The following is a 107,791-nucleotide window of genomic DNA, read 5'->3' on the forward strand; positions in this document are numbered from 1 at the left end:
TTTTCCCTTAAAATGTTTAGTAAGGCAAGAGCAACACTAACACAGGATAAGATGAACGTAGCAATCACTATTCCCGAAAATACCCTCGTGGTTTTGCGTTGACTTGCTAAAAAACAAAAGCTCAGTGAATAAGTGGTTAAAACAGAAGCTCAGTTATTGCAAAAGAATCCACATTTCCTCTTAGAACGCTTACGTTTCACTTCCACATTATTACATGGCAACTTCAGACGTAGTACGTCCTCGTATTATACGAACCTCGTATTGTCAGAGCTCTTCTACAAACCAATTTAAAACTTTCTTAGGCGTCTGTTTAAGTTGGTCTGTCTGTTACTATCATATTATTAAATACCCACGTTTATTTCTTCCACTCATGATAAGCTAACCTAAACATAGCATTCTGTTTGGCAATCAAACATTTTTGCCATACCGATAAAATACACGAATCGGTGTTAACAAACTGCCGGATCCAAATTATCCGGCCGAATTTGATTGATAACTATCCGGATCCGGCCGGGTCGGATAATTTGCAACTGGGAACATCACTACTTACAAGGCCCTTTCATAGGGATTGGTGCAGCACGTGCTTGTCTGTTAGAAAAAAAACAAGTTTTCTAACGTTAAAAATATGCATGGGAGTAAGCTGTGTTATAATTTAGGAATGTCTACAATAAGTTCTTGGCATTACTTTAAGGACAAAAAACATCCAATTTCATATCACAACAACGATGTGACTGCTCCCAAGCACAAAGAAAACCTATTTTGCGTTGTGCTTGTTCAAGAAAAATCGTCACAACCCAGCATTGTACAAGATATCACATATGTTTTATACGTGCCACGCTCACCCGAATGGCTCCATCAAATCGGCACGTTGAGAATAGTTTTCCGATTCCGAATCTTCCTTTCACTGCATTTCATTTCCAAACCCAATTTTCAAATACTGGCTCCAAGGTATCTAAGTCTTCATATATATACAGTAATTGTGTGGAATAACCTCGCGAGTCTTACGATATGTACGTGGATTTGCAACATGTGCAGAAGTTCCACAACACTTGTGTTGTTTGACGTCATGTCATGGAGATTGGTGATCACAGCACCACCACATCGGCAAAGATGCTTTTTTTGTTATTAATCACACGATTCGATTCGTTGACCAACAGACGGAGTGCAGGGAGAATTGGATTTTACGTGATCCCGAATGGTTTGGTACGGAAGCCAAACTTTTCATACCGATATGATATGGTTGCATTATTCATCCTTCTTTCCTTCAGCAATAAACCCACCATACACTTGTCTTGTCATAAACTTTGTCGTAAGGGATAGTTTGTGACAATTCGTCTGAAACAGACCATTATGTATTTTGATAAAGGTTATCGTATTGCTTCTCACCCACAACGATTCGACACAAGGGAGTCGTAACAAGTTACGTCGGTATCCAAACATTCTCATTTCCCACATACACAGTGTCCCCACAGCCTGAAAGTCTGAAAGGAGTTTTGGGCGACATAAAACCGTATCTGGCAACCTATATTATTGAAGATGATTCTAAACCTTAGATTATAATATTCTGATGTAACTAATGGATTTATACTGTTGGTATTAAACTACATTGAATAAAAGTTGCGCAAAAGAACACTGCACACAAGCAATTACACTAGAGTCAACCGATAAATAAGTAATGTCCTAAAGTATTGTGGAATGCAGCAAGTAACAGGTATAATATCGTTGACATTGTTCAAAATTACATTTGTTCAAAAAATTACACATTTGACATTGTTAAAAAAAAAAAGGTATTTAGGTGTGGAGAAAAATTAGACCAATCATTATATAATGAACTTTCGGATGATACTTGAGCCGTCGCATGCAGCTTATGCCCTGCGGCTGAATAAAGTTTTTGGTTTGTTTTAATCACGTGTTTGTGTCAGTATTGCACCGGCGGTATGGCGTACACAGCCACCTACAAGCTGTGTGGTTTTCTGTTAATTTTCACTTTGTTCACGTCGGCATATTATTCTGTTGCCGTGCGTTACCCTGTCATGGATTGGATGCGAGAGAGAAATAACTCAAATACTTCAAGCAGTTTCATGGTGAGTGGATCCTATGTAGTTTAATTTTATATCAATATTAAAAACAACTTTTATTCATAATTTTCTGTTAAATTGCTGATTGAAGCGTTATAGTCATTGATACATTTGGTCATGTTTTCATTCCCGAATAAATATTTATCTTGCTTTTTAGTTAAGACTTTTTAGGTTTGTTTCCATGTTGGGACTAGAATGATTCTGTGTTCTGTCACAATGTTTAATTTTCAAACTTGCAACCATGGTCATGAGGATCAATTGCCATCATTGATACATTTGTAGGAACTCAGTTTAGTAATCCGGTAAGAGAAACCCGTGGGACTATTGACTGCGTTTTTTAATGTAATCAATTTCAAAGGATGCTGCGAGAAAATGAAATTCATGGTTTATAAATTTCCACGGTTGTTTTGCTGATGCGAAATGATCGCAAAACGTGGCTTGGCCTCGTATCAAGGCTACATCAAGTGGCTTGGCCTCGTATCAAGGCTACATCAAGAATTGTCTGCGTTGTAGCCTCTGGGCAAACGCATCGCCACTGACGTGTGTGTTGTGGCATGTCCAGGATTAGGTATTTCTGCCAATTCACCACAAAGTGAAATGGTCTCTGTCTGGCTAATTAGCCGACAAGACCGTCGTCAGTTACAAGCTGCACTTATGAGACTGGTAGTTCGAAGCAGCATGCACAGTTATCTGTGGCTCACTATTGTAATGTTGTTTACCGTGAATCCGTGTTTAAGAACAACACCTTTCAAGAACAAAGAACAGCGGTGAAAGTGTGCGAAAAAGGGAGGAGTTTAATTTAAAATAAAATAAAAATGTTTGCAATTATTTTTCCCTGTTGAACAGTAGCAAAATTGAAACAAGAAATTAGTTTTGCCAAACCTGTTTATTCATTGCCCAAAACCTTGTCCATTTATAATTGGAATTTGGAATAGTTACTTTTTTCCAAAAATTTTTTCATTACTACGAAAGCAAGAATTTTTTAAGAAAATTTCAAATTTAACATCTCCTGCATTTGCAGGAAACAAACGAAATTTTAAAATATTCGACGAATCAAAGTAACCCGGTGAGTTTAGCTAAGTCGTGCCTCCTACAACTATGTGCATTATTACACTCAGTCTCCTTTTTATCTATTTAGGTATATATTGTTATGTGGTACCCACTGTTTGGAATGAAAAAAGAGGATCGAACCTTGAAGCACTGCGGTGATTGCATCGTCACACAAAATCGATCCAAAGTAGATTTTACCGTTATAACATTGATATTAATTTGGCAAATGAGTGTGCTATGCTCAACTTGACCCTTTGCCATGATTAAAATAATTCACCTAAATTCTCATTTTTTCTTGTCAGTTACGAAATTTTTATGTGAAACACTGCCACTTGCTAATTCTTTTCTTTTGCTCTATGTGGTGCTACCTGTTAGTGTTTCACATAAAAATAGCTGGCTGCGAATTGAATAGGACTTTAATCCAAAACATAGGAGCGAAAACACAGTAAAGTTCAAACTATTGCTATAATACCGACAAAAGCATATTGTTTTAGGGCAGTTTTTCGTTTGTCGTTACAGTTGGATGGAGATGGTGTTAAAATGGTTGTAATACACTTTGCCCAATATAATTCCACCGATCTGCCACAGACAAGGTGATATAATTATGGCGCTGTTGCGTGTTTGAGGTTTTATGTCATAAATATATTAAAAGTGTTTTGTAGGGTAAACTTTCACATTTAGGTGTAAGCAAGTTATGTAATGGTATTTACTTAATCAAGCTACTCTGGCAGGTTGTCGATCGAACAAAGTAAAAGTAACGAAATTTAATTTTCTATAAACAAACCAACAACCTACTGTCTGCGGGGATAGCTATTTTTAAACTTGGCAAACCTATGTACACATTTCATATAGAGTAAAATATCTTACTTTCCTAATTGAAGTGAATTAATGATATTGATGTCCACATTGATGTTTTTATTGCGGATACATGCGATCGATAGATTTCCAAAAACTCTTTTAACCCTTTTCACTTTTCAATTGTTCACAATTGTTTACTTTTAAACTTGCCGGATTGTCCATTGTTTCCGGTTGTATGATGTGTGGTAAACAGAAAAGTTTTATTTCAGAGAGAAAAACCATTTGTACGCTTGGTGGACTATGGAAAGCTCACTGACTCTGCGCAATCGAAAATATTTTGAATCCGAACATGTGGATGGAATATTTAATATTTCTTTAACGTACAGGTAAGCGTTTTACTGGGACAATGTTTCTCGCCTATGAACTTTTTTATACAGATCGCATTTCACATGTTATTGTATTTCAAGTTTACCAAGTTAGCTGGCTAGTAATTTCAGAAACACTTGATTTTTTCTTCACCTTACATAATGTTTCTCAATCAAGTTTTGTTCGGTTTGTGTCACGTGACTCTTTTCAGGAGGGATTCGGACATCTTTCAGCCATACGGCAGTGTATCATATGTCTACCGACAAATAAACCGTGATAAAACACCTATAAGTGACGAAGAATTGGACGCACTCATCAAGGAGAAAACGAACCTCGCTTTATGGGTTGTTTCAAACTGCCACGTAAACCAGGGGGCGGTCGATCGAATGACATACGCGACAAGAATGATGACAGCCGGCTTCAATCTCACATTCGGTGGAAAATGCAGTGGCAGCGAAGTTCGACAGGAGTTCAACAACACCAAGTTTAAGTTCTACTTGGCGTTTGAGAACAGCTGGGGGTGTAAGGATTACATCACTGAAAAATTTTGGATTAACTCCCTAGCAGCCAGGACTGTACCTGTTGTGCTCGGTGCTCCAAAAGCTGACTACAAAGCTGAGGCTCCTCCTAACTCCTTCATCTACGCTCAGGACTTCCCATCACCTGAAGATCTTGTAAAATATTTGGAATACTTGAACAGAAACAACAAGGAATATAAAAAGTATCTCAAGTGGGTGACTCTGGACATATCGGAAATGTCAGGTTTAAAACAAGAAACTAGGTTCTGCAAAATATGTTCGTATGTAAAGAACCTCAAAAAAAATGACGACGGTACATTGTTGCCAGTCTCAACCACCTTGTCTCGCCATAACTTTTCTGTTCAATCTTGGTTTTTAGGAAAAGAAAATAAAGCATGTCTTTCTTGACCACTGTATGATATATCACCAGTAAAAAAAATAATTTATTTCTTCGCCTAATTCGTCATACTGCATAACTTTTATCTCAAAAGATAAGCAATGTGACTTGTCATGTGATATGCAATGTTTCAACATATCAATTAAATAATTTGCTCTTTTTTTACCAAATTGCAACCTTTTCCATGTTAACACTGCTCAGAATATACGGCGAGATTCAAGAGCATGGTTTGGAATTTTATCTGTCTTCGAATTTTATTGACCACTTTTACAACAACAAAATATAATATAACGTCAGACACCCACAATGTTTTATACAAACATGTTTTATCGGCTGATCTGATCTTACACGATAACCTAAAAAGCGTTCATGTCAGACACTGCAAGAGACTGATTGTGATTAGCAAATTTTACTTAAACCTTGAATTCTTGTTTTGAGGTGTTGTCTAAAATCTTTATTTGCTTTAGTCTTACTAGAACACAGACCCAATATAATTGGTGTGAGGATTATTTCATTCGCTTAACATACGAACGAAAATTTTGTTCCAGGAATATTTTAATCTTCTTGAAATGATTTTCATTAAGAAAGCAACAAATTACAATAAAATATGAACGCATGTTGATAAGCAAAACTATGTCATGTTTGTCTCTTTATCGACATCCAGTGGTCAATTTGTGCTCGAAACACAATGTTTTTTTCCGGTAATAACTGTGGTTTCAGGAACACAACTCAAAAACAAAAATGTGTTCGGTGTTCGTCACTGATTACTTTGTTACATCATCGTTATATTAAAACAGAAAACACAGTTGGGCATTTCCCGCTAGCGAAACTTATTTTAATACCATCAGTTTAAATTATTGGTTATTAGCGCTACAGTTTGATTTACTGATACTGCAGTTAATTGTAAATGTGGTTTCATGACAAATTCACTACCATTTTATTGGCATTTTTTAACCACGGCTTGTTAAATTTTTGGTGCTATACCTGAAACGCAGTAAGACAGTTTTGCAAGCTTGAAATATTTCAGTTTTTATTTCACACAAGACAACATATATAGCAAAACCTGTACAGAACAAGAAAAGTGTACCAAACAGAATTTCACAACGGCAAATCGTACAATATAAGGCAATGTACGTGACAGTTTTCCGAAATATAACGATGACACAATAAAAAGTCAAAAATGGTGTTTTCAAATGCAGACCATGACACGCAAAAATTGTCATTTTGACCATCTAAATAGGCAAAGAAATGTTTGTCGTGTTTCGTAATCAAAAAGGTTTGTATTCCTAAAGGCTTTGAGGATGACATCTCGTTGCGGTATCCTGGACAGATGTCTGTCCTTCAACAGATGCCTGTCCTTCGACAAATGCCTGTCCTTCATCAGATACCTGTTTTTCGACAGATGTCTGTCCTTCAACAGATGCCTGTCCTTCGACAAATGCCTGTCCTTCATCAGATGCCTGTCCTTCAACAGATGCCTGTTCTTCGACAGGTGACTGTACAGATTTCTGTGGTGGAACAGAGGCTTCATTTTGCTCTGTGGGCGAGCAACACTTGGCCCTTAACCACTGGCATACAGATTTGCAAACATCCACAACGAAGTCCCACAACAGTAGGACAACTAGAGACCCCAAGAAGTAAATAATCGTGGATACGAACGCCAACCAAAACGGGGCGTTCTTCGACCAAGTGCCTGGATCGACTCCAGTCTCTATGTCCAGCCAGAGTGAAGCAAAAGCGAAGCTGAAGAGACCACCTGCGCAGCATGAATTACGATAAAAACGTATATTGATAAAAGTAACCTTCGAGAAACATCTAATACTCTATATTAAATCGAAATGTTACTATTTGCACAAATCAGCTCAGGTTTTCAAATGCGGACATTTATATGTAATGGAAAACTATGTTTTTATGGTAAGTCCAAATATACCGGGGACAAGCGTACTTTTGATTATCTTTAAAACAAAAAGACATGATCGTGCAATATGGGCCTTACAAAATGCCTCACCGCTTAACAGGACGAAGAACTTGGATGAAAACTGTACTTCTTTGCATGGCGGAGCGCAAAAACCGAGCACAATGAGCACAAGACTAATGAACCAGCACGTCAACCACCCACAAAATATTACTCCTGAAAAGGCGTGCATCGAATGGCAGTGAGCACCTGAACAGGAAAATCAGTTGAAAAAAAACCGTAGAATTATAAAGTCAAAAACGTAGAAATGTTTTGATAATTTTGGCTTTAACCAGAGGTTTCCAATATATGCATATAGTGCATCGCAATCCATTAGTCCATTGTTTGAATGTTGTTTGGCCGTCGTAAGCTCACTTGCAAGTTTTGAACGAATTTTATATCTATAACAATCTGTGTGACCTTGTAGCTGTTGCATTAATAAAAAATGAACATCGAAAGCGAATTAGTCCTTACAAAAAGTCTGAAGAATTTCTGTGGTATATTTTGTTGGGGATGAGTACATCACTGGTTCATGAAAGTTCCTCTGCATTAGACTATTTTCTTCGCTATGAAAACAACGTTTTAACTTACTTCGTTTATACACAGGAATGTCTTCAATTATTTTCCAGCCAGGCAAACACACAGCTATCCATTGAAATAGTGAACAAATGACAAAGAAGACGAATCCTGTCCGATTCCGAGCTGCTTCACTATCCGATAAAATTTGAAGAATTTTGTCTCCAACTTTAGTTTGTTCGCCATTGGCAAGGTCCACGTATCCTCCTGTCTTTTAGACAAATTTGGTTGTTAGGTACACCCACAATGTTTCAGTACATCCAAACAGGAACATTTTTACCCAAGCAAAAACTCTCAATTACAGCGCTTGCTTAATTACAAGTACACTTTTTTACATTTTTATTAGTTACATTACTTACATTTACCACCTGATACAGCTCCACGCTGGCTCCAGCAATACAACAGCATGACGCAAACATGGCACATGTTAAGCAGAGTGTCATATCAGCGATGTAAAGGTTGTATACAATCGAATATACAATAGTGCAAATGAGGAACAAAAGGCCTGTAAAAAAAGGATCGAGTTAATCGACATTTTTGGATATTTTATGCAGTACATTTATGCGAATAAATAAATCCATGTGTATTCTTGTAGGATTTCTAGGGCGATAAGAGAACGCCAATATAACATATACATATGTACGGAACAACTTTGCATAGAGTTTGCAATCATAGTAAAGTATACTGTAACATAATAATTGATAATTAAATTCACAAAAATATAAGTACACAAATTTATATTTTGCAGCAAGTTAATGCAGCGTTGAAGCCACGGCTACTTATTTCTTTACACTTTTGTGCCAAGCAAAGAGGCCATTTTGAAAATAAAAGCCAAAGCTAAAATGCTGTTAATTATTAGTAAACGATTCGAACACTAACTGGGTTCATCATCAGTACTACAATGAGCGCATGCAAGAAAAGCGTCGGGGTAATAAAGGACTGAGCAGAAGGGAAACAGCACTTTACATCCAACACCAGCATAAACCAGCACTGAACGTGGATGACAGTTCCAAACCCCTTTACCTATTCTACATCTAGGTCCGTACTGCAGCCTGACACATTGCTAATGATGACGTCGCTGCTGTGCTTCCATGTTGTTGTCACGTGACATGCCTCTGGCTTGTTGCTCGTTGTTGCTGCTGCTGTTTCCCTTCTGCCTGCTCAGTCCTTTATTACCCCGACGCTTTTCTTGCATGCGCTCATTGTAGTACTGATGATGAACCCAGTTAGTGTTCGAAACGTTTACTAATGATTAACAGCAATTTAGCTTTGGCTTTCATTTTCAAAGTTATCAACTCCAAATATTTTGCACCCAAAGAGGCCATGTTCGGTAAATTTGAGGGGTGGAAACTATTTGTTTCACTTTAAGCCGAAGTGGTTGGAGTTGTTAGAAACTCCCTGTAAAGACCCTCATTCAGGTCACCAACATTTTGTTTACACACTGTGTTCACTTAAACCAACCAGTTGCAATTTTTCCGATGGAATAGAAACGTTTGGAAGAAAGCAATGTCCACATATTGTTTGTGTTGTTGGGTGCCTGTTTAAATAACAGTTTATCATGTGGAGAGATTACTTCCATTGGCTAGAGGCAAACATTATTTGGAATATATACTGATAAATATTATAAAATTCCAATTAATTTTGCGTGAAATGACAGTCAAACTTCATTAACCACGGAGATTAGAATGCTTGATAACGTTGTCCACAGGCATTGAAAAAAATCGTTAAAAAAGCTATTGCTGTGCAATTTAAATATAAGATACCTGTTGCACTACCGCATTGCCATTCGCGTTTGTTGGCGGACTGTGTATTTCAGCGATTGTTGAACAAAACGCCAGAAGTAATCGAGCAACAAGATAAAAAATGCCAACACCCATCGTCATTCGCTTGGCATCTGGTTTTATATCTGTAAAAGATATTGCTTAGGTTAAAAGGTGGTTAAAGCTGTTGACTTTGAATGAATTATATGAGTCTTGCTAGGAAACCTACCATCATTTGGTTCAAAGTTGGTTTCTTGGTAAACTGGTAAATAAGTTGGACAGGCCCCTATACGAGAAAGGGGTCAGGCGTCCGCAAATCACAAGGCTCTGATGTGTGGATGAATGTCAAAATGGGCCCATGAACACTTTTGTTATCATTGAAACTTAGGGATTTCTACCGCAAAGTTTTGCAATCTCACATTATCTCCAAATAAAGTGGCTTTAAACCGGCACATTTTTTTCAAGGCCCCTGAGGTTATTATGAAATAATAGCATGGTAGTGGCTGTAAACACCGTTGTTGAGTCATCGCGCTTCAATTGCAACTGCAACGGATAAACCTTAACAATATACATTTAAAACCCACTCACATTGTCCTGTGGATATGTTGCAGGGTCGGGTGCCGAACACGTTGTAAAACATGCTAACTGGCTCCAAATTACGTCGAATCGGAACGAAGAAAACGGCGATTAAAACTGCTACCTCAGTAACATACAGCACGTACCGAAGCAAATCAAACAAGTCCTCATTTGATAAAATTGTCTTAATCATAAGAACAAGTTGGACAAGCAGAACGGCCCCATATAGACCGGCTGTTACCCAGCCAAAGGTTAACGACGGACCCGGTTGCAATGTGTTTTTGTCAATACCCTTGTATAAATCCGAGGTGAAGGCGGATATGGCGAATATATAGCCGCCACCTGTAAAACCAGAAAGAGCTTAAACATCGTAAAAAGTAAAATACAAACGCTTACGAACTTACAGGTCATTATAAGTGTAAACTTGTAAGACCTTCGGAACAACAAAGATAGCCATTCTTTGCAATTATACAAACCCTTTTCCCTCAAAATGTTTAGTAAGGCAAGAGCAACACTAACACAGGATAAGATGAACGTAGCAATCACTATTCCCGAAAATACCCTCGTGGTTTTGCGTTGACTTGCTAAAAAACAAAAGCTCAGTGAGAAGAGAGTAAAAATAGAAGCTCAGTTATTGCAAAAGAATCCACATTTCCTCTTAGAACGCTTACGTTTCACTTCCACATTATCACATGGCAACTTCAGACGTAGTACTTTCTCGTATTATACGAACCTCGTATTGTCAGAGCTATTCTACAAACCAATTTAAAACTTTCTTAGGCGTCTGTTTAAGTTGGTCTGTCTGTTACTTGAACCTTTCTTCATCGGCATGCACCGATCAGTAGGCAGTGATGTAGCCTACAGCATATCGCGACACAAAACAGAAATAACAAATGTTTCAACAAACGTCATTCAAGCAACTTTGCCAAATACCAACACTCTCAAAAGTCGCCATTTCCTACTTCAATAATTAATTGTTTTTATTGTACCGCGGAATACTGGGGTAGGATATTATTTTGCTGTACGTCGATGCTCTTAACTTAACTGTAAAGGCGAGCAAAATAATGCAGCTATTCTTCTAACTGATTTGATTTTTTAAATCTCGCTCCTCGTCAGGAAATAGTGGCTAATCCAGCTATAGGCTGCAATGCCTGGGCTGCGAACCTAATGAAGCCTCTAACTGTTTACCGTGAGAAATGTGAAAATAAACTCCGACTTACCGACCTCGAATATCCGTGTTTTATTTGTGTTCCACCCAGGCAAGCAACAGGTGATCAAGGAAAAAATTAGGGAAATGACCAACATTACTAAAGTTGCGATTTCCCATTGTTGCTCCCAGGATTCCACGTATTCAGGAATTATGTCTTTTTGATCTGTGTTATCGAACCTCTGCCAGATATGAATTTTGTATTAAATAGATTCGACAGATTACCACTACTGATTTGCTTTGGGTGCAAAAAAAATCTTGGCGCATTGAAAAATGCTTTTGTTGGAAAACCAAATTACTTCAACTTTCAAGTAATTTTGAATTTGGCTGCACAGGAAATTCAAGTTCATGAAAATTGAAATATTGGAAAAACATTAATTATAATTGGCCAGAGGCTTATTACCACAAAAATACAAATATACAACACAGTCATTTAATATTGCGAATGTAAGACAATGACAAACCGATGTCCAGATTGTACAATAGGATTAAAGGGCAGACCCAACAATAATTGTTACGTTTTTATTGTGCCAGAAGAACAGACTATTAAATTGTAATATAGGTTTGGGCGATACAGCGGCGTTAAACCCCTTGAAGGTGTATTTATCACAAATCATATGACACTGTCATAGCTTTCAACAGAAAAAAATATGACCCATGCTTACTGCTTGCGAAAACGCGCAAATACTAACAACACAGCGTTGTAAGTAATGTAATACGAACGTATAGGACGCAATATTTACAACAACAAACTCTGAGGTACAAATGTTTGAATAATTTTTAAAGCAACCATTACGTCAATAACACAGAACGACTTACCGATGCCCACGTGCAGACCACAGCAAAGCAAGAAAGTAGACCTGATACGAATGACATTCCCATGGCAAGGGTGACGTCACCGATGTGAAAGTCGTGGAAGCAGCAGTAAAAGAAAACGCCGCAAACCATTCCAAGGCCTGGAATAAATACAAGTTTAGCTGCTAATTGGTTTGAAGTTCGTGGATAGCTTTTGGAATGTCGCATTCGAGGACTGCTTTAATCATTACTAATGATTTTTTTCTATTTTCTGTTTGACTTCGTATGAATCTCGTCGAACAATGAGATCAATGGAAAACAACGTCTTTATTCATTAACTTTGGTCAGCGGTTGCGCATGCTCGGAGCTGAAACATATTTTTGAAATAGCTGATGTTACTTTGAGGTGCCGATTGTGACTTTTGGGGTCATTTAACTTTTTGAAAAATATACAGGTGCGTTCAAGCGCCAGTCAGAGCAAGCAAACAATGCACACCAGCAACCAGTTTCGTCAGGAGTCCAAGTTTCCAACAACGGCACGAACGAAAAATCCATGAGATCGACAGAAGCACAATGTATGATATTCCAACTATTGAAAACGCTATTTGATCTTCAATGCGGATGTCTGAAAATAAAATGGGTTGTGAGGATTTTGATAATGTTTGTCGAAATTAAACGTTGCCAAATATTGGTATGCGAATAAAACAGGTAATGTCAATTTATTATTGTATTTCTTTATCCCAGCACGTGGAAATAAAAACATTCAACAGATATACAGAACCGTATACAGATTACCTTTCAATGAAACACGACTTACATGGATCTTTTCCCGCTGCGCTGTGTTTGAAAATGCCAAACACCATGTAGAACATACTTAGTGGTTCAGTGCCCTTCCATGACGGAACGAGAAATGCAGAAAGTGCGAAAATATACCCTAAAACGCTAAAAACGGTATCCAAAATACCGAAGCGCTCAGCCAAATTACGGCTATTCCGTCCGTTTGCAGTTCTATTTCCGTTTTCATTTCCGTTTGCTTCAAGGCCTTGATCTCCAGCCATATTCCTGCTAAGAGATTCAAACTCTTTGCAAAACTGTACGCCCCAATAGGTTTAAACTGAGTGTCCTGCTTGTTTAAGCTGTATTGCAGTAACATGTTTAAACTGTGTGTTCTTTGCTCGGTTAGGCCTCGTACGTATTTTTTTTGGGCCTTTTTATTACAGAACCTTGTCAAGCTCTTGTCACAGTAATAACAGATCCTCACTACCCTGGCAGTACCCAGTCCAAATTCAATGTTATTTAAATATAAAGGTACATTAATATTAACTTCTCCCTACAAAAAACTTGTTGCGCACCCAGACCCTTTCGCCTTGATGTTTGTGGGAAATTACCCCGATAGAAAGGTGGTATTGCAACACATCAGTGATGCAACCAAGCGTTCATGCGTAACTCGTCTGAAAAGCTGCACTCGTACCTCCACTACCGAAATTGTACGGGTACGTATTATGACACGAACCACATTGTTAGCAATGTTTTCCAGTAATTTTTTTGATTTGGCGTTCAACCGTGCTGCTGGGGCTTGACACAATGGTATGTGTACGTGGACCTGTTTGTCAACACCGCTTTTTTTGTCAACACCGTTCGTTTCTTTGGTGACAGATGTAGCTTTACAAAAATACTAAATGGAAACACCAATTTTACAATCGTTGGCCTTGCAGATGGCAATTTCACCATTATAAACACTGATGATATCGTTGTCATAAAACAGATTTTAATGAGAATATATAAACACTTTCACTAGAATTTATCCCATACAAATTTGCCACACATACGTCAAGCGTTTTTAGGCTCCCTCGATAGGCTGCATTCGCAAGGGAGACAAGCAAAGTTTGGGTAAAAGCAAGCGTTATTATTTCATGTCAACTGCGGTCGTCATTACAGAAATATATGTAACAAAATATATGATATCGAGCATATAAACGAACCGTGTAAACCAAGTCACTGCTCAACTTAAAACTGTAACGCATACAACCACAACAAATCTAGTTATAACAACATTAGTAAACACATTTGATCTGTTGACTTGCACGCCAGAAGCTAACGCAATACGGAACTACCATGGCTCAAGGTAACCAATACCGACTGAATTTCACTCGAAGCGTAGGTTGTACCTGGGTAGAAGTGAAATGCTGACGTCTCTTCTTCATTGGCGCGTGAAGCTGAACTATAGGTCCTGGTTTCGGGCGCTGGAAGCATGCGTGTTTGCTTGTGAGGTCAGACCCACAATATCAGTGACTCGAATTGGCTGTTTGATGCCCTTTGCTATTCTAATAATGTTGCTTAAACATCATTAGGGTTATGCAAACTTGGAAGATGTTTGATGTTTAGGACATAAATGCACATGTCGACTGTTCCGCTTGTTTTCCAATAACCGTTGATGGCAGGTTGTGACTCATATAGGGACCAAATATTCTTGAAATTAAAAAAAGAACTATTGCAACTGATGGATGGGACAGCAATGATTTGTGAAGCCTCCTGGTGGCTGCTTATCCAATTATTGACATGGGACTTATATAAAACCATAATATACAGGATCAAGCAATTTCTCTGCAAAATCCAATTGCATTTCATGATATAATGTCCTACCCCGGGGAGGATCAAATACCCTAGGGGACAAAACATATCCTGTCCTGCGACCAATTTTGACCAGAATGCGTACATGAGGGATGGATTTTTCAAAACAACACAAATGATTGCGCCTTTGAACGATTCACTTTTGTAAATGCAGCATGAATTTGAGTTCCGTTTTTAATTAAATTTTATACAATATCCGGCAAGTACGCTGGTAAAAATGTGGGTAGTGGCTACCCAAACGTTTGGGTTGTAATGTGCAGAAACCCCTAAAAATTCATTGGGCTGTGACTACCTATTTTGTTGGGTGGATTATCGTTTCACCTAAATTGGGTACAAAACTACTTCACCAATTTAGTTGGGCTCCCATGTGCAGAAACCTGTCATTTATTGGGGACCTAATTTTTGGCAATAACGTTTTTACCTAATCACATGAGGCGCTGTGCAGTAGTACAAAATAATGTTGTATTTGGAATGGGAAACAACAGCCACAAAACACTGAAGTACAGCAAAACAAACTACAGTGTGAAATATGCGCTGTAGGAAAGAAATTAGAAAAGAATCCTTTACAACTTCAGCATGATTCTGACACCGTTATAGTATTATAAAGCTAAACACAGAAGTATTACCATACTTTCTCAAGGCAGGATCAACCCACTGAGCAGGCCCTTTATATTTGGCGATCTCAGCTCTCGCATTTTGATCATAAGGTTTACAGGCTTCGCACCCAAGCTGGATCAGCCACTGTTCTCGACAGAACGGAGCGAGATCTGAAAAATCAAGCTCCCAGTGTGGTTTGAACTCAGGACACTGGGCTAACTACAACTGGCCCAACGCTCTACCAACTGAGCCACGAGGCTCAGTGGTTTTCACGGTACAACGCTCTACCAACTTATTGTGGCCAAGGTACACTGATGGTGCGCAAGCGCACAACTTGCCAGGCGACCTTCACATACGTAGGGGCTCCATACCGAAATCAGACAACGCTTCGTGGTTTTAACAGCAGCAGCACTGTGTTTGTATAATATTAACTAATAACAACTGTCTAACCTGAACCAAACACTTAAAATGAGAATAATTTTGGAATTAACAAAACAAAACTTAATACATCGAAACGTGCCTGCACACGCCGCACCATCTCTGTCTAACGGCAAAGTTTGACTTTTCTCTACAGTTTTCTCTCCCCGTTGCCCGATACAATGCGTCATTATGAAGTTTGAATATTCAACAAATGAACGGCGAGTATATCCAAGCCGCGGCGGAACAAAACCTGATAACAATATATGGGCATCGTACTCGCAATGTGACATTATATCAACATATACAATGTCTTTATCAGAGGTCGGCAACATTTAAAACGCAGTGTGCTAATGTACAAACTATGCCATTATAATGGTAATGTCTTTGCATATACCAACCATTTGGTGTGTAAAACAATGTAGAAGGTTTGGGAAAAACTTTGTATTAGTTTTATATACGATAAAAGCGATTTTGACGTGACATGAATATTCACCTCACGTTTTTGTATCAACCTGAACAACGGCAATTTGTCAAATAACGTTTCTCACCTCATTCCTATCCTTTTCTCAACCATGTAAACTGAAGCGAAAACACTGGTGTTTATAATAAGGTCTACAAAGTATCTGAGTAATAACATCACTTACAAGGTCCTTTCATTGGGATTGGTGCAACACGTGCTTGTCTGTTAGAAAAAAACAAACATGTTTTCTAACCTTAAAAATATGCATAGAGTAAGCTGTGTTATAATTTAGGAATGTCTACAATTTCTTGGCATTACTTTAAAGACAAAAAATATCAAATTTCATATCGCAACAACGATGTGACTCCTCCCAAGCACAAAGAAAACCTATTTTGCGTTGTGCTTGTTCAAGAAAAATCGTCACAACCCAGCATTGTACAAGATATCACATATGTTTTATACGTGCCACGCTCACCCGAATGACTCCATCAGATCGGCACGTTGAGAATAGTTTTCCGTTTCCGAATCTTCCTTTCACTGCATTTCATTTCCAAACCCAATTTTCAAATACTGGCTCCAAGGTATCCAAGTCTTCATATATATACAGTTAATGTGTGGGATAACCTCGCGGGTCTTACGATATGTACGTGGATTTGTAACATGTGCAGGAGTTCCACAACACTTGTGTTGTTTGACGTCATGTTATGGAGATTGGTGATCACAGCACCACCACATCGGCAAAGATGCTTTTTTTGTTATTTATCACACGATTCGATTCGTTGACCAACAGACGGAGTGCAGGGAGAATTGGATTTTACGAGATCCCGAATGGTTTGGTACGGAAGCCAAACTTTTCATACCGATATGATATGGTTGCATTATTCATCCTTCTTTCCTTCAGCAATAAACCCACCATACACTTGTCTTGTCATAAACTTTGTCGTAACGGATAGTTTGTGACAATTCGTCTGAAACAGACCATTATGTATTTTGATAATGGTTATCGTATTGCTTGCCACCCACAACGATTCGACACAATGGAGTCGTAACAAGTTACGTCGGTATCCAAACATTCTCATTTCCTACATACACAGTGTCCCCACAGCCTGAAAGTCTGAAAGGAGTTTTGGGCGACATAAAACCGTATCTGGCAACCTATATTATTGAAGATGATTCTAAACCTTAGATTATAATATTCTGATGTAACTAATGGATTTCAAAATTTTAACACGAGACAGATAAAGCTATAGATGATTTCCTATGATAAGTTTGTTAATTAAACCACGCACATACTGTATGTATTAACTGTATTGAATAAAAGTTACGCAAAAGAACACTGCACACAAGCAATCACACTAGAGTCACTCGATAAATAAGTAATGTCTTAAAGTATTGTGGAATGCAGCAAGTAACAGGTACTATCGCTGACATTGTTCAAAATTACTACTTCTTACGATAGCGGTAATTAGGTGTGCAGAAAAAAATCGACCGATCATTATATAATGAACTTTCGGATGATACTTAAGCCGTCGCATGCAGGTTATGCCCTGCGGCTGAATAAAGTTTTTGGTTTGTTTTAATCACGTGTTTTGGTCAGTATTGCACCGGCGGTATGGCGTACACAGCAACCTACAAGCTGTGTGGTTTTCTGTTAATTTTCACTTTGTTTACGTCGGCATATTATTCTGTCACCGTGCGTTACCGTGTCATGGATTGGATGCTAGAGAGGAATAATTCAAATACTTCAAGCAGTTTCATGGTGAGTGGATCCTATGTAGTTTGATTAAAAAACAATATTAAAAACAACTTTTATTTTTAATTTTATGTTAAATTGCCGATTGAAGCGTTATAGTCATTGATACATTTGGTCGTGTTTTCATTCCCGAATAAAAATTTATCTTGCTTTTTAGTTAAGACTTTTTAGGTTTATTTCCATGTTGGGACTAGAATCATTCTGTGTTCTGTCACAATGTTTAATTTTCAAACTTCCAACCATGGTCATGAGGATCAATTGACATCATTGATATATTTGTTGTTAGGAACACAGTTTAGTAATCTGGTGAAAGAAACCCGTGGGACTATTGGCTGCGTTTTTTAATGTAATCAATTTCAAAGGATGCTGCGAGAAAATGCAATTCATGGATTATAAATTTTCACGGTTGTTTTGCTGATGTGAAATGATCGCAAAAGTTTTGCTTTCATATTACTGTGCGGTTAAAAACGCGGCTTGGCCTTCGTATCAAGGTTACATCAAGAATTGTCTGCGTTGTAGCCTCTGAGCAAACGAATCGCCACTGACGTGTGAGTTGTGGCGTGTCCAGCATTGGGTATTTCTGCCAGTTCACCACAAAGTGAAATGGTCTCTGTCTGGCTAATTAGCCGACAAGACCGTCGTCAGTTACAAACTGCACTTATGAGGCCTGGTAGTTCGAAACAGCATGCACAGTTATCTGTGGCTCACTATTGTGAATCCGTGTTTAAAAACAACACCTTTTAAGAACAAAGAATAGCGGTGCAAGTGTGCGAAAAAGAGAGGAGTTTTATTTGAAATAAAAAAAAAATGATTGCATTTCCCTGTTGAACAGTAGCAAAATTTTGAAACAAAAAATTAGTTTTGCCAAACCTGTTTATCCATTGCCTAAAACTTTGTCCAATTACAATTGGAATTTGGAATAGTTACTTTTTTCATTTCTACGAAAGTTAGAACAATTGGAATTTTGAAGAAAATTCCAAATTTAACATCTCCTGCATTTGCAGGAAACAAACGAAATTTTAACATATTCGACGAATCAAAGTAACCCGGTGAGTTTAGCTAAGTCGTGCCCCCTACAACTATGTGCATAATTACACTCAACCTCCTTTTTATCTATTTAGTTATTTATTGTTATGTGGTACCCACCGTTTGGAAAGAAACAAGAGGATGGAATCTTGAAGAACTGCGGTGATTGCATCGTCACACAAAATCGATCCAAAGTAAATTTACAATTTTAAGGTTATATCATTGATAATAATTTGTCAAATGAGTGTGCTAAGCTCAACTTGACCCTTTGGCATGATTAAATTAATTCACCTAAATTCTCATTTTTTCTTGCCATTTACGAAATTTTTATGTGAAACACTGACACTTGCTGATTCTTTTCTTTTGCTCCATGTGATGATACCTGTCAGTGTTTCACATAAAAACAACCGGTTGCGAATTGAATGTGACTTAGGTGCGGAAACACAGTAAATTTTATTCTATTGCTACAATAACGACGAAGCACATTTTTTATTGCAGTTTTACGTTTGTCGTTACAGTTGGATGGAGATGGTGTTAAAATGGTTGTAATGCACTTTGCCGAATATAATTCCAACGATCTGCCACAGACAAGGTGATATAATTATGGCGCTGTTGGGTTTTTGAGGTTTTATGTCATAAATATATTAAAAAAGTGTTTTGTAATGTAAAAAAAAACATTTAGGTGTAAGCAAGTTATGTAATGGTATCAAATTAATCAAGCGACTCTGGTAGGTTGTCGATCGAGCAAAGTAAAAGTAACGAAATTTAATTTTCTATAAACAAACCAACAACCTACTGTCTGCGGGGATAGCTATTTTTAAACTTGGCAAAACCTATGTACACATTTCACATTACTTACTTTCCTAATTTAAGTACATTAATAATATTAATTAATTTTTGATGGTTTTATTGCGGATACACGCGATCGATAAATTTCCATTAACTCTTCGAAACTCTTTTCACTTTTAAATGGTTCACAAATGTTTACTTTTAAACTTGCAAAATTGCCCATTGTTTCCGGTTGTATGATGTGTGGTAAACAGAAAAGTTTTATTTCAGAGAGAAAAACCATTTGTACGCTTGGTGGACTATGGAAAGCTCACTGACTCTGCACAATCGAAAATATTTTGAATCCGAACATGTGGATGGAATATTTAATATTTCTTTAACGTACAGGTAAGCGTTTTACTGCTGGGACAATGTTTCTCGCCAAAGAAATTTTTTTTAACAGATCGCAATTCACATCTTATTGTATTTCAATTTTAACAAGCAATGAAATTCCTGTTGCTGCCAGGCGTATTGCAATTAAAAATGTACTGATCTTCTGGCATAAACGTATTGTATTCTTACGACGTTTCGTCTGCCATGCGGCGAGACTTCATCAGGTATAACGCAACAATTGAATCACACTGAAACACGCAGGGGAACAAAAGAAAAAAGGGGAACGTTGACACCGCTTGTCAACTCACGTGCTAGAGGAAGAGGCAGCAAACATTGCAGAAGACACAACAATTACAACAAATTCTTGTAAACTGCTGGAAAGATTGGAAAACGTGAGTTGACAAGCAGTGTCAACGTTCCCCTTTATTCTTTTGTGCCCCTCCGTGTTTCAGTGTAATTCACTTGTTGCGTTATACCTGATGAAGTCCCGCCGCATGGCAGACGAAACGTCGTAAGAATACCGTACGTTTATGCCAGAAGATTAGTACATTTTCAATTTTACCAAGCTAGCTGGCTAGAAATTTCAGAAACACTTATTTCTTCACCTTATATATTGTTTCTCAATCAAATTTTGTTCGGTTTGTGTCACGTGACTCCTTTCAGGAGGGATTCGGACATCTTTCAGCCATACAGCAGTGTATCACTTGTCTACCGAAAAATAAACCGTAATAAACCACCTATAAGTGACGAAGAATTGGACGCACTCATCAAGGAGAAAACAAACCTCGCTTTATGGGTTGTTTCAAACTGCCACGTAAACCAAGGGGCGGTCGATCGAATGACATACGCGACAAGAATGATGACGGCCGGCTTCAATCTCACATTCGGTGGAAAATGCAGTGGCAGCGAAGTTCGACAGGAGTTCAACAACACCAAGTTTAAGTTCTACTTGGCGTTTGAGAACAGCTGGGGGTGTAAGGATTACATCACTGAAAAATTTTGGATTAACTCCCTAGCAGCCAGGACTGTACCTGTTGTGCTCGGTGCTCCAAAAGCTGACTACAAAGCTGTGGCTCCTCCTAACTCCTTCATCTACGCTCAGGACTTCCCAACACCTGAAGATCTTGTAAAATATTTGGAATACTTGAATAGAAACAACAAGGAATATAAAAAGTATCTCAAGTGGATGACTCTGGACATATCGGAAATGTCAGGTTTAAAACAAGAAACTGGGTTCTGCAAATTATGTTCGTATGTAAAGAACCTCAAAAAAAATGACGACGGTACGTTGTTGCCAGTCTCCACATCTTTGTCTCGCCATAACTTTTCTGTTCAATCTTGGTTTTTAGGAAAAGAAAATAAAGCATGTCTTTCTTGACCACTGTATGATATATCACCAGTAAAAAAAATAATTTAGTTCTTCGCCTAATTCGTCATACTGCATAACTTTTATTTCAAAAGATAAGCAATGTGACTTGTCATGTGATATGCAATGTTTCAACATATTAATTAAATAATTTGCTGTTTTTTTACTAAATTGCAACCTTTTCCATGTTAACACAGCTCAGAATATACGGCGAGATTCAAGAGCATGGTTTGGTGTTTTATCTGTCTTCGAATTTTATTGACCACTTTTACAACAACAAAATATAATATAACGTCAGACACCCACAATGTTTTATACAAACATGTTTTTATCGGCTGATCTGATCTTACACGATAACCTAAAAAGCGTTCATGTCAGACACTGGAAGATCGATTGTGATTAGCAAAAATTATTTGAACCTGGAATTCTTGTTTCGGGGTTTTGTCTAAAATCTTTATTTGCTTTAGTCATACTAGAACACAGACCCAATATAATTTGTGTGAGGATTATTTCATTCGCTTAACATACGAACGAAAATTTTGTTCCAGGAATATTTTAATCTTCTTGAAATGATTTTCATTAAGAAAGCAACAAATTTCAATAAAATATGAACGCATGTTGATAAGCAAAACTATGTCATGTTTTTCTCTTTATCGACATCCAGTGGTCAATTTGTGCTCGGAACACAATGTTTTTTTCCGGTAATAATTGTGATTTCAGGAACACAATTCAAAAACAAAAATGTGTTCGGTGTTCGTCACTGATTACTTTATTACGTCATCGTTATATTATAACAGAAAACACAGGTGGGCATTTCCCGCCAGCGAAACTTATTTCAATACCATTGGTTTAAATTATTGGTTAATAGCGCAACAGTTTGATTTACTGATACTGCAGTTAATTGTAAATGTGGTTTCATGACAAATTCACTACCATTTTATTGGCATTTTTTAACCACCGCTTGTTAAATTTTTGGTGCTATACCTGAAACGCAGTAAGACAGTTTTGCAAGCTTGAAATATTTCAGTTTTTATTTCACACAAGACAACATATATAGCAAAACCTGTACAGAACAAGAAAAGTGTACCAAACAGAATTTCACAACGGCAAATCGTAGAATATAAGGCAGTTTACGAGACAGTTTTCCGAAATATACCGATGACACAACAAAAAATCGAAAATGGTGTTTTCAAATGCAGACCATGACACGCAAAAATTGTCATCTTGACCAACTAAATAGGCAAAGAAATGTTTGTTGTTTTTCGTAATCAAAAATGTTTGTATTCCTAAAGGCTTTGACGTTGACATCTCGTTGCGATATCCTGGACAGATGCCTGTCCTTCAACAGATGCCTGTCCTTCAACAAATGCGACAAATGCCTGTCGTTCATCAGATGCCTGTTCTTCGACAGGTGCCTAAAACCTGGGACATTTCCGGTACATGCGTGGACAAAACCATCTGAGCGGCCGTCCAAAAGTCCCGTTTATATTCCAACCGTTGCGGCAGGGACCTGGCCATGAATATAAAACCTCATTTTTAATAGTCTCCTCCGTGGGATAAGCCTTGTCGCCAAGAGCTATTAAAGCATACACAAAGTCCTTTATGCTTTCCTGTGGCAACTGCCGCCGGCCAAACAACATTGCGCGTGTTTCATGGAGTCGCGAGTGGTCAAAAGTTGAAAAACATTATTGTCGTTTCCCTGAACTAGCCAGCGGAGGTCATCATCAATTGATGTAAAAAGAAATGACGCTTCACTTCCTCACTAGCTTTCACGCTCTCACAGTAAGATTCAAACAAGGGAACAAACTGGCCAACACTTACACCAATCATCACTGCTCACGTTTGCCACGCAAGCGTGACTGCTCGGGCGTATAAAAACGAGTAAAATAGAAATAATTACAAATATATTATAAAAGGTGAGTGTGAAAAAGAAAAACATGTGAGTAAAAGTGAAGGTGAAGTGAAAATACAAAAAGAAAAAAAGCGTGTGAAAAACAAAACGAACGTTTACACATGCAGCATATGTCCTGCGGCTGAATAAAGTTTTTGGTTTCTTTTAATCACGTGTACACGTTTGGGTCGGTATTGCAGCGGCGGTATGGCGTGCACAGCAACCTACAAGCTGTTTAGCTTTCTGATAATTTTCATTTTGTTCACGTCGGCATATTACTCTATTACCGTGACTTACCCTGTCATGGATTGTATGCTAGATAGGAATAACTCAAATACATCAAGCAGTTTCATGGTGAGTGAATGTAGTTTAATTTTATATCAATATTAAAAACAAGTTTTATTCAATGAGAGCTGCAGACAAGTTTTATTCATATTTTTATGTTAAATTGCTCATTGAGGCGTTATAATCATTGATTTGGTCGTTTTGGTCGTTTTTTCATTCCCGAATAAAAAAATATCTTACTTTTTAATTTGAGACTTTTTAGGTTTGTTTCCATGTTGGGACTAGAATGATTCTATGTTCTGTCACAATGTTTAATTTTCAAATTTGCAACCATGGTCATGAGGATCAATTGACATCATTGATATATTTGTTGTTAGGAACACAGTTTAGTAACCCGGTGAAAGAAACCCGTGGGACTAATGGCTGCGTTTTTTAATGTAATCAATTTCAAAGGATATTGCGAGAAAATGCAATTCATGGATTATAAATTTTCACGGTTGTTTTGCTGATGTGAAATGATCGCAAAAGTTTTGCTTTCATATTACTGTGCGGTTAAAAACGCGGCTTGGCCTTCGTATCAAGGCTACATCAAGAATTGTCTGCGTTGTAGCCTCTGGGCAAACGCATCGCCACTGACGTGTGTGTTGTGGCGTGTCCAGGATTAGGTATTTCTGCCAATTCACCACAAAGTGAAATGGTCTCTGTCTGGCTAATTAGCCGACAAGACCGTCGTCAGTTACAAGCTGCACTGACGAGTCCTGGTATTTCAAAACAACATGCACAGTTATCTGTGGCTCACTATTGTAATGTTGTTTACCGTGAATCCGTGTTTAAGAACAACACCTTTCAAGAACAAAGAAAAGCGGTGAAAGTGTGCGAAAAAGGAAGGAGTTTAATTTAAAATAAAATAAAAATGTTTGCAATTATTTTTCCCTGTTGAACAGTAGCAAAATTGAAACAAGAAATTAGTTTTGCCAAACCTGTTTATTCATTGTCTAAAACTTTGTCCATTTATAATAGGAATTTGGAATAGCTACTTTTTTCCAAACATTTTTTCATTTCTACGAAAGTAAGAATTTTTTAAGAAAATTTCAAATTTAACATCTCCTGCATTTGCAGGAAACAAACGAAATTTTAAAATATTCGACGAATCAAAGTAACCCGGTGAGTTTAGCTAGGTCGTGCCTCCTACAACTATGTGCATAATTACACTCAACCTCCTTTTTATCTATTTAGTTATATATTGTTATGTGGTACCCACCGTTAGGAAAGAAAAAAGAGGATCGAATCTTGAAGAGCTGCGATGATTGCATCATCACACAAAATCGATCCAAAGTAGATTTTATCGTTATAACATTGATATCAATTTGGCAAATGAGTGTGCTAAGCTCAACTTGACCCTTTGGCATGATTAAATTAATCCACCTAAATTCTCATTTTTTCTTGTCAGTTACGAAATTTTTATGTGAAACACTGCCACTTGATTCTTTTCTTTTGCTCTATGTGGTGCTACCTGTTAGTGTTTCACATAAAAATAGCTAGCTTCGAATTGAATAGGACTTTAATCCAAAACATAGGAGCGAAAACACAGTAAAGTTCAAACTATTGCTATAATACCGACAAAAGCATATTGTTTTATGGCAGTTTTACGTTTGTCGTTACAGTTGGATGGAGATGGTGTTAAAATGGTTGTAATGCACTTTGCCCAATATAATTCCACCGATCTGCCACAGACAAGGTGATATAATTATGGCGCTGTTGTGTGTTTGAGGTTTTATGTCATAAATATATTAAAAAAGTGTTTTGTAAGGTAAACTTTCAAATTTAGGTGTAAGCAAGTTATGTAATGGTATCAACTTAATCAAGCTACTCTGGCAGGTTGTCGATCGGGCAAAGTAAAAGTAACGAAATTTAATTTTCTATAGACAAACCAACAGCCTACTATCTGCGGGGATAGATATATTTAAACTTGGCAAACCTATATACACATTTCACATTAAGTAAAATATTTTAATTTCCCAATTTAAGTACATTAATGATATTGATGTCCACATTGATGTTTTTATTGCGGATAAATGCGTTCGATAGATTTCCAATAACTCTTTAAAAATACTCCTTTTACTTTTAAATTGTTTAGAATTGTTTACTTTCAAACTTGCCGGATTGCCTATTGTTTCCGGTTGTATGAAGTGCGGTAACAGAAAAGTTTTATTTTAGAGAGAAAAACCATTTGTACGCTTGGTGGAGTATGGAAAGCTCACTGACTCTGCACAATCGAAAATATTTTGAATCCGAACATGTGGATGGAATATTTAATATTTCTTTAACGTACAGGTAAGCGTTTTACTGCTGGGACAACGTTTCTCGCCAAAGAACTTTTTTTTAACAGATTGCAATTCACATCTTAATGTATTTCAAGCACCAAGTTAGCTGGGTAGTAATTTCAGAAAAACTTGCTTTTTTCTACACCTTACATATTGTTTCTCAATCAAGTTTTGTTCGGTTTGTGTCACGTGACTCCTTTCAGGAGGGATTCGGACATCTTTCAGCCATACGGCAGTGTATCATATGTCTACCGACAAATAAACAGTGATAAAACACCTATAAGTGACGAAGAATTGGACGCACTCATCAAGGAGAAAACGAACCTCGCTTTATGGGTTGTTTCAAACTGCCACCTAAACCAGGGGGCGGTCGATCGAATGACATACGCGACAAGAATGATGACAGCCGGCTTTAATCTCACATTCGGAGGAAAATGCAGTGGCAGCGAAGTTCGACAGGAGTTCAACAACACCAAGTTTAAGTTCTACTTGGCGTTTGAGAACAGCTGGGGGTGTAAGGATTACATCACTGAAAAATTTTGGATTAACTCCCTAGCAGCCAGGACTGTACCTGTTGTGCTCGGTGCTCCAAAAGCTGACTACAAAGCTGTGGCTCCTCCTAACTCCTTCATCTACGCTCAGGACTTCCCAACACCTGAAGATCTTGTAAAATATTTGGAATACTTGAACAGAAACAACAAGGAATATAAAAAGTATCTCAAGTGGATGACTCTGGACATATCGGAAATGCCAGGTTTAAAAAAAGAAACTGGGTTCTGCAAATTATGTTCGTATGTAAAGAACCTCAAAAAAAATGACGACGGTACGTTGTTGCCAGTCTCCACATCTTTGTCTCGCCATAACTTTTCTGTTCAATCTTGGTTTTTAGGAAAAGAAAATAAAGCATGTCTTTCTTGACCACTGTATGATATATCACCAGTAAAAAAAATAATTTATTTCTTCGCCTGATTCGTCATACTGCATAACTTTTATCTCAAAAGATAAGCAATGTGACTTGTCATGTGATATGCAATGTTTCAACATATTAATTAAACAATTTGCTCTTTTTTTACTAAATTGCAACCTTTTCCATGTTAACACAGCTCAGAATATACGGCGAGATTCAAGAGCATGGTTTGGTGTTTTATCTGTCTTCGAATTTTATTGACCACTTTTACAACAACAAAATATAATATAACGTCAGACACCCACAATGTTTTATACAAACATGTTTTGTCGGCTGATCTGATCTTACACGATAACCTAAAATGCGTTCATGTCAGACACTGCAAGAGACTGATTGTGATTAGCAAATTTTACTTAAACCTTGAAATCTTGTTTTGAGGTTTTGTCTAAAATCTTTATTTGCTTTAATCATACTAGAATACAGACATCAAAAAATTGCTTAATGAATTATTTCATTCGCTTAACATACGAACGAATTTTGTTCCAGAAACGAAAATTCTGTTCCAGAAATATTTTAATCTTTTTGAAATGATTTTCATTGAGAAAGCAAAAAATTTCAGTAACATGTGAACGCATGTTGATAAGCAAAACTATGTCATATTTGTCACTTTATCGACATCCAGTGGTCAATTTGTGCTCGGAACACAATGTTTTTTTCCGGTAATAATTGTGACTTCGGGAACACAATTCAAAAACAAAAATGTGTTCGGTGTTCGTCACTGATTACTTTATTACGTCATCGTTATATTATAACAGAAAACACAGGTGGGCATTTCCCGCCAGCGAAACTTATTTCAATACCATTAGTTTAAATTATTGGTTAATAGCGCAACAGTTTGATTTACTGATACTGCAGTTAATTGTAAATGTGGTTTCATGACAAATTCACTACCATTTTATTGGCATTTTTTAACCACCGCTTGTTAAATTTTTGGTGCTATACCTGAAACGCAGTAAGACAGTTTTGCAAGCTTGAAATATTTCAGTTTTTATTTCACACAAGACAACATATATAGCAAAACCTGTACAGAACAAGAAAAGTGTACCAAACAGAATTTCACAACGGCAAATCGTAGAATATAAGGCAATGTACGTGACAGTTTTCCGAAATATACCGATGACACAACAAAAAATCGAAAATGGTGTTTTCAAATGCAGACCATGACACGCAAAAATTGTCATTTTGACCATCTAAATAGGCAAAGAAATGTTTGACGTATTTCCTAATCAAAAATGTTTGTATTCCTGTAGGCTTTGAGGTTGACATCTCGTTGCGGTATCCTGGACAGATGCCTGTCCTTCAACAGATGCCTGTCCTTCGACAAATGCGTCAAATGACTGTCCTTCATCAGATGCCTGTCCTTCGACAAATGCCTGTCCTTCATCAGATGCCTGTTCTTCGACAGGTGACTTTACAGATATCTGTAGTGGAACAGAGGTTTCATTTTGCTCTGTGGGCGAGCAACACTTGGCCCTTAACCACTGGCATACAGATTTGCAAACATCCACAACGAAGTCCCACAACAGTAGGACAACTAGAGACCCCAAGAAGTAAATAATCGTGGATACGAACGCCAACCAAAACGGGGCGTTCTTCGACCAAGTGCCTGGATCGACTCCAGTCTCTATGTCCAGCCAGAGTGAAGCAAAAGCGAAGCTGAAGAGACCACCTGCGCAGCATGAATTACGATAAAAACGTATATTGATAAAAGTAACCTTCGAGAAACATCTAATACTCTATATTAAATCGAAATGTTATTATTTGCACAAATCACCTCAGGTTTTCACATGCAGACATTTATATGTAATGGAAAATTATGTTTTTATGGTAAGTCCAAATATACCGAGGACAAGCCAACTTTTGATTATCTTTAAAACAAAAAGACATGATCGTGCAATATGGGCCTTACAAAATGCCTCACCGCTTAACAGGACGAAGAACTTGGATGAAAACTGTACTTCTTTGCATGGCGGAGCGCAAAAACCGAGCACAATAAGCACAAGACTAATGAACCAGCACGTCAACCACCCACAAAATATTACTCCTGAAAAGGCGTGCATCGAATGGCAGTGAGCACCTGAACAGGAAAATCAGTTGGAAAAAAACCGAAGAATTATAAAGTGAAAAACGTAGAAATGTTTTGATAATTTTGGCTTTAACCAGAGGTTTCCAATATATGCATATAGTGCATAGCAATCCATTAGTCCATTGTTTGAATGTTGTTTGGCCGTCGTAAGCTCACTTGCAAGGTTTGAACGAATTTTATATCTGTAACAATCTGTGTGACCTTGTAGCTGTTGCATTAATAAAAAATAAACATCGAAAGCGAATTAGTCCCTACAAAAAGTTTGAAGAATTTCTGTGGTATGTTTTGTTGGGGATGAGTGCATCACTGGTTCATGAAAGTTCCTCTGCATTAGACTATTTTCTTCGCTATGAAAACAACGCTTTAACTTACTTCGTTTATGCACAGGGATATCTTCAATCATTTTCCAGCCAGGCAACAACACAGCTATCCATTGAAATAGTGAACAAATGACAAAGAAGACAAATCCTGTCCGATTCCGAGCTGCTTCACTATCCGATAAAATTTGAAGAATTTTGTCTCCAACTTTAGTTTGTTCGTCATTGGCAAGGTCCACGTCTCCATTTGTCTTTCAGACAAATTTGAAAAGTTGTTAGGTACACCCACAATGTTTCAGTACATCCAAACAGGAACATTTTTACCCAAGCAAAAACTCTTAATTACAGCGCTTGCTTAATTACAAGTGCACTTTTTTGCATCTCTGTGTGTTACATTACTTACATTTACCACCTGATACAGCTCCACGCTGGCTCCAGCAATACAACAACATGCCGCAAACATGGCACATGTTAAGCAGAGTGTCATATCAGCGATGTAAAGATTGTATACAATCGAATATACAATAGTGCAAGTGAGGAACAAAAGGCCTGTTGTAAAAGGTTCGAGTTAATCGACATGTTTGGAAAGTTTGTTCAGTACAATTATGCGAATAAATAAATCCATGTGTATTCTTGTAGGATTTCTAGGGCGAACGCCAATATAAGATATACATCTGTACGGTACAACGTTGTATAGAATTTGCAATCATAGTAAAGTATACTGTAACATAATAATTGATAATTAAATGTACACAAATATAAGTGCACAAATTTATATTTTGCAGTAAGTTAATGCAGCGTTGAAGCCACGGCTACTTATTTCTTTACACTTTTGTGCCAAGCAAAGAGGCCATTTTCGGTAAATTTGAGGGGTGGAAACTATTTTTTTCGCTTTAAGCCGAAGTGGTTGGAGTTGTTAGAAACTCCCTGTAAAGACCCTCATTAAGGTCACCAACATTTTGTTTACACACTGTGTTCACTTAAACCAACCAGTTAGAATTTTTCCGATGGAATAGAAACGTTTGGAAGAAAGCAATGTCCACATATTGTTTGTGTTGTTGGGTGCCTGTTTAAGTAACAGTTTAATCATGAGGAGAGATTACTTCCATTGGCTAGAGGCAAACATTATTGGTAATACATACTGATAAATATTTTAACATTCCAACCAATTTTGCGTGAAATGACAGTCAAACTTCATTAACCACGGAGATTAGAATGCTTGATAACGTTGTCCATAGGCATTGAAAAAATCGTTTAAAAAAAGCTATTGCTGCGCAATTTAAATATAAGATACCTGATGCACTTACCGCATTGCCATTCGCGTTTGTTGGCGGACTGTGTATTTCAGCGATTGTTGAACAAAACGCCAGAAGTAATCGAGTAACAAGATAAAAAATGCCAACACCCATCGTCATTCGCTTGGCATCTGGTTTTATATCTGTAAAATATATTGCTTAGGTTAAAAGGTGGTTAAAGCTGTTGATTTTGAATGAATTATATGAATCTTGCTAGGAAACCTACCATCATTTGGTTCAAAGTTGATTTCTTGGTAAACTGGTAAATAAGTTGGACAGGCCCCTATACGAGAAAGGCGTCAGGCGTCCGCAAAGCACAAGGCTCTGATGTGTGGATGAATATCAAAATGGGCCCATGAACACTTTTGTTATCATTGAAACTTAGGGATTTCTACCGCAAAGTTTTGCAATCTCACATTATCTCCAAATAAAGTGGCCTTAAACCGGCACATTTTTTCCAAGGCCCCTGAGGTTATTATGTAATATTAGCATGGTAGTGGCTGTAAACACCGTTGTTGAGTCATCGCGCTTCAATTGCAACTTTAACGGATAAACCTTAACAATATACATTTCAAACACACTCACATTGTCCTGTGGATATGTTGCATGGTCGGGTGCCGAACACATTGTAAAACATGCTGACTGGCTCCAAATTACGTCGAATCGGGACGAAGAAAACGGCGATTAGAACTGCTACCTCGGTAACATACAGCACGTACCGAAGCAAATCAAACAAGTCCTCATTTGATAAAATTGTCTTAATCATAAGAACAAGCTGGACAAGCAGAACGGCCCCATATAGACCGGCTGTTACCCAGCCAAAGGTTAACGACGGACCCGGTTGCAATGTGTTTTTGTCAATACCCTTGTATAAATCCGAGGTGAAGGCGGATATGGCGAATATATAGCCGCCACCTGTAAAACCAGAAAGAGCTTAAACATCGTAAAAAGTAAAATACAAACGCTTACGAACTTACAGGTCATTATAAGTGTAAACTTGTAAGACCTTCGGAACAACAAAGAAAGCCATTCTTTGCAATTATACAAACCCTTTTCCCTCAAAATGTTTAGTAAGGCAAGAGCAACACTAACACAGGATAAGATGAACGTAGCAATCACTATTCCCGAAAATACCCTCGTGGTTTTGCGTTGACTTGCTAAAAAACAAAAGCTCAGTGAGAAGAGAGTAAAAATAGAAGCTCAGTTATTGCAAAAGAATCCACATTTCCTCTTAGAACGCTTACGTTTCACTTCCACATTATCACATGGCAACTTCAGACGTAGTACTTTCTCGTATTATACGAACCTCGTATTGTCAGAGCTATTCTACAAACCAATTTAAAACTTTCTTAGGCGTCTGTTTAAGTTGGTCTGTCTGTTACTTGAACCTTTCTTCATCGGCATGCACCGATCAGTAGGCAGTGATGTAGCCTACAGCATATCGCGACACAAAACAGAAATAACAAATGTTTCAACAAACGTCATTCAAGCAACTTTGCCAAATACCAACACTCTCAAAAGTCGCCATTTCCTACTTCAATAATTAATTGTTTTTATTGTACCGCGGAATACTGGGGTAGGATATTATTTTGCTGTACGTCGATGCTCTTAACTTAACTGTAAAGGCGAGCAAAATAATGCAGCTATTCTTCTAACTGATTTGATTTTTTAAATCTCGCTCCTCGTCAGGAAATAGTGGCTAATCCAGCTATAGGCTGCAATGCCTGGGCTGCGAACCTAATGAAGCCTCTAACTGTTTACCGTGAGAAATGTGAAAATAAACTCCGACTTACCGACCTCGAATATCCGTGTTTTATTTGTGTTCCACCCAGGCAAGCAACAGGTGATCAAGGAAAAAATTAGGGAAATGACCAACATTACTAAAGTTGCGATTTCCCATTGTTGCTCCCAGGATTCCACGTATTCAGGAATTATGTCTTTTTGATCTGTGTTATCGAACCTCTGCCAGATATGAATTTTGTATTAAATAGATTCGACAGATTACCACTACTGATTTGCTTTGGGTGCAAAAAAAATCTTGGCGCATTGAAAAATGCTTTTGTTGGAAAACCAAATTACTTCAACTTTCAAGTAATTTTGAATTTGGCTGCACAGGAAATTCAAGTTCATGAAAATTGAAATATTGGAAAAACATTAATTATAATTGGCCAGAGGCTTATTACCACAAAAATACAAATATACAACACAGTCATTTAATATTGCGAATGTAAGACAATGACAAACCGATGTCCAGATTGTACAATAGGATTAAAGGGCAGACCCAACAATAATTGTTACGTTTTTATTGTGCCAGAAGAACAGACTATTAAATTGTAATATAGGTTTGGGCGATACAGCGGCGTTAAACCCCTTGAAGGTGTATTTATCACAAATCATATGACACTGTCATAGCTTTCAACAGAAAAAAATATGACCCATGCTTACTGCTTGCGAAAACGCGCAAATACTAACAACACAGCGTTGTAAGTAATGTAATACGAACGTATAGGACGCAATATTTACAACAACAAACTCTGAGGTACAAATGTTTGAATAATTTTTAAAGCAACCATTACGTCAATAACACAGAACGACTTACCGATGCCCACGTGCAGACCACAGCAAAGCAAGAAAGTAGACCTGATACGAATGACATTCCCATGGCAAGGGTGACGTCACCGATGTGAAAGTCGTGGAAGCAGCAGTAAAAGAAAACGCCGCAAACCATTCCAAGGCCTGGAATAAATACAAGTTTAGCTGCTAATTGGTTTGAAGTTCGTGGATAGCTTTTGGAATGTCGCATTCGAGGACTGCTTTAATCATTACTAATGATTTTTTTCTATTTTCTGTTTGACTTCGTATGAATCTCGTCGAACAATGAGATCAATGGAAAACAACGTCTTTATTCATTAACTTTGGTCAGCGGTTGCGCATGCTCGGAGCTGAAACATATTTTTGAAATAGCTGATGTTACTTTGAGGTGCCGATTGTGACTTTTGGGGTCATTTAACTTTTTGAAAAATATACAGGTGCGTTCAAGCGCCAGTCAGAGCAAGCAAACAATGCACACCAGCAACCAGTTTCGTCAGGAGTCCAAGTTTCCAACAACGGCACGAACGAAAAATCCATGAGATCGACAGAAGCACAATGTATGATATTCCAACTATTGAAAACGCTATTTGATCTTCAATGCGGATGTCTGAAAATAAAATGGGTTGTGAGGATTTTGATAATGTTTGTCGAAATTAAACGTTGCCAAATATTGGTATGCGAATAAAACAGGTAATGTCAATTTATTATTGTATTTCTTTATCCCAGCACGTGGAAATAAAAACATTCAACAGATATACAGAACCGTATACAGATTACCTTTCAATGAAACACGACTTACATGGATCTTTTCCCGCTGCGCTGTGTTTGAAAATGCCAAACACCATGTAGAACATACTTAGTGGTTCAGTGCCCTTCCATGACGGAACGAGAAATGCAGAAAGTGCGAAAATATACCCTAAAACGCTAAAAACGGTATCCAAAATACCGAAGCGCTCAGCCAAATTACGGCTATTCCGTCCGTTTGCAGTTCTATTTCCGTTTTCATTTCCGTTTGCTTCAAGGCCTTGATCTCCAGCCATATTCCTGCTAAGAGATTCAAACTCTTTGCAAAACTGTACGCCCCAATAGGTTTAAACTGAGTGTCCTGCTTGTTTAAGCTGTATTGCAGTAACATGTTTAAACTGTGTGTTCTTTGCTCGGTTAGGCCTCGTACGTATTTTTTTTGGGCCTTTTTATTACAGAACCTTGTCAAGCTCTTGTCACAGTAATAACAGATCCTCACTACCCTGGCAGTACCCAGTCCAAATTCAATGTTATTTAAATATAAAGGTACATTAATATTAACTTCTCCCTACAAAAAACTTGTTGCGCACCCAGACCCTTTCGCCTTGATGTTTGTGGGAAATTACCCCGATAGAAAGGTGGTATTGCAACACATCAGTGATGCAACCAAGCGTTCATGCGTAACTCGTCTGAAAAGCTGCACTCGTACCTCCACTACCGAAATTGTACGGGTACGTATTATGACACGAACCACATTGTTAGCAATGTTTTCCAGTAATTTTTTTGATTTGGCGTTCAACCGTGCTGCTGGGGCTTGACACAATGGTATGTGTACGTGGACCTGTTTGTCAACACCGCTTTTTTTGTCAACACCGTTCGTTTCTTTGGTGACAGATGTAGCTTTACAAAAATACTAAATGGAAACACCAATTTTACAATCGTTGGCCTTGCAGATGGCAATTTCACCATTATAAACACTGATGATATCGTTGTCATAAAACAGATTTTAATGAGAATATATAAACACTTTCACTAGAATTTATCCCATACAAATTTGCCACACATACGTCAAGCGTTTTTAGGCTCCCTCGATAGGCTGCATTCGCAAGGGAGACAAGCAAAGTTTGGGTAAAAGCAAGCGTTATTATTTCATGTCAACTGCGGTCGTCATTACAGAAATATATGTAACAAAATATATGATATCGAGCATATAAACGAACCGTGTAAACCAAGTCACTGCTCAACTTAAAACTGTAACGCATACAACCACAACAAATCTAGTTATAACAACATTAGTAAACACATTTGATCTGTTGACTTGCACGCCAGAAGCTAACGCAATACGGAACTACCATGGCTCAAGGTAACCAATACCGACTGAATTTCTCTCGAAGCGTAGGTTGTACCTGGGTAGAAGTGAAATGCTGACGTCTCTTCTTCATTGGCGCGTGAAGCTGAACTATAGGTCCTGGTTTCGGGCGCTGGAAGCATGCGTGTTTGCTTGTGAGGTCAGACCCACAATATCAGTGACTCGAATTGGCTGTTTGATGCCCTTTGCTATTCTAATAATGTTGCTTAAACATCATTAGGGTTATGCAAACTTGGAAGATGTTTGATGTTTAGGACATAAATGCACATGTCGACTGTTCCGCTTGTTTTCCAATAACCGTTGATGGCAGGTTGTGACTCATATAGGGACCAAATATTCTTGAAATTAAAAAAAGAACTATTGCAACTGATGGATGGGACAGCAATGATTTGTGAAGCCTCCTGGTGGCTGCTTATCCAATTATTGACATGGGACTTATATAAAACCATAATATACAGGATCAAGCAATTTCTCTGCAAAATCCAATTGCATTTCATGATATAATGTCCTACCCCGGGGAGGATCAAATACCCTAGGGGACAAAACATATCCTGTCCTGCGACCAATTTTGACCAGAATGCGTACATGAGGGATGGATTTTTCAAAACAACACAAATGATTGCGCCTTTGAACGATTCACTTTTGTAAATGCAGCATGAATTTGAGTTCCGTTTTTAATTAAATTTTATACAATATCCGGCAAGTACGCTGGTAAAAATGTGGGTAGTGGCTACCCAAACGTTTGGGTTGTAATGTGCAGAAACCCCTAAAAATTCATTGGGCTGTGACTACCTATTTTGTTGGGTGGATTATCGTTTCACCTAAATTGGGTACAAAACTACTTCACCAATTTAGTTGGGCTCCCATGTGCAGAAACCTGTCATTTATTGGGGACCTAATTTTTGGCAATAACGTTTTTACCTAATCACATGAGGCGCTGTGCAGTAGTACAAAATAATGTTGTATTTGGAATGGGAAACAACAGCCACAAAACACTGAAGTACAACAAAACAAACTACAGTGTGAAATATGCGCTGTAGGAAAGAAATTAGAAAATAATCCTTTACAACTTCAGCATGATTCTGACACCGTTATAGTATTATAAAGCTAAACACAGAAGTATTACCATACTTTCTCAAGGCAGGATCAACCCACTGAGCAGGCCCTTTATATTTGGCGATCTCAGCTCTCGCATTTTGATCATAAGGTTTACAGGCTTCGCACCCAAGCTGGATCAGCCACTGTTCTCGACAGAACGGAGCGAGATCTGAAAAATCAAGCTCCCAGTGTGGTTTGAACTCAGGACACTGGGCTAACTACAACTGGCCCAACGCTCTACCAACTGAGCCACGAGGCTCAGTGGTTTTCACGGTACAACGCTCTACCAACTTATTGTGGCCAAGGTACACTGATGGTGCGCAAGCGCACAACTTGCCAGGCGACCTTCACATACGTAGGGGCTCCATAGCGTAATCAGACAACGCTTCGTGGTTTTAACAGCAGCAGCACTGTGTTTGTATAATATTAACTAATTACAACTGTCTAACCTGAACCAAACACTTAAAATGAGAATAATTTTGGAATTAACAAAACAAAACTTAATACATCGAAACGTGCCTGCACACGCCACACCATCTCTGTCTAACGGCAAAGTTTGACTTTTCTCTACAGTTTTCTCTCCCCGTTGCCCGATACAATGCGTCATTATGAAGTTTGAATATTCAACAAATGAGCGGCGAATATATCCAAGCCGCGGCGGAACAAAAACTGATCATGTGGGGTCGGCAACATTTAAAACGCAGTGAGCTAATGTACAAACTATGCCATTATAACGGCAATGACTTTGCATATACCAACCATTTGGTGTGTAAAACAATGTAGAAGGTTTGGGAAAAACTTTGTATTAGTTTTATATACGATAAAAACGATTTTGACGTGACATGAATATTCACCTCACGTTTTTGTATCAACCTGAACAACGGCAATTTCTCAAATAACGTTTCTCACCTCATTCCTATCCTTTTCTCCAACCATTATACTAAAGCGAAAACATTGGTGTTTATAATTAGGTCTACAAAGTACCTAAGTAATAACATCACTTACAAGGCCCTTACATTGGGATTGGTGCAACACGTGCTTGTCCGTTAGAACAAAAAAAACAAGTTTTCTAACGTTAAAAATATGCATGGAAGTAAGCTGTGTTATAATTTAGGAATATCTACAATTTCTTGGCATTACTTTAAAGACAAAAAACATCAAATTTCATATCGCAACAACGATGTGACTCCACCCTAGCACGAAGAAAACCTATTTTGCGTTGTGCTTGTTCAAGAAAAATCGTCATTACCCAGCATGTACAAGATATCACATATGTTTCATACGGGCAACGCTCACCCGAATGGCTCCATCAGATCGGCACGTTGAGAATAGTTTTCCGATTCCGAATCTTCCTTTCACTGCATTTCATTTCCAAAACCAATTTTCAAATACTGGCTGCAAGGTATCTAAGTCTTCATATATATGCAGTTAATGTGTGGGATAACCTCGCGGGTCTTACGATATGTACGTGGATTTGCAACATGTGCAGAAGTTCCACAACACTTGTGTTGTTTGACGTCATGTTATGGAGATTGGTGATCACAGCACCACCACATCGGCAAAGATGCTTTTTTTGTTATTCACGTGCTAGAGGAAGATTACTCACGTGCTAGAGGAAGAGGCAGCAAACATTGCAGAAGACACAACAATTACAACAAATTATTGTAAACTGCTGGAAAGATTGGAAAACGTGAGTTGACAAGCAGTGTCAACGTTCCCCTTTATTCTTTTGTGCCCCTCCGTGTTTCAGTGTAATTCACTTGTTGCGTTATACCTGATGAAGTCCCGCCGCATGGCAGACGAAACGTCGTAAGAATACCGTACGTTTATGCCAGAAGATCAGTACATTTTCAATTTTACCAAGCTAGCTGGCTAGAAATTTCAGAAACACTTATTTCTTCACCTTATATATTGTTTCTCAATCAAATTTTGTTCGGTTTGTGTCACGTGACTCCTTTCAGGAGGGATTCGGACATCTTTCAGCCATACAGCAGTGCATCACTTGTCTACCGAAAAATAAACCGCAATAAACCACCTATAAGTGACGAAGAATTGGACGCACTCATCAAGGAGAAAACAAACCTCGCTTTATGGGTTGTTTCAAACTGCCACGTAAACCAGGGAGCGGTCGATCGAATGACATACGCGACAAGAATGATGACAGCCGGCTTCAATCTCACATTCGGTGGAAAATGCAGTGGCAGCGAAGTTCGACAGGAGTTCAACAACACCAAGTTTAAGTTCTACTTGGCGTTTGAGAACAGCTGGGGGTGTAAGGATTACATCACTGAAAAATTTTGGATTAACTCCCTAGCAGCCAGGACTGTACCTGTTGTGCTCGGTGCTCCAAAAGCTGACTACAAAGCTGTGGCTCCTCCTAACTCCTTCATCTACGCTCAGGACTTCCCAACACCTGAAGATCTTGTAAAATATTTGGAATACTTGAATAGAAACAACAAGGAATATAAAAAGTATCTCAAGTGGATGACCCTGGACATCTCGGAAATGTCAGGTTTAAAACAAGAAACTGGGTTCTGCAAATTATGTTCGTATGTAAAGAACCTCAAAAAAAATGACGACGGTACGTTGTTGCCAGTCTCAACCACCTTGTCTCGCCATAACTTTTCTGTTCAATCTTGGTTTTTAGGAAAAGAAAATAAAGCATGTCTTTCTTGACCACTGTATGATATATCACCAGTAAAAAAAAAAATTTATTTCTTCGCCTAATTCGTCATACTGCATAACTTTTATCTCAAAAGATAAGCAATGTGACTTGTCATGTGATATGCAATGTTTCAACATATTAATTAAATAATTTGCTGTTTTTTTGCTAAATTGCAACCTTTTCCATGTTAACACAGCTTAGAACATACGGCGAGATTCAAGAGCATGGTTTGGAGTTTTATCTGTCTTCGAATTTTATTGACCACTTTCACAACAACAAAATATAATATAACGTCAGACACCCACAATGTTTTATACAAACATGTTTTTATCGGCTGATCTGATCCACACGATATCCTAAAAAGCGTTCATGTCAAACACTGGAAGATCGATTGTGATTAGCAAAAATTATTTGAACCTGGAATTCTTGTTTCGGGGTTTTGTCTAAAATCTTTATTTGCTTTAGTCATACTAGAACACAGACCCAATATAATTTGTGTGAGGATTATTTCATTCGCTTAACATACGAACGAAAATTTTGTTCCAGGAATATTTTAATCTTCTTGAAATGATTTTCATTAAGAAAGCAACAAATTTCAATAAAATATGAACGCATGTTGATAAGCAAAACTATGTCATGTTTGTCTCTTTATCGACATCCAGAGGTCAATTTGTGCTCGGAACACAATGTTTTTTTCCGGTAATAATTGTGATTTCAGGAACACAATTCAAAAACAAAAATGTGTTCGGTGTTCGTCACTGATTACTTTATTACGTCATCGTTATATTATAACAGAAAACACAGGTGGGCATTTCCCGCCAGCGAAACTTATTTCAATACCATTGGTTTAAATTATTGGTTAATAGCGCAACAGTTTGATTTACTGATACTGCAGTTAATTGTAAATGTGGTTTCATGACAAATTCACTACCATTTTATTGGCATTTTTTAACCACCGCTTGTTAAATTTTTGGTGCTATACCTGAAACGCAGTAAGACAGTTTTGCAAGCTTGAAATATTTCAGTTTTTATTTCACACAAGACAACATATATAGCAAAACCTGTACAGAACAAGAAAAGTGTACCAAACAGAATTTCACAACGGCAAATCGTAGAATATAAGGCAGTTTACGTGACAGTTTTCCGAAATATACCGATGACACAACAAAAAATCGAAAATGGTGTTTTCAAATGCAGACCATGACACGCAAAAATTGTCATCTTGACCAACTAAATAGGCAAAGAAATGTTTGTTGTTTTTCGTAATCAAAAATGTTTGTATTCCTAAAGGCTTTGACGTTGACATCTCGTTGCGATATCCTGGACAGATGCCTGTCCTTCAACAGATGCCTGTCCTTCAACAAATGCGACAAATGCCTGTCGTTCATCAGATGCCTGTTCTTCGACAGGTGCCTAAAACCTGGGACATTTCCGGTACATGCGTGGACAAAACCATCTGAGCGGCCGTCCAAAAGTCCCGTTTATATTCCAACCGTTGCGGCAGGGACCTGGCCATGAATATAAAACCTCATTTTTAATAGTCTCCTCCGTGGGATAAGCCTTGTCGCCAAGAGCTTTTAAAGCATACACAAAGTCCTTTATGCTTTCCTGTGGCAACTGCCGCCGGCCAAACAACATTGCGCGTGTTTCATGGAGTCGCGAGTGGTCAAAAGTTGAAAAACATTATTGTCGTTTCCCTGAACTAGCCAGCGGAGGTCATCATCAATTGATGTAAAAAAAAATGACGCTTCACTTCCTCACTAGCTTTCACGCTCTCACAGTAAGATTCAAACAAGGGAACAAACTGGCCAACACTTACACCAATCATCACTGCCCACGTTTGCCACGCAAGCGTGACTGCTCGGGCGTATAAAAACGAGTAAAATAGAAATAATTACAAATATATTATAAAAGGTGAGTGTGAAAAAGAAAAACATGTGAGTAAAAGTGAAGGTGAAGTGAAAATACAAAAAGAAAAAAAGCGTGTGAAAAACAAAACGAACGTTTACACATGCAGCATATGTCCTGCGGCTGAATAAAGTTTTTGGTTTCTTTTAATCACGTGTACACGTTTGGGTCGGTATTGCAGCGGCGGTATGGCGTGCACAGCAACCTACAAGCTGTTTAGCTTTCTGATAATTTTCATTTTGTTCACGTCGGCATATTACTCTATTACCGTGACTTACCCTGTCATGGATTGTATGCTAGATAGGAATAACTCAAATACATCAAGCAGTTTCATGGTGAGTGAATGTAGTTTAATTTTATATCAATATTAAAAACAAGTTTTATTCAATGAGAGCTGCAGACAAGTTTTATTCATATTTTTATGTTAAATTGCTCATTGAGGCGTTATAATCATTGATTTGGTCGTTTTGGTCGTTTTTTCATTCCCGAATAAAAAAATATCTTACTTTTTAATTTGAGACTTTTTAGGTTTGTTTCCATGTTGGGACTAGAATGATTCTATGTTCTGTCACAATGTTTAATTTTCAAACTTGCAACCATGGTCATGAGGATCAATTGACATCATTGATATATTTGTTGTTAGGAACACAGTTTAGTAACCCGGTGAAAGAAACCCGTGGGACTAATGGCTGCGTTTTTTAATGTAATCAATTTCAAAGGATATTGCGAGAAAATGCAATTCATGGATTATAAATTTTCACGGTTGTTTTGCTGATGTGAAATGATCGCAAAAAGTTTTGCTTTCATATTACTGTGCGGTTAAAAACGCGGCTTGGCCTTCGTATCAAGGCTACATCAAGAATTGTCTGCGTTGTAGCCTCTGGGCAAACGCATCGCCACTGACGTGTGTGTTGTGGCGTGTCCAGGATTAGGTATTTCTGCCAATTCACCACAAACTGAAATGGTCTCTGTCTGGCTAATTAGCCGACAAGACCGTCGTCGGTTACAAAGCTGCACTGACGAGTCCTGGTATTTCGAAGCAGCATGCACAGTTATCTGTGGCTCACTATTGTAATGTTGTTTACCGTGAATCTGTGTTTAAGAACAACACCTTTCAAGAACAAAGAATAGCGGTGAAAGTGTGCGAAAAAGGGAGGAGTTTAATTTAAAATAAAATAAAAATGTTTGCAATTATTTTTCCCTGTTGAACAGTAGCAAAATTGAAACAAGAAATTAGTTTTGCCAAACCTGTTTATTCATTGCCTAAAACTTTGTCCATTTATAATAGGAATTTGGAATAGCTACTTTTTTCCAAACATTTTTTCATTTCTACGAAAGTAAGAATTTTTTAAGAAAATTTCAAATTTAACATCTCCTGCATTTGCAGGAAACAAACGAAATTTTAAAATATTCGACGAATCAAAGTAACCCGGTGAGTTTAGCTAGGTCGTGCCTCCTACAACTATGTGCATAATTACACTCAACCTCCTTTTTATCTATTTAGTTATATATTGTTATGTGGTACCCACCGTTAGGAAAGAAAAAAGAGGATCGAATCTTGAAGAGCTGCGATGATTGCATCGTCACACAAAATCGATCCAAAGTAGATTTTATCGTTATAACATTGATATCAATTTGGCAAATGAGTGTGCTAAGCTCAACTTGACCCTTTGGCATGATTAAATTAATCCACCTAAATTCTCATTTTTTCTTGTCAGTTACGAAATTTTTATGTGAAACACTGCCACTTGATTCTTTTCTTTTGCTCTATGTGGTGCTACCTGTTAGTGTTTCACATAAAAATAGCTAGCTTCGAATTGAATAGGACTTTAATCCAAAACATAGGAGCGAAAACACAGTAAAGTTCAAACTATTGCTATAATACCGACAAAAGCATATTGTTTTATGGCAGTTTTACGTTTGTCGTTACAGTTGGATGGAGATGGTGTTAAAATGGTTGTAATGCACTTTGCCCAATATAATTCCACCGATCTGCCACAGACAAGGTGATATAATTATGGCGCTGTTGTGTGTTTGAGGTTTTATGTCATAAATATATTAAAAAAGTGTTTTGTAGGGTAAACTTTCAAATTTAGGTGTAAGCAAGTTATGTAATGGTATCAACTTAATCAAGCTACTCTGGCAGGTTGTCGATCGGGCAAAGTAAAAGTAACGAAATTTAATTTTCTATAGACAAACCAACAGCCTACTATCTGCGGGGATAGATATATTTAAACTTGGCAAACCTATATACACATTTCACATTAAGTAAAATATTTTAATTTCCCAATTTAAGTACATTAATGATATTGATGTCCACATTGATGTTTTTATTGCGGATAAATGCGTTCGATAGATTTCCAATAACTCTTTAAAAATACTCCTTTTACTTTTAAATTGTTTAGAATTGTTTACTTTCAAACTTGCCGGATTGCCTATTGTTTCCGGTTGTATGAAGTGCGGTAACAGAAAAGTTTTATTTTAGAGAGAAAAACCATTTGTACGCTTGGTGGAGTATGGAAAGCTCACTGACTCTGCACAATCGAAAATATTTTGAATCCGAACATGTGGATGGAATATTTAATATTTCTTTAACGTACAGGTAAGCGTTTTACTGCTGGGACAACGTTTCTCGCCAAAGAACTTTTTTTTAACAGATTGCAATTCACATCTTAATGTATTTCAAGCACCAAGTTAGCTGGGTAGTAATTTCAGAAAAACTTGCTTTTTTCTACACCTTACATATTGTTTCTCAATCAAGTTTTGTTCGGTTTGTGTCACGTGACTCCTTTCAGGAGGGATTCGGACATCTTTCAGCCATACGGCAGTGTATCATATGTCTACCGACAAATAAACCGTGATAAAACACCTATAAGTGACGAAGAATTGGACGCACTCATCAAGGAGAAAACGAACCTCGCTTTATGGGTTGTTTCAAACTGCCACCTAAACCAGGGAGCGGTCGATCGAATGACATACGCGACAAGAATGATGGCAGCCGGCTTCAATCTCACATTCGGTGGAAAATGCAGTGGCAGCGAAGTTCGACAGGAGTTCAACAACACCAAGTTTAAGTTCTACTTGGCGTTTGAGAACAGCTGGGGGTGTAAGGATTACATCACTGAAAAATTTTGGATTAACTCCCTAGCAGCCAGGACTGTACCTGTTGTGCTCGGTGCTCCAAAAGCTGACTACAAAGCTGTGGCTCCTCCTAACTCCTTCATCTACGCTCAGGACTTCCCATCACCTGAAGATCTTGTAAAATATTTGGAATACTTGAACAGAAACAACAAGGAATATAAAAAGTATCTCAAGTGGATGACTCTGGACATATCGGAAATGTCAGGTTTAAAAAAAGAAACTGTGTTCTGCAAATTATGTTCGTATGTAAAGAACCTCAAAAAAAATGACGACGGTACGTTGTTACCAGTCTCCACATCTTTGTCTCGCCATAACTTTTCTGTTCAATCTTGGTTTTTAGGAAAAGAAAATAAAGCATGTCTTTCTTGACCACTGTATGATATATCACCAGTAAAAAAATAATTTATTTCTTCGCCTGATTCGTTATACTGCATAACTTTTTCTCAAAAGATAAGCAATGTTTCATCATATTAATTAAATAATTTGCTCTTTTTTTACCAAATTGCAACCTTTTCCATGTTAACACTGCTCAGAATATACGGCGAGATTCAAGAGCATGGTTTGGAGTTTTATCTGTCTTCGAATTTTATTGACCACTTTTACAACAACAAAATATAATAAAACGTCAGACACCCACAATGTTTGATACAAACATGTTTTATCGGCTGATCTGATCCACACGATAACCTAAAAAGCGTTCATGTCAGACACTGGAAGATCGATTGTGATTAGCAAAATTATTTGAACCTGGAATTCTTGTTTCGGGGTTTTGTCTAAAATCTTTATTTGCTTTAGTCATACTAGAACACAGACCCAATATAATTGGTGTGAGGATTATTTCATTCGCTTAACATACGAACGAAAATTTTGTTCCAGGAATATTTTAATCTTCTTGAAATGATTTTCATTAAGAAAGCAACAAATTTCAATAAAATATGAACGCATGTTGATAAGCAAAAACTATGTCATGTTTGTCTCTTTATCGACATCCAGTGGTCAATTTGTGCTCGGAACACAATGTTTTTTTCCTGTAATAACTGTGGTTTCAGGAACACAACTCAAAAACAAAAATGTGTTCGGTCTTTGTCGGTGATTACTTTATTACGTCATCGTTATATTATAACAGAAAACACAGTTGGGCATTTCCCGCTAGCGAAACTTATTTCAATACCATCAGTTTAAATTATTGGTTATTAGCGCTACAGTTTGATTTACTGATACTGCAGTTAATTGTAAATGTGGTTTCATGACAAATTCACTACCATTTTATTGGCATTTTTTAACCACGGCTTGTTAAATTTTTGGTGCTATACCTGAAACGCAGTAAGACAGTTTTGCAAGCTTGAAATATTTCAGTTTTTATTTCACACAAGACAACATATATAGCAAAACCTGTACAGAACAAGAAAGGTGTACCAAACAGAATTTCACAACGGCAAATCGTACACTATAAGGCAATGTACGTGACAGTTTTCCGAAATATAACGATGACACAATAAAAAATCAAAAATGGTGTTTTCAAATGCAGACCATGACACGCAAAAATTGTCATTTTGACCATCTAAATAGGCAAAGAAATGTTTGTCGTGTTTCGTAATCAAAAAGGTTTGTATTCCTAAAGGCTTTGAGGATGACATCTCGTTGCGGTATCCTGGACAGATGTCTGTCCTTCAACAGATGCCTGTCCTTCGACAAATGCCTGTCCTTCATCAGATGCCTGTTTTTCGACAGATGTCTGTCCTTCAACAGATGCCTGTTTTTCGACAAATGCCTGTCCTTCATCAGATGCCTGTCCTTCAACAGATGCCTGTTCTTCGACAGGTGACTGTACAGATTTCTGTGGTGGAACAGAGACTTCATTTTGCTCTGTGGGCGAGCAACACTTGTCCCTTAACCACTGGCATACAGATTCGTAAACATCTACAACCAAGTCCCACAACAGTAGGACAACTAGAGACCCCAAGAAGTAAATAATCGTGGATACGAACGCCAACCAAAATGGGGTGTTCTTCGACCAAGTGTCTGGATCGACTCCAGTCTCTATGTCCAGCCAGAGTGAAGCAAAAGCGAAGCTGAAGAGACCACCTGCGCAGCATGAATTACGATAAAAACGTATATTGATAAATGTAACCTTCGAGAAACATATATTACTCTATATTAAATCGAAATGTTATTATTTGCACAAATCAGCTCAGAATTTCAAATGCGGACATTTATATGTAATGGAAAATTATGTTTTTTATGGTAAGTCCAAATATACCGGGGACAAGCGTACTTTTGATTATCTTCAAAACATAAAGACATGATCGTGCCATATGGGCCCTACAAAATGCCTCACCGCTTAACAGGACGAAGAACTTGGATGAAAACTGTACTTCTTTGCATGGCAGAGCGCAAAAGCCGAGCACAATAAGCACAAGACTAATGAACCAGCACGTCAACCACCCACAAAATATTACTCCTGAAAAGGCGTGCATCGAATGGCAGTGAGCACCTGAAAAGGAAAATCAGTTGAAAAAAACCGTAGAATTATAAAGTCAAAAACGTAGATAATTTTCGATAATTTTGGCTTTAACCAGAGGTTTCCAATATATGCATATAGTGCGTCGCGATCCATTCGTCCATTGTTTGAATGTTGTTTGGCCGTCGTAAGCTCACTTGCAAGTTTTGAACGAATTTTATATCTATAACAATCTGTGTGATCTTGTAGCTGTTGCATTAATAAAAAATGAACATCGAAAGCGAATTAGTCCCTACAAAAAGTTTGAAGAATTTCTGTGGTATGTTTTGTTGGGGATGAGTGCATCACTGGTTCATGAAAGTTCCTCTGCATTAGACTATTTTCTTCGCTATGAAAACAACGCTTTAACTTACTTCGTTTATGCACAGGGATATCTTCAATCATTTTCCAGCCAGGCAAACACACAGCTATCCATTGAAATAGTGAACAAATGACAAAGAAGACAAATCCTGTCCGATTCCGAGCTGCTTCACTATCCGATAAAATTTGAAGAATTTTGTCTCCAACTTTAGTTTGTTCGTCATTGGCAAGGTCCACGTCTCCATTTGTCTTTCAGACAAATTTGAAAAGTTGTTAGGTACACCCACAATGTTTCAGTACATCCAAACAGGAAAATTTTTACCCAAGCAAAAACTCTTAATTACAGCGCTTGCTTAATTACAAGTGCACTTTTTTGCATCTCTGTGTGTTACATTACTTACATTTTCCACCTGATACAGCTCCACGCTGGCTCCAGCAATACAACAACATGCCGCAAACATGGCACATGTTAAGCAGAGTGTCATATCAGCGATGTAAAGATTGTATACAATCGAATATACAATAGTGCAAATGAGGAACAAAAGGCCTGTTGTAAAAGGTTCGAGTTAATCGACATTTTTGGAAAGTTTGTTCAGTACAATTATGCGAATAAATAAATCCATGTGTATTCTTGTAGGATTTCTAGGGCGAACGCCAATATAAGATATACATCTGTACGGTACAACGTTGTATATAATTTGCAATCATAGTATAGTATACTGTAACATAATAATTGATAATTAAATGTACAAAAATATAAGTGCACAACTTTATGTTTTGCAGCAAGTAAATGCAGCGTTGAAGCCACGGCTACTTATTTCTTTACACTTTTGTGCCAAGCAAAGAGGCCATGTTCGGTAAATTTGAGAGGTGGAAACTATTTTTTTCACTTTAAGCCGAAGTGGTTGGAGTTGTTAGAAACTCCCTGTAAAGACCCTCATTGAGGTCACCAACATTTTGTTTACACACTGTGTTCACTTAAACCAACCAGTTGCAATTTTTCCGATGGAATAGGAACATTTGGAAGAAAGAAATGTCCATATCTTGTTTGTGTTGTTGGGTGCCTGTTTAAATAACAGTTTAATCATGAGGAGAGATTACTTCCATTGGCTAGAGGCAAACATTATTTGGAATACATACTGATAAATATTTTAAAATTCCAACCAATTTTGCGTGAAATGACAGTCAAACTTTATTAAATGCTTGATAACGTTGTCCACAGGCATTGAAAAAAATCGTTAAAAAAAAGCTATTGCTGCGCAATTTAAATATAAGATACCTGTTGCACTACCGCATTGCCATTCGCGTTTGTTGGCGGACTGTGTATTTCAGCGATTGTTGAACAAAACGCCAGAGGTAGTCGAGCAACAAGATAAAAAATTCCAACACACATCGTCATTCGCTTGGCATCTGGTTTTATATCTGTAAAATATATTGCTTAGGTTGAAAGGTGGTTAAAGCTGTTGATTTTGAATGAATTATATGAATCTTGCTAGGAAACCTACCATCATTTGGTTCAAAGTTTGTTCTTGGTAAACTGGTAAATAAGTTGGACAGGCCCCTATACGAGAAAGGGGTCAGGCGTCCGCAAAGCACAAGGCTCTGAGGTGTGGATGAATATCAAAATGGGCTCATGAACACTTTTGTTAGCATTGAAACTTAGGGAGTTCTACCGCAAAGTTTTGCAATCTCACATTATCTCCAAATGAAGTAGCCTTAAAGCGGCACTTTTTTTTTCAAGGCCCCTGAGGTTATTATGTAATAATAGCATGGTAGTGGCTGTAAACACCGTTGTTGAGTCATCGCGCTTCAATAGCAACTGTAACGGATAAACCTTAACAATATACATTTCAAACCAACTCACATTGTCCTGTGGATATGTTGCAGGGTCGGTTGCCGAACACGTTGTAAAACATGCTGACTGGCTCCAAATTACGTCGAATCGGAACAAAGAAAACGGCGATTAGAACTGCTACCTCAGTAACATACAGCACGTACCGAAGCAAATCAAACAAGTCCTCATTTGATAAAATTGTCTTAATCATAAGAACAAGCTGGACAAGCAGAACGGCCCCATATAGACCGGCTGTTACCCAGCCAAAGGTTAACGGCAGACCCGGTTGCAATGTGTTTTTGTCAATACCCTTGTATAAATCCGAGGTGAAGGCGGATATGGCGAATATATAGCCGCCACCTGTAAAACCAGAAAGAGCTTAAACATCGTAAAAAGTAAAATACAAACGCTTACGAACTTACAGGTCATTATAAGTGTAAACTTGTAAGACCTTCGGAACAACAAAGAAAGCCATTCTTTGCAATTAAACACATCCTTTTCCCTCAAAATGTTTAGTAAGGCAAGAGCAACACTAACACAGGATAAGATGAACGTAGCAATCACTATTCCCGAAAATACCCTCGTGGTTTTGCGTTGACTTGCTAAAAAACAAAAGCTCAGTGAATAAGTGGTTAAAACAGAAGCTCAGTTATTGCAAAAGAATCCACATTTCCTCTTAGAACGCTTACGTTTCACTTCCACATTATTACATGGCAACTTCAGACGTAGTACGTCCTCGTATTATACGAACCTCGTATTGTCAGAGCTCTTCTACAAACCAATTTAAAACTTTCTTAGGCGTCTGTTTAAGTTGGTCTGTCTGTTACTTAAACCTTTCTTCATCGGCATGGACCGATCAGTAGGCAGTGATGCAGCCTACAGCATATCGCGACACAAAACAGAAATAGCAAATGTTTCAGCAAACGTCATTCAAGCAACTTTGCCAAATACCAACACTCTCAAAAGTCGCCATTTCCTTTATATACGATAAAAATAATTTTGACGTGACATGACATGAATATTCACCTCACGTTTTTGTATCAACCTGAACAACGGCAATTTGTCAAATAACGTTTCTCACCTCATTCCCATCATCCTTTTCTCCAACCATGTAAACCAAAACGAAAACATTGGTGTTTATAATTAGGTCTACAAAGTATCTGAGTAATAACATCACTTACAAGTAGTGATGTCTTGCGCCGGATCCGGGTACCCGGACCCGGCCGGATATTGACCAATTTTCAATACCCGTACCCGGCCGGATAATACACTTGATTTTACCGGATAGTTGGGAAAGCATTTTTGTCCTAAAAAACGGACAAACATTCGCAAATTACACGTTTTTTGGGACCCGGTCTGTGAAACTCGCCGACTTCCGACTTTTCGGATGTTTGTTATTAAGGTTTTTTCTTGACGTCCTATATCATATTATTAAATACCCACGTTTATTTCTTCCACTCATGATAAGCTAACCTAAACATAGCATTCTGTTTGGCAATCAAACATTTTTGCCATACCGATAAAATACACGAATCGGTGTTAACAAACTGCCGGATCCAAATTATCCGGCCGAATTTGATTGATAACTATCCGGATCCGGCCGGGTCGGATAATTTGCAACTGGGAACATCACTACTTACAAGGCCCTTTCATAGGGATTGGTGCAGCACGTGCTTGTCTGTTAGAAAAAAAACAAGTTTTCTAACGTTAAAAATATGCATGGGAGTAAGCTGTGTTATAATTTAGGAATGTCTACAATAAGTTCTTGGCATTACTTTAAGGACAAAAAACATCCAATTTCATATCACAACAACGATGTGACTGCTCCCAAGCACAAAGAAAACCTATTTTGCGTTGTGCTTGTTCAAGAAAAATCGTCACAACCCAGCATTGTACAAGATATCACATATGTTTTATACGTGCCACGCTCACCCGAATGGCTCCATCAAATCGGCACGTTGAGAATAGTTTTCCGATTCCGAATCTTCCTTTCACTGCATTTCATTTCCAAACCCAATTTTCAAATACTGGCTCCAAGGTATCTAAGTCTTCATATATATACAGTAATTGTGTGGAATAACCTCGCGAGTCTTACGATATGTACGTGGATTTGCAACATGTGCAGAAGTTCCACAACACTTGTGTTGTTTGACGTCATGTCATGGAGATTGGTGATCACAGCACCACCACATCGGCAAAGATGCTTTTTTTGTTATTAATCACACGATTCGATTCGTTGACCAACAGACGGAGTGCAGGGAGAATTGGATTTTACGTGATCCCGAATGGTTTGGTACGGAAGCCAAACTTTTCATACCGATATGATATGGTTGCATTATTCATCCTTCTTTCCTTCAGCAATAAACCCACCATACACTTGTCTTGTCATAAACTTTGTCGTAAGGGATAGTTTGTGACAATTCGTCTGAAACAGACCATTATGTATTTTGATAAAGGTTATCGTATTGCTTCTCACCCACAACGATTCGACACAAGGGAGTCGTAACAAGTTACGTCGGTATCCAAACATTCTCATTTCCCACATACACAGTGTCCCCACAGCCTGAAAGTCTGAAAGGAGTTTTGGGCGACATAAAACCGTATCTGGCAACCTATATTATTGAAGATGATTCTAAACCTTAGATTATAATATTCTGATGTAACTAATGGATTTATACTGTTGGTATTAAACTACATTGAATAAAAGTTGCGCAAAAGAACACTGCACACAAGCAATTACACTAGAGTCAACCGATAAATAAGTAATGTCCTAAAGTATTGTGGAATGCAGCAAGTAACAGGTATAATATCGTTGACATTGTTCAAAATTACATTTGTTCAAAAAATTACACATTTGACATTGTTAAAAAAAAAAAGGTATTTAGGTGTGGAGAAAAATTAGACCAATCATTATATAATGAACTTTCGGATGATACTTGAGCCGTCGCATGCAGCTTATGCCCTGCGGCTGAATAAAGTTTTTGGTTTGTTTTAATCACGTGTTTGTGTCAGTATTGCACCGGCGGTATGGCGTACACAGCCACCTACAAGCTGTGTGGTTTTCTGTTAATTTTCACTTTGTTCACGTCGGCATATTATTCTGTTGCCGTGCGTTACCCTGTCATGGATTGGATGCGAGAGAGAAATAACTCAAATACTTCAAGCAGTTTCATGGTGAGTGGATCCTATGTAGTTTAATTTTATATCAATATTAAAAACAACTTTTATTCATAATTTTCTGTTAAATTGCTGATTGAAGCGTTATAGTCATTGATACATTTGGTCATGTTTTCATTCCCGAATAAATATTTATCTTGCTTTTTAGTTAAGACTTTTTAGGTTTGTTTCCATGTTGGGACTAGAATGATTCTGTGTTCTGTCACAATGTTTAATTTTCAAACTTGCAACCATGGTCATGAGGATCAATTGCCATCATTGATACATTTGTAGGAACTCAGTTTAGTAATCCGGTAAGAGAAACCCGTGGGACTATTGACTGCGTTTTTTAATGTAATCAATTTCAAAGGATGCTGCGAGAAAATGAAATTCATGGTTTATAAATTTCCACGGTTGTTTTGCTGATGCGAAATGATCGCAAAACGTGGCTTGGCCTCGTATCAAGGCTACATCAAGTGGCTTGGCCTCGTATCAAGGCTACATCAAGAATTGTCTGCGTTGTAGCCTCTGGGCAAACGCATCGCCACTGACGTGTGTGTTGTGGCATGTCCAGGATTAGGTATTTCTGCCAATTCACCACAAAGTGAAATGGTCTCTGTCTGGCTAATTAGCCGACAAGACCGTCGTCAGTTACAAGCTGCACTTATGAGACTGGTAGTTCGAAGCAGCATGCACAGTTATCTGTGGCTCACTATTGTAATGTTGTTTACCGTGAATCCGTGTTTAAGAACAACACCTTTCAAGAACAAAGAACAGCGGTGAAAGTGTGCGAAAAAGGGAGGAGTTTAATTTAAAATAAAATAAAAATGTTTGCAATTATTTTTCCCTGTTGAACAGTAGCAAAATTGAAACAAGAAATTAGTTTTGCCAAACCTGTTTATTCATTGCCCAAAACCTTGTCCATTTATAATTGGAATTTGGAATAGTTACTTTTTTCCAAAAATTTTTTCATTACTACGAAAGCAAGAATTTTTTAAGAAAATTTCAAATTTAACATCTCCTGCATTTGCAGGAAACAAACGAAATTTTAAAATATTCGACGAATCAAAGTAACCCGGTGAGTTTAGCTAAGTCGTGCCTCCTACAACTATGTGCATTATTACACTCAGTCTCCTTTTTATCTATTTAGGTATATATTGTTATGTGGTACCCACTGTTTGGAATGAAAAAAGAGGATCGAACCTTGAAGCACTGCGGTGATTGCATCGTCACACAAAATCGATCCAAAGTAGATTTTACCGTTATAACATTGATATTAATTTGGCAAATGAGTGTGCTATGCTCAACTTGACCCTTTGCCATGATTAAAATAATTCACCTAAATTCTCATTTTTTCTTGTCAGTTACGAAATTTTTATGTGAAACACTGCCACTTGCTAATTCTTTTCTTTTGCTCTATGTGGTGCTACCTGTTAGTGTTTCACATAAAAATAGCTGGCTGCGAATTGAATAGGACTTTAATCCAAAACATAGGAGCGAAAACACAGTAAAGTTCAAACTATTGCTATAATACCGACAAAAGCATATTGTTTTAGGGCAGTTTTTCGTTTGTCGTTACAGTTGGATGGAGATGGTGTTAAAATGGTTGTAATACACTTTGCCCAATATAATTCCACCGATCTGCCACAGACAAGGTGATATAATTATGGCGCTGTTGCGTGTTTGAGGTTTTATGTCATAAATATATTAAAAGTGTTTTGTAGGGTAAACTTTCACATTTAGGTGTAAGCAAGTTATGTAATGGTATTTACTTAATCAAGCTACTCTGGCAGGTTGTCGATCGAACAAAGTAAAAGTAACGAAATTTAATTTTCTATAAACAAACCAACAACCTACTGTCTGCGGGGATAGCTATTTTTAAACTTGGCAAACCTATGTACACATTTCATATAGAGTAAAATATCTTACTTTCCTAATTGAAGTGAATTAATGATATTGATGTCCACATTGATGTTTTTATTGCGGATACATGCGATCGATAGATTTCCAAAAACTCTTTTAACCCTTTTCACTTTTCAATTGTTCACAATTGTTTACTTTTAAACTTGCCGGATTGTCCATTGTTTCCGGTTGTATGATGTGTGGTAAACAGAAAAGTTTTATTTCAGAGAGAAAAACCATTTGTACGCTTGGTGGACTATGGAAAGCTCACTGACTCTGCGCAATCGAAAATATTTTGAATCCGAACATGTGGATGGAATATTTAATATTTCTTTAACGTACAGGTAAGCGTTTTACTGGGACAATGTTTCTCGCCTATGAACTTTTTTATACAGATCGCATTTCACATGTTATTGTATTTCAAGTTTACCAAGTTAGCTGGCTAGTAATTTCAGAAACACTTGATTTTTTCTTCACCTTACATAATGTTTCTCAATCAAGTTTTGTTCGGTTTGTGTCACGTGACTCTTTTCAGGAGGGATTCGGACATCTTTCAGCCATACGGCAGTGTATCATATGTTTACCGACAAATAAACCGTGATAAAACACCTATAAGTGACGAAGAATTGGACGCACTCATCAAGGAGAAAACGAACCTCGCTTTATGGGTTGTTTCAAACTGCCACGTAAACCAGGGGGCGGTCGATCGAATGACATACGCGACAAGAATGATGACAGCCGGCTTCAATCTCACATTCGGTGGAAAATGCAGTGGCAGCGAAGTTCGACAGGAGTTCAACAACACCAAGTTTAAGTTCTACTTGGCGTTTGAGAACAGCTGGGGGTGTAAGGATTACATCACTGAAAAATTTTGGATTAACTCCCTAGCAGCCAGGACTGTACCTGTTGTGCTCGGTGCTCCAAAAGCTGACTACAAAGCTGAGGCTCCTCCTAACTCCTTCATCTACGCTCAGGACTTCCCATCACCTGAAGATCTTGTAAAATATTTGGAATACTTGAACAGAAACAACAAGGAATATAAAAAGTATCTCAAGTGGGTGACTCTGGACATATCGGAAATGTCAGGTTTAAAACAAGAAACTAGGTTCTGCAAAATATGTTCGTATGTAAAGAACCTCAAAAAAAATGACGACGGTACATTGTTGCCAGTCTCAACCACCTTGTCTCGCCATAACTTTTCTGTTCAATCTTGGTTTTTAGGAAAAGAAAATAAAGCATGTCTTTCTTGACCACTGTATGATATATCACCAGTAAAAAAAATAATTTATTTCTTCGCCTAATTCGTCATACTGCATAACTTTTATCTCAAAAGATAAGCAATGTGACTTGTCATGTGATATGCAATGTTTCAACATATCAATTAAATAATTTGCTCTTTTTTTACCAAATTGCAACCTTTTCCATGTTAACACTGCTCAGAATATACGGCGAGATTCAAGAGCATGGTTTGGAATTTTATCTGTCTTCGAATTTTATTGACCACTTTTACAACAACAAAATATAATATAACGTCAGACACCCACAATGTTTTATACAAACATGTTTTATCGGCTGATCTGATCTTACACGATAACCTAAAAAGCGTTCATGTCAGACACTGCAAGAGACTGATTGTGATTAGCAAATTTTACTTAAACCTTGAATTCTTGTTTTGAGGTGTTGTCTAAAATCTTTATTTGCTTTAGTCTTACTAGAACACAGACCCAATATAATTGGTGTGAGGATTATTTCATTCGCTTAACATACGAACGAAAATTTTGTTCCAGGAATATTTTAATCTTCTTGAAATGATTTTCATTAAGAAAGCAACAAATTACAATAAAATATGAACGCATGTTGATAAGCAAAACTATGTCATGTTTGTCTCTTTATCGACATCCAGTGGTCAATTTGTGCTCGAAACACAATGTTTTTTTCCGGTAATAACTGTGGTTTCAGGAACACAACTCAAAAACAAAAATGTGTTCGGTGTTCGTCACTGATTACTTTGTTACATCATCGTTATATTAAAACAGAAAACACAGTTGGGCATTTCCCGCTAGCGAAACTTATTTTAATACCATCAGTTTAAATTATTGGTTATTAGCGCTACAGTTTGATTTACTGATACTGCAGTTAATTGTAAATGTGGTTTCATGACAAATTCACTACCATTTTATTGGCATTTTTTAACCACGGCTTGTTAAATTTTTGGTGCTATACCTGAAACGCAGTAAGACAGTTTTGCAAGCTTGAAATATTTCAGTTTTTATTTCACACAAGACAACATATATAGCAAAACCTGTACAGAACAAGAAAAGTGTACCAAACAGAATTTCACAACGGCAAATCGTACAATATAAGGCAATGTACGTGACAGTTTTCCGAAATATAACGATGACACAATAAAAAGTCAAAAATGGTGTTTTCAAATGCAGACCATGACACGCAAAAATTGTCATTTTGACCATCTAAATAGGCAAAGAAATGTTTGTCGTGTTTCGTAATCAAAAAGGTTTGTATTCCTAAAGGCTTTGAGGATGACATCTCGTTGCGGTATCCTGGACAGATGTCTGTCCTTCAACAGATGCCTGTCCTTCGACAAATGCCTGTCCTTCATCAGATACCTGTTTTTCGACAGATGTCTGTCCTTCAACAGATGCCTGTCCTTCGACAAATGCCTGTCCTTCATCAGATGCCTGTCCTTCAACAGATGCCTGTTCTTCGACAGGTGACTGTACAGATTTCTGTGGTGGAACAGAGGCTTCATTTTGCTCTGTGGGCGAGCAACACTTGGCCCTTAACCACTGGCATACAGATTTGCAAACATCCACAACGAAGTCCCACAACAGTAGGACAACTAGAGACCCCAAGAAGTAAATAATCGTGGATACGAACGCCAACCAAAACGGGGCGTTCTTCGACCAAGTGCCTGGATCGACTCCAGTCTCTATGTCCAGCCAGAGTGAAGCAAAAGCGAAGCTGAAGAGACCACCTGCGCAGCATGAATTACGATAAAAACGTATATTGATAAAAGTAACCTTCGAGAAACATCTAATACTCTATATTAAATCGAAATGTTACTATTTGCACAAATCAGCTCAGGTTTTCAAATGCGGACATTTATATGTAATGGAAAACTATGTTTTTATGGTAAGTCCAAATATACCGGGGACAAGCGTACTTTTGATTATCTTTAAAACAAAAAGACATGATCGTGCAATATGGGCCTTACAAAATGCCTCACCGCTTAACAGGACGAAGAACTTGGATGAAAACTGTACTTCTTTGCATGGCGGAGCGCAAAAACCGAGCACAATGAGCACAAGACTAATGAACCAGCACGTCAACCACCCACAAAATATTACTCCTGAAAAGGCGTGCATCGAATGGCAGTGAGCACCTGAACAGGAAAATCAGTTGAAAAAAAACCGTAGAATTATAAAGTCAAAAACGTAGAAATGTTTTGATAATTTTGGCTTTAACCAGAGGTTTCCAATATATGCATATAGTGCATCGCAATCCATTAGTCCATTGTTTGAATGTTGTTTGGCCGTCGTAAGCTCACTTGCAAGTTTTGAACGAATTTTATATCTATAACAATCTGTGTGACCTTGTAGCTGTTGCATTAATAAAAAATGAACATCGAAAGCGAATTAGTCCTTACAAAAAGTCTGAAGAATTTCTGTGGTATATTTTGTTGGGGATGAGTACATCACTGGTTCATGAAAGTTCCTCTGCATTAGACTATTTTCTTCGCTATGAAAACAACGTTTTAACTTACTTCGTTTATACACAGGAATGTCTTCAATTATTTTCCAGCCAGGCAAACACACAGCTATCCATTGAAATAGTGAACAAATGACAAAGAAGACGAATCCTGTCCGATTCCGAGCTGCTTCACTATCCGATAAAATTTGAAGAATTTTGTCTCCAACTTTAGTTTGTTCGCCATTGGCAAGGTCCACGTATCCTCCTGTCTTTTAGACAAATTTGGTTGTTAGGTACACCCACAATGTTTCAGTACATCCAAACAGGAACATTTTTACCCAAGCAAAAACTCTCAATTACAGCGCTTGCTTAATTACAAGTACACTTTTTTACATTTTTATTAGTTACATTACTTACATTTACCACCTGATACAGCTCCACGCTGGCTCCAGCAATACAACAGCATGACGCAAACATAGCACATGTTAAGCAGAGTGTCATATCAGCGATGTAAAGGTTGTATACAATCGAATATACAATAGTGCAAATGAGGAACAAAAGGCCTGTAAAAAAAGGATCGAGTTAATCGACATTTTTGGATATTTTATGCAGTACATTTATGCGAATAAATAAATCCATGTGTATTCTTGTAGGATTTCTAGGGCGATAAGAGAACGCCAATATAACATATACATATGTACGGAACAACTTTGCATAGAATTTGCAATCATAGTAAAGTATACTGTAACATAATAATTGATAATTAAATTCACAAAAATATAAGTACACAAATTTATATTTTGCAGCAAGTTAATGCAGCGTTGAAGCCACGGCTACTTATTTCTTTACACTTTTGTGCCAAGCAAAGAGGCCATTTTGAAAATAAAAGCCAAAGCTAAAATGCTGTTAATTATTAGTAAACGATTCGAACACTAACTGGGTTCATCATCAGTACTACAATGAGCGCATGCAAGAAAAGCGTCGGGGTAATAAAGGACTGAGCAGAAGGGAAACAGCACTTTACATCCAACACCAGCATAAACCAGCACTGAACGTGGATGACAGTTCCAAACCCCTTTACCTATTCTACATCTAGGTCCGTACTGCAGCCTGACACATTGCTAATGATGACGTCGCTGCTGTGCTTCCATGTTGTTGTCACGTGACATGCCTCTGGCTTGTTGCTCGTTGTTGCTGCTGCTGTTTCCCTTCTGCCTGCTCAGTCCTTTATTACCCCGACGCTTTTCTTGCATGCGCTCATTGTAGTACTGATGATGAACCCAGTTAGTGTTCGAAACGTTTACTAATGATTAACAGCAATTTAGCTTTGGCTTTCATTTTCAAAGTTATCAACTCCAAATATTTTGCACCCAAAGAGGCCATGTTCGGTAAATTTGAGGGGTGGAAACTATTTGTTTCACTTTAAGCCGAAGTGGTTGGAGTTGTTAGAAACTCCCTGTAAAGACCCTCATTCAGGTCACCAACATTTTGTTTACACACTGTGTTCACTTAAACCAACCAGTTGCAATTTTTCCGATGGAATAGAAACGTTTGGAAGAAAGCAATGTCCACATATTGTTTGTGTTGTTGGGTGCCTGTTTAAATAACAGTTTATCATGTGGAGAGATTACTTCCATTGGCTAGAGGCAAACATTATTTGGAATATATACTGATAAATATTATAAAATTCCAATTAATTTTGCGTGAAATGACAGTCAAACTTCATTAACCACGGAGATTAGAATGCTTGATAACGTTGTCCACAGGCATTGAAAAAAATCGTTAAAAAAGCTATTGCTGTGCAATTTAAATATAAGATACCTGTTGCACTACCGCATTGCCATTCGCGTTTGTTGGCGGACTGTGTATTTCAGCGATTGTTGAACAAAACGCCAGAAGTAATCGAGCAACAAGATAAAAAATGCCAACACCCATCGTCATTCGCTTGGCATCTGGTTTTATATCTGTAAAAGATATTGCTTAGGTTAAAAGGTGGTTAAAGCTGTTGACTTTGAATGAATTATATGAGTCTTGCTAGGAAACCTACCATCATTTGGTTCAAAGTTGGTTTCTTGGTAAACTGGTAAATAAGTTGGACAGGCCCCTATACGAGAAAGGGGTCAGGCGTCCGCAAATCACAAGGCTCTGATGTGTGGATGAATGTCAAAATGGGCCCATGAACACTTTTGTTATCATTGAAACTTAGGGATTTCTACCGCAAAGTTTTGCAATCTCACATTATCTCCAAATAAAGTGGCTTTAAACCGGCACATTTTTTTCAAGGCCCCTGAGGTTATTATGAAATAATAGCATGGTAGTGGCTGTAAACACCGTTGTTGAGTCATCGCGCTTCAATTGCAACTGCAACGGATAAACCTTAACAATATACATTTAAAACCCACTCACATTGTCCTGTGGATATGTTGCAGGGTCGGGTGCCGAACACGTTGTAAAACATGCTAACTGGCTCCAAATTACGTCGAATCGGAACGAAGAAAACGGCGATTAAAACTGCTACCTCAGTAACATACAGCACGTACCGAAGCAAATCAAACAAGTCCTCATTTGATAAAATTGTCTTAATCATAAGAACAAGTTGGACAAGCAGAACGGCCCCATATAGACCGGCTGTTACCCAGCCAAAGGTTAACGACGGACCCGGTTGCAATGTGTTTTTGTCAATACCCTTGTATAAATCCGAGGTGAAGGCGGATATGGCGAATATATAGCCGCCACCTGTAAAACCAGAAAGAGCTTAAACATCGTAAAAAGTAAAATACAAACGCTTACGAACTTACAGGTCATTATAAGTGTAAACTTGTAAGACCTTCGGAACAACAAAGATAGCCATTCTTTGCAATTATACAAACCCTTTTCCCTCAAAATGTTTAGTAAGGCAAGAGCAACACTAACACAGGATAAGATGAACGTAGCAATCACTATTCCCGAAAATACCCTCGTGGTTTTGCGTTGACTTGCTAAAAAACAAAAGCTCAGTGAGAAGAGAGTAAAAATAGAAGCTCAGTTATTGCAAAAGAATCCACATTTCCTCTTAGAACGCTTACGTTTCACTTCCACATTATCACATGGCAACTTCAGACGTAGTACTTTCTCGTATTATACGAACCTCGTATTGTCAGAGCTATTCTACAAACCAATTTAAAACTTTCTTAGGCGTCTGTTTAAGTTGGTCTGTCTGTTACTTGAACCTTTCTTCATCGGCATGCACCGATCAGTAGGCAGTGATGTAGCCTACAGCATATCGCGACACAAAACAGAAATAACAAATGTTTCAACAAACGTCATTCAAGCAACTTTGCCAAATACCAACACTCTCAAAAGTCGCCATTTCCTACTTCAATAATTAATTGTTTTTATTGTACCGCGGAATACTGGGGTAGGATATTATTTTGCTGTACGTCGATGCTCTTAACTTAACTGTAAAGGCGAGCAAAATAATGCAGCTATTCTTCTAACTGATTTGATTTTTTAAATCTCGCTCCTCGTCAGGAAATAGTGGCTAATCCAGCTATAGGCTGCAATGCCTGGGCTGCGAACCTAATGAAGCCTCTAACTGTTTACCGTGAGAAATGTGAAAATAAACTCCGACTTACCGACCTCGAATATCCGTGTTTTATTTGTGTTCCACCCAGGCAAGCAACAGGTGATCAAGGAAAAAATTAGGGAAATGACCAACATTACTAAAGTTGCGATTTCCCATTGTTGCTCCCAGGATTCCACGTATTCAGGAATTATGTCTTTTTGATCTGTGTTATCGAACCTCTGCCAGATATGAATTTTGTATTAAATAGATTCGACAGATTACCACTACTGATTTGCTTTGGGTGCAAAAAAAATCTTGGCGCATTGAAAAATGCTTTTGTTGGAAAACCAAATTACTTCAACTTTCAAGTAATTTTGAATTTGGCTGCACAGGAAATTCAAGTTCATGAAAATTGAAATATTGGAAAAACATTAATTATAATTGGCCAGAGGCTTATTACCACAAAAATACAAATATACAACACAGTCATTTAATATTGCGAATGTAAGACAATGACAAACCGATGTCCAGATTGTACAATAGGATTAAAGGGCAGACCCAACAATAATTGTTACGTTTTTATTGTGCCAGAAGAACAGACTATTAAATTGTAATATAGGTTTGGGCGATACAGCGGCGTTAAACCCCTTGAAGGTGTATTTATCACAAATCATATGACACTGTCATAGCTTTCAACAGAAAAAAATATGACCCATGCTTACTGCTTGCGAAAACGCGCAAATACTAACAACACAGCGTTGTAAGTAATGTAATACGAACGTATAGGACGCAATATTTACAACAACAAACTCTGAGGTACAAATGTTTGAATAATTTTTAAAGCAACCATTACGTCAATAACACAGAACGACTTACCGATGCCCACGTGCAGACCACAGCAAAGCAAGAAAGTAGACCTGATACGAATGACATTCCCATGGCAAGGGTGACGTCACCGATGTGAAAGTCGTGGAAGCAGCAGTAAAAGAAAACGCCGCAAACCATTCCAAGGCCTGGAATAAATACAAGTTTAGCTGCTAATTGGTTTGAAGTTCGTGGATAGCTTTTGGAATGTCGCATTCGAGGACTGCTTTAATCATTACTAATGATTTTTTTCTATTTTCTGTTTGACTTCGTATGAATCTCGTCGAACAATGAGATCAATGGAAAACAACGTCTTTATTCATTAACTTTGGTCAGCGGTTGCGCATGCTCGGAGCTGAAACATATTTTTGAAATAGCTGATGTTACTTTGAGGTGCCGATTGTGACTTTTGGGGTCATTTAACTTTTTGAAAAATATACAGGTGCGTTCAAGCGCCAGTCAGAGCAAGCAAACAATGCACACCAGCAACCAGTTTCGTCAGGAGTCCAAGTTTCCAACAACGGCACGAACGAAAAATCCATGAGATCGACAGAAGCACAATGTATGATATTCCAACTATTGAAAACGCTATTTGATCTTCAATGCGGATGTCTGAAAATAAAATGGGTTGTGAGGATTTTGATAATGTTTGTCGAAATTAAACGTTGCCAAATATTGGTATGCGAATAAAACAGGTAATGTCAATTTATTATTGTATTTCTTTATCCCAGCACGTGGAAATAAAAACATTCAACAGATATACAGAACCGTATACAGATTACCTTTCAATGAAACACGACTTACATGGATCTTTTCCCGCTGCGCTGTGTTTGAAAATGCCAAACACCATGTAGAACATACTTAGTGGTTCAGTGCCCTTCCATGACGGAACGAGAAATGCAGAAAGTGCGAAAATATACCCTAAAACGCTAAAAACGGTATCCAAAATACCGAAGCGCTCAGCCAAATTACGGCTATTCCGTCCGTTTGCAGTTCTATTTCCGTTTTCATTTCCGTTTGCTTCAAGGCCTTGATCTCCAGCCATATTCCTGCTAAGAGATTCAAACTCTTTGCAAAACTGTACGCCCCAATAGGTTTAAACTGAGTGTCCTGCTTGTTTAAGCTGTATTGCAGTAACATGTTTAAACTGTGTGTTCTTTGCTCGGTTAGGCCTCGTACGTATTTTTTTTGGGCCTTTTTATTACAGAACCTTGTCAAGCTCTTGTCACAGTAATAACAGATCCTCACTACCCTGGCAGTACCCAGTCCAAATTCAATGTTATTTAAATATAAAGGTACATTAATATTAACTTCTCCCTACAAAAAACTTGTTGCGCACCCAGACCCTTTCGCCTTGATGTTTGTGGGAAATTACCCCGATAGAAAGGTGGTATTGCAACACATCAGTGATGCAACCAAGCGTTCATGCGTAACTCGTCTGAAAAGCTGCACTCGTACCTCCACTACCGAAATTGTACGGGTACGTATTATGACACGAACCACATTGTTAGCAATGTTTTCCAGTAATTTTTTTGATTTGGCGTTCAACCGTGCTGCTGGGGCTTGACACAATGGTATGTGTACGTGGACCTGTTTGTCAACACCGCTTTTTTTGTCAACACCGTTCGTTTCTTTGGTGACAGATGTAGCTTTACAAAAATACTAAATGGAAACACCAATTTTACAATCGTTGGCCTTGCAGATGGCAATTTCACCATTATAAACACTGATGATATCGTTGTCATAAAACAGATTTTAATGAGAATATATAAACACTTTCACTAGAATTTATCCCATACAAATTTGCCACACATACGTCAAGCGTTTTTAGGCTCCCTCGATAGGCTGCATTCGCAAGGGAGACAAGCAAAGTTTGGGTAAAAGCAAGCGTTATTATTTCATGTCAACTGCGGTCGTCATTACAGAAATATATGTAACAAAATATATGATATCGAGCATATAAACGAACCGTGTAAACCAAGTCACTGCTCAACTTAAAACTGTAACGCATACAACCACAACAAATCTAGTTATAACAACATTAGTAAACACATTTGATCTGTTGACTTGCACGCCAGAAGCTAACGCAATACGGAACTACCATGGCTCAAGGTAACCAATACCGACTGAATTTCACTCGAAGCGTAGGTTGTACCTGGGTAGAAGTGAAATGCTGACGTCTCTTCTTCATTGGCGCGTGAAGCTGAACTATAGGTCCTGGTTTCGGGCGCTGGAAGCATGCGTGTTTGCTTGTGAGGTCAGACCCACAATATCAGTGACTCGAATTGGCTGTTTGATGCCCTTTGCTATTCTAATAATGTTGCTTAAACATCATTAGGGTTATGCAAACTTGGAAGATGTTTGATGTTTAGGACATAAATGCACATGTCGACTGTTCCGCTTGTTTTCCAATAACCGTTGATGGCAGGTTGTGACTCATATAGGGACCAAATATTCTTGAAATTAAAAAAAGAACTATTGCAACTGATGGATGGGACAGCAATGATTTGTGAAGCCTCCTGGTGGCTGCTTATCCAATTATTGACATGGGACTTATATAAAACCATAATATACAGGATCAAGCAATTTCTCTGCAAAATCCAATTGCATTTCATGATATAATGTCCTACCCCGGGGAGGATCAAATACCCTAGGGGACAAAACATATCCTGTCCTGCGACCAATTTTGACCAGAATGCGTACATGAGGGATGGATTTTTCAAAACAACACAAATGATTGCGCCTTTGAACGATTCACTTTTGTAAATGCAGCATGAATTTGAGTTCCGTTTTTAATTAAATTTTATACAATATCCGGCAAGTACGCTGGTAAAAATGTGGGTAGTGGCTACCCAAACGTTTGGGTTGTAATGTGCAGAAACCCCTAAAAATTCATTGGGCTGTGACTACCTATTTTGTTGGGTGGATTATCGTTTCACCTAAATTGGGTACAAAACTACTTCACCAATTTAGTTGGGCTCCCATGTGCAGAAACCTGTCATTTATTGGGGACCTAATTTTTGGCAATAACGTTTTTACCTAATCACATGAGGCGCTGTGCAGTAGTACAAAATAATGTTGTATTTGGAATGGGAAACAACAGCCACAAAACACTGAAGTACAGCAAAACAAACTACAGTGTGAAATATGCGCTGTAGGAAAGAAATTAGAAAAGAATCCTTTACAACTTCAGCATGATTCTGACACCGTTATAGTATTATAAAGCTAAACACAGAAGTATTACCATACTTTCTCAAGGCAGGATCAACCCACTGAGCAGGCCCTTTATATTTGGCGATCTCAGCTCTCGCATTTTGATCATAAGGTTTACAGGCTTCGCACCCAAGCTGGATCAGCCACTGTTCTCGACAGAACGGAGCGAGATCTGAAAAATCAAGCTCCCAGTGTGGTTTGAACTCAGGACACTGGGCTAACTACAACTGGCCCAACGCTCTACCAACTGAGCCACGAGGCTCAGTGGTTTTCACGGTACAACGCTCTACCAACTTATTGTGGCCAAGGTACACTGATGGTGCGCAAGCGCACAACTTGCCAGGCGACCTTCACATACGTAGGGGCTCCATACCGTAATCAGACAACGCTTCGTGGTTTTAACAGCAGCAGCACTGTGTTTGTATAATATTAACTAATAACAACTGTCTAACCTGAACCAAACACTTAAAATGAGAATAATTTTGGAATTAACAAAACAAAACTTAATACATCGAAACGTGCCTGCACACGCCGCACCATCTCTGTCTAACGGCAAAGTTTGACTTTTCTCTACAGTTTTCTCTCCCCGTTGCCCGATACAATGCGTCATTATGAAGTTTGAATATTCAACAAATGAACGGCGAGTATATCCAAGCCGGCGGAACAAAACCTGATAACAATATATGGGCATCGTACTCGCAATGTGACATTATATCAACATATACAATGTCTTTATCAGAGGTCGGCAACATTTAAAACGCAGTGTGCTAATGTACAAACTATGCCATTATAATGGTAATGTCTTTGCATATACCAACCATTTGGTGTGTAAAACAATGTAGAAGGTTTGGGAAAAACTTTGTATTAGTTTTATATACGATAAAAGCGATTTTGACGTGACATGAATATTCACCTCACGTTTTTGTATCAACCTGAACAACGGCAATTTGTCAAATAACGTTTCTCACCTCATTCCTATCCTTTTCTCAACCATGTAAACTGAAGCGAAAACACTGGTGTTTATAATAAGGTCTACAAAGTATCTGAGTAATAACATCACTTACAAGGTCCTTTCATTGGGATTGGTGCAACACGTGCTTGTCTGTTAGAAAAAAACAAACATGTTTTCTAACCTTAAAAATATGCATAGAGTAAGCTGTGTTATAATTTAGGAATGTCTACAATTTCTTGGCATTACTTTAAAGACAAAAAATATCAAATTTCATATCGCAACAACGATGTGACTCCTCCCAAGCACAAAGAAAACCTATTTTGCGTTGTGCTTGTTCAAGAAAAATCGTCACAACCCAGCATTGTACAAGATATCACATATGTTTTATACGTGCCACGCTCACCCGAATGACTCCATCAGATCGGCACGTTGAGAATAGTTTTCCGTTTCCGAATCTTCCTTTCACTGCATTTCATTTCCAAACCCAATTTTCAAATACTGGCTCCAAGGTATCCAAGTCTTCATATATATACAGTTAATGTGTGGGATAACCTCGCGGGTCTTACGATATGTACGTGGATTTGTAACATGTGCAGGAGTTCCACAACACTTGTGTTGTTTGACGTCATGTTATGGAGATTGGTGATCACAGCACCACCACATCGGCAAAGATGCTTTTTTTGTTATTTATCACACGATTCGATTCGTTGACCAACAGACGGAGTGCAGGGAGAATTGGATTTTACGAGATCCCGAATGGTTTGGTACGGAAGCCAAACTTTTCATACCGATATGATATGGTTGCATTATTCATCCTTCTTTCCTTCAGCAATAAACCCACCATACACTTGTCTTGTCATAAACTTTGTCGTAACGGATAGTTTGTGACAATTCGTCTGAAACAGACCATTATGTATTTTGATAATGGTTATCGTATTGCTTGCCACCCACAACGATTCGACACAATGGAGTCGTAACAAGTTACGTCGGTATCCAAACATTCTCATTTCCCACATACACAGTGTCCCCACAGCCTGAAAGTCTGAAAGGAGTTTTGGGCGACATAAAACCGTATCTGGCAACCTATATTATTGAAGATGATTCTAAACCTTAGATTATAATATTCTGATGTAACTAATGGATTTCAAAATTTTAACACGAGACAGATAAAGCTATAGATGATTTCCTATGATAAGTTTGTTAATTAAACCACGCACATACTGTATGTATTAACTGTATTGAATAAAAGTTACGCAAAAGAACACTGCACACAAGCAATCACACTAGAGTCACTCGATAAATAAGTAATGTCTTAAAGTATTGTGGAATGCAGCAAGTAACAGGTACTATCGCTGACATTGTTCAAAATTACTACTTCTTACGATAGCGGTAATTAGGTGTGCAGAAAAAAATCGACCGATCATTATATAATGAACTTTCGGATGATACTTAAGCCGTCGCATGCAGGTTATGCCCTGCGGCTGAATAAAGTTTTTGGTTTGTTTTAATCACGTGTTTTGGTCAGTATTGCACCGGCGGTATGGCGTACACAGCAACCTACAAGCTGTGTGGTTTTCTGTTAATTTTCACTTTGTTTACGTCGGCATATTATTCTGTCACCGTGCGTTACCGTGTCATGGATTGGATGCTAGAGAGGAATAATTCAAATACTTCAAGCAGTTTCATGGTGAGTGGATCCTATGTAGTTTGATTAAAAAACAATATTAAAAACAACTTTTATTTTTAATTTTATGTTAAATTGCCGATTGAAGCGTTATAGTCATTGATACATTTGGTCGTGTTTTCATTCCCGAATAAAAATTTATCTTGCTTTTTAGTTAAGACTTTTTAGGTTTATTTCCATGTTGGGACTAGAATCATTCTGTGTTCTGTCACAATGTTTAATTTTCAAACTTCCAACCATGGTCATGAGGATCAATTGACATCATTGATATATTTGTTGTTAGGAACACAGTTTAGTAATCTGGTGAAAGAAACCCGTGGGACTATTGGCTGCGTTTTTTAATGTAATCAATTTCAAAGGATGCTGCGAGAAAATGCAATTCATGGATTATAAATTTTCACGGTTGTTTTGCTGATGTGAAATGATCGCAAAAGTTTTGCTTTCATATTACTGTGCGGTTAAAAACGCGGCTTGGCCTTCGTATCAAGGTTACATCAAGAATTGTCTGCGTTGTAGCCTCTGAGCAAACGAATCGCCACTGACGTGTGAGTTGTGGCGTGTCCAGCATTGGGTATTTCTGCCAGTTCACCACAAAGTGAAATGGTCTCTGTCTGGCTAATTAGCCGACAAGACCGTCGTCAGTTACAAACTGCTCTTATGAGGCCTGGTAGTTCGAAACAGCATGCACAGTTATCTGTGGCTCACTATTGTGAATCCGTGTTTAAAAACAACACCTTTTAAGAACAAAGAATAGCGGTGCAAGTGTGCGAAAAAGAGAGGAGTTTTATTTGAAATAAAAAAAAAATGATTGCATTTCCCTGTTGAACAGTAGCAAAATTTTGAAACAAAAAATTAGTTTTGCCAAACCTGTTTATCCATTGCCTAAAACTTTGTCCAATTACAATTGGAATTTGGAATAGTTACTTTTTTCATTTCTACGAAAGTTAGAACAATTGGAATTTTGAAGAAAATTCCAAATTTAACATCTCCTGCATTTGCAGGAAACAAACGAAATTTTAACATATTCGACGAATCAAAGTAACCCGGTGAGTTTAGCTAAGTCGTGCCCCCTACAACTATGTGCATAATTACACTCAACCTCCTTTTTATCTATTTAGTTATTTATTGTTATGTGGTACCCACCGTTTGGAAAGAAACAAGAGGATGGAATCTTGAAGAACTGCGGTGATTGCATCGTCACACAAAATCGATCCAAAGTAAATTTACAATTTTAAGGTTATATCATTGATAATAATTTGTCAAATGAGTGTGCTAAGCTCAACTTGACCCTTTGGCATGATTAAATTAATTCACCTAAATTCTCATTTTTTCTTGCCATTTACGAAATTTTTATGTGAAACACTGACACTTGCTGATTCTTTTCTTTTGCTCCATGTGATGATACCTGTCAGTGTTTCACATAAAAACAACCGGTTGCGAATTGAATGTGACTTAGGTGCGGAAACACAGTAAATTTTATTCTATTGCTACAATAACGACGAAGCACATTTTTTATTGCAGTTTTACGTTTGTCGTTACAGTTGGATGGAGATGGTGTTAAAATGGTTGTAATGCACTTTGCCGAATATAATTCCAACGATCTGCCACAGACAAGGTGATATAATTATGGCGCTGTTGGGTTTTTGAGGTTTTATGTCATAAATATATTAAAAAAGTGTTTTGTAATGTAAAAAAAAACATTTAGGTGTAAGCAAGTTATGTAATGGTATCAAATTAATCAAGCGACTCTGGTAGGTTGTCGATCGAGCAAAGTAAAAGTAACGAAATTTAATTTTCTATAAACAAACCAACAACCTACTGTCTGCGGGGATAGCTATTTTTAAACTTGGCAAAACCTATGTACACATTTCACATTACTTACTTTCCTAATTTAAGTACATTAATAATATTAATTAATTTTTGATGGTTTTATTGCGGATACACGCGATCGATAAATTTCCATTAACTCTTCGAAACTCTTTTCACTTTTAAATGGTTCACAAATGTTTACTTTTAAACTTGCAAAATTGCCCATTGTTTCCGGTTGTATGATGTGTGGTAAACAGAAAAGTTTTATTTCAGAGAGAAAAACCATTTGTACGCTTGGTGGACTATGGAAAGCTCACTGACTCTGCACAATCGAAAATATTTTGAATCCGAACATGTGGATGGAATATTTAATATTTCTTTAACGTACAGGTAAGCGTTTTACTGCTGGGACAATGTTTCTCGCCAAAGAAATTTTTTTTAACAGATCGCAATTCACATCTTATTGTATTTCAATTTTAACAAGCAATGAAATTCCTGTTGCTGCCAGGCGTATTGCAATTAAAAATGTACTGATCTTCTGGCATAAACGTATTGTATTCTTACGACGTTTCGTCTGCCATGCGGCGAGACTTCATCAGGTATAACGCAACAATTGAATCACACTGAAACACGCAGGGGAACAAAAGAAAAAAGGGGAACGTTGACACCGCTTGTCAACTCACGTGCTAGAGGAAGAGGCAGCAAACATTGCAGAAGACACAACAATTACAACAAATTCTTGTAAACTGCTGGAAAGATTGGAAAACGTGAGTTGACAAGCAGTGTCAACGTTCCCCTTTATTCTTTTGTGCCCCTCCGTGTTTCAGTGTAATTCACTTGTTGCGTTATACCTGATGAAGTCCCGCCGCATGGCAGACGAAACGTCGTAAGAATACCGTACGTTTATGCCAGAAGATTAGTACATTTTCAATTTTACCAAGCTAGCTGGCTAGAAATTTCAGAAACACTTATTTCTTCACCTTATATATTGTTTCTCAATCAAATTTTGTTCGGTTTGTGTCACGTGACTCCTTTCAGGAGGGATTCGGACATCTTTCAGCCATACAGCAGTGTATCACTTGTCTACCGAAAAATAAACCGTAATAAACCACCTATAAGTGACGAAGAATTGGACGCACTCATCAAGGAGAAAACAAACCTCGCTTTATGGGTTGTTTCAAACTGCCACGTAAACCAAGGGGCGGTCGATCGAATGACATACGCGACAAGAATGATGACGGCCGGCTTCAATCTCACATTCGGTGGAAAATGCAGTGGCAGCGAAGTTCGACAGGAGTTCAACAACACCAAGTTTAAGTTCTACTTGGCGTTTGAGAACAGCTGGGGGTGTAAGGATTACATCACTGAAAAATTTTGGATTAACTCCCTAGCAGCCAGGACTGTACCTGTTGTGCTCGGTGCTCCAAAAGCTGACTACAAAGCTGTGGCTCCTCCTAACTCCTTCATCTACGCTCAGGACTTCCCAACACCTGAAGATCTTGTAAAATATTTGGAATACTTGAATAGAAACAACAAGGAATATAAAAAGTATCTCAAGTGGATGACTCTGGACATATCGGAAATGTCAGGTTTAAAACAAGAAACTGGGTTCTGCAAATTATGTTCGTATGTAAAGAACCTCAAAAAAAATGACGACGGTACGTTGTTGCCAGTCTCCACATCTTTGTCTCGCCATAACTTTTCTGTTCAATCTTGGTTTTTAGGAAAAGAAAATAAAGCATGTCTTTCTTGACCACTGTATGATATATCACCAGTAAAAAAAATAATTTAGTTCTTCGCCTAATTCGTCATACTGCATAACTTTTATTTCAAAAGATAAGCAATGTGACTTGTCATGTGATATGCAATGTTTCAACATATTAATTAAATAATTTGCTGTTTTTTTACTAAATTGCAACCTTTTCCATGTTAACACAGCTCAGAATATACGGCGAGATTCAAGAGCATGGTTTGGTGTTTTATCTGTCTTCGAATTTTATTGACCACTTTTACAACAACAAAATATAATATAACGTCAGACACCCACAATGTTTTATACAAACATGTTTTTATCGGCTGATCTGATCTTACACGATAACCTAAAAAGCGTTCATGTCAGACACTGGAAGATCGATTGTGATTAGCAAAAATTATTTGAACCTGGAATTCTTGTTTCGGGGTTTTGTCTAAAATCTTTATTTGCTTTAGTCATACTAGAACACAGACCCAATATAATTTGTGTGAGGATTATTTCATTCGCTTAACATACGAACGAAAATTTTGTTCCAGGAATATTTTAATCTTCTTGAAATGATTTTCATTAAGAAAGCAACAAATTTCAATAAAATATGAACGCATGTTGATAAGCAAAACTATGTCATGTTTTTCTCTTTATCGACATCCAGTGGTCAATTTGTGCTCGGAACACAATGTTTTTTTCCGGTAATAATTGTGATTTCAGGAACACAATTCAAAAACAAAAATGTGTTCGGTGTTCGTCACTGATTACTTTATTACGTCATCGTTATATTATAACAGAAAACACAGGTGGGCATTTCCCGCCAGCGAAACTTATTTCAATACCATTGGTTTAAATTATTGGTTAATAGCGCAACAGTTTGATTTACTGATACTGCAGTTAATTGTAAATGTGGTTTCATGACAAATTCACTACCATTTTATTGGCATTTTTTAACCACCGCTTGTTAAATTTTTGGTGCTATACCTGAAACGCAGTAAGACAGTTTTGCAAGCTTGAAATATTTCAGTTTTTATTTCACACAAGACAACATATATAGCAAAACCTGTACAGAACAAGAAAAGTGTACCAAACAGAATTTCACAACGGCAAATCGTAGAATATAAGGCAGTTTACGAGACAGTTTTCCGAAATATACCGATGACACAACAAAAAATCGAAAATGGTGTTTTCAAATGCAGACCATGACACGCAAAAATTGTCATCTTGACCAACTAAATAGGCAAAGAAATGTTTGTTGTTTTTCGTAATCAAAAATGTTTGTATTCCTAAAGGCTTTGACGTTGACATCTCGTTGCGATATCCTGGACAGATGCCTGTCCTTCAACAGATGCCTGTCCTTCAACAAATGCGACAAATGCCTGTCGTTCATCAGATGCCTGTTCTTCGACAGGTGCCTAAAACCTGGGACATTTCCGGTACATGCGTGGACAAAACCATCTGAGCGGCCGTCCAAAAGTCCCGTTTATATTCCAACCGTTGCGGCAGGGACCTGGCCATGAATATAAAACCTCATTTTTAATAGTCTCCTCCGTGGGATAAGCCTTGTCGCCAAGAGCTATTAAAGCATACACAAAGTCCTTTATGCTTTCCTGTGGCAACTGCCGCCGGCCAAACAACATTGCGCGTGTTTCATGGAGTCGCGAGTGGTCAAAAGTTGAAAAACATTATTGTCGTTTCCCTGAACTAGCCAGCGGAGGTCATCATCAATTGATGTAAAAAGAAATGACGCTTCACTTCCTCACTAGCTTTCACGCTCTCACAGTAAGATTCAAACAAGGGAACAAACTGGCCAACACTTACACCAATCATCACTGCTCACGTTTGCCACGCAAGCGTGACTGCTCGGGCGTATAAAAACGAGTAAAATAGAAATAATTACAAATATATTATAAAAGGTGAGTGTGAAAAAGAAAAACATGTGAGTAAAAGTGAAGGTGAAGTGAAAATACAAAAAGAAAAAAAGCGTGTGAAAAACAAAACGAACGTTTACACATGCAGCATATGTCCTGCGGCTGAATAAAGTTTTTGGTTTCTTTTAATCACGTGTACACGTTTGGGTCGGTATTGCAGCGGCGGTATGGCGTGCACAGCAACCTACAAGCTGTTTAGCTTTCTGATAATTTTCATTTTGTTCACGTCGGCATATTACTCTATTACCGTGACTTACCCTGTCATGGATTGTATGCTAGATAGGAATAACTCAAATACATCAAGCAGTTTCATGGTGAGTGAATGTAGTTTAATTTTATATCAATATTAAAAACAAGTTTTATTCAATGAGAGCTGCAGACAAGTTTTATTCATATTTTTATGTTAAATTGCTCATTGAGGCGTTATAATCATTGATTTGGTCGTTTTGGTCGTTTTTTCATTCCCGAATAAAAAAATATCTTACTTTTTAATTTGAGACTTTTTAGGTTTGTTTCCATGTTGGGACTAGAATGATTCTATGTTCTGTCACAATGTTTAATTTTCAAACTTGCAACCATGGTCATGAGGATCAATTGACATCATTGATATATTTGTTTTTAGGAACTCAGTTTAGTAATCCGGTAAAAGAAACCCGTGGGACTGTTGGCTGCGCTTTTGAATGTAACGAATTACAAAGGATGTTGCGAGAAAATGAAATTCATCGTCTGTAAATTTTCACAGTTGTTTTGCTGATGTGAAATGATTGCAAAAAGTTTTGCTTTCATATTACTGTGCGGTTAAAAACGCGGCTTGGCTACATCAAGAATTGTCTGCGTTGTAGCCTCTGGGCAAACGCATCGCCACTAGCGTGTGTGTTGTGGCGTGTCCAGGATTAGGTATTTCTGCCAATTCACCACAAAGTGAAATGGTCTCTGTCTGGCTAATTAGCCGACAAGACCGTCGTCAGTTACAAACTGCACTGACGAGACCTGGTAGTTCGAAACAGCATGCACAGTTATCTGTGGCTCACTATTGTAATGTTGTTTACCGTGAATCTGTGTTTAAGAACAACACCTTTCAAGAACAAAGAATAGCGGTGAAAGTGTGCGAAAAAGGAAGGAGTTTAATTTAAAATAAAATAAAAATGTTTGCAATTATTTTTCCCTGTTGAACAGTAGCAAAATTGTAACAAGAAATTAGTTTTGCCAAACCTGTTTATTCATTGCCTAAAACTTTGTCAATTTATAATAGGAATTTGGAATAGCTACTTTTTTCCAAACATTTTTTCATTTCTACGAAAGTAAGAATTTTTTAAGAAAATTTCAAATTTAACATCTCCTGCATTTGCAGGAAACAAACGAAATTTTAAAATATTCGACGAATCAAAGTAACCCGGTGAGTTTAGCTAGGTCGTGCCTCCTACAACTATGTGCATAATTACACTCAACCTCCTTTTTATCTATTTAGTTATATATTGTTATGTGGTACCCACCGTTAGGAAAGAAACAAGAGGATCGAATCTTGAAGAGCTGCGATGATTGCATCATCACACAAAATCGATCCAAAGTAGATTTTATCGTTATAACATTGATATCAATTTGGCAAATGAGTGTGCTAAGCTCAACTTGACCCTTTGGCATGATTAAATTAATCCACCTAAATTCTCATTTTTTCTTGTCAGTTACGAAATTTTTATGTGAAACACTGCCACTTGCTGATTCTTTTCTTTTGCTCTATGTGGTGCTACCTGTTAGTGTTTCACATAAAAATAGCTAGCTTCGAATTGAATAGGACTTTAATCCAAAACATAGGAGCGAAAACACAGTAAAGTTCAAACTATTGCTATAATACCGACAAAAGCATAGTGTTTTATGGCAGTTTTACGTTTGTCGTTACAGTTGGATGGAGATGGTGTTAAAATGGTTGTAATGCACTTTGCCCAATATAATTCCACCGATCTGCCACAGACAAGGTGATATAATTATGGCGCTGTTGTGTGTTTGAGGTTTTATGTCATAAATATATTAAAAAAGTGTTTTGTAGGGTAAACTTTCAAATTTAGGTGTAAGCAAGTTATGTAATGGTATCAACTTAATCAAGCTACTCTGGCAGGTTGTCGATCGGGCAAAGTAAAAGTAACGAAATTTAATTTTCTATAGACAAACCAACAGCCTACTATCTGCGGGGATAGATATATTTAAACTTGGCAAACCTATATACACATTTCACATTAAGTAAAATATTTTAATTTCCCAATTTAAGTACATTAATGATATTGATGTCCACATTGATGTTTTTATTGCGGATAAATGCGTTCGATAGATTTCCAATAACTCTTTAAAAATACTCCTTTTACTTTTAAATTGTTTAGAATTGTTTACTTTTAAACTTGCCGGATTGCCTATTGTTTCCGGTTGTATGAAGTGCGGTAACAGAAAAGTTTTATTTTAGAGAGAAAAACCATTTGTACGCTTGGTGGAGTATGGAAAGCTCACTGACTCTGCACAATCGAAAATATTTTGAATCCGAACATGTGGATGGAATATTTAATATTTCTTTAACGTACAGGTAAGCGTTTTACTGCTGGGACAACGTTTCTCGCCAAAGAACTTTTTTTTAACAGATTGCAATTCACATCTTAATGTATTTCAAGCACCAAGTTAGCTGGGTAGTAATTTCAGAAAAACTTGCTTTTTTCTTCACCTTACATATTGTTTCTCAATCAAGTTTTGTTCGGTTTGTGTCACGTGACTCCTTTCAGGAGGGATTCGGACATCTTTCAGCCATACGGCAGTGTATCATATGTCTACCGACAAATAAACAGTGATAAAACACCTATAAGTGACGAAGAATTGGACGCACTCATCAAGGAGAAAACGAACCTCGCTTTATGGGTTGTTTCAAACTGCCACGTAAACCAGGGGGCGGTCGATCGAATGACATACGCGACAAGAATGATGACAGCCGGCTTCAATCTCACATTCGGTGGAAAATGCAGTGGCAGCGAAGTTCGACAGGAGTTCAACAACACCAAGTTTAAGTTCTACTTGGCGTTTGAGAACAGCTGGGGGTGTAAGGATTACATCACTGAAAAATTTTGGATTAACTCCCTAGCAGCCAGGACTGTACCTGTTGTGCTCGGTGCTCCAAAAGCTGACTACAAAGCTGTGGCTCCTCCTAACTCCTTCATCTACGCTCAGGACTTCCCATCACCTGAATATCTTGTAAAATATTTGGAATACTTGAACAGAAACAACAAGGAATATAAAAAGTATCTCAAGTGGATGACTCTGGACATATCGGAAATGTCAGGTTTAAAACAAGAAACTGGGTTCTGCAAATTATGTTCGTATGTAAAGAACCTCAAAAAAAATGACGACGGTACGTTGTTACCAGTCTCCACATCTTTGTCTCGCCATAACTTTTCTGTTCAATCTTGGTTTTTAGGAAAAGAAAATAAAGCATGTCTTTCTTGACCACTGTATGATATATCACCAGTAAAAAAAATAATTTATTTCTTCGCCTGATTCGTCATACTGCATAACTTTTATCTCAAAAGATAAGCAATGTTTCAACATATTAATTAAATAATTTTCTCTTTTTTAAACTAAATTGCAACCTTTTCCATGTTAATACAGCTCACAATATACGGCGAGATTCAAGAGCATGGTTTGGTGTTTTATCTGTCTTCGAATTTTATTGACCACTTTTACAACAACAAAATATAATAAAACGTCAGACACCCACAATGTTTTATACAAACATGTTTTATCGGCTGATCTGATCTTACACGATAACCTAAAAAGCGTTCATGTCAGACACTGCAAGGGACTGATTGTGATTAGCAAATTTTACTTAAACCTTGAATTCTTGTTTTGAGGTTTTGTCTAAAATCTTTATTTGCTTTAGTCATACTAGAACACAGACATAATAAAATTGGTTGATGAAATATTTCATTCGCTTAACATACGAACGAATTTTGTTCCAAAAACGAAAATTCTGTTCCAGAAATATTTTAATCTTTTTGAAATGATTTTCATTGACACGCAAAAATTGTCATCTTGACCATCTAAATAGGCGAAGAAATGTTTGTCGTATTTCGTAATCAAAAAGGTTTGTATTCCTAAAGGCTTTGAGGATGACATCTCGTTGCGGTATCCTAGACAGATGTCTGTCCTTCAACAGATGCCTGTCCTTCGACAAATGCCTGTCCTTCATCAGATGCCTGTCCTTCAACAGATGCCTGTCCTTCGACAAATGCCTGTCCTTCATCAGATGCCTGTCCTTCAACAGATGCCTGTTCTTCGACAGGTAACTGTACAGATATCTGTAGAGGAACAGAGGTTTCATTTTGCTCTGTGGACGAGCAACACTTTTTTTTACAAGCCTTTAACCACTGGAATACAGATTTGCAAGCATCTACAACGAACTCCCACGACAGTAGGACAACTAGAGACCCCAAGAAGTAAATAATCGTGGATACGAACGCCAACCAAAACGGGGCGTTCTTCGACCAAGTGCCTGGATCGACTCCAGTCTCTATGTCCAGCCAGAGTGAAGCAAAAGCGAAGCTGAAGAGACCACCTGCGCAGCATGAATTACGATAAAAACGTATATTGATAAATGTAACCTTCGAGAAACATCTAATACTCTATATTAAATCGAAATGCTATTATTTGCACAAATCAGCTCAGGTTTTCAAATGCAGACATTTATATGTAATGGAAAATTATGTTTTTTATGGTAAGTCCAAATATACCGGGGACAAGCGAACTTTTGATTATCTTTAAAGCATAAAGACATGATTGTGCCATATGGGCCTTACAAAATGCCTCACCGCTTAACAGGACGAAGAACTTGGATGAAAACTGTACTTCTTTGCATGGCGGAGCGCAAAAACCGCGCACAATAAGCACAAGACTAATGAACCAGCACGTCAACCACCCACAAAATATTACTCCTGAAAAGGCGTGCATCGAATGGCAGTGAGCACCTGAACAGAAAAATAAGTTGAAAAAAACCCGTAGAATTATAAAGTCAAAAACGTAGAAGTGTTTTGATAATTTTGGCTCAACCAGAGGTTTCCAAAATATGCATATAGTGCGTCGCGATCCATTAGTCCATGGTTAGAATGTTGTTTGGCCGTCGTAAGCTCACTTGCAAGTTTTGAACGAATTTTATATCTATAACAATCTGTGTGACCTTGTAGCTGTTGCATTAATAAAAAATGAACAGCGAAAGCGAATTAGTCTCTACAAAACGTCTGAAGAATTTCTGTGGCATGTTTTGTTGGGGATGAGTGCATCACTGGTTCATGAAAGTTCCTCTGCATTAGACTATTTTCTTCGCTATAAAAACAACGTTTTAACTTACTTCGTTTATACACAGGAATATCTACAAACATTTTCCAGCCAGGCAACAACACAGCTATCCATTGAAATAGTGAACAAATGACAAAGAAGACGAATCCTGTCCGATTCCGAGCTGCTTCACTATCCGATAAAATTTGAAGAATTTTGTCTCCAACTTTAGTTTGTTCGTCATTGACAAGGTCCACGTCTCCTCCTGTCTTTTAGACAAATTTGAAAAGTTGTTAGGTACACCCGCAATGTTTCAGTACTACAGGAACATTTTTACCCAAGCAAAAACTCTCAATTACAGCGCTTGCTTAATTACAAGTACACTTTTTTACATTTTTGTTTGTTACATTACTTACATTTACCACCTGATACAGCTCCACGCTGGCTCCAGCAATACAACAGCATGCCGCAAACATGGCACATGTTAAGCAGAGTGTCATATCAGCGATGTAAAGATTGTATACAATCGAATATACAATAGTGCAAATGAGGAACAAAAGGCCTGTTATAAAAGGATCGAGTTAATCGACATTTTTGGATAGATTGTTCAGTACAATTATGCGAATAAATAAATCCATGTGTATTCTTGTAGGATTTCTAGGGCGAACGCCAATATAAGATATACATCTGTACGGTACAACGTTGTATAGAATTTGCAATCATAGTAAAGTATACTGTAACATAATAATTGATAATTAAATGTACACAAATATAAGTGCACAAATTTATATTTTGCAGTAAGTTAATGCAGCGTTGAAGCCACGGCTACTTATTTCTTTACACTTTTGTGCCAAGCAAAGAGGCCATTTTCGGTAAATTTGAGGGGTGGAAACTATTTTTTTCGCTTTAAGCCGAAGTGGTTGGAGTTGTTAGAAACTCCCTGTAAAGACCCTCATTAAGGTCACCAACATTTTGTTTACACACTGTGTTCACTTAAACCAACCAGTTAGAATTTTTCCGATGGAATAGAAACGTTTGGAAGAAAGCAATGTCCACATATTGTTTGTGTTGTTGGGTGCCTGTTTAAGTAACAGTTTAATCATGAGGAGAGATTACTTCCATTGGCTAGAGGCAAACATTATTGGTAATACATACTGATAAATATTTTAACATTCCAACCAATTTTGCGTGAAATGACAGTCAAACTTCATTAACCACGGAGATTAGAATGCTTGATAACGTTGTCCATAGGCATTGAAAAAATCGTTTAAAAAAAGCTATTGCTGCGCAATTTAAATATAAGATACCTGATGCACTTACCGCATTGCCATTCGCGTTTGTTGGCGGACTGTGTATTTCAGCGATTGTTGAACAAAACGCCAGAAGTAATCGAGTAACAAGATAAAAAATGCCAACACCCATCGTCATTCGCTTGGCATCTGGTTTTATATCTGTAAAATATATTGCTTAGGTTAAAAGGTGGTTAAAGCTGTTGATTTTGAATGAATTATATGAATCTTGCTAGGAAACCTACCATCATTTGGTTCAAAGTTGATTTCTTGGTAAACTGGTAAATAAGTTGGACAGGCCCCTATACGAGAAAGGCGTCAGGCGTCCGCAAAGCACAAGGCTCTGATGTGTGGATGAATATCAAAATGGGCCCATGAACACTTTTGTTATCATTGAAACTTAGGGATTTCTACCGCAAAGTTTTGCAATCTCACATTATCTCCAAATAAAGTGGCCTTAAACCGGCACATTTTTTCCAAGGCCCCTGAGGTTATTATGTAATATTAGCATGGTAGTGGCTGTAAACACCGTTGTTGAGTCATCGCGCTTCAATTGCAACTGTAACGGATAAACCTTAACAATATACATTTCAAACCCACTCACATTGTCCTGTGGATATGTTGCAGGGTCGGGTGCCGAACACGTTGTAAAACATGCTGACTGGCTCCAAATTACGTCGAATCGGGACGAAGAAAACGGCGATTAGAACTGCTACCTCGGTAACATACAGCACGTACCGAAGCAAATCAAACAAGTCCTCATTTGATAAAATTGTCTTAATCATAAGAACAAGCTGGACAAGCAGAACGGCCCCATATAGACCGGCTGTTACCCAGCCAAAGGTTAACGGCAGACCCGGTTGCAATGTGTTTTTGTCAATACCCTTGTATAAATCCGAGGTGAAGGCGGATATGGCGAATATATAGCCGCCACCTGTAAAACCAGAAAGAGCTTAAACATCGTAAAAAGTAAAATACAAACGCTTACGAACTTACAGGTCATTATAAGTGTAAACTTGTAAGACCTTCGGAACAACAAAGAAAGCCATTCTTTGCAATTAAACACACCCTTTTCCCTCAAAATGTTTAGTAAGGCAAGAGCAACACTAACACAGGATAAGATGAACGTAGCAATCACTATTCCCGAAAATACCCTCGTGGTTTTGCGTTGACTTGCTAAAAAACAAAAGCTCAGTGAGAAGAGAGTAAAAATAGAAGCTCAGTTATTGCAAAAGAATCCACATTTCCTCTTAGAACGCTTACGTTTCACTTCCACATTATCACATGGCAACTTCAGACGTAGTACTTTCTCGTATTATACGAACCTCGTATTGTCAGAGCTCTTCTACAAACCAATTTAAAACTTTCTTAGGCGTCTGTTTTAGTTGGTCTGTCTGTTACTTAAACCTTTCTTCTTTGGCATGGACCGATCAATAGGCAGTGATGCAGCCTACAGCATACCGCGACACAAAACAGAAATAGCAAATGTTTCAGCAAACTTCATTCAAGCAACATTGCCAAATACCAACACTCTCAAAAGTCGCCATTTCCTACTTCAATAATTAATTATTTTTATTGTACCGAGGAATATTGGGATAGGATTTTATTTTGCTGTACGTCGATGCTGTTAACTTGACTGTAAAGGCGAGAAAAGGATTGCAACTATTCTTCTAACTAATTTGATTTTTCAAATCTCGCTCCGACTCGTCAGGAAATAGTGGCTAATCCAGCTATAGGCTGCAATACCTGGGCTGCGAAGCCTGCAAACCTAATGAAGCCTCTAACTGTTTACCGTGAGAAATGTGAAAATAAACTCCGACTTACCGACCTCGAATATCCGTGTTTTATTTGTGTTCCACCCAGGCAAGAAACAGGTGATAAAGGAAAAGACCAGAGAAATGACCAACATTACTAAAGTTGCAATCTCCCATCGTTGCTCCCAGGATTCCACGTATTCAGGAATTATGTCTTTTTGATCTGTGTTATCGAACCTCTGCCAGATATGAATTTTATATTAAATAGATTCGACAGATTACCACGACTGATTTGTTTTGGGTGCAAACAAATCTTCGCGTATTGAAAAATGCTTGTTTTGGAAAACAAAATTACTTCAACTTTCAAGTAATTTTGAACTTGGCTGCGCAGGAATTTCAAGGTCATGAAAATTGAAATATTGGAAAAACATTAAGTATAATTGGCCAGAGGCTTATTACCACAATAATACAAATATACAACACAGTCATTTAATATTGCCAATGTAAGACAATGACAAACCGATGTCCAGATTGTACAATACCCAGCAATAATTGTTACGTTTTTATTGTGCCAGGAGAACAGACTATTAAATTGTATTATAGGTTTGGGCGATACAACGGCGTTAAACCCCTTAAAGGTGTATTTATCACAAATCATATGACACTGTCATAGCTGTCAACAAAAAAAAAACTGTGACCCATAGTTGCTGCTTGCGAAAACGCACAAACAATAACAACACAGCGTTGTAAGTAATGTAATACGAACGTATAGGACGCAATGTTTATAACAACAAACTCTGAGGTACAACTGCTGGAATCATTTTTAAAGCAACCATTACGTCAATAACACGACTTACCGATGCCCACGTGCAGACCACAGCAAAGCAAGAAAGTAGACCTGATATGAATGACATTCCCATGGCAAGGGTGACGTCACCGATGTGAAAGTCGTGGAAGCAGCAGTAAAAGAAAACGCCGCAAACCATCCCAAGGCCTGGAATAAATACAAATTTGGCTGCTAAATGGTTTGAAGTTCGTGGATAGCTTTTGGAATGTCGCATTCGTGGACTGCTTTAATCATTACTAATGATTTTTTTCTATTTTCTGTTTGACTTCGTATGAATCTCGTCGAACAATGAGATCAATGGAAAACAACGTCTTTATTCATTAACTTTGGTCAGCGGTTGCGCATGCTCGGAGCTGAAACATATTTTTGAAATGGCTGATGTTACTTTGAGGTGCCGATTGTGACTTTTGGGGTCATTTAACTTTTTGAAAAATATACAGGTGCGTTCAAGCGCCAGTCAGAGCAAGCAAACAATAGGTAATGCACACCAGCAACTAGCTTCGTCAGGAGTCCAAGTTTCCAACAACGGCACGAACGAAAAATCCATGAGATCGACAGAAGCACAATGTATGATATTCCAACGATTGAAAACGCTATTTGATCTTCAATGCGGATGTCTGAAAATAGAATGGGTTGTGAGGATTTTGACAATGTTTGTCGAAATTAAACGTTGCCAAATATTGGTATGCGAATAAAACAGGTAATGTCAATTTATTATTGTATTTCTTTATCCCAGCACGTGTAAATAAAAACATTCAACAGATATACAGAACCGTATACAGATTACCTTTCAATGAAACACGACTTACATGGATCTTTTCCCGCTGCGCTGTGTTTGAAAATGCTAAACACCATGTAGAACATACTTAGTGGTTCAGTGCCCTTCCATGACGGTACGAGAAATGCAGAAAGTGCGAAAATAAACCCTAAAACGCTAAAAACGGTATCCAAAATACCGAAGCGCTCAGCCAAAGTACGGCTATTCCGTCCGTTTGCGGTTCTATCTCCGTTTCCATTTCCGTTTGCTTCAAGGCCTTGATCTCCAGCCATATTCCTGCTAAGAGATTCAAACTCTTTGCAAAAATGTACAGGTTTAAACTAAATGTCCTGCTTGTTTAAGCTGTATTACAGTAACATGTTCTTTGCTGGGTTAGGTCTCGTACTTATATGCTTTCGAAAATGACTTTACAATCTGAATATTTGTAGCGTCTTTTTAAACATTTAAATCACACCAAACACATTGCCTACTTCCATCCTGCAAACTGTTAAAAAAACGCGTCTTGTTGGCTGGCGGTGCCACAATGGAGTTCACATGTTTCCAGCGAGAGTCAAGTTTGCCTGCTTCCCTTTTGCGCCCTTTTTCTGCTTTGGCCGTCGCAATATCCGCTCGAAACCTCAGTTGTGCAGTTAAGCGTGACCTGGTGGCGTTGACCTAAAGTAACCCTCTTTCTGATCGTCTGCATTGGGCCCCAATGAAAACGACAATTACAGCTTGAACAAAATTGGCCAACAAGCACTATTGAAAGTCAACAAGAACTATTCAAAGGAAGAAAAATGATTGCAGTTGCATTGGACAAAACACAGCAAGGATATGAGGAGCCTTCAGGCGGATCTTATGTCCTGTAGGATAGCAGAAACAGTCCCAGGGGGCTGCCAACGCAACTTTCCTGTAACTAGTTATTGCTATTGCAGAAAAAAAGGTTGAGGCCAAAATTGACTTGTAAATTGGATGAGGTTTTTGTGATTCATTTTTTTTACAAAACCAACTTACATTTTTTGCAGCCTTTTTGGCCTAAATAATATTCCCTAAAGGGCGCTTGAGGCAACTATTCTGCAACTATTTCTAACCTGAATGCGAAAACAAGACGCGGGCCTAATACAAAATGACAAATGAAGTTATACTTCTGTGATTTAATGTTTATCTACATCCGCTTGAACACTTCGATGCTTTTTCAACTCACGTTTTGACAACACCCAGCACCAAATAACTAGCTGACTGAAAAGGCCAAAAATGCACTAAAACTTCACCCAATACGCTGAAAATCGTCATGGCAACATAATATACGTCCCTGCTCATTCTTCCCTAAATTTGACCTTACTGCGTCACCGGTTACTTTACTACGTGTCGATTTTCTTCATGAAGAAAGAGTACAAGACGGGTATTCCCCGCGAGCAAAACGTTTTTGATAGAAATACTGATATGAGGTCTTTAACCTTACCAAATCTGCGACAATTGCAACTTCCAGCACATTGCCTATTTTCATCCTGCAAACCGCTCTGAAGGAAACGCTCGTCTGACTGACTGGCATTGCCACAAGAGAGTTGTCACGTGTTTCCAGCGAGAGTCTAGTTTGCCTGCTCCCCTTTCGCGCCCTTTTTCTGCTTTGACCGTCGCATTATCCGCTCGATACGTTACTTGTGCAGTTGGTGGTGTTGGCCAATGGAAAATGGAAATGAAAATTTCAATGGAAACGACTATTTCAGCTTGAACCAAAATCAGCATTGTGCTTTTCCGAAATGGTTCCAATCCTTTAACTAATGGAAACGTTTTTTAGTATCGAATTATATGAAGCACCCGAATGTGTAATACTTTTTACCATATTATACACGGCAAACTATTTAAACCGAGTAGTATATGGTACACAACGTCCTTCGCCTATCCTAGTTGAAAACTCCAAAAACTAGCAGGAAACCGTAAATTTAAGATAATATTTGGTAAATGTAACAGGCTGTTTGTTGTTTTCGTCGCGACGTAAAACCGTACCTTATTCTATAGCGCAGGCTTTGGACTATGCATTGTGCAGTTTTAAATTATTAATAGGCTTCAGGTTCTTTGGGTGGAGGAAGTCGACATCGTGCATTGCCGAACTGGCGTGTTCTCAACAACATCGGGGGTGGAAGTGAAACCAAAGTTTCGCCGCGTGCAGCACGTGCGAGGCGCGTGCAACAATCGTCCAGATTTGCCCCGCAAAGAATTTATGAGTGGTAATTCACAGTAGAATTGTAATTCTGGCAAGAATTCATACATTTTTGCGGAACATCTTCAAATATCAGTCCGTTCATTCTCATATATTTGTAGTTATGTGAAAAGAAATATTACTGTTAATTTTTATAAAAGAGATTGTCAGAAGTGGGATTCAACTCTTAATTTGGAGACTAGCACACCCATACCACTGTAATTTAGTAAAGCTTACAATAACCCAACAGTATATTGCTGTTTGTCATGTTTTTAACATCGTTTTTATTGACACAACTTAATTGGTTAACACAAGATAGAGTAAAATTTCAGGTTTTCTCGCCGTCAGCAGGACACCCCTTTTCGAAGCAAAGATTCAGTAGATTTTATGTGGTAACTGCAACGAATTTTTTGACGCCGCCACGTGGCTGATTAAGTTTTGGAAATAACCCTCCATTTCCTAATACTCGCGGTGGCGGGTATATCCAGTCCAAATTAACACATTGAGTAACACAAATATCATAGTTAATAGGATCAAGGTAATGAGAATATATATGATCTCAATGTCAAGCCAGTGACAAACGTTTTCCTTGCATAAGCTCTGGCTCGCTTACCGCACCTTGTACCAAAACCACATTTTTACCTAACGGCATACACAGTCTGCGATATGGGGAAAGTTTCTTATTTTAAGGCCAATACTAAAAATACGGAAGTTACTATTACACCGGGTCACAAAGTTTTCGCCAAACTTGATCCACATATAAGCCTATGTAAAAATTTTGTGTAGTATTTCAATTCAAATGTTTAACTAAAAATAACAGTTGGTTGCCCTGATCACACCTAATCACTAAAATTCGCACAGTTTTCTATTTTACACAGACTTGTATATGGATCAAGTTTGGCGAAAGCTTTGTGACCCGGTGTAGTTGTATTTTCCAAAAAATACCGAAATGAATTACATCATTTTTCAAATATTTTGATTCCTTTAGATATTTGTTGCGCTTTGTTAGTTATATAGAGTCGTTCTGGTCGATGTAGTGGTTATTATTTCTGTATAAAGGCGTTCAAAACACGTTGGACATCTCACGTGAATATTTCACATTTAAATCGGATTTGTTCCTGTTGCAACCAAACGTTGATGTGTTTGCCGAGAAACCTGAGCTAAAAATACATAAAAAATAAAAGGACGTCCCAAATGTAGTAGACAAAATCTGCGCGACAAGCGCTTCACCTTGAACCTAGTTCGCGTGACTTTTTCGCTCTATATTTAGAAAGTTTTTGTGGTTTTCAACGATGACTTGGAATTGTCACCGGTAATCCGTACAACGTCTTGTGACGCCCACCCAAATTAGCCAGAAACGTAAACGGCGGGATGATGCGTTACGTATATATCTGACGAAGGAGGATAGCCAAGGGCGAAACATTTCACCGCTTCAAAGGCCCGGCGCTGAACAATTCGAACGGCATAGGGCTTGTGGCATTGGAAAGAGTGACTCGGAGGATAATAGGAAAGATAGTTGGAAGGTTGCTGAAAATCAGACGGATCTTTGCAAATAACCGCACGGTCTGATGGTTTATGTGTAAACAAACAGAAAGTGATTACTACTGCTACAGTATAGAGGAAGTACAAAATTACGTTTAGCTTGTCAGTAGATCGCTTATGGTTTGACTATAACTGTGTGCTGTTTGACGAAAATACTTGTAACAGAAAAATTCCATGTTTAAACCTTGGTTTGTTTTACGGACCAGTAACAAATTTATTCCCACTTTGGTTCTTCAAAAATATTTCTTGCAACAAGAACAGTTTTCGCGTATTGGGAATAATTAAGCAATCGATTAATGATTTTTCTATGTTTTCTGTGTTTCTTGACTTTTACAACTTCATAAACATTTACGTTGAAATACTTTTCTCGCCCTCTCGCTATAATTCTTGAAACCAAAACAGGAAATGAAATGATTTTTTGCACGCAAAGATACTATACGCACATAAAAATGAAACATAAATTGCACGGACACGATAAAACCATCGAGTCGAGGGCGAAGCATGTGTAGGTGGCGCAACAATTGTATATCAGTATGTGTGTATTTATCTTACTACTTTGGGTCGTAGGCACGACACGTTGTTTATTGGTTTTGTGCGTCTGTTATTTGTTATCGTCAGACGGCCAAAAACAACAAACTGAACTTTCATGTGCGGTTGCTCCCAAACAATGACGCGCTGTAACGATTGCCATATAACCCAGCCCGTGCTGCTGTGTGCTGTAGAATAACATTGCCGTTCACAGCTAAGATGCTTGAACGCAAAAAAAAACAGTGTTTGGGTTTGACTTTGACAGCTCAATACAAACAGGTCGAACGACTCTTTCGACAGGTCAGGGCTATATACCAAATAGTAACCTAACGCAAGCACGTCTGTGAACTTTAACATCACAGACTTGTCAGTCGCATTTGTAAACAGACGCGAAATTATGGTCGTATTAAATATAAACGACTGAGTCACGTTGGGTTATATCCCACGAAGATCAAGTACAAGTTTGGCCACTGTCACGATGATTAAAATATTCGACCGCCCGGTGGATTTTAATGCGGATTAGTGTCTTGTTGCTAGGAAACGCCGAAAAAACTGTTTGAAACACTTTGGGTCGACAGTTATATCGTGATGTGTTGCGCATGTGTGTTGAGTCATAGAATTTTAAGCTTGCTGGTGTTGTGCTTCTGCACTGCCCTTCGCGACAAATTAGGGTTCTTAATTGAGGTGAAGCAATAAACAACAATATCTTCGACTCTAAGTTATGTAGACAAATCCTATGGCTTGTTCATGACCTTACACCGTCACTTGAATTGTGCACTGGCCGTGAATATAGTTTGTACAGCGAAAAGCTGTGTTGCGGATGGTATGATATACATATACATGGGTCTGCAGTCACGCCAAAACTTTCATGTTCGCAATAAAAGAGCTTTCAAATCTGCGTTTAAAAGAGGTTTGTGCAAAGTAAACAGCGTATTTCAAAGAAGGACAAGCAAATATTTTGACTACTTTTGTTAAATGTGTAGGTATTGGCCAATGAATTGTTGTACCTCTGTTATTATTGGTGTTGCGAATATACCAGCAAAACAATATCTTGGCACGATTTTCACGTAATATGCGCACTGAACCGGCAAGATTTGCAAGGGAATATGTGAAGATACACGTAGTTCGTGAGTAAAGCTCCCGAAGGGATTTTTCGGCTTAAATGTAAACCTCTCGCGAAAGTACCCTACACATTCCTTCAGTTTTATGATGTTTCCACAAGGGTTCGCCTTGAATTCTTGACAAAGAAAGGTACGCTATTCATAGACAGTTAGCAAACACGCTAAGATTCCAATCTAAAAGTCGTGATGGAAGCTGTGGGCGCGATGAATTGTGAGGAAAGTTGTTCTGGACTTGCGTTCGGTTAGTGTGGTACTTAAAACTGTGACGAGTTCTTCTACTAACTGTTTCATGAGCGGTTGGACTAGCATTCGCAAACTATAGGACACAAGAAAGTTTACATGAATGAGAAAGCATAGCTGTGATCAGTGATTTAGTACTGTTGAAACCTTGTACCTCGGTTAAATTATCGCTATAGGTTAAACAAAAAAATTTTAAAAAGTGTAACACACGGCATTTGTTGTTCATATAGAAGGTGGTTGCTTTGTTGACATCTAACTGTTAACAGCTATGTTGTGGTTGTTTAGCACTCGGTTACACAGCGATGGTGCATAACGCAGTGATTTCTAAAGAATAAGTTAATTTTACACATTGGACAAGCTTATGTATGCCAATAATTAACAAATGCCACGTGCATTTTACGAAACGTAACAAACGTCACTGCTGTGGTGAAAAATGAAAAACAGCTTCAAACCCTTATTTATGTGAGCAGTTACCTTTGATACACACGGAATTTCTTGCTGCATGTTTTACGTGTTATGGAATAAAGGTCACGTGACGCTAGTTTGCACCCCACAAAGGCGGGCAGATAAAAATTACTCGCTTTGCATTCCGGTAATCACCAACCCAAGCATACCTGTAAACTTGAATTGCACTTGTAAACTGTTAAATTTTATTTGCGCTCGCGAATCGGCAGGTATACACTACGTAGCATTTGCAGCGAAAGGATGTACACACGCATTTGTCGCAACTAGTCAGCCAAACCTGTGACGCATTTAAACTATATCAACTTCATCTTGAACCAATCGAAAACAAAATGCCCAGTACACGCGAAATTCATCGAATAGAAAAGGAAGCGTATATGATTCGGTAATTCATGCTTGGCAGATACAAAGTTCAGAAATGAAGCCGGCCAAATCGAGCGTTGTTTTTGCTGTAATGGAAGTACATGTTTTGTGACGTGATTCATTGTCTGAAGTTCCTGCATGCGCGTACAACGTCCAACCCGTAGTTTGATATCTGCGGCAACTGGTGTCAATAAATATTATTTCGGTAATGTGTACTGATAGGTTGGGTACGCTTTCTATCACAGCTCTGCCACAGTAGAGGCAAAACGGGAGTCTGCACTGTGGAGTGTTTCTGCTTGTTGTACCAGTGGCGTTTATACATTGTAATTTCTGCAACATTATATTAGCGCAACAACGTTCTTTTAGGTACGCTTTTACCTTTTTAGTTAAACAAACTGTATAGGAGTCCACAGTCAACACGTATTAGGAGAAACGACTGAGCATTTCGTCCAGATTGTGCGCAGGTTTTACTGGACTACGCCTTGTATTAAAACACACGGTCTTTTTTCAGATTGACAGTGAACTAAGATTTATGGTGGTCAGGACAACACCCCTGAACTGTTTAGTTTTATTGTACAGAGAAAGGGGCTCCCGCGGGTACTAGCAATTCACCTCACTTTGCAGATGCCGTTCGAATGTCATGATGCAGGATTTTAAGTAGAAGCTAGCGATGATAATTGGCCCGGCTTCAAAGTTGTCCACTCTGTGTAAACAGTGTGCGATCGAGCACGTACGCAATAGAATGCGGTATGTTGATTGATAGACCTGCTTCAATGACTAAGTACGCATAAAGTGATGCGGTTACGCTTTATAGGTGACAGCGTCATCATCTCAAGCGGTTTTGGTTGCGATAGTTTCCGTGGATTTGCTTGCTTGATATTGACTTGCTCACGTAACGTAAATATCTAATACATGGTGTAAGATTTAATGTAGTTGTGTTGAAAGTCTTTTTGTTAAGTTGTCCAGCAAGAAGCATGCGTTGACATAGGAAAATCAGACCAGTTTTTTATTGCACGTTTTTGAAATACAGCGGAACTCGGTTATACCCGATTTGATTTGTCAGAAAATTTGTCTGGATTTAGGCAATTAAGTTTTGGGTTGTCCGCAGGCATTTGTTTCAAGCATGACGCTGTGCAGTTATCGATCAAAACCGCCTTTATTCTTTGTAACCCGAAGACGTAAAAGCACTACATCACGTGGTTCTAATCTTATGCTACAATGTTGCAGAAAGCGTTACGTGGTGTGGTGTACAAACGCAAGGTTGAAGGAAAAAATTCCCCGTAATTCCGGAATACGATGACCAAAAAGGGCAACTTTTATTGAGCATTGTCGAAGATCCGGATAAAATCCTTCGGTTTATAAGTAAAAAAAAGATTACGAATTATTTGTACATCCAATATCGTACGAATCAATCTTCGTATCGAATCCGCGTCGAAATTTCGAAAGACTTTTAATTTGTTCAGCAGGAACTTTTCGGTTCCGATTCCAAACGATGGCCTATATGTTAAAAACCGCAATCCCTTTCGAAGACTGGCATACTTTTAACTTGAAAGTCAGAATCGGGGAATGTTCACGCCCTCAACTTTAAAACCTGCTAATTAGCGCACATCAATTACGACGTCACAAGCGGCTGTTCCGGTCCGCGCTTCCCGTTAATAAGCACGACCTGCGTTGAAACGGTGGAGAATTCGCTGCCGGCAATTTCCTAAGTTAGTAAAATCGAGGAAGTGCGGGCCAATTTCGGAGACGCCAATTTGGGCGGTCATTATAGGTACAGGTTTAGGGTTGTGGCAAAGTGTTGCCCGTGGTATGTAGAGTTTCAGAGATTTTGTTTCAATTAAATGGTGAGAGTTCGATACCTTCCCTCAACAATTACAAACTGTTAGAATGGGCGAATAAACCCAATAAAATATAGTGTAGATTTCAGCTCGTAATTTTTGCAAAAACAGCTGTTTTAGTAATTTGTCGTTTAATTATTGCAGCTTGCTGACGGGCTTAATACGTATCTGTACACGCATATCACGTTTGTCTCACGTTTTTGTCTACGCAGGTATAGCAAAATGAGTAACGTTACATGTTCGTCGCACGCCTACTGTCGAATGGTTTTCGGCGACAGTATGCCATTATGCTGTGGCGATTGCAAGCTGACCGTTTGTTGCAACGACTCAACCCTGGTGGCACAACTCGACTCATGCAACGATAAATCGACGGGTCCTAGAAATTCACTGTAAGTTTCCGTAGGAATTTTATTCTAATGTTTTGAATGTATATTCCCGCAAAACAATTTTTGTTCGTCGACTAAGTTTTGTCCAGCGTTTTTTTTTGTGTTTTTCTAAGTGGACGCCTGAAGGCGGTCGTCCGACTATAGGGCGCTTGGAAAAATTTGCCAATTCGGCATTTAGTGATCACAGTTGCTACGCATTCTTTAACACGTTGAATTGAAGTTCTTTTTCGCGTTTTAAGTGTAAATTAAAGCTTGAGAAACTTGTGTTGTTGCGCCAGCCTTGTCCAATGCACTGATATTTTACCCACAAATAACGAGAAAAAGTTTCGGAAACACTGAACCAAACTATGGGTTTATCCCTTACATGGATGATTTCGAGAAAGCTACGCAAAAAAACTAAAAGTTATAATGTGTACCAAAAACTTACGTGACAATGCACGTTAATTACATAGACCGTTACCAACACTTAGACGTTATCCAAACTTGTCAAAACAAACTGGTCCTGACAGAAGGAATTTTATCTTCGAGAAACATGCCGACGAGACTTTAATTGCGTCAAACGTAGTGTAATAAACCTAATAATCGAATATGAAGGACCAAGCTAGCGCTCGGGATTATTTGCCACCGCTGTGGTTGATGCTTGCTTCTCATACGGGATTAAACTTGCGACCTGAGTAGCTAACTTCACCAATATCATACATTTTGAGCTTAAGGAGGAAAACAGGTTTCTATATTCATTTCCACGGGACACGTAACCGATTAAATTTTGTTTAGTCTTTGTGGTTTGGACGCCTTTACCAACACCGCAAGGCCCAGAGGGAAAACGCAAACTTTACTTTCACTACAAATCTGCGGCTCATCTGTTTATTCAGATTACCACGTTGCTGCTTTTTGTACGCAAATTCTTTGCAGAAAATGGGGTAGCGTTGCTTGCTATACCATGCACTATCGCACATTATTTTTCTCTATTGCGACAAGAAAATATTTTAGGAATAACGTTTGCTGTATTTTAAACTACGGTCGGCCAAATAGACATCGGCAAACGGTTTTTAAGGTTGTAAAGAAAACTCTACTGTGTATTTTCAGGGGTTCCAAAACTCTCGCAATTGTTATTGGAAGCATTATTGGGTGCTTCATCGTTCTCCTAGTCGCCAACTGGCTGATCAAGAAATACCTCTGCGGAAAACTTTCGCCATCGTCGAGAAGAGGAGCAGTGAGGGATGGACAACCTCACTTGACATCCTTCACAAATTCCGCCGTTGCAGGAGGTAGAATTGGTTGGCGGATAGTTTAATATTTCTCACAATAATTCTTTCTTCGGGGGTAAATACTCTGGCCGGACTACACAAACCTACAGTACAAGTTTATGTATAGTATGCAAGTGCATTACGTGACCATTTGTCCCGTACATGATAAGACCAATGGTCTATAAAGTGCAGTGACATCTTTCTGCGTTTTTGTCATAATGCGTTTTGTAATCACCCTTTTTCTGGCCAACAATATAACATAAGCTACTGTGCTTTTAACAAATAAGAATGTCAGGGAATTTCAAGGGTGTAATATATTATAGCATTTGTGTGTACTGACCTGAATATAGTAGATCTCAGTTGTAATAATTGCTTTCATCCGGCAGGATCGTTACATTCTACATTGCCTGTTTCGGAGCCGGCGCCTCCCTACACCGATATTCACCTCTACAACAAAGTGGATCACGAAAGCTCTCAGGCAATTTATTACAAAGTACCAGGCGACAAGGTAGGCATCGGCATAGGACGGATACTTGTTATATGCTTTGCCAAAAGGATACATGCTTTGCCAAAAGGATCAAATTAACACAAATTCGATTAAATTATGTTCGCGATGGCAGTCCACATGAAACGTTCAGTACAGACAAACATACCCCACATTTCATATTGCCACGTGAACGTAATGATTTTACAAACTTGAGTTGGTGATAAATTTGTTTATGAACACAGCTAAAACCTATGCGAAAAATGTGGACCTAAATAGTTGCGTAACTTGAGAAACCAAGATTGGGTGGAGGTCAAAAACATGCGAGCCAATTTTATGCCCGCAGGACAACAGAATACGGTGAAACGATCAGTTTTGGTTCGATGTTTGCCGATAAGCAAGCATCTGGCAGTCATGCACACTTGCAACGACACAGTCATAATTTTAAGCCAAGTGCGATCCTGATAAGCCCGGGAGAGCATTTCACTTGCGTTCACCACATCATGACTTTTTGGCCTCTAGTGGTTTTTGCCGCCTAAAGCGTGTGTGGCGTTTCGCCAATCGAAATTTAAATCTCCAAAGCAACCGCAACACATAATTGTAACTTGTGTATTGAACTTTTATTTCAAGGTTAAAGCAAGTCGGGTTTCTTATATAAGAAATATATGTGCGATCGACAACCTGCCAGGGGCCTTTGGTTTTCAAATTGATTCAGTTTTTATTCTTTCATTATATTCGTTTAGAAGACTAATATATTTTGCATTAATTTACATCATCAGTGTAAAACAACACAAAAGAACAATAGAATTTTTGGAGTATTAATCAAAGGGTTTAAAGGTGGAAATCGTCTCGTCATTGCAACAGAATGATTTAGGAAATGATTTCCCGAATTAACAAACAAAAATATAATTAACTTTGTAGCATCGAACGACGTCTTATCGCAACTATTAACCTGTCAGGCTCCGAAATACTAACGCACGATAAACAACATTTGGCCGTAACGAAGGAATGTCGGTCTGCACATAATTTCGCCTGATTTCGACTAACCGCAATGAAAACAGGTTGAAACCACAGTTTGTTTACACATGCGTTGAAAAAAATTTGATGGGGAGTGCAACAGTGTAGGATTTTGCATGTCGAAACATTAGAACGTTTTGATTTTCTTTGCAGAGTTATTACGGCATCGTCGCGTCTTCTCAGCAAGTTGATCTTAACATTGTCAACGAAGAGCTGACATCTGAACCTCCACCATACGCGACAGTTATTGAAAACAGGTAAGGAGTCCATATGACTAAAGTCCTGCAATTCATTTTCAATAAATACATTTCCCAAATTGAGACATTCATACAAGGAATCTTTTAGGGAACAATCTGAATAAATTCACCATTATTGCACGCAGTTTAGACCAAAGCACTTACATTTCGGGTAACGAAACCTATTTGGGGCGTTTGGGGTTTTGAGACAAAACCGTATATGGTGACCATAAAAGGAAATACGTTTTTACGTTTTTAACTTTAAAGTTGCATTTGCTTGCGGTGCAACGAAATACTTGAAAAGTTTAAATTCAATCATTCACAGCAAAGAATATATAGACGATCAGAATTATGTAAAACTAATAAGTTTTTATCATATAAACGTGCACAACATACCATATATTGTATGCAAATAAGCTGCTTTCATTTCTATTGGCCTGCGGCGTGTTGCATGTTTTACACATTAACACGTAAATTTCTCGAACAGGTCAACAGATGAGATAACAACATGATGAAAAGTATCCAGTGAACGGCTGTATCTAATTCCTTTTTTAAAGTCACTGGGTTATTATTTCCCTACATAATGCAGAACACCGGATGTTATGTCAAAGAATAGTACCGACAAAATTTAGGCCTTCGAATTTGCCGAAACGGGGAAATCGAATTTTGTGAAACTGACATCATCTCATATTGACTAAAGCTTCAAATTAACACAAAAAAAATTTTAAACATGTAATATAATATCTTATTTTAACGAAGCAATATTTCGGTGAAACGTGCCAATACCCAACAAATTACGTCTGATTAAAAGTTCATCGGAAAATGTAACAAACCGGTTTCGTAAAACCCAATGTGAATCACGCCAAAATTGCGGTAACCGACGCAAGAGCAAGTATTAATCACGTTAAATTGCAATATAAAGTTCCCATACAGTCTGGTTTCTGGAGTCACATATTAAATACCGCATTGAATATTGTATCTCTGTACATTGCAATTGAAGGTGCCCTAATTATATGCATGATACGTTGACCTTGGTTTTTGTTTTAACGCATATTTTATTCGTAACTTTACCTATCTAAGTTCCTGCTGCACTTTTCTCTGCTATCTTTCAACGATGCCTTTAACTGACAATTTGTATTGTCAATTTTGAAGGCGACTTGTAACAACACAAAACGGAGGCAGTATTCGTGTGTTTTCTTTTCTCTCTCTTGTGCTTGCTAGAAACTAAGTTAATTTTTTATTATCTTCTGACGTTCTTTTAATATTATTACAAAATAAAATGTGGGGCTATACACCGTTTACCACAAAAACAATATCTTTAATTGGTTATTTGCGAGACTTAGCAGCACAGCAACGCCGCACCTGTCATTTGTGCCACGTGTTCTACCAAAGAATGAAAAACTGTTGTTTAATGCATTTGGCTTCTCGAACATGTTTACCACATTGAACACAAGCGTTTGACAGCAACAGGGCCCAAGGGACTTTGCCAATTAATATATTCGAGCTGGTCTTATTCGTTTAAGCGGTGTATGTAACTGATGTATAGACGTAAGAAGTCGTAGCTTGCACTAAATTAAATCCAGCTTTAAAGATGAGGTTCTTTGTGGATGTAAGCAAGAAAATGAAGTTACCCAACTTTGTTTTGCTATTGCGTGGAGGCGCTTTCATCCTAATTGTCTTATTTATTTCTTCCAGCACAAAGAAATTACTATTAAGTATCGCCTTTTATCCTAAATACTCTTTTCTTTGTCTTCAAAATGAAATTCTTTGTTTTCGTTGGTGCTTTGGCGCTGGTAATTGGGACTGTGATTAGTTTCAGAGGTAAGTTAAAAAGTTTGTTTTTCTCTATTCAATGCTATTTCTGCAAGCAAAAAACAATGCAACCTCTGGCATTTCTGTAATCAGCAGGCAACACTTGTTCTTCTCCGTGTTTCATTGACAACGGCGGGTGTGATTCTCGGCGGCTGTCATACCCTCCATACAGTGTTGTCATTCTCCACTGCCGCGAAGGATACGAACTCCAAAACGCCGTTAGACTCGTTTGCGGCAGAGATGGGACTTGGAGTCCTTCCACTTCGCCATGGTGTAAGAAGGTGTGAAGCGTGAACAAAAATATAAGCTGGTTTATGAAGTTGTACTTCTTTTATCGGAGACCGTGGAAGCAGCACCATATTGCAGACGCGGTATCAGGTTCGCCCTAGGGATTTTGCCAATTAATACATTCGATCTGGCCTTATTCGTTTACACAGGAAAGGTGCTACGTGTAAATAGAGGCTTTCGAATAGACAGTTACTTAAACTTGCACACCCACACGATCTCGCATAATAATAGCCAAACTTGACGTCTTGGATTTTAGGACGACATTCGTACGTTTGCGGAAACCGTTTTCGGCGGTCAGTGTGTGCAGGTCATGCGGTTAAGTTTATCAGTCCAGCCTCAATAATCTTACTAGGGCTGACCTAGATTATTGCACAATCACATAATATAAACATTTTTGTTTTACAGAAGGACGTAAGAAATAGTTGGACTTCGAATAAAAAATAGGCTCCAATAATAGCAAGTTTGATCGTTAAATATACTAGGAAAATGCATAATTTAAACGTACATATATCTTAACATATAGATAATCACAGGCTGCATGTAATACTTTATACAACATATACATCATAATAACTAAAGTTTCAATTAATACAAAAACTTTTAACCATTTAATATAATATCTTATTCTAACGAAACAAGATTTCGGTGAAACGTGCCAATACCCAACAAATTACGCCTGCTCAAATGTGTATCAGAAAATGTAACAAACCGGTTTCGTGAAACCCAATGTGAATCACGCCCAAATTGCGGTAACCGACGTAAGAGCAAGTATTAATCACGTTTAATTTGCAATTCGAAGTTCCAAGTCCGGTTTCTGGAGTCACATATTGAATACCGCTAGGATATATTGTATCTCTGTACATTGCAATTGAAGGTGCCCTAATTATATGCATGATACGTTGACCTTGATATTTGTTTTAACGTTTATTTTATCCGTAACTTTACCTATCTAAGTTCCTACTGTACTTTTCTGTGCTATCTTTCAACGTTGCCTTTAACTGACAATTTGTATTGTCAATTTTGAAGCCGCGTTGTAACAACACCAAACGGAGGCAGTATCCGTGTGTTTTCTTTTCTCTCTCCTTTGCTTGCTGGAAACTAAGTTAATTTTTTATTATCTTCTGACGTTCTTTTAATATTATTACAAAATAAAATGTGGGGCTATACAACGTTTACCACAAAAACAATATCTGTACTTGGTTATTTGCGAGACTTGGAAGCACAGCAACGCCGCTGTAAAAAGCAATGTTTTTTGAGGTTTCTAAAGGTCGAGGGTAAGGTATTTTTATGGATTTTCCTGATGTAAGTTTGATTACTGTTGCTACAGCGGCCTTCGGCGCGAAATGCTGCAACGAGTTGATAGTTAGGCCATCAGAAGTCCAAGTCGCGGCTTTTTGGGTCAGTTTTGGGCTTTAAGTTTAAAAATTAGGCCGCAGGTTCGTGCCTGAATTCACACTGCCACATTTTCGTCGTGATTACACACCCTCTACTGTTTACACCAACTTGCATGTGGTGACGTAATCGACGTACTTTCACGTTGAGAGAGCTTGGTCAAATCACAAATATTTAAAACAACTGAATTTGCACGAGCTCTTCCGCACCTGCCATTTGCGCTATACGAATTCTACCAAAGAATGAAAAAATGTTGTTTAATGCATTCGGCGTCTCGAACATGTTTACCAAATTAAACACAAGCGTCTGACAGCAACAGGGCCCAAGGGACTTTGCCAATTAAGATATTCGAGCTGGTCATATTCGTTTAAGCGGTGTATGTAGATACTGTATAGCCGCAAGAAGTCATAGCTTGCAATAAATGAAATTCAGCTTTAAAGGTGAGGTTCTTTGTGGATGTATAAGCTGGAACATTACTCAAATCGCTATTGCCAGGAAGTGCTTTTATCCTAATTGTCTTATTTATTTCTTCCAGCACAAAGAAATTACTAAATATCGCCTTTGATCCTAAATACTTTTGTCTTCAAAATGAAATTCTTTGTTTTCATTGGTGTTTTGGCGATGGTTACGGGGACTGCGGTTAGTTTTGGAGGTAAGTTTGTTTTTCTCTATTCAAGGCTATTTCTGCAAGCAATGAATTAACCGAGCCAAAACAATGCAATTTCTATGAACCGCAGGCAACACTTGTTCTTCTCCATGTTACATTGCCAACGGCTGGTACGACCCTCGCCCATCATACCCTCCACACAGTGTTGTCACTTACCACTGCCGCGAAGGTTACGAACTCCAAAACGGCGAAAGACTCGTTTGTGGCGGAGATGGGACTTGGAGTCCTTCCACTCCACCATGGTGTAAGAAAGTGTGAAGCGTGAACAAAAATATAAGCTGGTTTATGAAGTTGTACTTCTTTTATCGGAGACCGTTGAAGCAGCAGCATATTGCAGACGCGGTATCAGGTTCGCCCTAGGGACTGCCAATTAATACATTCGATCTGGCCTTATTCGTTTACACAGGAAAGGTGCTACGTGTAAATAGAGGCTTTCGAATAGACAAGTACTCAAACTTGCACACCCACGCGATCTCGCATAATAATCGCCAAACTTGACGCCTTGGAACTATGCACTGCGCCTCTATGTAAGAGATATCGAGTGGTTTGTTCAAAACGCGTCTATTGGCGTTGGAAACTTTTATTTTGAAATGCAACAAGGAACGACCAACAAAACGTGTAACGGATTTGACACGGAACAGCAGCGGTTACTGAATTAAGGCTGTGAAAATAGAGTAACATTAATGTCCAAAAAGCAAAATAAAGTAACATTAATGTGTTAAACCTTTCACATATCGTGTGGCAGTGGAATTTGCTGTCATGTTGTATACATATTCATTAAAATCGATAGTTCAATGTAATGAAAGTAGTGTGACATTTTTGCCGGCAAATTTCGGCAATGTGATGATGCTTGACAGTGTAAGTGGCTTAATGAACAGATAATGTAACAGGATCTGTCAATCAATTACTAACAAGTTTGGCAGGTGTATTTTCAGTATCTATGGCATGATGAAGTCATTACTGCTGTTTTTTGTACCCGGCACATGGGCATTTGGCGAGGCTCGGTAATTCTCCCACAAACAAATAATTGTGACGTCACAATGGACCTTTCCACTTTGTAACATCTAAATCTTTAGTACAGCAGCCCCAAAAACCAGATTGCGGATCACAATCAGGACGACATTCGCACATTTGTGGAAAACCGTATCCGACAGTCAGTGTGTGCAAGTCGCGCGGTTAAGTTTATCAGTCCAGCCTCAAAAATCCGACCATAAAATCGTCAATAACGCGATGCGCTACCGGCATGGTTAAAGTACTCGAGACGAGTACGAGCAGCATTTGAATACAAATCTGTCGCGGGTAGTAGAGCGACATCGTGCGGTCATCTTCCAGCCATTTTTTGGCCACGCTGTAAATAATTGAGCAGTTTGAAAACACTTTCACAAAAAAAGTTTGCACTTAAATGTTTTGGTGTCTGGGACCATTAGTGGGAAAAAATATTTAGTTCAATAAAAAAATACTTTCTTTTATTTTTTGGGGGAATTATTAGTGGAGAAGCAATACTTCGTTCAATAAGCTGGTTAATGGAAGGAGTCTGGGGCAAAATGCTTTATGTTAAAATGCTGCAATGGTTAGGAATCGTTAACATACACTTACTCTTTTAATTTGGCCTGACGAGTGCTTGCGTACATAACCTTAACTATTCTTTCACAACCTGTTGGATCCGCACTTCTAATATCGTTGCATGTCCTCCTTTAAACAATACCGTATGGTTTAATTTAAAGCATTGCTTATTTTATAAAAGTGATTACTAGGGCTGACCTAGTTTATTGCACAATCATATAATATAAATATAATTTTAACATTTTTGTTTTACAGAAGAACGTATGAAATAGTTGGACTTCGAATAAAAAGTAGGCTCCAACAACCGCAAGTTCAATCGTTACATGTACAAGGAAAATGCATAATTCAAACGTACATGCCTATAATCACAGTCTGCCTATAATACCTTATACAACTTATACATCATTACTGACCAAACATTGTCCAAACGCCCTGTGACAAAAAGAACACTCGTTTCAAACATGAAAATGTCTTGGTGTTGATACCATAGCAAAAACCAATACCTGTACCTTTAAAGCCTTCATACTACAATATATTTTTGTCACAAGGCGTTTGGGTCAAGTATCTATGCATAAACAAGATATCCCCAAACATTTGTGTATTGCGAACCGATTTACAAAAGTAAATTCATATATCCATACGTCACCTTGATGAACAGCCTACACGTTAACCATATTACAACCCCTGCCAAGACATCTTGTTTTGCAGACTCTGGGCAGGGTCGTCATCCATAATTTAAGACGGACTTATAGTTTAGAAGTTTAAACAATAGTTTAACAGTCATTCCGTTGGGCTGAATCGACTCACCCGATTGATATAAGGTTGGTCGAAAAGGAGAAGAGCTTTTCTATTACTTCCGCCACCTTGTTTCCGATCACATGTGGAGGTCCGTCCCTTCGTATCTTGTCGGCCTCCGTAATTGCCATGGACGATTTACTCGTTTTGATATCGTTGGGTTGACTAGGGTTGTAGTCGCCAATTTCGCAGCGGTGGGGCCGTTTTGAGGTGGCTGGTGCCTCTGAAGCTTTCTTGGCGTATTTTGAAGGGTCTACATACGGGAAAGAAATAACGCAATGACAAGTACACTGTTTTGATGTGCGCAAGACTCGATAACCTTCCGAAGGTTTTATCGGTGTCCATGCCATTTTAACTTTTGCGCATGTATATATAAAGCGTGTTGCGCACATTAAATGTGCTACACTTTAGAGGTCGAAACAGTGGCCATCTGTATGCATATCACAAAGTGTTGTAGTCTACACCCTAAAAAGTAAAAAACTAAAAAAAAATAACTGTGCAAGTTATAATACCCGATTTGGTGGTCTGAAGAGGAACTTCTGTTGAGGAGTCCGTGTACTCGGTTGGTGATCCGTTGTTGACGTACAGTCTCGTTTTGGTGTTTAATACGCGAATCTGTTTACATGGGAACGTTTGAGTAAAATATTGCCACAAATTTTGGCTCTTTTTGAAGTATTATATCTCGGTTTTCCGAACTTTTTGGGTCAAAGACTCTTTTTTTTGTAAATCTGTTCCTTTTATCGGAATTATACAAAACAAAAAAGGGGTATTGCAACAACCTGACTTTTTGGCAAATTGTCACAGACCTCCTGTATTAGATCCTTGTGCAACTACAACAAACTACAGGCATATATCAACGTTCACCAATTGGACTTACCAGTAGATAAGGAACATTATGAAAGTCCTGAATGACCAGCAAATGGGAGGAATGTGTTTGTACAGAAGTAACCAGCTGCTGGGCAAGGAGTCGTTCCAGGAAAAACTCACTGAAAAAGATGGGCCTGTAAAAGTCCACAACAAAGTCTCTGTAAAACCAAAACTACAAGATTTGCAATTGAATTGTCCTTGTTAAAATCGCTTACTTGCGGTACAAACCATGTGTATGAAAAATTAAAGAAACATTGAAGTGTCAAAATAAACCATAATATTCACAGAAGATTAATTATGTCTCTTTAGATATGTATAACCTGATGACTGTCTCCGACATCTGTTTGCGCAGAGATAGAATTTCGATATTATTCTTGCTCAGTTTAAAAGCATCAATACTGTAATCCTCGGAAAGCAATAGTTCACCCAGATCTGCACGACAGCGAGCACATCGCACTCGTTGCTCCTTGGCAGACTCCTGAATATTTTAATACGTTAACAAACAAAAGGTAGTTTTTGACAAGTGGTTACCAAGTCTTCCTTTGTAACAGCCTCTGTGTAATCTCGCAGCAATACATTCCTTCTGCTAATAGATTTGGCATGGATGTAAATGTGAAAATCACTGATTAAACAGTCGCCTTCCCTTGGTCGTAACACATTCTGTCTCACCATGTCTACACAAAATGAAAGTACCGTCACAATGGTTGATAATTAACAAAGATTAAGTCATTTCCATGAATAATCAGTAATAAACCTTTAGGAACATCAATCAGTTTCAAGTTGAAACATGTTAGTTGGTAAGAAAAATTTATGTGACATTAGAATGGGGGTCGAAATAAAATCACAAATATGGGTCCATGGGCCAAAAAAATTTTAAAATCACAAAAACAGCAATAAATAATTTTTTTTACGATTTAGTTTCAGATTCATGTTAACACTGAAATTCAAGTTTGGTACTGGTTCACATAGTACTGTAACTAAGTGCTACAAAAGAAGAATACACAATACAAGATTATGGTTCCTTACACTCAGAACTCACTAATTATTTTTGAAGAAGAGTTATTTTCTTTTGTCGAATTGTGGCTGCAACATGACCAGTGATTAAAAAGTTCCCTCCAAGATTGTGATGGCAATGGCAAAACTCTTGTAAATTTTCTGAAAAGGAATTGTCAATTCTTTGATCTGAACACTTTACTTCATTGCAAATAGACAGCGTTTTGGCAATAACTTCATGAAACAAAAACGTTTCAACACATAATTACATGCACCAAAGAAATTTCAACTTACACATTGTTGACAAACAATGCAAGTCCACATGTCTTGCACCCGCATTGACATGCACCTTTCTCCATCCGACTCAATTCACTGCCCACACGTTTAACAGATGTGCTCAGCAAGGTGGTTTGGGGTGTGCTGTTACTGTCACGCATTTGCAGCCGGACTCCAACTCCTACAGTTTACATATATACATGACAAGAACATATCTGTACTACACACAATCCCTCAAGGCATTTGTCCAAGATTGTTGTGTACGTATATATACTAGATTGAAACGTTTTTACTTTCTGCTAAAGATTTGTTTTGATTAATTGTGCAGACAATGCACAAATTATCATGGAACGTTTGTATGTATTGCATTAGGTAAAGTTCAACACTTTTTTCCAATGTGGAATAAATGTAACTACATTGGATAAAATATTTTATAGCAGGCTGCCTAAACAAATCAATAAAACTTGTTTGAAATGATACATTTACTTGGTTTCTTGGTGATCAATAATCTATAATACACATACCCCCGATGAGAAAGTTTTCTATTTACAGGAAGGATGTTTTTTCAGCAATCGTTAATTTCGCAGACGATCTAGCTAATTTATATTGCACGGATTTTCGGTAAATTTTCGCAAAAATGAGGAGGATATATTAATTTTTTTTTCAATCCGGTACATACTTAGTATCGAGTACACATAAACTCCACATAGTTGTATTTAATCAACTTAAAAAAAAAAAAAAAATTTATTACACATAGACTACCTTCATTAGGGTGACACAGCACCGAGGTACAACTTGTTGGTTCACATTCAACTACAAGTGGATATTTGTCCTGTGAATCATCGGCCTTGGTGACTATCACTTCTTTTGGTGTAATTTTTAACTGTTTTGGACTGTCGTCACCCCTGTACGTAATTATACATTATTTAAAATTATATAAAACCACAAACAAAGAACGATTAATGTCATATCACTGACCTAGAAAAAAAAATTCACAAAGAAAAACATGTTTTCAGTTAAATACAATTTAGAGATACAACCATTATGTAAAGCCATTTTAGCTTTTGTGTCAAAAAATCGTAAAAAACATACCGTAACACAACATCCAAAGACCTGATTCGATCGTAAACCTCCATAAAGTATGAGCAATCATCGTTCATTTTGCCTTAAACTCACCAAGAACTTTTGGCGCTCAACGCCAGTCAGCCAGCCAGACAGGTGCAAGTATAGTAATTTCACATGGGTTCGTTTTCCACAACAAAACGTTTGAATTGTAAGGTAAAACAACAAAATAACAAGAAACATCTTGCATTGTATTATTAAAAACATTTGTAAAACATTTAGTATGTTTAACTATTTTTGTTATTTGTTGTTGTAAAAATATCTGAATATATTGATGAAATACATGTTTCGAAAATGCCTTATTTAGAAATATTTTATTGCTGCTGTACCCCACGTGAAGTAAAATTTGTTTCCACTTGAATGGGTGCATAAAAATTTGAAATTAGGAATTAACTTTTTTATTATCCACTATGTATTTTGAAATAGCTTTAAATAGCAAACATGGCTTGAGTATATAGACTTTTTTACTATTGATCGTAACAGGAAGACTCTTTCGCGACAGAAAAACCATGATGGACTACTGATTTCCTGCAGTTCATGAGCCTTCACGGTTACGCACTGTTGCTCTCGAAGTAGAAGAAAAGCAAGAAAGCAAGGCCTAGATAGCCGTCTTCAAGTGTGCAATCGCAAAAGGTCGCAAGTGAAAGCAGCAGATGTTTGCGCATGATTGGAAAGGATTCAGCTGTTTGCAAATGGTCGTTTTGTGGTAGCACGCTAACTCATTGCATTGCTATCTTCGGTGTAAATGCCCCAGCGGTTTGTAGGGTTAAGTAACTAAGTTGAAAAAAAAAAATTACTGTTGATGTTGTGTCTAACACATTGTTGTGCCATTTATTCAAGTGCATGTGTTATGATCCGAATCTTGATGACACACTGTTTATTTCCTGGACGTCCACTGCGACGGTTCTCAACGTGCTATATGTGCCAATGTGCCGGACAAAATATTTACAGCACATCTGCTTTTGTCAGCCGTCTCAGATGAATTAACTCAAATAATAGAACAGAAAGGTGACGCGCTGTGTTAAAAGCGGGTCTTTGGTTACAGCTCCATTTTGGATGAGATTATATGTTTTGCCTTGAGGCGATTTGCGAAAACAGTGGACGCTGAGCCTAATGTCTAAAGAGGCACCCACTGAGCCTAAACTAACTGCCCGTTATGTGCAAACGGTATATTTTAGTTTCGAGTTGAACAGCTGTCATGGACAAAATCTTGTCAATTGAAGCGTGAATTTACAACAAACCAAACCGCATCACTACACTTCGACACCGTTAAATAGCCATTATTTGGCAACAATAGACTCTTTCCGCCTTGGCTATTAGCGTATGTTTTTGCGATAACCACATTAGCAGCTGCTTTGCGTGTGTGCCAAATGCTTGGCGCTCTTGTATTCTAATTTAATGTTATGCCAGCGGCGTTTGCCACCCGCCTAAATGTAATCGAGTTACTTAATGATGAGCACACATAGCAGGAGGTTGGAGTAAAACATTACTTTGTTTGTTTAAGCTTGTTTTTAACACTTGATCAAATATGGCCACAGCCAATGAATCCTCAGTTGCTTTAACTGCTAGAGAGTCTGTTGATCACAAGGCAGGAGGAAGTCACAGTCACAAAAAGAAAAAACATAGTCTCCACACTCTATTTGTGCAGGTGGGATTTGGTTTTACAAGGACAATATGTAAAAAAAAACTGGAGATTGGTTTGCTAATATTTATTGTTGCTATATTAACAAGCTTGCAATCACCCTTTTGTTTCAACTTTCAAAAGCTGAAACTGACAGTTGCAAAACCAGAACAATTTAAGTAAATTTTGTTTTAGGAACTTCCCCCATCACCAAAAGACTGCTGTGCGATTTGTGACCCGGTGTGTTCCGATGATCTTAAACTTGCCATCTTGTCAACGTTCTGTTGTTGGTTGTTCTTGGGCATCCTTCCAGTTATAGTGGGCTTCGTGGGAATATACTACGCTAAAAAGGTGGATAATTAGCGAATGTTGTGCTGTATGTTAAGCTAAACATACTTAGTCGTGTGGACAAGCGAAACGTCGGAAAAATACTTTGTTTTTTAACAAAAATGTATGGTTTGTTTTCGTTCACCGTAAGAAAGAATAAAACAGTAATTTATCAAGAAACAACTTTCATTTTGAAAAGGGTAATGTAATGGTTGACAGATAACAGTTAAAATTATGAAATTACTTCTATATAGTCACAATAAGCCTTGCGCGCTAAAATTGGGGTGGTGCAAATTTTAAATCACTTCGCTTTCTTGATTAATCAACTGATTTTATACACACAACATAACAGGCAAGAAAAACGGGAAATCCTGCATTGAGGAAGCGCTACTCGTCTTACTCTCGCACGATATCCTGGATCGGCATGCTCTTTTTTACCATCATCATGACACTGACTGTCGTAGTTTTGGCCACTTGCGGCGTGCTGTAGCTGTAAAATAATTTTATTTGATGGGCGATGGTACTGTTTTGTTTTTGTTTCAAAATGACCAGCCTCTAAACTGTACACGATCACTCTTGTTTACATACAACGTAAAACCCGAGGTCGCTATTTTCCTCAATTAAAGTGTATTTTACTTTTTACAACTCATTATACGTCAGAATAATTTTAACTCAATGTAAAAATGCATTAGTTTTCGTGCGTGTTTAATTGTAAACAAATAAATTCATGTTTGTTTCATTTACGTATGTTGCACAAAAGTGTTCAATAATTATTCGAAACTATCCATCTGTGGTTTCTGTGATCAGAACGCATTGCTAAACCTGCAACTATCGAAAAAAATATTCAACATCATCAGTCGTGAACAGTAGGATATCTGCAGTAAGCTCGGATAGAACTTGCACAGAATAAATTAAAATTGTACACGCACAAAAATCACTTGTAATGAATGACTTCTGGTAATATCAGTTTTGCGTTTGGGTGGATGGAGTGCAGTTTTCTGTGGTGGGGGGATAAACGAAACTGAGCAAGTTTAAGAAAATAACATCCGTTGGTTTCCCGGCCTTAGCATGGTGACAAAAAGCAAATTTTTGTTGTTTGTAGAAAGGTCCGCGACGTCAGTATA

At 38.0% G+C, this 107,791-nt stretch overlaps 16 protein-coding genes across 21 annotated transcripts; 10 read left to right on the forward strand and 6 right to left on the reverse strand.

Annotated features, from left to right (window-relative positions):
- Nucleotides 1-1,937: 1,937 nt before the first annotated feature.
- LOC145895468 (4-galactosyl-N-acetylglucosaminide 3-alpha-L-fucosyltransferase FUT6-like) lies at nt 1,938-5,218 on the forward strand. Its single transcript, XM_082984276.1, has 8 exons — nt 1,938-2,084; nt 2,592-2,783; nt 3,100-3,144; nt 3,217-3,315; nt 3,648-3,721; nt 4,196-4,312; nt 4,504-5,054; nt 5,190-5,218. The coding sequence occupies exons 1-8, from the start codon at nt 1,938-1,940 to the stop codon at nt 5,216-5,218; spliced, it is 1,254 nt and encodes a 417-aa protein (XP_082840402.1).
- Nucleotides 5,219-6,220: 1,002 nt separating this feature from the next.
- Nucleotides 6,221-14,201, reverse strand: LOC145895010 (uncharacterized). The gene is made up of 12 exons (XM_082983747.1): nt 12,892-14,201; nt 12,571-12,699; nt 12,100-12,236; nt 11,294-11,462; nt 10,478-10,657; nt 10,086-10,415; nt 9,501-9,643; nt 9,199-9,274; nt 8,097-8,242; nt 7,753-7,948; nt 7,216-7,371; nt 6,221-6,963 (listed from the first exon to the last, which is right to left on the reverse strand). Exons 1-12 carry the CDS (start codon nt 13,130-13,132, stop codon nt 6,494-6,496), a joined length of 2,373 nt encoding a protein of 790 aa, XP_082839873.1. The 5' UTR covers nt 13,133-14,201; the 3' UTR covers nt 6,221-6,493.
- Nucleotides 14,202-17,890: 3,689 nt separating this feature from the next.
- Nucleotides 17,891-22,950, forward strand: LOC145895469 (4-galactosyl-N-acetylglucosaminide 3-alpha-L-fucosyltransferase FUT5-like). The gene is made up of 7 exons (XM_082984277.1): nt 17,891-17,941; nt 18,940-18,984; nt 19,057-19,155; nt 19,480-19,553; nt 20,021-20,137; nt 20,786-21,336; nt 22,781-22,950. Exons 1-7 carry the CDS (start codon nt 17,891-17,893, stop codon nt 22,948-22,950), a joined length of 1,107 nt encoding a protein of 368 aa, XP_082840403.1.
- A 1,408-nt stretch (nt 22,951-24,358) lies between these two features.
- LOC145895470 (4-galactosyl-N-acetylglucosaminide 3-alpha-L-fucosyltransferase FUT6-like) lies at nt 24,359-27,156 on the forward strand. The gene is made up of 7 exons (XM_082984278.1): nt 24,359-24,535; nt 24,784-24,828; nt 24,901-24,999; nt 25,329-25,402; nt 25,882-25,998; nt 26,192-26,811; nt 27,092-27,156. The coding sequence occupies exons 1-7, from the start codon at nt 24,359-24,361 to the stop codon at nt 27,154-27,156; spliced, it is 1,197 nt and encodes a 398-aa protein (XP_082840404.1).
- Nucleotides 27,157-27,934: 778 nt separating this feature from the next.
- On the reverse strand, nt 27,935-35,353 carry LOC145894121 (uncharacterized). The gene is made up of 12 exons (XM_082982590.1): nt 34,045-35,353; nt 33,724-33,852; nt 33,253-33,389; nt 32,447-32,615; nt 31,631-31,810; nt 31,239-31,568; nt 30,666-30,796; nt 30,349-30,424; nt 29,762-29,907; nt 29,414-29,609; nt 28,877-29,032; nt 27,935-28,624 (listed from the first exon to the last, which is right to left on the reverse strand). The coding sequence occupies exons 1-12, from the start codon at nt 34,283-34,285 to the stop codon at nt 28,182-28,184; spliced, it is 2,334 nt and encodes a 777-aa protein (XP_082838716.1). The 5' UTR covers nt 34,286-35,353; the 3' UTR covers nt 27,935-28,181.
- A 12,089-nt stretch (nt 35,354-47,442) lies between these two features.
- On the reverse strand, nt 47,443-49,396 carry LOC145894122 (uncharacterized). The gene is made up of 4 exons (XM_082982591.1): nt 49,248-49,396; nt 48,856-49,185; nt 48,271-48,413; nt 47,443-47,538 (listed from the first exon to the last, which is right to left on the reverse strand). The coding sequence occupies exons 1-4, from the start codon at nt 49,252-49,254 to the stop codon at nt 47,473-47,475; spliced, it is 546 nt and encodes a 181-aa protein (XP_082838717.1). The 5' UTR covers nt 49,255-49,396; the 3' UTR covers nt 47,443-47,472.
- Nucleotides 49,397-51,852: 2,456 nt separating this feature from the next.
- On the forward strand, nt 51,853-55,133 carry LOC145895472 (4-galactosyl-N-acetylglucosaminide 3-alpha-L-fucosyltransferase FUT6-like). Its single transcript, XM_082984279.1, has 8 exons — nt 51,853-51,999; nt 52,507-52,698; nt 53,015-53,059; nt 53,132-53,230; nt 53,563-53,636; nt 54,111-54,227; nt 54,419-54,969; nt 55,105-55,133. The coding sequence occupies exons 1-8, from the start codon at nt 51,853-51,855 to the stop codon at nt 55,131-55,133; spliced, it is 1,254 nt and encodes a 417-aa protein (XP_082840405.1).
- Nucleotides 55,134-56,135: 1,002 nt separating this feature from the next.
- Nucleotides 56,136-64,116, reverse strand: LOC145894956 (uncharacterized). The gene is made up of 12 exons (XM_082983681.1): nt 62,807-64,116; nt 62,486-62,614; nt 62,015-62,151; nt 61,209-61,377; nt 60,393-60,572; nt 60,001-60,330; nt 59,416-59,558; nt 59,114-59,189; nt 58,012-58,157; nt 57,668-57,863; nt 57,131-57,286; nt 56,136-56,878 (listed from the first exon to the last, which is right to left on the reverse strand). The coding sequence occupies exons 1-12, from the start codon at nt 63,045-63,047 to the stop codon at nt 56,409-56,411; spliced, it is 2,373 nt and encodes a 790-aa protein (XP_082839807.1). The 5' UTR covers nt 63,048-64,116; the 3' UTR covers nt 56,136-56,408.
- Nucleotides 64,117-67,803: 3,687 nt separating this feature from the next.
- Nucleotides 67,804-72,863, forward strand: LOC145895473 (4-galactosyl-N-acetylglucosaminide 3-alpha-L-fucosyltransferase FUT5-like). Its single transcript, XM_082984280.1, has 7 exons — nt 67,804-67,854; nt 68,853-68,897; nt 68,970-69,068; nt 69,393-69,466; nt 69,934-70,050; nt 70,699-71,249; nt 72,694-72,863. The coding sequence occupies exons 1-7, from the start codon at nt 67,804-67,806 to the stop codon at nt 72,861-72,863; spliced, it is 1,107 nt and encodes a 368-aa protein (XP_082840406.1).
- Nucleotides 72,864-74,258: 1,395 nt separating this feature from the next.
- On the forward strand, nt 74,259-77,036 carry LOC145895474 (alpha-(1,3)-fucosyltransferase 7-like). The gene is made up of 7 exons (XM_082984281.1): nt 74,259-74,435; nt 74,684-74,728; nt 74,801-74,899; nt 75,232-75,305; nt 75,785-75,901; nt 76,095-76,714; nt 76,972-77,036. Exons 1-7 carry the CDS (start codon nt 74,259-74,261, stop codon nt 77,034-77,036), a joined length of 1,197 nt encoding a protein of 398 aa, XP_082840407.1.
- LOC145894325 (uncharacterized) lies at nt 77,028-84,779 on the reverse strand. Of its 4 annotated transcripts, none has more exons than XM_082982877.1 (13): nt 83,333-84,779; nt 83,012-83,140; nt 82,534-82,670; nt 81,747-81,915; nt 80,919-81,098; nt 80,527-80,856; nt 79,954-80,084; nt 79,637-79,712; nt 79,050-79,195; nt 78,707-78,902; nt 78,171-78,326; nt 77,721-77,917; nt 77,028-77,660 (listed from the first exon to the last, which is right to left on the reverse strand). In XM_082982877.1, the coding sequence occupies exons 1-13, from the start codon at nt 83,571-83,573 to the stop codon at nt 77,493-77,495; spliced, it is 2,256 nt and encodes a 751-aa protein (XP_082839003.1). In that variant the 5' UTR covers nt 83,574-84,779; the 3' UTR covers nt 77,028-77,492. The 4 variants fall into 4 exon arrangements, with proteins under 4 accessions (XP_082839003.1, XP_082839004.1, XP_082839001.1 ...); XM_082982878.1 differs by having other exon boundaries at nt 77,717-77,917; XM_082982875.1 differs by having other exon boundaries at nt 77,028-77,917.
- Nucleotides 84,780-91,790: 7,011 nt separating this feature from the next.
- LOC145895106 (uncharacterized) lies at nt 91,791-96,225 on the forward strand. Its single transcript, XM_082983862.1, has 5 exons — nt 91,791-91,963; nt 93,047-93,228; nt 93,594-93,715; nt 94,862-94,965; nt 95,432-96,225. Exons 1-5 carry the CDS (start codon nt 91,797-91,799, stop codon nt 95,454-95,456), a joined length of 600 nt encoding a protein of 199 aa, XP_082839988.1. The 5' UTR covers nt 91,791-91,796; the 3' UTR covers nt 95,457-96,225.
- Nucleotides 96,226-96,637: 412 nt separating this feature from the next.
- Nucleotides 96,638-97,075, forward strand: LOC145895325 (complement receptor type 2-like). Of its 2 annotated transcripts, none has more exons than XR_014401614.1 (2): nt 96,638-96,765; nt 96,850-97,075. XR_014401614.1 is itself a non-coding variant. In XM_082984118.1 (2 exons), exons 1-2 carry the CDS (start codon nt 96,702-96,704, stop codon nt 97,041-97,043), a joined length of 255 nt encoding a protein of 84 aa, XP_082840244.1. In that variant the 5' UTR covers nt 96,638-96,701; the 3' UTR covers nt 97,044-97,075. The 2 variants fall into 2 exon arrangements, 1 of the variants encoding a protein (XP_082840244.1); XM_082984118.1 differs by having other exon boundaries at nt 96,853-97,075.
- A 1,659-nt stretch (nt 97,076-98,734) lies between these two features.
- Nucleotides 98,735-99,387, forward strand: LOC145895349 (complement factor B-like protease). Its single transcript, XM_082984138.1, has 3 exons — nt 98,735-98,876; nt 98,972-99,088; nt 99,174-99,387. The coding sequence occupies exons 2-3, from the start codon at nt 99,025-99,027 to the stop codon at nt 99,359-99,361; spliced, it is 252 nt and encodes an 83-aa protein (XP_082840264.1). The 5' UTR covers nt 98,735-98,876; nt 98,972-99,024; the 3' UTR covers nt 99,362-99,387.
- A 288-nt stretch (nt 99,388-99,675) lies between these two features.
- On the reverse strand, nt 99,676-104,816 carry LOC145894395 (E3 ubiquitin-protein ligase E3D-like). Of its 2 annotated transcripts, none has more exons than XM_082982972.1 (11): nt 104,690-104,816; nt 104,360-104,502; nt 103,616-103,778; nt 103,368-103,483; nt 102,860-103,002; nt 102,649-102,806; nt 102,339-102,447; nt 101,974-102,076; nt 101,474-101,714; nt 100,700-100,795; nt 99,676-100,451 (listed from the first exon to the last, which is right to left on the reverse strand). In XM_082982972.1, exons 1-11 carry the CDS (start codon nt 104,755-104,757, stop codon nt 100,289-100,291), a joined length of 1,503 nt encoding a protein of 500 aa, XP_082839098.1. In that variant the 5' UTR covers nt 104,758-104,816; the 3' UTR covers nt 99,676-100,288. The 2 variants fall into 2 exon arrangements, with proteins under 2 accessions (XP_082839098.1, XP_082839097.1); XM_082982971.1 differs by having other exon boundaries at nt 102,339-102,462.
- Nucleotides 104,817-106,225: 1,409 nt separating this feature from the next.
- On the forward strand, nt 106,226-107,400 carry LOC145894398 (uncharacterized). Its single transcript, XM_082982973.1, has 3 exons — nt 106,226-106,367; nt 106,536-106,691; nt 107,020-107,400. Exons 1-3 carry the CDS (start codon nt 106,248-106,250, stop codon nt 107,155-107,157), a joined length of 414 nt encoding a protein of 137 aa, XP_082839099.1. The 5' UTR covers nt 106,226-106,247; the 3' UTR covers nt 107,158-107,400.
- Nucleotides 107,401-107,791: the final 391 nt, after the last annotated feature.

This window comes from Ascidia mentula, chromosome 3 (assembly GCF_947561715.1).
Source record: "Ascidia mentula chromosome 3, kaAscMent1.1, whole genome shotgun sequence".
Taxonomy (NCBI): Eukaryota; Metazoa; Chordata; class Ascidiacea; order Phlebobranchia; family Ascidiidae; genus Ascidia; species Ascidia mentula.

Bases quoted from the DNA above. Each gene is read 5' to 3' on its own strand.
- LOC145895468 (XM_082984276.1), top strand. From the start codon at position 1,938: ATGGCGTACACAGCCACCTACAAGCTGTGTGGTTTTCTGTTAATTTTC. The intron at 4,313-4,503 runs GTAAGCGTTTTA...GACTCTTTTCAG, and splicing joins AATATTTCTTTAACGTACAG to GAGGGATTCGGACATCTTTC. The intron at 5,055-5,189 runs GTTTAAAACAAG...CTTGGTTTTTAG, and splicing joins GGACATATCGGAAATGTCAG to GAAAAGAAAATAAAGCATGT.
- LOC145895010 (XM_082983747.1), bottom strand. From the start codon at position 13,132: ATGGCTGGAGATCAAGGCCTTGAAGCAAACGGAAATGAAAACGGAAAT. The intron at 9,275-9,500 runs GTATCTTATATT...TTATTTAAACAG, and splicing joins GCAATGCGGTAGTGCAACAG to GCACCCAACAACACAAACAA. The intron at 6,964-7,215 runs GTGAGGCATTTT...CATGCTGCGCAG, and splicing joins GTTCTTCGTCCTGTTAAGCG to GTGGTCTCTTCAGCTTCGCT.
- LOC145895469 (XM_082984277.1), top strand. From the start codon at position 17,891: ATGGATTGGATGCTAGAGAGGAATAATTCAAATACTTCAAGCAGTTTC. The intron at 17,942-18,939 runs GTGAGTGGATCC...CTGCATTTGCAG, and splicing joins ATACTTCAAGCAGTTTCATG to GAAACAAACGAAATTTTAAC. The intron at 21,337-22,780 runs GTTTAAAACAAG...GTATTCCTAAAG, and splicing joins GGACATATCGGAAATGTCAG to GCTTTGACGTTGACATCTCG.
- LOC145895470 (XM_082984278.1), top strand. From the start codon at position 24,359: ATGGTCTCTGTCTGGCTAATTAGCCGACAAGACCGTCGTCAGTTACAA. The intron at 25,403-25,881 runs GTGATATAATTA...GTTTTATTTTAG, and splicing joins ACCGATCTGCCACAGACAAG to AGAGAAAAACCATTTGTACG. The intron at 26,812-27,091 runs GTACGTTGTTGC...ATGTTAACACAG, and splicing joins CCTCAAAAAAAATGACGACG to CTCAGAATATACGGCGAGAT.
- LOC145894121 (XM_082982590.1), bottom strand. From the start codon at position 34,285: ATGGCTGGAGATCAAGGCCTTGAAGCAAACGGAAATGAAAACGGAAAT. The intron at 33,853-34,044 runs GTAAGTCGTGTT...TTTTATTTTCAG, and splicing joins CGCAGCGGGAAAAGATCCAT to ACATCCGCATTGAAGATCAA. The intron at 30,425-30,665 runs GTAAGTGCATCA...TTACTTAAACAG, and splicing joins CAAACGCGAATGGCAATGCG to GCACCCAACAACACAAACAA.
- LOC145894122 (XM_082982591.1), bottom strand. The intron at 48,414-48,855 runs GTGAGTTGGTTT...TATATTTTACAG, and splicing joins CAACATATCCACAGGACAAT to ATATAAAACCAGATGCCAAG. The intron at 47,539-48,270 runs GTATCTTATATT...CTTTTACAACAG, and splicing joins GCAATGCGGTAGTGCAACAG to GCCTTTTGTTCCTCATTTGC.
- LOC145895472 (XM_082984279.1), top strand. From the start codon at position 51,853: ATGGCGTACACAGCCACCTACAAGCTGTGTGGTTTTCTGTTAATTTTC. The intron at 54,228-54,418 runs GTAAGCGTTTTA...GACTCTTTTCAG, and splicing joins AATATTTCTTTAACGTACAG to GAGGGATTCGGACATCTTTC. The intron at 54,970-55,104 runs GTTTAAAACAAG...CTTGGTTTTTAG, and splicing joins GGACATATCGGAAATGTCAG to GAAAAGAAAATAAAGCATGT.
- LOC145894956 (XM_082983681.1), bottom strand. From the start codon at position 63,047: ATGGCTGGAGATCAAGGCCTTGAAGCAAACGGAAATGAAAACGGAAAT. The intron at 62,615-62,806 runs GTAAGTCGTGTT...TTTTATTTTCAG, and splicing joins CGCAGCGGGAAAAGATCCAT to ACATCCGCATTGAAGATCAA. The intron at 57,287-57,667 runs GTAAGTTAAAAC...TTTCCTGTTCAG, and splicing joins CATTCCTGTGTATAAACGAA to GTGCTCACTGCCATTCGATG.
- LOC145895473 (XM_082984280.1), top strand. From the start codon at position 67,804: ATGGATTGGATGCTAGAGAGGAATAATTCAAATACTTCAAGCAGTTTC. The intron at 67,855-68,852 runs GTGAGTGGATCC...CTGCATTTGCAG, and splicing joins ATACTTCAAGCAGTTTCATG to GAAACAAACGAAATTTTAAC. The intron at 71,250-72,693 runs GTTTAAAACAAG...GTATTCCTAAAG, and splicing joins GGACATATCGGAAATGTCAG to GCTTTGACGTTGACATCTCG.
- LOC145895474 (XM_082984281.1), top strand. From the start codon at position 74,259: ATGGTCTCTGTCTGGCTAATTAGCCGACAAGACCGTCGTCAGTTACAA. The intron at 74,436-74,683 runs GTGTGCGAAAAA...CTGCATTTGCAG, and splicing joins AACAAAGAATAGCGGTGAAA to GAAACAAACGAAATTTTAAA. The intron at 74,900-75,231 runs GTAGATTTTATC...TTGTCGTTACAG, and splicing joins TCACACAAAATCGATCCAAA to TTGGATGGAGATGGTGTTAA.
- LOC145894325 (XM_082982875.1), bottom strand. From the start codon at position 83,573: ATGGCTGGAGATCAAGGCCTTGAAGCAAACGGAAATGGAAACGGAGAT. The intron at 79,713-79,953 runs GTAAGTGCATCA...TTACTTAAACAG, and splicing joins CAAACGCGAATGGCAATGCG to GCACCCAACAACACAAACAA. The intron at 78,327-78,706 runs GTAAGTTAAAAC...TTTTCTGTTCAG, and splicing joins TATTCCTGTGTATAAACGAA to GTGCTCACTGCCATTCGATG.
- LOC145895106 (XM_082983862.1), top strand. From the start codon at position 91,797: ATGAGTAACGTTACATGTTCGTCGCACGCCTACTGTCGAATGGTTTTC. The intron at 93,716-94,861 runs GTAGGCATCGGC...TTTTCTTTGCAG, and splicing joins ACAAAGTACCAGGCGACAAG to AGTTATTACGGCATCGTCGC. The intron at 94,966-95,431 runs GTAAGGAGTCCA...TTTCTCGAACAG, and splicing joins GCGACAGTTATTGAAAACAG to GTCAACAGATGAGATAACAA.
- LOC145895325 (XM_082984118.1), top strand. From the start codon at position 96,702: ATGAAATTCTTTGTTTTCGTTGGTGCTTTGGCGCTGGTAATTGGGACT. The intron at 96,766-96,852 runs GTAAGTTAAAAA...TGTAATCAGCAG, and splicing joins GACTGTGATTAGTTTCAGAG to GCAACACTTGTTCTTCTCCG.
- LOC145895349 (XM_082984138.1), top strand. From the start codon at position 99,025: ATGAAATTCTTTGTTTTCATTGGTGTTTTGGCGATGGTTACGGGGACT. The intron at 99,089-99,173 runs GTAAGTTTGTTT...TATGAACCGCAG, and splicing joins GACTGCGGTTAGTTTTGGAG to GCAACACTTGTTCTTCTCCA.
- LOC145894395 (XM_082982971.1), bottom strand. From the start codon at position 104,757: ATGAACGATGATTGCTCATACTTTATGGAGGTTTACGATCGAATCAGG. The intron at 103,779-104,359 runs GTAGTCTATGTG...TGTAAACTGTAG, and splicing joins GCTGTGTCACCCTAATGAAG to GAGTTGGAGTCCGGCTGCAA. The intron at 100,796-101,473 runs GTGAGTCGATTC...TATTGTTTAAAG, and splicing joins ACCAACCTTATATCAATCGG to GAGGACATGCAACGATATTA.
- LOC145894398 (XM_082982973.1), top strand. From the start codon at position 106,248: ATGGCCACAGCCAATGAATCCTCAGTTGCTTTAACTGCTAGAGAGTCT. The intron at 106,368-106,535 runs GTGGGATTTGGT...ATTTTGTTTTAG, and splicing joins TCCACACTCTATTTGTGCAG to GAACTTCCCCCATCACCAAA. The intron at 106,692-107,019 runs GTGGATAATTAG...ACAACATAACAG, and splicing joins GAATATACTACGCTAAAAAG to GCAAGAAAAACGGGAAATCC.